Source organism: Pagrus major, chromosome 20, assembly GCF_040436345.1.
Source record: "Pagrus major chromosome 20, Pma_NU_1.0".
Classification (NCBI taxonomy): domain Eukaryota; kingdom Metazoa; phylum Chordata; class Actinopteri; order Spariformes; family Sparidae; genus Pagrus; species Pagrus major.
In genome coordinates, this window is record NC_133234.1 from 7,835,451 (window position 1) to 7,979,629 (window position 144,179).

The 144,179-nt window shown below is 38.9% G+C and overlaps 2 protein-coding genes and 2 long non-coding RNA genes across 5 annotated transcripts in view; 1 reads left to right on the forward strand and 3 right to left on the reverse strand.

The window, feature by feature from the left end:
• The window catches only part of LOC141015863 (uncharacterized), a 1,488-nt gene extending 789 nt beyond the window's left edge, over window positions 1–699 (forward strand). For both annotated transcript variants that reach the window (XR_012180569.1, XR_012180570.1), the window contains 2 exons: window positions 1–100; window positions 342–699. The exon at window positions 1–100 is cut by the window's left edge. This is a non-coding gene — a long non-coding RNA (uncharacterized lncRNA). The remainder of the gene's footprint in view (window positions 101–341) is intronic.
• A 130-nt stretch (window positions 700–829) lies between these two features.
• Window positions 830–2,233, reverse strand: LOC141015670 (uncharacterized). Its single transcript, XR_012180564.1, has 3 exons — window positions 2,201–2,233; window positions 1,122–1,366; window positions 830–975 (listed from the first exon to the last, which is right to left on the reverse strand). It is a non-coding gene; the product is annotated as an uncharacterized lncRNA (long non-coding RNA).
• A 19,549-nt stretch (window positions 2,234–21,782) lies between these two features.
• LOC141015809 (dexamethasone-induced Ras-related protein 1-like) lies at window positions 21,783–23,408 on the reverse strand. The gene is made up of 2 exons (XM_073490012.1): window positions 23,081–23,408; window positions 21,783–22,808 (listed from the first exon to the last, which is right to left on the reverse strand). The coding sequence occupies exons 1-2, from the start codon at window positions 23,349–23,351 to the stop codon at window positions 22,279–22,281; spliced, it is 801 nt and encodes a 266-aa protein (XP_073346113.1). The 5' UTR covers window positions 23,352–23,408; the 3' UTR covers window positions 21,783–22,278.
• Window positions 23,409–33,673: 10,265 nt separating this feature from the next.
• Window positions 33,674–93,041, reverse strand: pemt (phosphatidylethanolamine N-methyltransferase). Its single transcript, XM_073489522.1, has 7 exons — window positions 92,812–93,041; window positions 91,217–91,324; window positions 67,362–67,477; window positions 55,237–55,382; window positions 51,965–52,076; window positions 37,827–37,901; window positions 33,674–33,924 (listed from the first exon to the last, which is right to left on the reverse strand). Exons 1-7 carry the CDS (start codon window positions 92,893–92,895, stop codon window positions 33,870–33,872), a joined length of 696 nt encoding a protein of 231 aa, XP_073345623.1. The 5' UTR covers window positions 92,896–93,041; the 3' UTR covers window positions 33,674–33,869.
• Window positions 93,042–144,179: the final 51,138 nt, after the last annotated feature.

Consider the following 144,179-nt stretch of genomic DNA (forward strand, 5'->3'; position numbering starts at 1 on the left):
AGGACGTGGAGCAAGCCGGACTGCGACTGGAGAGCGTTTACAAGATGAGGATATTCAACGAATGGAGAATCTGCAAGCTCAAAGAATTGCAGAAGAGCAGGTAGCCTTTCTAAAATAGCCTTTTGCCCCCCATGATCTCCACATTATCTAGAACGGTAAACAATGACATGCCATTTACTGTGAGCACAACATTTCTTTTAGTTTATTGTCATTCATAAACTGTAAAAGAAAAATATAAACAAATTAAATTTTCAACTCTGGTCTGGCAACAAACCAAAAATAATATTAGTAATAATAAAGGACAAGGTCTAATCTTCTTGATGAACTGTTTTTTTTTACAGGCTAGAATTGGACGACTGAGCTTGGAAGAATCCCATCAGGTGCTTCAGATCTGCCTTACAAGGGACCCAAGCCTCCTGTTCGACGTCCTGCAGATCTCAGCATCAGTGGCAATATGGGGCACTGGGTGCTGGGCACAGAGTGGTTATTCCTAGTTGCTGTGTCTGGAAAATCAGAGACCGCTACCCAGACCCCAATGGACAGTACAAGGGTTTTGTCCCTAGCAGAGTCTGAAAAGAGATCTAAAGATTTACACTGAAGCCCTGCCATTTATATGGCAACATTTGGACTGAGGTTTACATTATGCACATAACAAGGTTGTTTATATTTTACTTTTATTTAAAATTTGTCTCTTGTTATTTATATTTTGTCATTTTTGAATAAAACTTTTGAAAAAGATGAATGCCTTTCATTGTACTATATCTGCAAAACAAGCAATAGATTTTCTCACCACCACATTCAAAATAAGTGATTACAAACAACAACAAAATTGGTATAACTCTTTTTATTGTTACATAAATAATCTGTAGATTTTCAAGAATAGTATATACATGGTGTTTCCAGGGATGGGAGACAGGTCAGGCTGTGTGGAGTAGTTGTCAGCTGTGGTGATCTACTCCTTTGGCAGTGATTTACCTTTAGGAAGAATATCACAATTACACATCTGATAATAATTAATAAATTTTTTGAGACAATCAATGAATAAGAATACTTAGAGCGTGTACATAATGTGTACATTATGTTATAACTTCATCAAGCTACAATATTGTAAGAAAACTCACCTAGGCCTCTGCTGAGTTGGGTCTGCAAAAGTTCCTGCATCGATGGAGCTGGGACACCTGACAGAACCCCATGTTGACGTGGATCATCTGGCCTTTTCCTTGCAGTCCGTGGCAAACCCCCAGTAGCAGACAGCCTGCACCGCAGAATTGCACTTTGAAGGTCTGGAATGTAGCTGTAGTCCTTCTCCACCTTTTCTGTGTACAGGCTCCACTTCTTTGACTTTTTGTTGTACACCTTGCCGTATCTGTAATAAGAGAAAAGATAAGAAGCTTTGTGATACATTCATATTAGCATAGAATTTAGTCAGGGTGGAGTTGTATGCGTCAAGGTCTGAGGCATAAAGCTCTGCCCGCAGTTGAACAATGTCTGAAGGGAGCAACATCTATCATAACCACTGTAATTTCAACTTATTTCTAAGACACACAACCTCCCACATTCTCACCAAAATATCAGACTTTTAAATTGTAATTGTAAATTGAATCCCTTTAGATTTCAACTACCTGAGACACCAAACATCTCACTTTCTCATCAATACTCAAATCCTTTTGTATTTTAAATTGTGCTGACTAGACCTCTTAGCTTCACACTTCAGGGGGTCACTGCCCATCTGTGAAAGACAAAAGAGTGTGAAAACACACCCTAGGTAAGAGGACGACCCTACAGCAGACAAAGGACGTAAAGCACACATCAGAGGTGGGCTTTTACTCAGGTGTAAATGTTTCCCTTCATTTTGAACCGCAAGCATGTTGATTGACCTTTTCTTTGCAAAGAAAATAAAAACCTTGTTGGCTGAAGGAAGTCTCTATTCTTCACCCTTGTGCACCCTTATGAAAAATGTACGTTCTTAACATTTGGGGACAAAAATGTCCTCTTCAAAAACACCAAGAAAGGTATCTTAATATTTTTTGGCCTTTTTTTTTGCTCATCAGTGTTCACATGCTTGACTGTGCTAATCCTCCTATAAAAAAATAAACCTTTAATGTATGTTTTTAACCAAAATCTGTGCACTGTGATGTCCTCTTGAATTCTGGAAATTAAAAATAAGTATTTTATTTTTATAAGATAAAAATGAACATACTGAATCGAGCCATCAGTCCTTTTCTTGACTGGTGATTATGGAACGACTCCAATTCTGCAGTAGACCTGAGAGCACAGAGAGCATTTACAATTACTTCAGAATCTGATTATGACAATTATGACTGACAAGAAGTCAAAGTTTCATTGTGAAAACAGTAAGTGGAACATAGACCTATACTGACTTACCGGAAATGTAGATATTTGTGTACATTCTTTAGCCAGCGTGCGTCAAGGACAACTTCTCTCAGTCTCTGGTGTGCTACAGAATTCTTCTCGATCCAGGTCTTCTCTCTGTCCTCCACCAAGGGACCATGGTGACAGGCACCTAAGGCCCACGCATGTGTTCCTGACACGTGGTGAAGCAGGCCAGCCCACATGTCCTAAGAAAAATAAATGTGGTCAATAACAAAAGAATCAATTTCTCCAAAATAACTATTACAAAATAAAATCTGGCCTAGATATTTTTATTTCTATAATACTTACAAAGAACTCTGTGTATGTATCTGCAGTCTTGCAGCAATACCAGAAGTGGTTGCAGATGTCTTTGGTCCACATCTGAAGGATGGCACACCCCTTTTGTTGTCCTGCCTGGACATTGCATCAGAATTACATTGTAGGAATGTCAAATTAGTTTCTGAAATTTAAGTAGATGATATTTTTTAAATCCAGCTATATCAATCTACATAGAGATTGACTATGATTTTACAGTAAATTTTACTCTGCAAATTATTGGACAAAACCATCTGACTAATCTTAAAATAAATTGGACCTGGTGTGCTTCTTCCTCCCTCGTCACAAACTGGGCCGCACGGCCGTGACAAAGGAAGGAGAAGCACACAAGGATTCAATTAACAAAAAACGCAAAAAGAACAAAATAAACTAAGCATGGCGTGTGTGGTCAGTAACATACCTTGCATCCAATTGCTGAAGAGCTGTCTCCTCTGGGCAGCTTATGTCCAAATCCTGAACCCCAGCTACTGAGAAGTCTTCATCGCTGTGAAGATTACACAATTAGAGAATACTGTCAGTGCAGCATCAACATACATTTACCCTTCATTCATAGAGGACAAAACATGGAACTGTTTGTGTATGTATAATGTAGAAATAGAAGTCTTGGGTTTGGCAGTTGGACCAAAAAAGCATAAAGATTGATATAAACTGAAGATCCACAGTTGTCCCTATCCTCACTGCATAGCATGTACAGACTACTGCAGCCCATGACAAGCTTGTAACATGATCAATTACTCCACCAACACCACACAAAGTTAGAGGTACAACTTATGGTAGCTGTGTTTTATTTTAGTGTTGGTTGTTGTTTTAGTTGATGTTAACAACTCTGTGTTGAGTGCTGGACCTCCTATGGTGAAGGACAGTGATCTAATCACTAACATTTACATGTATTTATAATGTTTGTATAATGATATGGCAGATATCACTGATAATAATACCTCAAATAGCACTTTGAGGCACATAAAACAGAAAAGGCTAGATGTAAAAGCGTTGACAAATTCATATTCATAGCAGCAGCAGCAGCAGCAGCAGCAGCAGCCAGTTGAACTCACCGGTCGGAAAGAGACTCAGACACAATAGTTGAAACTGGCGGGGGAGGTGGCCTCATCAATCCTTTAGACGGCGTCGAGGTTGATGGATCCTTCTCATAGCTATGAAACATAAATGAGCTACGTCACCGCGGTTGTAAAAGCCAATATATGTACGTCTTTTATCACAATAACACAGACACAGACGACTATGGTAGTAGAGTAATATCTTGTATAAAATCAGTATACTATAATCTATTCAATACTAGCGTCATCGGCCCGTTTTACACCACAGAGAAGCTAATATTAGCATTTGGCTAATACAAGCTACAATAGTAGCTACGTTAGCAAAAGTTAGCCTACATTTTCATGAAAATAAGAAATCCTCCCTGAGGCTAAACAAATAATTACCTGTCCAACAGAAAGACGGCAACCTCGGCATCACTTTTGAGTCTCTTCAGATCCCTCAGTTGTCTCCACCGCTCAAAAGCTGAACCAATGTTGACTCTGGTTTTCGCTCTTGCTTTATCCAGAAGCTTTTTGTTTGCAGACTTTTCTTCCTCTGGCTTTCTCTTTTTTGCCTTTTTCTCTGGAAGAGCCGTAACAAGTAACCGTTGAGGCGGTTTGGGCTGCGTTTTCTCAGCCATTGCTCAAATGATCACGAAATCCGTTCTATAACTCTGTAGTCCTGCAGAGGTTTACTGAATCGGCAGCAGGCAGCAAGACCTGAAGGCGGTGCGCGCTCCGTAGGAGGGGGCGGGTGCAGAACTAGACATGAAGGCATCTGATTGGTTCCTTAGTCTCCGAGCAAACTTCGACCAATCCGTGCTATTCAGACCGAAGGGAACGGATAGGGGGGAGTTTTCTCAGTCTTGCGGCTGTCACAGAGCTCTGTTATTTTCCATTCCTTTTCCTGCTGACATAGCGTACCGATTCCTCTGAAATTAGACGGGCCATTTCCCCCAGTATAAGAAAAAGTGCTTTTGAACAGGATTACAGACCCTAGCTTTAACACTCCACATGTATACTCTATTTTTTCCAACTTGATTATTATTTATCAATGAGTCTTTATAGTTTTTGTTTTTGTGTGTATGTAGCTTCATCTTGAACTTTAATATTAAAATGGAAAAAAAATGACACCCACCTCTCCCACAGGAGTACAAACGTGGACAATAGAGAGGTGCCCTGGGGCTTCAGACTCCAACCTTACAGATAAATAAAATGACAGATGTTGTATGATCTGAACGGCTTAAATTGCCTCAGGAGGAATGTGCCATTTCCAAAACAGCCACCATGTTCTTTCCAGGATCAAAGACTGATGACAGCCCAAGAAAGAACGGTGCCTGGGTGAGATAGGGAACTGTCCACCATCTGTTGTATTACTTAAAAGGACATCTGTCGCAAGCGAAAGCCTGTTGAGCTTTAGCACAATCCAACGTCAGAAGTTTAAAACTGTGGTGTGACTTTGACGAGACATCAAATATATTAAAAACAACAATTTACAATGACTTCTAGTTAGCCTGTGTGGAGTTCTATATTGTCTGTTATCCGGTTCAAGCTGAGTGGGTTTTATACTGAATGACAGTCAAGAAGTGCTGCTCACTATCGGCCGTCAAGGAGTGGATGCTCAGGAGGTGAATATGAATCAAGTGAACATGAATGCTGAAAGGTTGAAGGAGGACAAAGGTGCGACAGATGGAGAGAGGGAATGGAAGAGACACATAACACTCAGTTTAAGCTGTTGTTGTCTATATTAAATAGATAACAGCTTATTGATCTGAGTCATACACGGGGTACATACCGTACAAATGCCTGAGATTTAACCAAGAATGTGTCGTGCTACAACAATTCCTTTGTCAGTATCTGTCTTTCTTTGCAGATGTAAACATTCACACGTGGGTTGACGGATATCCTGTCCCTGCCCGTCGAACCGTCCACCTGCACATATTTACTGAGGGAGGAATACCAAACTCAGAGTTACTGATTAATCACAAATGATCGTTTAGGTATTGACAACTACACTAATGTATTACAGAATAACTGGATAACACACAGACTTAGACAAACAGAGAGACACTAGATTTGAAATGAGTGTACATGGGCATGTGGCTCTCTTATTTCAGACATATTTTATTTGAGTTATGTAAAATATGTCATAATATCACAAGCATCTTCCAAATAATTCCATTAAACTGACATTGTGGATTCAGTACAAACTGATCACACAGTGTCTGTAATAGCTGCAGAAAAATGACACCATCCGCCTAAAGATTGGTTCCCTATAAACCTCGATTTCACAAATCTATTTTGTTCTGCCATCTTTCTTTCCCCAGAAAAATAAGGGTCAAAATACAGCACAAAGGAAGCTCGTCTGTCAGGAAGAGGTGTTGTTTTCCCCGCTTGCTACCCCCAGGTTACGGCGGAACAACTGGAATAACTCTGGAAACTCAAAAACATCAAATTCTTTGATTTCATTAATGACATATAAGCAGATTTGTTCAGCAGCGACTGCTTGACCTTTCATCACTGAGTCATTTGGGGTTAAGGCAGATTTTCGTAGTCTGTGGAATCACGTGCAGTTCTAGCCGAGACACAATCGACAATCATTACTATTTGACACAGAGATGATAAATGATGCAAGTAAAAGTCCTCTCATAATGAGGTCAGTCACACTAGATGACGCTCCTAACTTGGAGAAATTTTCTGGAGGAGTCTGGTGACTCAAAACACTGAGGAGGGCAGGGTGAAAACCAAACCACTGCATCATGTTACTTCACACTAGTTTGGTCACTGCAACTGGGTGACAGCAAGACCAATCACGGGAACTTCGTTCAGCCGAATAAAGTCAAATCCCAAAAACTGTTCATTTTAGTTTGTTGTTAATTAGTTTACTTTATTAGTTGTACTTTAACCACTCACCCTTAATGGGTAGAACAGCTGCAGTTTTTCCACATCAAAATCATCTTCAAGGAGTTTAGAAAAATCCCTTTGGCCTTTTTCACTCCTCAACTAGTACAAAAAGCTGGCCGGTGTTCAGTCAAACAAACTGTTCTGCCGCCGAGCAGTCTTTGTCATCACCCCATTGCTTACGTTAGCAAATTGTTCCCAAACAATGGCTTTGACATGAATATAAAATAAATAGCTCAGGAAAAGATCATCACTCCAACAAGGCGACGGCTTCCTCCAGAGTTAGTTTTAAGTGTCATTTTGTAGTGAAATGTATAAAAGTTTCAAACATTAAAGTTCAAACATTCTAATTTCTTTTCTAATATGCGAGTGTATGAATCTATCACTTTACCAAAAACTGAAGATAACTATTTGAAAGTTGTTGATTGGTCAGGGAGGATGTCAATAATGGCATAGTAATAGATTTTGGCAATTGTGGCAATAATAGATTGTAGATGGCCATTTCTATCTTTATGATCCATTAGTGCATCTTGTATTTCTTATATACAAGATTACTTCTTTGAAAATACTGCTTTGATTATTGGTGTTTACAACCTTATCTTGAACATTGTTAGTTTGTCAATGCTGAAAACTGGATACAGCAATTTGTTTGCTGCTTATCGAAGCCAACTTTAAAGTTGTATAACTCTGACCTCGGAGATGTGCAGAAGTTCCCATTTTAGGGTCAAAGCTAATCCGCCATAGACCTGATTGTTTTCAGCACATTAACACAGAGGTGAAAAATGCAGCATTCTATATTAATACAACTGCCTTAAAGGAATACACCTCTGTTATGGAGGTTGTTGAGCATTTACCTGCTGTTAATCCTGGAGGTCTATTGTATTGACCTCTTTCCATCCGAGGTGTAAAAAGGCCATTATTAGGTGTCAAGAGCAGCAGGTGTGAAAGAAAAATATTGTGATTAGTGATAAGTGATGGATGGACCAAAATAACTCCCAGTAGAACATCAACTCTAGTATATCATGTGTACTCTTTGGCATATTGTACACAATAAACTGTGCTAAATAATATAGAATTAAATAATAGAGAGTTAAAAAAATTAATGTAAAGCTAATAAGTTCAAGCGTCCTCAATATGAACACTTACAAGAAAACGTACTCAAAAGATATTGTTGCAAAAATAAATAAAAGTTTCTGAAATAAGCTGTGACAATGAGCAGTCTTGTGCTGTGTGAGCTACTTCCAAAACAGACTTGGCCCACATCACTGCAGCCCATTATCACACCATACACCCGATACACTTTACTTTGACAGTGACACATTCGCCTTGCCTTGGTACACATATGCATCATGTTGCAGTTCTGGTGTTACCAGTACCAGCATGTAGGTAAGTTACTTAACTTAACTTACCTGACCTACTTATGCTTGTGATGTAACTTATGTAACATTTGTGCTTATTTTAACCTAAACCATGCTCTTTTCCTATACCTTACCAAGTGTTGTTGCCTGAACCTAACCAGGTAGTAACATTCAAACTCTCCTCTCTTGACATAAAGCCAAGCCATGTATACGTTAGTGTTTCAGCCCAGCCTTCTGGCTGGTAGTTGTTGTTGTACCCTAAACTGTATCTGCCACGGCCTCCTCCCCATCAGCTGCTATGGCTCAGCCTCAAACATTTAATTCTTCTCTCGGGTGTCTGATGTGATCGGTTTTTATCTAATTTAATATGTCCATTATGTAAGGAAAGATGTAAAATATTGGATTCAAAACCTGAAATATGTATAAATACATATTTTATATTTTGTATTATAGTACTTTGAAAAGGAATGAAGATTTCAACAATGACCTGCAAATAAACTTAAAGTGGAAAAAAAACACTTCAACATTCCTCCCTCCTAACGTTTCCCTGTGGTGTTACTGTTGGCGCTGCTGTCGCAAAGACAGTGTTAACAAAACCTGGACCCAGAAACCCTGATCTCAGTGCTGTGAAAGGCAGTTTAAAACAATTGGTTGTATTCACAAAGTAGGCATGTTTTGTTACTTACAGATCTAGTAGAAAAAAACGCTGGTTTCCAACCATCCAATGGGGCAACATTGTGTTCTTGTGTATCTGTTGCTGTATATTTTGCACATCACTAAAAAGTCTTTCACAAGGATTCTCCTATGATTAAGTAGTGCACTTTTGGGACACTTTTAATTAAGAAGAAGTATAGGCCAGTGGCGGACTCAGGATGTTTGAGGCGCAGGGGTGAAAGGGCACCAAATGCATTCGGGGGCCAACTCAGCATGAAATGAGCGTCTTATACCACAGCTCTCAGTGCTGATTAAACATCACAGAGCAGCTGTGATGAATGGCACACGCATGTCACTTCTTTGAAAAGCAGCCGAGATTGAAAAACATGCACTCAAAGAGTTCATGTTTCAAATTTTCAAAACAAATCATTTCACACAGCAAATAAAGAGCAGCACCACTTCAAGTGTTCCAGTCCATACGAGTACAATCACTGTGTTTAACCAAGGACTACATGTCTTTATTATCCATTCACACAAAATGTTTTCATTTCATCACTTGTGTTATCTTGTCAAAGCAGCACTCCGTCTTGTTGTGAAGCTCTAATGACAAACCTGCAGGTCCACAAAAAAAGGGCAGCATTAACAGGGCTGCAGAATGGTGAACAGTAATGTGTAGAACAGTCAGCACATGGACTACAACAAGCCGATTATGTCTTTCAAACCCTTGAGTCATCACCCACCCGCTGAGCATCAAATCAATCACCAGACCGAATCCTGGTGGTCGGTTTACATGGCCGTTAGGGGCCTGTTATATTGTTTCTGTTCGAGTGATGTGCGTCAGTGGATTAGCCTCCATGCAAACACACTCGCGCACAAACTCACATCAGTGGGACCTTTGATGAAAGTGCCTTTTGTCATCGGTAATTGAATCTTCACTCTTGTGTCTTGTCTGCTCAGATCTAAAGCCTTTAGAGGAGCAGATTATCGTCACACGCAAGACACACAAATCATCTGCTTCTCATAAAACGCTCATCATCATACAAGGCCCCGCTGCTCTGCTGCTGTTGACCCAGGAACAAAGTGCCGTGAAAATCCCGCGGGGGTCGTACAGAGTGGAGACTCTCTGCAGGGAGAAGTAGCTGAGCAAGCTCTGAAAACAAAGATGTGCCTGCCCTAAATCAGCTTACATAATTAGCTTACTGCTGCCCATATGTAAAGATACATTACTTAACTTACATAACTATTGTACTTCAAAATCATGATCTCTTCCTTAACCTAACCACGTAGCTTTGGTGCCTGAACCTTACCAAACTGCAACCGTTACACAACTTCAACCATGCAATGTGCTTAACGTCATGTATGTAAGTGTTGGGCACAATAGTTGATCATTTCATCCCAAGTATCCTAGAGGACGACATCTGACTCTGCATCTGGGACGCCTCACGACGTCCTTACAGAAGGACAGATTTTTTGCCTCCCAGAAAAATGTCATTTCATTTTAACAGACAAAAAATATCTTGTAGTCTGAATCTGGCAGAAGAGACGGGTCCAGTCATTAGCATTAGCATGGTATGGAGCCGTTTTATAAGTAATAAACTTCAAATTATTACATCAAAAAACGTACATCCATAAGGCCCCCCCCCCCTCCATGCTTGGATGTTAGAGTTTAGTTTTCACGTTACTGAGGTCAACTCGTGCATATGAGTGTGATTTTGTCACATCATGAAGCCAGTCATGGTCCATTGTGCAACTTTCAATAGTGTTATGTGGAACCATGAAGCCTCCAGTGCACACAGACAAGACTTTTCACTAAAGTAGTTGACATGTGCCCAGAAGCCTTCTGAAATGATAACTTCCATAGATTCTGGATTTGTCGTGGCTGATTTAAACTAAAAAGGATTTAACTAGGTAATTAAATTTTTATGTGGAGAAACCATATAATTCCTGTGCAAACAACAAACACAGTGTCTTAAATTACACTGTGATTCTCGATCTACGCAAGAGAGCAGCCAAAGAGTCGCATATTGGCTGGAGCAAAATATTACAAATTTAGATGATAGGCTTGGTCTCAAGCCAAACAAGCCAAACAGGCAGTAGTCATCTGTGTCACAGGATGGGCACACAGCGCGGCTGCAGACGCAACAAAATTAGATTTGTGAGCAATTTCCATGTGCGTTTGTGTGTGTGTGTATGTGTATATGTGTGTGTGTGTGTGTGTGTGTGTGTGTGTGTGTGTGTACACACGTGTGGATGTGTTTATTTTTGTTCCACTGTCTGTATTAAGGTTTGTCTCTGTGACAAGGGAGGGAGAAGGAGGGAGACAGAAAACAAAGGAAAAGAAGAATCATTGAGGCTCAGTATATACTTCTGCTTTTCCACATTACAAGTCTGCTAAACATTTTGCACTGTGTGCTGTATACAATAGATATTTACTGTCTCAGAGATACTTTTTTTTTACAGTTCATCTAGCTTAAAATTTAATCTTAAAAAAGGACAAAAATAACATGGTGGTACGGAAGCCAAAAACTGGGTGGCTGCAATACTTGGTATTGATTTTTAACTTCATTGAAGTTAATTGAATTATCTCATTATTTAATCATTTATAATCATATATAAATAAATACATAATTAAATGATTCTCTTAAGAAATGTATCAAGATATTTATAATGTCGAAAACATTTATCTCGAAAAAAACAACAACTCTGTTACCCCATATCAGAAGATCCTCCACATGATCATGAATTGTGTAATTCATATGGGCACAAATGTACGTGCACACCAAGTGACAACACTGATGTTAACTTTTAACTGTAGATGACTTCCTGTGGCTCAGTTACATGCTAACCAGAGTCAATTTCATCATGTGCTGCCATGTCCGGACGAGGACATAGGTGGCTGCATCAGTCACCAGGCTTGGTACACACAAAAACAGAATACAGGCTCACGTGTATCAAAGTGTAGGTTAAACCTGGTTAGGATGTAACTGGACCTAAACATACACAGCATAATTGCATGTGTTCAGTTCCTCTATGTATGCACATGACACAACAGGAAAACACTGAGCCCTGCAGGACTCTCCTCCTGTTTGAAATGTAACCAGTGGGTTAATATTAACTACTGTGGAATCACTGCTGTCTGGAGAGCATCTCAGGCATGTTGAGTATCGAGTTTGATGCAAGATCACAATACTGTCACTTAATAAAAAGACAATAAGCATTGATACATCTGGACATTTTGAATCCCAGGTTTAGGGTTTCGAGTTGCTGCTAAACAACTTTCAGCTGACTTTCAAATTGCTTGACTTGTCCAATCAATTTTGGGCATTTTTTCCAGAAAATAAGCTACATGATCACCACAAATGTTGCAGCTGACGTTTTTATCGACTGATTCATTGAGCTCTATTTCAATGACTTTATTACTCAACAAGTAGAAATCAATTTGTACTTTTCTGTAAACAGCAATTATTTTGAATCTTGACATTTCAGTTTCATTTTGTGACAGTGCTGTGCTTATCATTTGGTTAGCTTTAGGCACAAAACCCACAAAAGGTTGGAACATTTTCTTGATGCCTTGTCAAAAATATCCAGTTGTGTTGCCACAAACATGAAAATGTCCCAATGTCTCGTTAAAAATATTCAGTGGTTTCACACTTTTAGCACAAATGCTAAAACACCCGCCGCTCGCCCAGTGTTGGCTGGGATCGGCTCCAGCCCCCCGTGACCCTGCAAAGGATAAGCAGTTACAGATGATGAATGTACGCTAAAACACCATCTCAAACAGTGATCTCTCGCTTGGCAGCCGTGTTGTCTTGCTGTCACACCACCGACTCTCCTGACTTGAAAGTCCGCTCATGCACAGAAATATTGATATGTATAAAATGTAGAAATTTAACGTATCCAACATTTTATTCTGCTGAATGTGCCGGTGATAAAAAGCCTTACAGTTTTCAGACCAACATTTTTTTTTTGTTGGCATTGTGTCTTTCTTTGATAGGAAAAAAATTGCATAGATACTGTATAATTGGGTTTAGGGAAAGAATGTAGCAATGCAAAATTAAGTACCGTTAAAGGTATGGTCAGGGTTAGGCAAGTGTGATAGAGCTGAAAGGTGAACCTTAAAGCAGACATTATGCTTGTTTTCAAGTGAATAATTATTTTATTCTGGGTTACTACATAAGATTACATGCTTTAACGCTCAAAAACCTTTTTGCCTCGCTACATAAAGGGCATCATTCTTCAGTGTGGATGTATTCCCCAGAAGACTGCTAATTGACCATAACAACCTGTTAGCTGAGTGGACAGTATGCCGTTATGTCACTCTGAAACAGAGGCCTGCCCTATAAATTTGATCTCAGCATGTCTGCTATGGTGCTCTGCTGTAACTTAAATACATTACGGATTAAGACTGATGCTGCCAGAAGCCGGGCTACTCATCATCCCTCTATCAGTAAATCATTTTGTGTAACAGGTGACATTTTTGGTGTATCAACAGCCCTGTGTTTTGTAACAAGTGTCCACAGGCCAGTCCTGTCAGAGTGGAAATACAGGTCTCTGCCTCATCTGCTACAAACTCTGCAAAAATCTCAAGGAAATGATTCAAATGCTTATTTCTTACAAAAATGTCAATGACGTCTCAGCGTGCAGCGTCATAACTAGTTGTTACATAAGATGGCTCATAAAATTGAGGGCTCAAGGGTTAGCCAACACTCTGGATTCATTTTAATTTAATACGGCTCAGTGACAAATTAAAGTTGTATAGTTTTCCAGTTGACCCGTCTTATTAGAAGATTTAATTTGAGGAGGTTGCCAATGAATACAAGGGAGCAAAGTTCTCATCTCGGAGGAAAAGGCTGGATATTCACGTCACTACTCACACAGCAGCACTGTGTAAGTAATAAGAGTGGTAATGCTACCACTACGATCCTAGAATACCAAACAGCAGGGCTAGAAAAAAGAAAAAGTGAAATTAGACCCAGGCTGAGAGGCTGGAGTGAAGTTTTAATATATTCATCTGCCTTCCCATGCATGAAAGTAAACACTTTGCACATAGGTCAAGTCCAGACTCACTCAGCTGGCATCGTGGGCTACGAGTCCAGATGGTGGTGCAACCGTTGCAAGTTTAGAACCTTGAAAATTCATTACAAACCAGTCGTATGTGCTACTACTTTGCAACTTTCACCAAAATGTAAGCCCAGTGAGCAGAAACGTTCAAATGCTTTTTTACTGAATTAAACATTAACAATAATCCCCATCCCCGCCAGAATATTAATGATGATGATATAAATACGAATAAATACATTAAAAATAACAACAACAAAAAATAATAAAAATACAGCAGTGCATAGTTTTCATGCAGCATACAGCTTCAAATCAAATAATTACAAATTGTGAGTTTCCAAAAACTCCATGTAGGGGCTCCACAAATGATTCAAATGAAACTCATTTGAATCAGGTGTGTTGGAGCAGGGAAACATGTGCCCTGGTCCAGGGCAGGGGTCCCCAGGACCAGGATTTAGAAACACTTAGACAAATTATGTCAAAAAGATCATTATTTAATACATTTTAATTAATTATGGACTTGGCTGTTCTGTCGTTGAGTTTCAAGCATTTGTGTGAAGCCACTTTTGACTTTCCTCTTTCTCTAAGTAGCTCAACGTGATCGCAATGTGCCGTTGATGATGCATGAACAACGCACTGTAAAACTTTTAACTGTATATTTACAGTAATTTACTGGCAGCAGCTTCGCCAGCAAAGTACTGTGTTTTTTTTTACAGTAATATACTGTAATTTAGAATTACAGGGAAATAAAATAGTAAACTGAAGGTGTAAAGGGGCCTGGGTTTTACCAGAGTTCTGGCTGGCAATCTAAGGGGAACAAGGTTCTTGGTAATTTAGGGAGCAATTCAGCATGGGCCAGGGGCAGATTCAGTATGAGGGTGAGAGCCACTGGTGTGCCATTTCCCACCTCTTTTAAGCCATTCAAACAGGGTGTCGTCACACCCTGATTGGCTGGGAGGGAATTGCCCCAAGCTGCTTCCACTCCTCAAATCAGGAGTCAGTCTCCCCACCTGTGCACAGGTGATCTGAATCCCCTGCAATCAGTCATGAGGAAAATCAGCCCAAACAAAGAAAAATAGCAAGTCAAACAATTAGACTGCTGCAAAAACAACTTTTGCCAGAAAATAAAAAGCTGCTGTCTCGTCAGTTAATTTGCACATGAGCTCCCACACTTTTTTCACCTTCCCAAGATGCTCAGTTGTTTACAATAAAATTACAGTAAATTCCTGTAAATAATGGTACTCTCTTAAAGTGCTGTGATCATGTTCTTTTTTTTCCCAGATTGCCTTGCAGTTTACAGTATGATACTGTAAGGCATTAATACAACATAATATTGTTGAGATTTTACTGTAAATTTACATCTAAGTCTTACAGTGCGTATACGCATCGTGCTGTGCAAACTACACACAACTTCAAGGTTTATTTTCATCGGGACAGTTTTGCTTATGGACTTACTTCTAAATTTATCTTATTCTCTTCCTTTTTCCCTCCTCTCCTCCTACTATTTCTTCCCCCTTAAAATGGCAGGTCCCTGTTCACTGTTGAGCAGCAGCTATGATTCTGGTTTATAGTTGGCCGATGTGATGCCATGTCATTTATTTGCAGTTGCCCCGATGGAGTTCGATAGCAGGGAATGTTTCAGAGACAGAAAACATTTTGAGATTTTGAATGATCCGTCGTTTTGCAGATTTAATAATGATGCACAGACCGTTTTGTCAGACGTAATGTAGGAGCTAACTACAAACAAAACTCATTACCTCATAACAATGTTATGTGTAAACAGGAGTAAACATCTACTGTAGGTATGTAACACTGTGATCCTACCCTCTCGCTGAAGTTACATAGTGCAGAAACAAGTGATTGGGGTTGGAGTGGCTGACACAGAGACACCATTCACCCAATTACAAGACACTGGACCATCAAAATGATTTTGAAGCTGTTATTTTAAGGTGAAAATGTTACATAATGTTGCTTTAAACCAAAACTATATAATTAATACATATAATAATAAAAACAATAAAATGCAAGCAATCTGAAATTTGTGGTTTCTTGCCTTAAAGTTAAAAAATAAAAGGTAACTCTGCCATTGAAAGGATTTTATTTCCATCCACCTGTTTGAAGCAAAAAAGAATGAAATGCCAGAAAAATCCTTAACACGGCAGCCAGAAACACCTAATGAGTGCTCATTTTGGTAATGACTTTTTGTAACAGCTTGCTCTGCTGTCCCAAAGTGGCCAAACAAACAATTATTGCAGGTTTGGATGAAAATAGTCTGGTAAGCATACCAAGCTTTTATCTGAAGATAAAATCACTCTGTAGACACGTCCTCTTTCTACATTCTACATTAGCTTATCTCTCTAGTGTTGACGTGGGTCTCCATTTGGAAGCAATGAGTGAAGTGTGTCAGCACGACGAATAACACAGAGTAATAAAAACTGACACTGATATCGAAAGTGAGCGCACCTGGAGAAAAGTAATCACGAAATAACTCCTGGGATGTACCGAGCGTTGCAGACTGCTGATAGTTTTCAGATATTGCTCTCCACAGGCTGCCAGGCTGCAGCGTGGCGTCCTCGTCTCTGCTTCTATCTCTCCCACAGTACATATGACAACACCACTGTTTCCATGAGACCATCTCGGCTCCCTGGCTAACTTCCTCGAATTCCCAACCTGTAATGTGCTTAAGGTCAGTTACGACATTGTGTTGCATAAGCAGGATCCTCTGGACCTTCACTGTGCCATTAGTCTCCATTATAACGATTACATCTCCATTCTCTCACCCCATTTGTCTTTAATGACGTATGTTGGACCCATCGTTGTCAGTTGATAAGTACGTTGGAATATTTCATGTCAGCTCTTGCTTTTACAGTCACTTTACATTTCTGAGAAGTGGATGTTACCTACATTTGGACACTGAAAATCAAAGTGTTCTTTCATTTCTTGCTGAACACAACATCGCTTCTCCATTATCTATTTTCTAACATAATTGTGTGTTTGTGTGTGTAAAGGATGCTGGTGCAATCTTGTTTTCAACACACAGAGCAACGAAAGCAAACACTTCAAGAACAAACCCATGACTCATGTTTGCAAGATTGACCTTTTACTCCCATGCTTCCCTTCTCCCGGTGCGACATTTACTGGATCACTTTGTGTTATTCAGTACATAACCTTGGGAAAAACTTTGCTTTCGGGGCTTGTTTGTTTTTCGTTATCAAAAATCTCCCAGAGAAGTTGTTATCGTTGTCTTAATTTCTTCGGCCTTCACTTGCTTATTTGGTTCTGTCTTCAAGTACCCAAATAAAAAAACACCAATACTCCTCGGCCCTTATTTCTTAACCTTGTTTATCCTCCATTTTGCCAACGGTCACAAGAAATTGTTTTGTCATTGCTTATTTTGAGTTTCTTGGTCAACAAATCTGAGCTCAAATAGCAGAATCAGAGAAATAGTCTTTTTGTTTTTTAGTCCATGCATCCAAAAACCTGCTGTCTACATTATCCATAATACAACTCATCAACTGGCAGTTCTGTCACAGATTCAGGTGTGTTATGATAGCAGTGGCTAATGCCAACAGCCTTGAGCTGCTGTGGATATAGGCATGCAGACACCACATTGGCTGCTGTTCACTGGAGCGATTTGTCAACAAAGCAGACATCTTAATGAGGGGAAGCTGCGCCCCCTAATACATGTATGTCCACGGAGGCGGGAGGTCTACCAACATGTTTAGTCTGTTACTAAAGTCTGGCATTTTCTATTATTTGAATGTCAGAACACCTCTGCAAGGTGGCGTGGCAGAGCATAGCTCACAAGTCAGAATGTGACATCTGCTAAGTATATCTATGTTGAGCTGCCAGCCTCAAGTTGAGATGAAGGGGAAGGTTACAGAGGTCTGGTAAGCTCACTCCTTTCTGACTCCACACACCCAGTTTTTTTTTTCATTTTCAAACTTGCAATCATCAACTCATGCTGACTCATGCTGAATGAGGCAGTTTTTTTAGACTTCACGCAGCCGGGGCATGACCCATAAAAGTCTTTCCAAAACTATTGTCACATGTTTGTTTTCAAAATCAATTGGCCTTTGGGGACAAATAAAGTTGAACTTTTTAACATGTAAAATTGGGGGAGTTCCCCTTCACTAAGAGAAAACAAGATGTTTTTCCTCAGATTTAACATCAAAATCTTCCTCGGGCTATTTCACAATCATCTGTTATTATTATATAATTGTTTTTCAGCTCCTGCATTCCTTTTTGCATTGCATTGTGGGACAACAATCCATCAACAGCACACTCAAAAACCAAGACTAATGTAATAAACTGCACATATGACTATTCTGATTCAACTACATTGAACACTTTTCCAGTGGGAACACACTTCATTTTCAAACCCTATGTGGAAATAGTAAGTAGCATGAAATTGGGACACAGTTAAAAGCGCAAGCCCTCCTGACCACTAGGGGCGGTGGAGACTGCTGGCGTGGGCTGTCTGTTTTATCTAAAAATAAACCTGTTAGAAGACATGTCCCTTTTTATGCTCATTTTCAGGTTCATACTTTTATTTTGGGTGGACCTTTAAACAAGTATTTTTTAGTGAAATAGAGTGTGTATGATTAAAGGGGAAAAACTCAGAATTTTTATTTTAAAAATATTAATGAGGTAATAATACAAATACAAAATGTTTATTTTTGCCATAACTGAATAAACAACTGTTCGAAGCTAGAAAGGTGGCAGGGTCCGCCACAATATAAACAAAGTAAAGCAGTATGAAGTTGTGTTGTCCTTTAAGGTCAGTTTGTTTATTCAGTTCATTCAGTATTGAAAATGAAGAGAGTATGTTTATTTATTTTGCTCAGGCATGAAAAAAATCAGTCAATGAAGATATAAGATTTCTTTCCCAAAACTACATAGTGCACCTTTAAGTCTGACTGTCTGACCTGCATGTGATTCAAAGGTTGGATTTAACTAAAACTTTGCTCGTCACAATATTTTATGGTGGTTTCCTAGTATAAAATAATGACATCCGAGCAGAACAAAGCCTTAAATATGTATTTCCTGCAATGTATGCATGTAGCTGATAGTTTGTCAGGGCATCCTTCACACACACCCCGAGGTGAGTACAAGACAAGTGAGCACACACTATGTAATAAGGGCCCACAAAGAAACTAGACTAGCCGTGGTGCCAAAGTTATTTCGATTGGCATATTTTCCGATAAAGAGACATTCCAAAGAAAGTCCCGGCATTGTTACCTCTCATTGTTCTGATGCTGTGCTATTTGGTACACTCTGTACTTATTTACACTGTGACACTGGCCTTCCCCTGCCGCTATGACGCTGGTACAAATGTTGATGCTTTTGCCATATGGGAGTTTGATGGTAATAAAGAAACCATCATGCTCTTAATAAAAATGATTGTGTACTTTATTTGAGAGTCAGGCAAAGTTGTTGCTGTTGTCCCTCCGGTTAACGATCAACATAAAAGTTTCATAATGAGAAAAACACATATTACCCTTCAGCTAAAACAGTGATGCATATTAATAAACACCATAATTATGTATTCCTCTTTATTATGAATGCAAAAAGGAGGAGAGCACATGGTGTTACTGATTAGGAGGGCAGTGTTACAGTACACTGCTGTGTGTCCCTGACTCCTTACGCACTTTTCTCTTCCACACACGCATGGGTAAGGCAGGATGCTCTTTGTGTGTATGTGTGTGTGTGTGTTAATTGCAGGATACAGTTTACGGCATTATTGCTGATAGTGAGGAGCCGGCACGTCAGAGAGAGAAAGAGGAAGAAGTACTGGACGCTGTGTTTCTGGTTCATCTCGGGGGAAAATGTTGAAACAGATGCGAATAATGTCAAATTAAAACCACGGTGAGAACAAACTGTGTGCTCCGTCTGCAGCTGCAGGGTGGAATAATTCTCCTGTTGTTGTTTTTACAGCCTGTAATGAAAATGCATGAGTGACCTCAAGGATCAGGGTGATAATTTCAGTGCTAAAGGGGTAGAATGTGCCAATTCATGCTACAAACATCTACTGGGTGATGTAACAGCTCATCACCTGCTTTTATTAAGAATAAAACATGCATGTGCTTGTGAGTACTCGCACGTACTCTCAATTCGCAGTTAATTTTCGTGCTCGAGGGCACTTCTCCAGTCAGAGAGAAAGTAAAAAGGTGGAGGACAATGGCATATTTCATCGATTATGGTCTAGGTTTTTGTTAATTTTACCTTTTATATGGAGTCAAACAGGTCTGACTTTAAACATCTGATAATACCAGTATAATGGTAATGTGGGCTTGATTTCCAATCCCCTTCAGACAACCATGAAAGCACAGGTGTTGTATACACTGGAGATGCTTGGGACACGACCCCACCACTTTATAAAACCATAATATGTTAAAATGCTGCTTGCGCCAAGAAAAGAAACCGGCTGCTGCTGATTCTGGTACGAAATTATGCCAGAGATTTTAACCTAGCAGCTAATAATTACAGCACACTATAAGCTAAGCAACAGTCTATAACATGTGTAGGAAAACTGTTGATATTCGTTATTAATAGATATGATCAACATATCACACACACTGTGAAATCAGAATGTAACGCATTCAATGGACCGATTTGCTCCTCCCTTTTTTCCTCTTGGACATTATGCTGTTTGCGTTGCTGTATATTAGGCTGTCCCCACCACTTTTCAACACAAAGTGCTAAAATTTCTTTACTTGATGAACATTATTTCTGTTTGGATCCAGGTGCCACATACAGATCTTCATTGTACTAGGGATAATTGAGACTTGTGCTGGCTGAAAGCTTCTCTGTTCTTCTTATGTTCTGCAGTTGAGCTGCACAATTGAGACTTTTTTGTTTTTTCGAGATTACTGATAGGTATGAATGCTGACAGATGTCTCGTATAGCTCGCACCAACAAATTAGAACTAATGCTTTGCTCTCCATTAGCACCTGCAGTTGAAACTGACTGCTGCTGACTCTGGTGCGAAATATGACAAACGTTTAACAGAGGACCTGACATGTACAGTAGCCTAAAATAAGGCTAAGCCACCGCCTACAACATGTGCATTAATACTGTTATTGGATAATAGATGTGATCAGCATACTACATACTGCAAAAACTGCATATGTAATGTTACGTGTCCATAACGTAATTATCTACCACATCCAATCTCCCCGTTATAGTGCCTAAAATTTCATATGTTGAAGCCTTTATGTTCCCACCACTTTTTAACACAAACTGATGCCCCCTGCCAATAATATAACTCATAATTTCACGTTTGTATTTCAAAAAGAAGTTTCTAAGCTCCAAATTTTCTCCTTCTCCTTTGTTTATTAGTGAACCCAGTCGCAAACAGCCACCTACTACTACAGACTTTGTACATTGTGTGCTTGTTAAAGGAGCACTATGTGGTTTTGGGGAAGAAATCTTAATCTTTTATATTTGGTGGACCCTGCCACCTTTCTAGCTTCAAACAGTGTTCTGGGGACCTTATTTTCCTCTGAGAACAGCTTGTTTATCAGTTATGGAAAAGATAAGTATGTCTGAGTTTGTATTATTACCTCATTAATATTGTAAATATGAAAATTTGGACTTTGAATTTCTTCTCCAAAATAACATAGTGCCCCTTTAAGTGTATGAAAGAAATGTGACTTCTTATTGTTGGCTCTATTTATTAGTTAGAATTTCACCAATGCCAATACATAGCCGATAATATGCATTTTCTCAATTATGCCAATCATTTTTCGATCCAATACATATAGTGCATCCCGACTATTTTGGCCCGCTGATGCTTATTCTGCAAAAATGCACAATGCGGGGTGCCTAAGGAGTTATAACCTGGCAGCAGTCGTCAGTGTGTGTTCACTGCATGGGACTTTTAGATACAGATGAAGTGAACAGCAGGTGTGGTGCGTAAAAAGTTCAACAGTAGAATAGAATAGAAACAACGTAAAATATATTTTAGTTTATGTTTTTTATTGCATTTTCATATTTTGTTTGACTTCTCTGCAAAACTGACATTGACAATAAATATACATTCACAATAAAAAATAGTTCAGGTTGCAACAAAACATTCAAGTGTAGCTGCTTAGCCGTTATCAAATCTATGATACGATGTAAACAACATTGTTTTTCCCTCCATCTTTGCACCTCCTGATCCAAGAGTCTCTTTTCTCTCCCCTCTGACATCCGTTAAAGGCATGACATCAACGACACACGAGTCTCACAAGGTATGAAGCCACACATCGGGCTCTGATTGACAGGACAAGCTAACATTCTCACATGTCTCGTGGGTAATGTTTCATTTTTTGTTTTGTTTTTTTTGTGAGTTTTGTGTTTTTGTTGTTTTTGTTTTTGTGTTTGGCGCTTTGAGCGGACTCGCGTGTCCAGTCAGTGTCCTTTGGAGACGGCGCTGCGTCAGAGCGCGGCGGCGGCGGCGGCTGCCCGGCGTCTCCACACGCCTTGAGCGCAGCCGGCCGCACATGTCGCCTCTCAAAGCTGAAGCACTAGGCTCAGTCTCCTTCCAAAGATTTGTGTTGAGTTCGCGCCTCACGGTCTGTTTAACTGATCACGCATCTCTCTTTGTCTTTACCCTGGCCGCCTCCTATCGCCTTCTCCTTTATGTACATGAGGTCGCTGTGCACGCTGGGTCTCCGGGCGCACGGAGTGACCACGCCGTACGCTTCCCCAATGTCCTTCATCTTCTTGTTTTTCAGAGACTTTCTGTGCAGCATGTCGCAGTACTGCACGGACACTTTCCGGTGAAGGTCGGGGCTCATTTCGTGAGGCAGTTTGGCCAAGGTGAACAGAGTCTGAAACATCTTATCCACGTTCTCGTTGCGCTTGGCGGAGATCTCGAAGTACGCGCACTTCTCGTCCCCGGCCACCAGCTGCTCGATCTCCTCCTGCTGCACCTCCCGGTAAAACTCTCGGTCGCCCTTGTTCCCGCAGATGACCAGAGGCACGTCGATGTTCTCTTTGATCTTGTTTTTCAGACACGACTTGGTCTCGAAGATTTGCCGCTTGAGCCGCTGCACCTCCTGGAAGGAGTCGCGGTTGTCCAGGCTGAAGACGAGGATGAACACGTCACCTGGAGATAGAGAGAGATAGGGAGAGAAGGATGCTTTGGTTAGATTGGACTGCTTTCGATGCATGCAAAGTCTCACATATGCGACCTATGTGTTTTAATGCTATCATATACTGTTGCCCGCTGCAGCCGTGCGCTCAGGGCGCACGGTGCGCTCAGGGCGCACGGGGATCTCATATTTGTACCACTCAAAATGCACTTTTGCATTTTTAAAATTGCTTTCTGATTAATTGTAACTTGTCTTAAAACATAAGGACACAGATGTGGATAAGTACCTGTCAGTATGGACAGTCTCCTCATGGCGGGGAATGGGTGGTTCCCTGATGTATCCAGTATGTCTAGCTGGTAAACGTCTCCCTTGATGCTGTACAGTTTCCTGTGAAAGTCCTCGATGGTCGGCGTGTACTGGTCGTCAAACCTCCCGTTCAGGAACCGGGACACGATGGCCGTTTTCCCGACTTTTGTGGATCCCAAAATCACCATTCTGTAGCAGTTCTTCGCTGGGATGTCATAATCGCTCTCGGAGGGCGACATTTTCTTAATCATGGTTGTACGCTGGTTCGTGGACTAAGTGCGAGTGCGTAAAATGCAGCTGAGCAGCCTTTGGTGCGTAAAGATGCCGTAGCTTGCTCTGCTGTGAGTTTCTGTCTGAAATCCGAACTGCAGCCCTGTATTTAAGCGCGCGGTGGACTCCGCCTCCCGTGGACGTCACAGCTCAGTGAGCAGGAGCCGTGCGCTCCATTGAGCCCAAGGAAAATCGGACCAAACTCTCACTGGTGCGTCAGTCTGTCATTTCTAGCGAAGACAAGATCAAGTGAGCGCTGGGAAATAGTGACATACAGAGCCTGTGAACAATTAGTGCACATAACATGAAGACGAGGGGACAGGGCGACTGGCGCTGTGCGTAACAGCCAAATAATAACTTCCACAGAGCAAGTTAATAATTCGCACTTCTTCCGGCATTTAACCCGGTTTGGTACATTGTGTTGCAAATCAGGATGGACTTTGGACATTTTCTTCAAATATCAAACCTTTGCAGCGGATGTGAATTCTTCTTGACTGAGCAAATATGTTACAAGACAGTTCAGCTTCTCATCCTCACTGAAGTGTGACAAGTGTTATGTTTGGTTCCCAACAACCAGTCATTTCATCAATTTATCCTCATGTTTACTAAAGCTAAAAAGTCAATAAAGAAGCAATATAACAATACTGAGCATATTTTTGTAGACCAAAGTAGTGGATAAAAGACTGTAGCCTGATGTTGAAGTGCACAGCTGTATTCATTAATGTATTCATTCATAACCTCAGTAACTGCTGCAGCTACTCATTCATGTCACCTGGCAGAAGGAGGCTGCAGCAGCTTCTACAGCATGGCTGAGGGCCGAGATGCTGCAGTCACCGAAGTGACCAAAGGGGGGCACTCAGGGTACAGTTTCATCCAGATGAATGGCATGACTTCCCTGTGAAACCTTACAGTGGCAAAGGTTGTGTAGGTGTGTGTGTGTGTGTTTGGTTTGTTTTCAGTAATGCTTCATAAAATTAAATGGAGTTTCTGTAAACTTGATGGGAGAAGGCAGTTACTGGGTTAAACTGGAGGCACGAGGACACCGTTTATTTAACAAATGAACTTTTCCTGCTTTAGTACGGCTCATTAAGTCATGTGCGGAGAATGGCTTTCTAGCTCGGTGGCACCAAATAATGAAAATGTGACTGATGCAGTTTAATCAAAGTTACAATGAAGGCCAAACCAAGAGAAATGGATGAAATGAGTTCATACTCCGTTCATTTGGCAGTCTCTTTAGCACAGAGCGACTTATAGTCTGCATTTTACCCTTACAAACGAGTTCTAAGAACAGTCTCCACTTGAGGAAACAGCCAGCTGGAGTGAGGAGGATAAAATCATGGTCAAGAGCGTTGCTGATTTGTGGATCCAAGCTTGTCTCTTGAAATTACAGTACACATTTTGTCAATCATCCTCGCTTGCAAACACTTGTTTTGTGTGCAGGTGGAGGCAAATGGTATGACTGGTTGAACTCTGCTTCTCCATCTTTTGAATTTCTGCAGGCCACATGCTTATTAGCGTATTGCCGGCACCTCTTGCTATTAGACCTGAATACAGCTGCACAATGGGTGATATTCACAAGGCACCACCAGTTTTTTTATGTACTTTACAGTGACAAAACCTACCAGCATACTCTCATGTCAAAATGCATACCTCCTATGCAAAATGCGCACAGGTTGGCAGGTCTGGAGTTGTAGTAGTGCAGACACAAGATGACAAAAGCTAGCTGTACTTGAACATAATGTGTAATATAAAAATATAATAGCTTACTTATTTTATTCCAAACCACACCTAACCGAGTATTTTTTTGCACCCATTAACTATGTGACGACGAAGGTCTGGTTCGTGCGTCCTTGGGATTCTCCATTGGTCATGCATACCGTTTTGTGAGCCATTAATCGACCTGTTCAGTCATTTAGGCACAGGGACATGTTGTATGGCATGGCCAGAAAATCATCGACATCTACAAAATTCCCATTTTTGAGTCCAAACTGTGCTGACTGAGCAGATTGAACTGCTACCAGCGTTCCACTCCTGTTCCCACCAAAGAAAACTCCCCTATGAAGTGTGACTGGCCCCAGAGCCTTTTAACTATGGGATAATCAGTAAGCGTATTGTCCGTGTCAGTGTCATATCGGGTTAACCAACTACAGAGTGTGCGTCACACGGTCAGTGGACAATATTGCTCAGCCTTTCTTAACTTTAATATATATTTTTTATTGAGTTTTCTGACCCACATGAACAAGATCTCTGCAGAACAAAAGCCATACTGAGTCTTTGTGACCCATGACCCGGCTACCTCTGTGAGTATGATGTTGTTATCAGTCACGACTCAGTGTCTTGCAAGTAAGTGTGTGTCTTGGGGCAGCTGCAGAGAAATAATGATGTTTTTGTGTGCTGGAATAGGCGCTTTCACCAGTGTGTTACCCAGTGTAACCCCTCGGCATGTACAGTTCATAAAAACAAAACAATATGGCTGAGGTGTTCATTGCAGGTCAGAAACAAATAGATGCAATGAAGAGGTGTCAGTGTTAGGGGAGGCAAAAAGGACAAATCACTGATCAGTCTAGGAACGAACGAACAATCAGCTCGTTCAGTCTCTACAAAAATCTTTTTTTTTTCTTTCTACCCTGTTTGAGCAGTAATAATGAGGTAGAGGCAACTGTGTGAAAACAGTGGTCATGTTTGGCTGTCTGATAGATAATAACCCTACAAGGAAGGGCCGATGTACTGTAGCACGGCAGAAATGCAGAGGAGAGTGGAAAAGCAAATACGACTTCTGCCAGGCAGCTCATAAAAGACAGTTAGAGATACAGATCAGGCATGGAAATGCAGTTTGTGAGGTCAGCCCTTCATACTGACATGAAAAAAAAATCTCCACAGTTTACACCCACTCTCAATCTACCGCATGAATGGACTGTAATCAGAGAGAGCAAAAATGCTTCAATTGCATCTGCAGTTCACTGCATTCAGATGCGTTAAAGTTGACAGCTGTCCACCTCTACAGATAGTCATAGTCACATCTGAATGCATTAACACAAAGTGGTGGTCTAATGTGTCTACCTTAACTGAAATAAACTTTGCTGTGCAGATCCAACCAGGAGGCAAATTTATCATATGTACACACTTTATAGCCTTCAAACACGTACGTCATTGCTACTCTTTGGATTTTGGTGCTGTGTCAACCTGATATCTGTCTTAAAGCACTCTCTGGTGGAGAGCTAGATGAGACGATCCAGCCCCGTCACTGGAAGAAAGTATCATATCATATGACGTTTACATTATGTGCTGCCTTTCATGTCAGCTGGGTGATGGTGTGACAGCTAGGCGAGACAGTTGTCAAGCCAGAGACCACTGTTCTAGACGGCATTTCAACATCTGGGACAATTTCCAGCCGCGTTTATAGTGACACAACCAGGATTTCAAGCCAGGGGTTGGTTATTATTTATTATTTGCATATCTGAAGAAGGGGGGTGATGTTAAATGTTTTGTTGCTTGGGCTGTGAATACACTTTCTCTGGACTTAACATGCGAATACCCAAGTGTTACCTTATTATAATTAGGTCACTAACTGACAGCCACTAAAGGGGATAGATGTACAGATGAGACTGTTGCTTCAGTCCATCACTGATCCAGCTGATTACTTGACCTGAATTTTTAACTGCTGAAAACGAAGAACAACTTAATTATTCCATAAAGACAAGTGCAGCATGATTTCAGAAAGCACTTTGTAAATCTTGGATCGCTAACTAGGCTACTTCTGTATGCTGCAGCTGGTGTTTTTGTAACACTACCTTTATTATCTATGACAGCGCTGTGAGTGCACCTGAATCCAAAGTAAAGCCAGATGGCTGAAAATATTCTGAATGGACAGCTTCTTTTTTTCTTCAGGCATATGTGGTACAAGGACGAGTGGAATGTGATGAACAGAAGTTCTCCGAAAGTACAGTGATTTTTTGAGATGGACTGCAGAGAAAGTGGGAAAAAAAAGTATCCAAGGTTGTTTCAGGTGCTCTGACCTACTTTAGTATCTAGTATCACAAAACACAAGTTTTCTGACAAAGGGCGGGAACAAAAATGCAGAAAATGGAAAGTTGTGAAGGAACTGTGAGCATACATCGAAACTTTTTTCTGCTTGTTATAAAAAACAGGAAAAGAAGAAACATGAGGAGAGGTGTGAGAGACAGATGACCCAGTTTAGAAGACGCAAGAGACAATTATAAGGCAGATTAAAAAATGTAACTGTATCGATCAACTCAAAGGACTGAAGAGTTTAATAAAACTATTGATATAAAAATAAAGTTCATCCGTGGTACTTAAAGTGGTTCAAATGGATTTGGTGATCTGAGACCAAACTGCACAAGTGATATCATTCTCATGTCTGTGCGTTAGCTGTGCTGTCAGGAAGTTATTATAGCTTACCTTAGCATGAATACCAGAAGCCGCGTGTACATGAGGGTTTTTAAAACGCAGACAAACCCTCTAAAAAATAGACCATAGCCATGTGGTAGCCATTTTCCTCTGACATCACTCTCAGGCTGGGAAAGCTCAAATGTCGTACTGCGGTGTTCCAGGTTGCAAGTTATGTAGACGTGAGGAATCTGACAAATCCTCATCATTTCACTAAATGCATTCTAAAATTCCAGCACAGATCATGGACGCATTTGATGTAATCGAAAGGTAGCGTTAGCTAGCGATTGGTTGAATGCTAACCTTAGCTAATGGGTTATCAAATTTGTTGTTTTACTTTGAAGCATGGCCTGACATTCCTCCAGATTGTCAATATCCACCATCTTTTCAGTTGCACATTAATTGGGAAATGGTGGAATGATAACAATTTGTCAGATTGCTTCTGTTTATACAACCTGCAAGCTGGAACACAGCAGCATAACATTATCCCAGCATTCAAGCTTTCCACATGGCCGTCATGTTAATATGGTTTATTGCCATTTTACCTTCCTGTCTTTTTCCTATTGTGTCACGTTCAATGGCAAAAACTCTCCAGGAAAAAATAGAAATCAGCATGGTGGTCAATGATAATGAAAAAGGGGTTACTTTTTATGTATTTTACTTCAGTCTCTCCTTCAGAATCAGAGTTGGTGCTGATAAAAACCGTGGCAGCACAGCACCTCTACCCTACTTCACTGGCTCCTAGTTAATTCCTGTATCTCCTATAACATCAACCTCCTCACTTACAAATGCCTCCATGCTCCTCCACACCAGTACCTATCAGACCCCCTGCACACTTATACCCCGTCCTGGACACCCATTGGTCCTCTCACCCCCCACGACACAAGCCTGTGGGCATTTGGGGACAGAGCCTCGAGTGTGCAGCCTCCACTCTTTGAAAAACTACCTGCTCACCAAGGCCTATGGTCTTAAGTAATTCTGTTACTCCTAGCAAACATTCCGACTATTATTTTCTGTTCTTGTGTTAGTTGTGTTTACTTGTGTGAGTAAACTGTCTCTCTCAAGGTGCTACACAAATGAAATTTATTTTTATTTTCAAGAATGTCCAGTACTACCAGTGAGTCACCCCTTACAGTTTTAACAGTTCCACTTTTACGTCTTTCTTGCCCAGACCTTGTGTTGTCCTGGTGATGCTCTTTTCTTTGTTGACTTCCCCTTCTCTTGTCTTCACAAAGAAAATAAAAATACTAATACTCCACTCTCATATGTCATTGTATGCTGCATCCAAGAACTCACAACATAAGATTAATCAAGTATTCTTGATTCACTAAGCGATCTTGTACCGTCTGCCAAATCAATCAGGAGGTCAAAGCATGTTTCGAGGCCAGCTGAGTTTCTCTGGTTCTATTTTCTGCTCGCTGCAGGAAAAAGATGAGAGGGTTGTTGGAGGCCACTCGCTGGAATTACTAGTCTTCATGCTCACTCAGGCTTCATTTGACATGATTGGCCATGTCTGGTGCTTAATTTAGGAGGAAAAGTGGAACAAGACAAAAAGTAGACATGCAAAGTGCTATATTGACATTGCTCCAAAAGCTGGACATTCATTGTCTTCATTCATTTTAAAATGTTTATGATATTACCAAATAAGTGTGATACTTGGTATTGCCAGCGTTTCCCCTGCTCCTGTGTTTTTTCTCATCTCAGGTTACCTGTTGGGCTGATTGATGGGTGGTCCAGCCCACATTTAAGGGAGACTGGATGAGACGGCACTCTCTTTCTCCAGGCAAAGCATCTGCGACCCACTTTGAGTTCTGTTTTTTGTTTTCCCTTTTCCGGGATAGAGGCCTGGTAGTCCTGTTTTCTTGACCTTATTTGTTGGCTTAGCTTATGTGTTTATTTCCCTTTAGTTTAGGGAGAGAAACTCTGGTTCCTAAGGCCCACAGACGTCCCCCATCCTTTTGTTCATGTTGGCCAGGTCTCCATTCTCCCATAGTTTTGGTTAGTTTTGGGTATTATGCATAAATTATTTATTTTGCAAACTCGCTCTCAGGTATGGCCTGTTCTAATATGTTGCTGGTCACAAGGTAGAGCCAACTGTTTGTTTTGGTTGTGGCCGTAACAGGTATATTACTTTCATACTTACTAGTAGTTACTACACCATATGTCACCAAAGAAAATTCTTTGCATCTTTTGCAATTTCCTTTTTGGTATTCTGCTTCAGGTAGTCACATTAGCCCTCTGTTCAGCCGAACTGCATTCAGACCAGACAAAGGATGTCACAGACCCAATGTGGTTAATAAAGAAATATAGACAAGAGCGATTATAAAGTGTATACAGTGCATGAGTGTTTTTTTCTAGAATAATGAATAATGGTGTACCACTTAGGATTAAAAGTCAAGTTTAGACCTTAGACAAACTAGTTGACAAAGATACAAATGAACCATGTATATACTGTATCAGTGACAGCGTATATGCTAGCGGATAAGTAATAAGAAACGTCAAGTAGAGAAATGCCAAATATGTTTGAGGTAGTTTAGAAACATTGCTGCCGTTACATTATGATTGAGCATTGAATGATTTTCAACTGTATGTTTATGTCAAAGAAGTCTAAATATGAAAGACAAGCTAGCTAATTAAAAAAAAAGGAAGGTAGGTTGTCTGTGCAAATAGCTTAGTATGACCAATATTTACATCTATTGTAAAGAGGCAACCTCTAGTGGCAATAGTAATTAAGAGGAAAGCAAAGGAGGCAATCAGGTGATGTCATCCCAGTTGCCAGGGTAAAATCATTCTACAAAACATATCACATTCACATTAGAGGTTCATGACATGACTTTCATATCAGGAGGTGGAGGGGATGGTGTTTGAGTCACAGGCCAGAAGGCTGCCAAGTCAGTGACCGCAGTTCAAGACTGCGCGTCAACATTTCTAAGCGTGATACCACTGCTTATTTTTTAGGAAACCTCAGGACAATTTACAGCCTTGTTTGTGGCGACAATACAGATATTTTTGACCAGAAGTCGGGACTTCGGCCATGTTTGTGGCAACAAAAGCAGGTGTTATTGATGAGACCTTGGGACATCTCCAGCTGTGTTTGTGGCTTCCAAAACAGGTACTTTAAGCTAAAACATGATCTTTTCTAACCATTACCACGTGGTTTTAGTGCCTTAACCTCACCAAACCATAAGCACAGTGTTGCCACAACATAATATAGGAAATTTAACCTAAAGAAACATAAAGCTGCAACATAAACAATTGTTAAGTTTCAACATACCTTTGGTTTGCTCATACATTGCCATCATCTATTCTGGTGATTGGTTTGGTGTCATAGTCGAAGACTGTCAAAGTCCATCCAAGGAGGAGGATGGAGACGGTGGTTGGGACCTCACCATTTAGTTTTGTTCTTAAAACTACCAAACTGCAACCCTTTCACAACTTTAACCTTGTGATGACAAAGGACAATTTTAACTGCTGCTGGTGGGCTACTCTCAAATGATCATATGTCATAGTTTTCATGCTTTTGTGGGAACGGTCATATATGTTTTGTGAGTAATTGGCATTCAACCTATTGAGTTATTTGGGCATGAGGGCATGTTGGACAAAGTTTAATATGTAGCCAAAATGAAAGGTTAAGTAGCAGACCCACTTTCTCTGCATTATAACATAAATGTGAGAATACAGGAGACTACTTACGTATGTAGAAGCTACTCAGTTATAAACGAGCCAAATGTCTCATTTCTCACAGGAGCTGCATTAGGACAGCTTGCTGCAATCAAACACATAAGTAGCACTTTGATCATTCCCGGCCCACACCTGCCTGTGAGAGGTAGACATGCAAAAGTACAGACTTAATTGCATCCATTAGCAGTCTTGATGTCTTCAGGCGGCAAAAACATAGACAGCAGTGCTCCAAACCCTGAGTCACTTTCTTTATTACATAAAATATCCCACTAACATGGATCACGTCGCCAGGCAGGTTGGAAATGTTTGCATAGGTACAGTAAAAAGCCGTTACTGGTGTAGTTCCTCTGACATTTGAAAAGGGACACATTTCAGATAACATCAAAAACCTGTAGAACACTGAATAACTGTGTATTACATGAAATCTGTTGTTACGATAATGGCAGTGTTGAAAGCTATCTATTTAAGTTCCATCACATCTAGCCCAGCATTTCCTTAAATGTAGTCATCATGTAGGGTTTTTCAAGGAATTGTAGCATTTTAGATTAATTGAGAACTCATGGCAGTGATGAAACAATACGCTAGCTGTCGCCTTGTGTTTTAAGTATTTGCTATTATCTTACTAATACCTCGAAATGGAGCAATTTGCACCATTTTACTTCAAGAATAACACAGTGCCTGCAGGTCAAAAAACTGTTTGTGTTGACACAGTAATGCATTTGAAAAGAAACACCTATAACAAAAGGAATAATATGTAATGGTATCAACATCTCACAAGTCATTAACATCACTGGGTCATCAATATAATAGGACTTTTTCCACAGTGGACAGTGAGACTTGTCAAACACAGGTGCCATGTTGAACATCAATAATGACTTCATTCCACGCAGGTGTGTCAGTTACAGATGGAGGTACTGTGCATGGTGACAATGGTGCATCTAAATGGAACAAAGCCATCGATAATGTCATTAGCTACACCTGTGTTTTACCTGCTATGACAAAACCAAACATTTCCTTTAAAACCTCTCCTGGAAATATTTACATTTCACTTTTGAATGTTTTACGTGAAGTGTAAAAAAAAACACGTTACATTCATGAACTATGTACTTATTGGATTTCTACTTCTTCTTGTCTTGAGGCGGAACTAAACCACCAGAACTGGTGAGTCAGGCTTTCTCTGGAAAAGTGTGTAGTTTGTATTTGGCTCTGTATCTTTGACTCTACCCTGCGCTAAAATTTCCCTCCTGTGGCAGTACCTAACATGAATTTGGAAGGTAGATCGTCTTAAGAATTAAGTCTGATTTATGACAGGGTGGTCAACTCTTTTACTCAGTGTCGCTCGAGAGAAGTGTGCCATGGTCTTGGGTTTTATTTTGATTGTTTTGTCTTTTATGCTGAAAGAGACTTTCCTCCATGTGTCATATTTTGCTTCACAGTTCCTGTCTTTGAATATTTCCCTGTGTTTTTAGTCAGTGTGTTTGGGTTTTTGTCTGGATTGAGCTTTTCATTATTAAAGTTTTTTGTTTCTTTTTCATTTTTTTTATTCAATAGAATAAAATTATTGCTCAACATGTTCCTTTCATGTTGCTCACCTGGAGAGTTCTGTTATGCCGGGGATATCATCATTCGTTGTGCGATGTGGCTGGGTAGTCACAGCGGCTGGGGGATAGTGTATGGTTACCATGGCGAATGCTGCTCGCCCGACAGGAACAGGATTCTGTTGCGTAACACTCTGAGGTGTTGAGCGCCAAACCATAAATCAAACTTTAGGTTGTTGGGAGTGGTGAGCATGTTTTTACTGCTCGTACAACCTAATACAGCTTTAAAGGAATAATTAGGCATTTTGGGAGATAAGCTCATTTGCTTTCTTGCGAGTTAGATGAGAAGACTGATAGCACTCTCATGTCAATGCGTTAAGTATGGATCTAGTTCCAGGAGGTAATTAACTTGACTGGAAACTGTAATCTTGATGAATGCCATTCTGCCCAGTAGTTCTGTGCGGCATTTGTGGCGGATGCCTGTCAACTTTATGGAGGCTGCATCACCACCTGGCTCCACCTCCATACTTGACTCACAGACGTGACAGTGGTATCAACGTTCTCATTGAATCCTCAACAAGAAAGCAATTAAGCACATGTCATATAACATCGAGCTTAAACGTGAGGAGCAATAGAAAGCATCCTGACTGGAAGCATCACATACTGGCATGGTTAGTGGTTGATGTCATAAGCATGTTGCCAAAATCAAAAATGGAACACTTGTTGCAGTTTGATTGTTGCCATTGAATCCACACTGGAGGTGGATTAATGATTGGGGCTGATGGTAAGTCTGTCGTTCAGTCACTCTGTCCTCGTGACAGGATGGGAATCCTCGGCCAAACCAGGAGCAGGAAGCGCCTGGGAAGGAGGTGATTATTCATGCTTGCGGCGCTGACTCCTCTGCTGATAGATCAGTCCAGTGAATGGTCTGTAAATACAGCAGAACAAACATATAATGGGATAATAAATCAGAGGCAAGAACGCCGTACCACTCTGCGCCTGGAACGCTGTGTGTGTGTGTGTGTTGAACCGTGAATAATAGGAAGATGTCTTGTGTCTGCACATATTCCTCCACCCTGTTGCACATGAATGCACACACAAGTTTTACACCACTGACACCCAAATCAACTTACAGCTGGACCAGAGAACAACAGCTCTGGTCCTTGTGTGTAATTGTGGGAATTTGAAAAAAAAAAAGCCCTAATATGTGAGAGAAACAACTCGACAGGAGGCCGAGAGCAAGCCAGAGATCGATGACACAGAAACACTGAATCACTAGACACATTTGAAGAGTGTGAAGGAGAATGAAGGATGCAGGCAAGCTTTTGCTATATTTTGTGGGAATACTGTATCTTGACAGCTCTGCCAAGCCTGTGGTGTCCTGATCGGAGTGTGTCGTCACAAGTGTATTCTATCTTTTTAAGGTATAGGAGGGGCCAAATGGGAGAAAAACATTTTTAAAAGTAGTTGATTAACTTCTGTAGCTGGCAAGCTATTTGCTAACATGCTAGCCAGAGACCTCCATGGAAAATAAATGAAAAGGTGCAGTTGGCAGGGAAGAGACCCCTCCATGAGTCTCTCCTGCACACGCAATCAGAACTCTGGATAATGTCTGAAGTTTCTTATGTTCCACATATCACATCCCAAATATTTTTAAAGGTTCTCTATTATACTTTAGTTTTGGGCGTCTACTAGAACTTTTTTATATGCTTCAGTTATTAAGAAACACATTATTTTTCTCACACTGTCCTTTGCTGCAGCACCTCTTTTCACGCTTTGTTTTAGCTCGTCAAGGCCCGCCTCTCGAAAATTCTGATTGGTCAGCTCTCACAGGCCCGAGCAGAGTCTACTCTGAATATCGGCTGTGTGGATTGAGCATTTTAATACTTTCATAGTATTTATATAGCTCCTAGACCTGCTTTACAATCTGGCTTTGTACAAATCTGGCTTTGTACAGTACACACAGACATTTAAAGCTCGACTAAGACTCTGGTTTGCAGTTAACACATTCATTTAGTATGTTTTGTTGATAACAAGGTGCAGACCAGAAGTGGAAAATAAATATAATTAAGTGATACGTCTATGAATAGATCTACTCTCACAAGGGCACTAGTGGAAGTCAAAACTAAGGCACCAAAATGTTTGCAGCCATTAAGTTTCTTCAAGAGCTTTCATACTATCTGGCACCAGCCTTCACCACTACATCTTCATTTGTATCTATCAGAGAGCAAGAAAGCTGAGAGGTATAGTGTGAACTCACTCACTCACTATTTCCACTCAGTGTGATCTATCCCACTGGTGCCTTTTTCGATTCAGATCACTGTATGAGGTAATGTTCTACCAGACACCTTGCTTTCCTCGCAGTTTTGAGATCATTCAGAATCAAAGCCAAAAGCAAAAGACAAATATAGCATATGAATCTTATCCCAGTAACAGTGTTTGGTAAAATCTGGCTCCTGCCTTTTCCCCCAATTCTGGGCTAAATGACACAATTGTGGATTGACACTGCCGGAAATTGACACAGCGACATGTGCACCTGTGCTTTCATTCACAGCATGTGTGAAATCTGCAGAGAAGCAGACTTCCGACCCTGCCAAGGCTAACCTCCCTTTTCCTTTTCAAGTGTAACGTGACTTTCATTTCATTCACGATTGAGGCCATTCTGAAAGAACACTGAACACTGAAAGACTTATGTATGTAGCACAAATATGGGCGAGAAGATATGAATAAAAAAAGAAAAATAACCTTCAGGGGCTTGACGAGGTAGGAAGTGGACAAAGATGTAATGAGATTCATATTTGGATTGGTCACTAATTATGCTTCTGACTCTGTATTATGGTGAGTGTATGTGTCTGCGGTCAGGTTTATGTATAGGATAAATGTAGGTCAGTCAGTTGTGACCTAGTCAACCTGACATTTTCATTTTTCTTGCTGCTCCAATCCAGGTGAAGCCTTTTGTGGGGTCCTAAGTATAGCAATAGTGACAATATGATGTTTTAATTAACTGTATATCACTGTTTAATCATAAGCAGCTATTATGTGTCAGGTTAACCACTCATGTAATGCAAAGGATTCAGGTTAATTAACATTAACACCTATACACCTGCCCCCCCCCCACCCCCCCCACCCCCCACACACACACACACACACACACACACACACACACACACACACACAAGGTTTAATGAGCGGGGGCACACAGCAGCTGCTTCCACACAGAGCTCTGCCTCATTTGTGACTAGCTTATGCAGTCATAGCATGTTTGTGCATTTCCGTGTGTATGTGGGTGTGTGTATTTCTGCACAGTTGTCTGTGCGGACAGATGTCCAGAAGTAGGTCACTCATAACTGTTTTTTAGGTCTTATCTCGTAAATGCTGTGGACGAGCAGGAGGAGGAGGACGCGAGGAAGAAAGGATTCAGCGACAAGGCTTTTGAAGCAGGAAAATAAGAAAAAAAAGATACGTCCACCTCTTCTGATCCTTCTCTTTCTGTATATCTCAGCTTATGGCGGAACTAGGGGTGGGCGATATGGCAAAAATATCATATCACGATTTATTAAAAATAAAATCACGATTTCGATTTTATCACGATCTTAAATCAAAAAAAGAAAAACAGACAATTTAGGCCAAAGAACCTTTCTGAACAGATTTTAATTTAAATAGTTGCAGTTTTGCCAACATGTGCAAACAACATAAACATACTAAAAGGTAAACAACAACACTGATAAAGTGCACTCTTGCAACATAAAAGGTAGCTTTCAATAAACATGAAAGTAAAATATCAATGAAGACATTACTGTTTGTTTTATTCAACACAGTCATTTTAACAGGATTTAAGTATATCAAAACACTAAATAGCTTATTGAAAAGGGTCCGTCAGTGGTCGGACTATCCGATGGGGGGGGTGGGGGGTTCGCGGTAATTTGAACACTGTACAATTAGCGCAATTTACGGTTTATTAGCGGCCAAGCGCGACCTATCCATGCGCCCGTGTGTGTGTGTGCGTGCGTGCATGCGCACCCGAGAGAGGCGGCAGGTGGAGGGGCTAGCTGGCAGAGATGAGAGATGGTGAAACGCTGTTTTTTTGTTTTTTTTTAAAAGCGACCAACTCCTCCGTTTGGCTTTCAGCCATGGCTCTGCATGCGGCTACCGCTACACACATAAACAAGGAGGCCGGTAAGAAGGCGCGTCACTGCCCGTAATTCGCTATGATTGGTCGGTCAGGTTGACGACGTAATACGTTTGGTGCGTCGGTGCATCAGTATAGAACTGCAATTTATAGACTGTGCCCTAGACGATCCCTACGATCTCTGCACTTTGGCAGATCGTCTACACACTCTAATCCTTCACGATCTAATATCGTCATATCGCACACCCCTAGGCGGAACTAATGAATGTTGTGCTCAATAGCTGGAGATGAAAACACAAGAGAGGAGGAAGAGGGGTGGGAGTGGAATAGTACATCAGTTTCCTACCCAGGTAGCCCTGTCTGCCAAATTAGAATTGCAGCAAGCCCAAAAAACGGAAGCCAACAGTCAACAATTCTGTAGACAGGATGAACTTTAAAATAACTTGTTGCCAGAGGTTGCCAACCTGATTGAGGTTCACTCTCCGGATGAACCGGACCTCTTCCACTACTAAGTAATGTTAAATGTTAAATTTATATATATATGTATAAATATATATGTATATATAGTTTCATACTATATCCATGACCATGTCTGACCGTGCCCAAATGATCAAATTCCACTGTGTCCTCAATGCATATTGGACTGCATTCCCCCCCTATACACAAGTGATTTGCCAAATGTAAGATGAAGAAAGACTTACCCTTCATATCTTATCGCCACCTTGTAAGCCACGGCTACTATGGCAGTCAGGACGAGACCAACAGGACTGGCACCACTGAAGACAGCGAAGGAGAGAAGAGCGAGAAAGAGGTTATACAGTATATTGTGCGTGGCATTCTCAGTAGAGTAGCCACTTCAGGTCATCAATCTCAAACAGAACAAAGACAGCAGAACTTGAGAATGAATTAATATTAAAAAATCCCAAAACAACCAATGAGGAGTGAAACTGAATTTTTTAAAGATGTGCCTGTAAATCAATAAATCAACTATATTTTACACATTTTTTAAATAAGTTTAAAACATTGTTTATGCTGTAGTTCAACCTTGCAAGGAGAAATAAACCCGCACACAACACACTGACCTACATACACCTGATCAGAAAGTGGCATACTGATTATTTTTTCAATGAAAAGGTATGAGTGAAAAGGAAGAATATGAACGGCGGACTGAAAGCATTCGCATGTGGAACCATAGTGTAGGTAATAAAAAGGTATTATCTGAAATCACTGAGGCACATATCACATTTTCAATGTTTACACCTTTTTGATACCTCGACTGCCACTTGTTTGAATGCTCCCAGGAAATGATTTCATTTCTACCATACCACCTATTGAAGTTTATCAATGCCCACATTGTCATTAAAGCAAAGAAAGAAGCATAATGACATCAATCAGAACAACAACACAGTGTGGGGCCAGTTAAAGCTGAATTGCTGATGAGGCTTATAAAACTGTTCACCATGACCTACTTAGCAGTAAGTAACGGAGGCACACAGATATAGACAAAACTCTAGTCCAGTCTAATTTAGTTCATTTCTGGTCCTTTTTAAAAGGCCACTTGGAAAAATATATAATGACGAGATGAAAGGATACAAAGAATACTATTGTTAATTATTCCAATTTTGAATTTCTTTTCTGTTCGACAGCAACAACAATAATATTTAGAGAACATTAAAGGAACTTGGGGCAGGATTTGTGAAGTTTTTTAATGTTAATGGGTGATGAAGCGTTCAAAACCAAAAAGAATGAGCCCACCCACGTATCTCTTCATTGCCTTGAACAGGCTGTGTGCTGCATAATGTACTGCAATTCGTGGTCCGAATTTCCCGCGCAGTCTTGCGGACGTGACGTCCGATGACGCTGAATGCGCGTCCTTGGATACGGGAAGAAGACAAGCGCGGTGGACCCAAACTAGTGTTTGGGTAGTAATGGATTCTGCTACGGCCAGCAAACGACCCACCACCACACAAAGTCCACTTAAAAGTCATACTAAGAAGAAAACGAAGGTTTTATCAGCGGTATGTCATGAGTCCAAACGAAATTACGAGCAAAGCGGGCTGGCACCTGAACTCATGGAGGCAGCTTCAACTTGAATTGGGACTGAGAACAGATGCTGACATGGCTCATTTCCTAGTAACCAGGTAAGAAAACATTACAGGTCATGTTTAGAGCTTGATTTGAAAATCATATGAGATCACGAGGACTCGGAGTGACCTAACGTGCAAAGTAGTGTTAGCTGCTAACATGTAACTTAGTCCACCGCTGTGTAACACTGAATAGTTACAGACTGTGCATTTTCCATGGTCCTTTAGTCTGAAACCGAATAGTTAGAAATATGTCCCTTTATATATGGGACCGAAAGCCCAACCTGTTATCCGGGAGGTGACGTTAGCAGCTGGATGTAGCCACAGGCTAACGGTTTGTTTGTGTCTGTGTAGCAACATTAGCCGCTTACACACAGCAATCCCGTATCAGAGACGATATTTCTGTCCCTCACTATGCCGTCGCCTGTGCCTGTCAGACAGCATCAACCGTAACGGTAAATTGCCGCGCTTGTGTGTCGCTACACACAGGGAGCCGGCTGCTTCATGTGTGTAGGGGATAAGGCATCAGCTGCACTGCTGTGAAGAGTTCATGCGCGCTCCCGCACCAGCTTGGCTGATGGCTGCAGTTACCCTAACGGCCACAACGGTCGTTGTGTCACTATTGAGTCTTATTTCTTCATCCTGCCCCAAGTTCCTTTAAGTTTTGGAACAGCACACATTCAGAGATAAAGAAGATGTTCTGAGTAATGTGTTGAAAAAAGCTTTTCGCTCACTAGTAGCATGGTTCAATGGGCAGCATAATTTGTCGGCAGCTCTGTCAGCCCATCACTTTGGTTTAGAATGTAAGAGCTCAACAATTATTTGATGTAGTGTGATAAAAGTTGGTACAGAAATTCATGGTACCTTTCTTATTGGGAAAATTCCCATATCAATAAAAATCCATACCGTGTTTTCACTGCTGCCTTGCAACCAGGCGGCTGACAGATAAGGGGACCTGACAATTGTGTCAGGCTATGAAATGTATTCAATAAAGAACAGCAAAAGCACCAACCCCCTTAAGTCATAGTTAGTGATTAATCATGTCATCTTTATAAAGATATTTCATTTGACTTTTTAGTTCTCTGTTAGGGGCCGGTCCTGTGCCACAAAGCTGTTATAAATTAGTCATCAAATAAATTTCTATACTTTTAGCTTTTTAATATCTTCAAATATGTGTCTGAATGAAATTATAAATGTATCCATAATTTTTCTCCTGCTAATGTGTCCAGATAAAAGTGTTAAAAGCGTTAAAAGCAACCAGAATACAGAAAATGGCATATCCTCTGTTAAATAGTTTCTAGGGGATACCCCCAGAACCTTGTTAGACTGTCCCACCCACATTTTAAATGCTTTCTACGCCCATGGACTCCACAACCATTGGATGGCTTGTATAGAGATTTTATACTGACATTCATTTCCCCATCAGGATGAATTTCAACAATGCTGGTGATCCGCTTGTTGTTCAGTTTCATAATCCGATCAATATTCAAATTGTCTAGTACTTTAATTAGACCAGTATGACCAGTAATCAACAAAACATTGGATGGGTGTCACTCGATGGATATTAAAGGAGCCACACGTTTTCAATTAATGCTTTTGCAAAAGGTTTCAGTCATCTCCATAGCAACCAGACACTATTCTCAAGCCAGCTTGTTTAGTTACATATTATGGTTTCCGCGACATAACAAAATACCCCAGGTGTGCGACATGAAATGTAAATGTTGAGGGACACTTCTTTTCGGTCTAAAGTACATCTTTTCTGTATGGCTTATGGCAATGCCATTAGTTTTGCAGGTCACCCAGATCACCAACGTTATTACAATTCATCCATGGGGACTTTGAATATCTGTATCAAATGCAATGTAAGTCCATCCAATAGTTGTTGAGGCATTTTCCTCAAAACCACATGTCAGGCAAATGGTGATAATAAAATCGAGGACAAGTCATGGGGTTGCTCAAGTCAATAGGGTTCACCTTCTGGGGAGCATGAATGTCTGTAAAAAAAATCCATCATTTGAGATACTTCACTGGATAAGTGAAAACATTGACGTGCTGATGGACCTAAATTAAAAGTCCGGTGATCACTAAAGTCATTAGGATTCATCCTCTGGGGAACACAAAAGTCTTTACAGAATTTGACTTGAAGAGATAGACGTTAGATTTGAGTCTGGACTATGTTAGTCTGGTCCAGACATCACTTGGATGAACAGATTCCAAACTGACTTTTTTGTTTGTCATCTGCAATTGATGATGATCATCTTAAGCCTAGCTTTAAACACACACTGGCTTTATGTTGCCCTTGGAATGCTGAGCCATTATTTTGCTTTTCTCTCTGGAGGACCGTAAACCAGGTCAGGACATGTGAAGTGATGCAAGGTTCGGAACTACCCTTGGTTTTCTCAAAATGTCTTCTTTCAATTCATTTAACTGCTTTTGACCTCTGAAGATTGCAGGTGTGACAGAAAATGGGACTGTAGCATGGGCACACACCAGGAGCTTAGAATCAAAAAGGACTTCTTTTTACAGCTCAAGTCAACAATTTCTGACACCACACCTGAGAGTTACTATTGTGTTTTGAGACCCCTGGAACATTTTTAGGTATTTCATATTTGGCCCATTTTTCTATTCCACCCCTGTAAGACATTTATAGCAGCACTATTGTGTACTTTTCCATAGGTTGTACTGGAAAGTAGCCATTGCAGTCTTATCCATTACTCCAATACATCTATACCTGTGACATTTGACTTTCACATCCCTTTAAGTACAAAGTCTACTGTATGTCGATAACAACAAAGTTGGAGAACAAAACTGTTGAGTTTTTCAGCAGTTCTCTACTGACTTTAGGTTTCTGTGTCAGTTGACTAACTACATTCAATTCATGGCCATCATCGTCTCTAAAGTTGACACACAACTCTTGCTTCAGTGAGACACACTGACTGCGACACAAATCTGGCACAATGAATGAGTCAGTAGACGTTGTGTGGTAATTGCCATCTGCCTCTGACCCATATAACAAATTGATCAGACCATTGGCTGATTTGCTTGTACCAAATAAAAGAATTTATTCAAGTAACACAGAGCCTCCCTGAAGTAGAAGGGAGCGCCAGTTTTCTCTTTTCTTTTTTGGCAGATCTAGAGACTTTGGCAGCTATGGGAAAAAGAAGCAGAGCATTTGTGAACAATAATTCATGACTCATCGTTTCGCACAGTTTATTAGACCTTTGGTTTACATTTAATGCTGTGGTTAAGGGGGAATTTTTGAAATTTCACTTTAACATGACTTGTTATATGATAAGATGATGATCAAGCTCATAATCATATGATCCTAAGATAGACCTGCTGTCAGTTTGAGTCAATGAGCATCTGAATAATGAATGCTTATTATGGAACAGTATTATTCTATTCGGTGCATCGGTCTAGCTCGTGCATGCTGTCGTGTAAATCTGTATGGAAATCTGTGTCTCTGCACATGAATATGCAGCCTGAGTCTGTGTGTTTCCGTTTTTGCTGTCTGTATGGACCTGGCAGCAGAAGCTCATATGCTGGCAGCGTTGAAACTAAGTATGTGGACAAGGTCACTGCGCAGATGGAGACAAAAAAAAAATTGCTTATTGTCAGTTTAAAACTAAATAATTGATTGATTTGGTGTATGAGTCTGTAACACATAAGATTGGGTACAAGTTTCGGCATCAGTGTAATGTAAGATGATAACGTGATCACAAAAAGTCAATAAAAGACCAACGTTTACTGATTAATCCAAAAATGACCGCACCGTCTGAAGAAATTCAGTTAGGTGCCTCAATCTGAGGCAGATTTCCACTGACCAAATCTGGGTCAATCAGGTGCTGTCAAAATTTGAATGACACCTGAAACTTGTATTCAAACTCATACCCTCTTTGTACCTCACACGTACTGTAAACACGTATACACCCACACTATTCATCATTGACAAGCTGCAGGCTGTTTTGCATGTGCATTAAGTGCCGAGCGTGCTATGAGTCACTTTCAAATCAAGACTCTGATGATACTTGACCTGCTCTCTGGGAAAAGTGATAGTCAACACACACGCACATACACACACACAAATACGCACAAACACAGAGTGATCAGAGGGACTGAGTTTGTACCTGTGTAGAAGCCCTGGCAAGTAGAAGCCCAATGTTCACTCTTATTTTAACTGTTTTCTCAGTGGAGTCTCCACCAACTCCTGAGCGAATTGTCTGGTTGTTTGGCAGCTAAGTGCCCCACTGTTTTAATTACTAACTATGTCTGTCTGCAATTTGATACTGTGCAGGTAGCTTACAGTGAGTTTGAGCTGGAAACAAGGTTGTGGAGGGTATGAAAAAGAAAAATCTAGTTTAACATGAGGCGAAAAGTGGTGAAAAGTTTGCTTTTGGATGATGTTGACTGACTGGGAGGAAGGGAATGGGGTTGGTTTGGTGAAAGGGATGGAAACCACAATGAGACACTGCTATGTAGCTTGTTCTAGCTTTGACCATCCGCTTACGCACCTACCAGCATGAATAGAAGGGAATATAATAGAGATAGACCGATATGTTTTTTTCAGGGCCGATACCGATACCGATTATTAGTAGTCAAGGAGGCCGATAACCGATATTTGGAGCGATATTCATTTGCAGTAAAAGGGAAAATATTGGCCTTGATGCAGTTACATTATGTCTTAAGTCTTGAACAGCAACATCCTGCTCCTCTCTACAAGAAACTGTCAAAGACAGCTTCAGGACACACTTCATCTAACAATATGTCATTTTCTGCTGCTTGGGATCTCTCAATCAACACAAAAAAAGGTAAAGTAAAATAACTTGGTAGTTAAACAGCCATTATTGCCCTACAGTTTTCTCTCAGACAGACGGTGCTTTGCTGTCAGTTTCTGCAGCTTCTCATGTGGCTTACACACACACACACACACACACACACACACACACACGCACACACGCACACACACACACACACACACACACTATTCTCTAGCCATCCCCTCAACGTGCTTCCCTGCAATAAAACTAACTGAATTTTACTCACACACACACACAAACACTTCTTACTTTGATCACTGACTATTTCCCTATCAATATTATCAGCAACCTCGCAGTCCCTCCAGACGTGCGTGTTAATCACTCGAAACAAGGTTGCTGATAATATCGATATAGAAATAGTCCGTGATAGTAGAAGTCTGTGTGTGTGTGAGTGAGAGAGTAAAAACCTAATGAACTCAATTCAGTCCAGTTTTATTGCAGGGAAGCACGTTGAGGTGAAGGCTGATTAGCATTAGCGTAACGTTAGCCCACCGGTCCACAGTTTTCACTGCTGATTGGCTGTTACCTGTGCCGTGGCTCTGCGTGTAACCAGAGCATGTAACCAATCAGATGGTGCTGTGGGTGGGACAATGCTGGAGACAGAGTAGTGACAGCAGACAGAGAGGCGCGGCTGCATCAGAGCCAAAATAACCCAGTTTTAAATTGATCTCTTATCGGCCGTAGACTTTCTCTGTGTCTACCGTATAGCTGGGAGAGGACGGAAGCTTCCAATTTATTATGAGAATTCTATAGGATTAATATTTGTGAGAGAGAGAAATCAGAGCAGCTCCAGCACCAGCATGTTCCACTAAGTGAGTCTTAATGACAGACAAATCTACACAAATGTTGGCATTTGATTGAAGAGCAAGTAAGTGCTGCAATTATTCTACATATAACTTGGATAAATGGAGAGTGAAGACATGCAGTTAGATACACAAAAATACTTCAAAGAAGAAAAGAAAAAAAAAACAAGAAAATATATTATTCTGGTGTTGAACTCCTACCTACTTTTCAAGAAGAAAAGAGTAGCTGTGAGAACTTTTGGGAAATACAGAAATAAAAATTTTCTCGAGCACATTTAAAAACAACAAATGTGCTTTACAAAGAGATTACATAAATAAAACCAGGAATAGAATAGATTAAATCATAACACAAACAGCATTACATACAATAAAAAATAAATAAAATACAAAGACAAAGAATTAAAACTAAAGGGTCGTGAAGCATTTTAATGATGATAATCCATAGGCAACAGTAGACAAAAACATAACTCTGGAACACTGAGTGCATAATTAAATGTGTTTTATAGACATGCTAATGACTACTCTAGGTACCTAAATATCAGTCCGTCTGTTGGTGACACATCACCCTAAAGTTTCACTGCCATGGAAGTCTATGCAGACTTTCACTGTCCCTCAATTCAATATTACCTTAATTTAGACAGGGAAGGCAATTGAAAGCAAGCTCAATACACAATACATATAAAGCAATGGAGGTGACATCAATTCAAATAAAACACCTTCATTCATAATGTCAATCATCCGTTGCCATCATCAGGTCAAAATTTTAATTTGTATTTTTTTTTTTTTTTTTGGTTTATGACCAAATGCATGCAAAACTAATGACATTCCCATAAGCATCAGTTGTGCTTACTATTTCATTTGTAGCATTTGCTTATAAGCAAATGTTAGCATGCTAACATGCTAAACTAAGATGGAGACATTGTACCTGCTAGCGTGTCAGTACTGTCATTGTGGGCATTTAGCAACCTGGCATTTGCATGAACTGCTAGCATGGCAGTAGATGTTTGGTCCTATTAAGTAAAAGACTAACAGTACACAAGCAAGCTAAACTTTAAATGGCACAAATAATTATGACGTGAAATACAACATGCGCACATAAGTATATGGTATACACATGCATAAAGTAGGGTCAAACAGTCTGAGACCACTACTCAGAATACTTCTAAAATGGAACTTATTCCAATTCAACACATTTTATTACATTCATACATTACAAATGGTAATATACGCTCAAATAGTTTGAGTGAATCTTTGTAAATATGTTAGTATTTCACTAAGCATTTGATGAAATGATGGCAACCTTAATGGTTTTTCAAGTTTAAATGTAAGTTTAAATAATGGTTTGATTTGATTTTGCCCAAATTTGTGGGTTCCATTATGAGTGCATGCTATCATCAAAGCAAAAGGGGGGCATGCCATACATTACGATATTCAAACATTCACTCAAATTGTTAATAATTTTGTAATGAAACGAATAGTGTTACATTTGAAACACATGCAACTGTATGTTGATTAGTGGTCTCAGACTTTTCGATCGTACTGTATGTGTTGTAGTAACTCCCCCAAAATAGAATGTAATAGAAGATAACAACATAAAAAATATGCAGGATATTCAGGGATGTTAATATTGGAGCACATCTGACGCAGTATTCCAACAGCTGAGACCTCAAAGCTAAAAGCTGCTTTAACAACTTTGGATTTAAGTGTTGAAGCAACCAGGAGGTCTGTGCCACATGACCTGAGGGGTCTTGTGATGGCCGTATGTTGTGTGAGACTCTGTGGAGCTATGTAGGCTGAAGCACAGATTTACTGCTGTTATATAGTTATATCATATGTTTCTTATTACAAAACACAGATGCATAATCATACTTCTACCACAGGAGCTTTACTGTGATCATGGCGTAGCAAATATAGGCATGAATATATGCTTTGTCCATGAAGCTGTGGCCTGAGATGCGTTTTAATGTTTTATGACCGACCTATCTCTATGCTGTCCTCTAGATATGCACACTGGTGTCAACCACATGGTAGACTGGGAAGTGGAGTGATGCGATGTTGCCCAAAGCAGAGAGTGACCTTTTGAAAGTAAGAGCATCGTTGTTTTGTCTCGCCCAAAGATAGCGCTTCTTCCCACACACACAACACATGATAAAATGGTCTGTGATGTAACTTCACCATACTGATAATCACTCTGGAAATGTAAGGTTGATAAAACAAATGAACTGTCCCACTGTGTAACTGGTGGGGTTTTTCTCAAAATAACTTATTTGTGCATTTAATTCAGTACTGTTATAATCAAACCCCCATTTTTGATACTGTATTTGGATTCTGTAATTGTTTCTTCACAGTAATTGATGCATGCATGTATGGATGTGATGCAAAAGTCAAAACCAGTTGCATGCATGACAATTCATATACACTGCTCAAAAAAATTAAACACTTAAACAATGGAATGGCAAACAATGGAGGGGCAAAAGCAAGACAACCCACAAAAAGGGAATGGTTTTGCATGGGGTGGTCACAGACAATTGCTCTCTCCTTATCCTTCCTGACTGATTCTTCTCTAATTTGGTGTTCTGCTGGTGTCCTTGTCACTACTGGTAGCATGAGGTGGTACCTGCAGCCCAATCAGGTTGCACAGGTAGTCCAGCTCCTCCTGGATGGCATATCCATACGTGTGGTATCAAGAAGGTTTGCTGTGTCTCCCAGCACAGTCTCAAGAGCATGGAGGAGATACCAGGAGACTAGCTGTTAAATGAGGAGAGCTGGACAGGGCCGTAGATGGGCATCAACCCAGAAGCAGGACCGATATCTGCTCCTTTGCACGAGGAGGAACAGGAGGAGCACTGTCAGAGCCCCTACAAAATGACCTCCAGCAGGCTACTGGTGTGCATGTTTCTGACCAAACTGTCAGAAACAGACTGCATGAGGGTGGCATGAGTGGGTCTGTGATGGTCTGGGGAGGCTAATCCTTGGAAGGTCGCACAGACCTCCATGTCATAGCCAACGATAATCTGACTGCTGTTATGTACTAGGATGAAATCTTCAGAGTGATTGTCAGACCTTATGCTGGTTCAGTGGGTCCTGGGTTCCTCCTGGTTCAGGACAATGCCTGGCCTCATGTGGCCAGAATGTGTAGGCAGTTCCTGGATGACGAAGGCATTGATGCCATTGACTGGCTCGCTCGTCCTCCTGACCTAAATCCAACTGACAACCTATGGGACGTTATGTATCGGTGCATCCGGCGATGCCCTGATCCAGGTCTGGGAGGAGATCCCCCAGGACATCATCCACGACTCATCAGGTGCATGCCCAGACATTGTCTGGAGTGCCTACAGGCATGCAGGGGCCTTACACACACTACTGAGTCTCATTATAAGTTGCCATGATAAAATTCACACAAGTTGGATCAGCCTTGGTTTCAATGTGTTACTTTGAATTTGGGTGTGACTTTGAACCCAGCCCTCAGTGGGTTGATGATTTTCGTTTCCATTGACTGTTGATGTGTCATTTTGTTTGTACATCAGTAAAGGTTTTTCAACTTCAACAGAGATGTTGCTTAAGATGAGTTTGCTGCACTCGCTGGTTGATACATGTGTTTTTTGGAACAGGGGCCCATATCATCAAAAATTGCCATGACTGCCAGTAACCGATACTGCTATATCAACTAGGACAAGGTAATCTTACAGATTGTCACTCTACTGCTTTCAATGCTGAAATCAAGAACACTTGACACCGAAAGCAACATGTCAGTCGTGCCAAAGCAGCAGATTCAGTCTTCCACCAAAGTTTAGACAAGATGCATTCAGGAACAGTGCGACGAGATGCAGAGCCCAATACACAATCACTGTAATTATGCGCAACAGACGAGAACAGACTCTCATGAAACTAGATATCGTCTCAGATTTCTGATATTGGTATATCATGATATGGTGTAAGTGTTAGTGATGAGCATGTACAGTATTATCTGTACCTGCATCTGTTCAATGAGCTACACAATCTGTATTCATACTCTGGGGCTTTTATGCTTTTAATGGATAGGACAGTTCAGAGAGAGGGGGAATGACACGCAGGATAGGGCCGCTCGATGCGGGATTCGAACCGGGGCCGCCTGCAGTGAGGACTGCAGCCTCAACACATGGGGCGGGTGCTCTACCAACTGAGCTAAACACCGCCCCCTGTATTCATACTCTGAATCGGAGATGCTTAAACCTGAAGTGGGTTTCACTAACCGGAAGTTGTTGTTCACAAGTTTGTTCACAAATTTAGAGAACAAGTTTATTTATTCAAGCAATACATCAACTTGAATAAATAAACTTCAGCCACCTACAATGAGAATTTGGATTACTGGATACTTGTTTCAGCCGAGTACTCGCTCAAGCTTCATGTGTTGTGCTGTCTTTGCCTTGTTTTAAAGGCTGCATTACAGTAAAGTGATGTCATTTTCTGAACTTAACCAGACTGCTCAACCTTATCAAATACTTGCCTTTACCCACTTAGCCACATATCCACATTACTGATGATTATTTATCAGAAGGATCATGGTGTAGATATTTAGTGAAAGTTACCAATAGTCATCCGTACTATATTGAGACCTATGGTAAAAAATATTATGATGTCTGAGTTCATCACCCAGCTCTCACATTTATGAAGCGCTTTTGAGATTTCAAAATATCCTGATATGTATTGTGTGTCATGACATATGGCCTTAAAATATGCTGATATTATCTGAAATATCTGCAACTCAAACAAGTCCAATGCAAAACCAGCATTCAGCTAAGTAAAGGCTTTGTGGGGCATTGAGCTTAATGCCAACATCAACATGCTAACATATAATAATAATGCCAACATGCAGATATGTAGCAGATATTATGTTTACCATTGTCACAATCGTATTGTAGTGTTTAAGCATGCTTTCATTTGCTAATTAGACACAAAGTACAGCTGTGGCTGATGTAAATGTCCATTTTAAAGGTATTTGCTCATAAAGTATTATTGATGTTGGTGCTAGATGAAAAAACACCGCCATGCACATAAAAACACACATGCACTTGACAAGCATGAGGGTAACACGATAAATTTTTCACAAACACTGATATATTATCACCTTTTTAAAATGATATGGAAAATGTCCAACAGTTGCTTATTTACAATTCACAGACAAGGAGCAAGATTAGACCTGTAGGATGATAACTGTGGCCACCTGGCAAATTTAAGTCCAATATTCACTCTCCCTTTAGCTCTGCTTTGTCCTCTTCCAACTCAAGAGGAAAATATCTGTTTCTTAAGCTGCTAAATGTGCCACTATGTTCACTAGCTTGTTGCTCAGGTTGTCTGTCTGCCGTTTGGTGCAGGGCAGGGAGTTTACAGTGGGTTTAAAACATCCTTTTTGATTAAAATAGCTGCCTGCTGCTTTTAAAAGAGATGGTATCAGGGTAAACAAAAACAGTTGCGTGCTGGGAACTGCAGTCGGGGGCTAACTCTCTCTAGGTTGATGATTATGAGCAACCCCTTTCACATATATCAGTCATGTGAAGGACTTGGTAATAACAAGATATTGATTATGCCTGTTTTATGTTACCATGGATAAAAAATCCTAAAGAGAGCTCCTCAATGACAACTTAGCAAGCTTAATCTGGTGGTCCTGTTCAAAAGCTCAAGAACATACAAGCATCTTCACTCGACAATGTTTTGTTAAAGGTCCCATATTGTTGTTTTCATTATAAACAAGGTCTAAGTACTATACTACACTGTGAAAGCATCAAAATTCTCAAGCAACAGGGAAATGCATGCATCCTGTCTCCAGAAATTGTGCCTTTTAATGAGCCATCAGGACTTCTGTAACTGCCCTCACTTGTGACATCACAAAGTGGCCGATGCCTGTTCAGGCCTGTTGCTGACCAATCAGCACAGACTGGGCTTTTTTCGGAGGGGGGCCTTAAAGAGACAGGTGCTAAAACGGAGCGTTCAGACAGAGGGTGAATAGAGGTGCTGCAGCGATGGACAGTATGAGAAAAAAGGTTAATGTTTTTTTACACTAAAGCATGTGAATCTATTCTGGTAGACACCCAAAATAAAAATATGGACATGAAAATAACATAATATGGGAACTTAAAAATAAAAAAAACCCTATGTTACATATGAAAGCTATTAAGGCTTTAAGGATACATGCATTAATCTAAAAACTCAAAAATACCAATTGGGGTGTTTTCATCATCACCCACCATAGGAAGTTAGTGATTTGGACATTATTGAAGCAGTGGAGAGACACTCATACCAACTTTGTCAGTTCACATGTGAAGGGTTAAGCCTCAGGTCTATTTATAAAGCTTCATTACTATTACTGTAGATCCTGAGGACGACAACAGGCAAGGACAAGGCTGAAGACAGGGAGGAAGACTCTAGACAGCAGAACAGGTTGAGGCTGCTTCTGTACATCATTTCAACATTAGAAGACGAGAGAAAGATGGAGGTAACTGGATGGACAAAAGTATAAGAGAGAAACAGCGAGTGGAGGTGATAATGAAATGAGGCAATCACTGGTATGATCACCCAAAGCTCGCAAAGCAGGAGATATGGGGCTGAAAGTAAATTAAGTTCAAAGCAGAGAGAAAATGGGTCAAAATTAGTCATAACAAAGGGACTGTAGAGGCAGTAAGATTAGGAATGGATTCCAGGTAATAACTCTCTGTGAGCAAGAATGGGGGGGCTAATAGCATTTATTGGCGGCTGGCTCACCAAGCCTGAAACGCTCGTCTAGCAACAACCAGGCTCCGAGAGATGTGGCCACAGTTGTAATAGAGACAGGGCACATGTGTTGCTTTTTTTTTTTACCACAAACAACATTTTCCATTTGCAGGTAGCAGCTTATTAACTATGCCTTATGCATGCCCTCACTGTATTTAGAAGCATATGACGTACATTACCACTTTGTTAGCCACTTCTTTTTATTTCATTTATGTGTTACCATCTCCTCAAGTAATGGTAAATGATGAACCTGGTTAAAATAAATTGTGTTACAGACCTTGGCAAAGACATTAAATTCAACACTCTTGTTGACCATAATCACACACACACACACACACACACACACACACACACACACACACACGCACACGCACACACACACACTTACATGAGTGCCAGGCCGAGGTAGTTGGCAGTGCTGCCCCAGTACATCGGGTTCTCTAAGATGTTGAAGGGAAAGCCTGTCACCTTCTCATCCATCAGGAGGCCAAAGTAATCACCTGGAACACACACACAGAGTGGGTTCATTCTCTAGCAGGTCGAGATGACAGAATTCTGCCTCTGTTTGGCATAAACACTGCTTTTCATAACTAATGTCTGACAATTTCTAAACCCCGTTTTTCTGTTCAGTGACACAAGATGCTGGAGCTTATCCAAGAATGCACTAAGCGATTAGCGGGAGGGTGTAACGGTTGCACATTTTTCTCCATGCACCAGTTAACAACCAGTTAAGGTGGACACTACACACTGTTGCCATGGTTTCCACTGTGTTTTCGACCTTGATGTCTTGCTGCAAACTCAGACCAGAGAGATTTTGATCCACTTGTCATGATACAATCATTTTTCACATGTTTCTGACAAACAGCAGTCAGACTGACGATGCACTGTCAGGGAACATGACTCTGGCTCCACACAGCCTTGTTACTGCAGCACTGTCTGCCTGCCGCACCGTCACCTGGCTGTTACTGATGTCAACAGTATTACAGCATTGATATGACCTCATGTGAAAACTCTGGAGTTAGAGTTTGATCATTGTACCAACACAAAATACAAATAGAAATGGTGATGACACATTTGTCCATTTTTCAGGAGAGGGTCGAAAGGTTTCTAGTTTCTAGACATGTTGAAGCAGTGTGTAAGATTTAAACCTCTGGGTCTCTGTTGCTCATGGCAGCAGTTTGAGATTGATGCAAAAATGTATTTATCAGTTTTTTAGTTTTTAAATAGACGTAATTTTGGGGTTTATAATAAAGAGTTTGATGTCAACCAAGTGTGTGTGGTTACTTATGCACAGGTGGTTTTTCGCTAATAAAAAAATTGGGGGCACCTGAACTATTGTAGGACAAAGCTCACTGTAACCTGAGCACTTACTGTTGTTTGCTATGTAATAAGTTCCCTCGGTATTGTGCCCACACACACAAACACATGCGCACCCGCGCGCGCGCGCGCGCGCACACACACACACACACACACACACACACACACACACACACACACACACACACACACACACACACACACGGACAGAGGCTCCCAGTGGGTATGAATGACCTGTTGAATTACACATGTGGTGCTGCTGGCCCTGTTTCTCTGTTAATGTCCAAGTTACATAAAAGTACTCACTATGTATGATAATTTAGGGGCTCCAAGTGGGGCAGGACAGACAAGAGATTATATAAACAAATATGTTTGGTTTTGAATAGAAAACCAGCTTTAATCGGCCTTCGGAACAATATGGTAACCTCATTTTTGACCTCCTAAGTGACTAACGGCAACACATTTAAAGTTAAAAGCCAAGCAAAACATTTTTATGCGTGTTCCTGCGTCACTGTTTCATTGTAGTTATGAAAATGTTCAACCTGGAAGAGTAATGATAACAGAGGTTAGAGAAGTAGGTCTGTGATCAAAGTTTGAATCCTGGGCCAGCTGTCTGAAACGTTAACACTCTGTGTGTAATTTGATTGTGTTTGGATCTTTGTTTCTACCCCTGGGCCATCAGTTTGAATCATCAGGTCACAGTGACTCAAGGGGCCTAATACAGAGATAATAAGACACATTAAATCACAACACACAGCCAAAGGCTATCACCTCTAGTATGTGTCTGTGAATGTTGTGGGTGGGTGGAAACACGGTGAAGGTAGATTGTGGTGAGACATAAAAATCCACACAAACAGGCACATAAACACACCCTTGTCCAGATCAACTGAAAATTAGGTCAAAAGTAAAATAAGTGAATACATATGTTAAATGATTCCAGCCCATAAATGTCGGCCAAACATGGACGAATGAGCTGGCCAATCTCTTTGACAATTCAGAAAACACTTTTTACCAATGAAAAAATGTGGCCTGATTGAATCTTCTGCAAATGCAAAGTGCACAAAATACATAGTAAATTGATTTGAAAAACTGGTATTAAAAATAGTTCCAAGGCCTGACAAACGTTTTAGGTTTAACATAATTATATTTTTTTCTATTATTATTGTAGTAGTGGGGCTTATGAAGGTTGTTGGAGGAGAGGCCATGAGTTTATTTAAATGAAAGGTTTTAATCCCTTTGAGAGCATGAATGTTTGTTTTTTTTCCAATCCTGAAATATTAATATTTTCTGAGATGGTTTATCGGAACTGTGAAAACCTCATCCGTTTCAATCCTACTGGGCACCCTGATGTCTTTTTACAGCGTTTGGACAGAGAATCCCAGTGGGTATACTAAAGGGATACTGAATTCTCATAAATTACAGGGCAGCAACAGCTTATCCTCCACTCGACCCTAGTCTCTGGTGCTTCTCATCAGTCACAATGTTATCTTTGAAGAAAAACGTTGTTTATGTTTCGGCTTTATAGACTCTCAGATTACTGCTCCAAATGGTCTTAGAATGACACATGCCGGCAAAGTCCCATGTGGCTGGTCTGCTCGATCTGCATACAAATAAGACTACACACACAAACACTCTCCTGCCAACTTGTGTCACCAGCTGAAGCTCCTGCTGCCTCCCCTCTGCCGTCACAGTTGGGGATTGGTGAAGACAGAGTGATGGATAGAAGCATATCAGTGCAGTGATAGGCAAAGATGGCGCAGAATTGAGACAGAAAGTCTAGGTCTTGGAGATGACTCACTGAAATGACTGACCTAGAAACTAGAAACCAGAGCTTGCCAATCGGTCATAATAGCGATGTCACACTCGTGTTTGCTTGAATCGATGCCTAGATGTGTTCAGCAATGCAACAAAGGAAAACATGTTTGTCAGAGAGGCAGATGCAAAGACATTTGTGTCTCACATAGGCAAGGACAGGACGTGTTTGCATGCATAGAAATGAGCATGGCTGTTTAAATTTGGCAGCAAATTAGTTCACGTGTCTTCATGTACTTGTACGTCCTTGTTAGAATACAGCACGTGTGGGCTTGTCTTTTCCCTTGTTTCCCTGTTCTCACTTGGACCAAAATGATTGGTTCATGTAATATCATATCCAACTCACTATGAAGCTTCTCAAGATTAAAAGTTTTCAAGGCCTTTGGAAAAGTCCTTTGTTGATTTCTTGTTGGGGGACTTCCAAAAGACAGTTTACAAAAGAAAAATCGAAGCAGCAGAGCCAAAGATATGCCGACGTTAAGCCCCAAAATACGGATCAAGCTTCAATGACACTGAGTTGTTTGTACCTACCTAGGAATGTCCCAGTGAATCCCAGAGCCAGGAAGCTGCTGACAACCAGCAGAGTGCCTAGCACAATGAGAGCCACTCCAATGTAAAAGACATCTGTCCTGTCCATCACCTCCCACTTGGCCTGGGCCTTCATTGCCACCGTCATACTGCAGGAAAAAAAAAAAAATCACCTTATTCAACTAGTGTATTGTACATGCTCCAGTTTTGGTTATAAGTGCATACTGCATTTATGTAAGCATGCAAGAGACCTTAGGTGTCGATTCAAGGTAAGGAATAAGAACAGAGATAAAAGGTGGCAAAGAAAGAAATACAACGGAAGTACACAGGTATTCAAGTCTGAAAAAGAAAATTGGACACTGAATTCCAAAAGGGAACAGCTATGTTAACCCACTTTCATCCGGCTTATTCACAGCTCATGTTATGACACACTGACATACATCACAAAACAGATGGCATGGTCACACTGTTGCTTTGCTCCAGGCAAAGTTCTTCTGAATACAATCAACCATTTTTGGAAACCTAATTGCTTCAAACAAACTTGCAGACAGAGTTTAAAGTTGAAGGTTTTGTAGGAGGAATTGTGTCAATTGGTAAAATGAAAAGTTCAAACTGCTGGCTTCTTTTTCTCTTCATTGTAACATTTGAATAAATTATTTTACACTGTTAATCACATCAAACGGAAATATACATAAACAATAGTGACACGTTTCAATGAGATCAATACATCTATCCAAGTTGTGTTAAGTTGACTTTGGACATAACTCACATATGTCTCCAACTATGTGTTTATTATAATGTGTTTAATATGAACTGTCATATCATTTTAATAATATTCGGGAGCACTGAATACAGTTTTCAAGGCACTGTTTATTGTTCCCATCTGATGGAGTAGTGACCTCTAAGAAAATTACTAATATGCCCTTTTTAAACACTCCCAAACAGTCCTTACGCTGGTCAACTTCTTCTTGCAACCACAACCACAACTTCCTGTCAACCCTAACACTGACAAACCAATGTCGGGGCCTTCGCTGAGCGTCCGTGGCCCTAGTTGTTGCGATGTGTCCTGCTCTGTTGGCACTAGTCTGCCCTTGTAGGCGGCTCTTTGGCAGATGGACTATGTTGAATCGGCACCTTAGGCTATCCATGAGAGAAATCACTCTGATTAGCTGTTTAGCTAAGCGAATCAGTGTACAATAAGAGAAATGGAAACAGAAAGGGAACGCCAGTTTGAGCCTTTCGCGGTATCATCCATGATTTCACCCATTTAGTGCGGTTTCTCGTTATTGTTTGCCTCCACTTCTTCACCAGTGCATTTGCAACTTTTATCAGACATATACTTGACAAGAAGTGGCTTTATTAGCAATTGTGATGTGAAAAAGATGCTGCTTTGTCATAACAACGGTTTGAATATTCACATTCGTGGGTCTTTCGGTTTCCCTTTTGAATGACCAATCCAGACTACCGCCGCCTGGTAGTATGGAGAGCTATCTCTTCTCATGCTGGTGCAGAATGAATGAGCTAGTTGGATGTTGGCTTAAGTGTTTGCGATGTGTTGATATGCAGATTTTTGGTCGAGACACAGGTGTCGCAACAGTTAAGATTTGTCCCCGCTAGTTTGTTTGGTGTTACTTTTTGACCTGATGATGGTGCTCAATGGTTGTTGAGACATTTCACTCTAAACCAAAAATATCAAACTCATTATGGCACAAGAGGAACAGTCAAACAATTTTTTTTCTATGTTGAGATATTGCATTCAGCACATTAACATTGTGATTGCTAGAGGAAACACTAGAGGAAAAGTCAGGGGATCACTGAAGTCAGCAGGACTCTTCCTCTGCGGACAATGAATGTCAATACAAAATCTAATGGCAATCCATCCAATAGTTGTCGAGATATTTCAGTCCGGATCAAAGTGGTGGAGTGACACAGTGTAAGATGGTATGGCATATGAGAGTATTTCTAAGTGCTGTATCGTAGGCAACTGGCACTTAGAATTACCATGACCTTAATGACTGAGAACCTTCAACATATGAGAGTATGGCTAAAAACGTACGTCAGCGAGGCAGATACTTCATGAGCTTATGACTAGTAAGGGAGAAATAATGTCCCCTCAGACAGACACAAAATGCCAAACAACCACATGATGTCAATACCGACGTGAAAATGAAATCAGAATAGACCCCTTGTGTCACTGAACGAGGGCTGGAAGTGCAACTGTTTTAGATATTCTAATTCCGATCTATTTTCAAACCACCAGTGAAGCACCATCAGAGTGCAACAACTCTTCAACCGACTCTGAGATATCACCATGACATTATTGCATGAAAATACATATATGGGACAACCGGCGGAGTGATCAGTGAAGACTTTTAAAATGTTCTACGCATTCCACATTGATGTTATCCTTAATAATACAAGAGAGTGGAGTCACATTTTCATTTTGTTCTTGAGGGATCAAGAGAATTTCCCTCATTCAGTCCACCTTTGTTTTGTATTTCCAAGCCAACATAAATGGCATTATTTTATTTGAAGTGTGGCACCTCTAACTGGGGTTAAACTGCAAAAAACAGCTGTCTCTTCTCTCGCAAATTCTCCCACAGTCACTTTGAATGCACCGACTGTGTGTGTTAGCACAGACAGAAAGAGACCGCTTGTTAGGGAGAGTGCGTTTAACCCTCACTGACGTCACATTCAGCAGTCTGAATTGACAGATGATTTGAGGGTCCTGTGGTCATACAGTAAGCATTTATATTTGTATCCACTGTGTTATCCTTCAATGTTTGAGTGAAGAGTTTTCCGCAAGGGTGAGTGTCTGTTTTTAAAGGTATTGTGATGTCGTTGGAGTTAGAATCAAAGAGGGGAGATGCATTACGTCCTGCCAGCTGCAACAAGGACTACTTACTAAGGATCTTCAATTCAACAGGTAGCCTGCATTTGGGACGGAGCATCATCATCGTAGCTGGAAGCACCGAGGCCCAGTGTGCTCGCACTACTAACACCCTGCCCTGCCATCCAAAGCTAAGGGTGTGCTCTCTTTCCAGAAGTGCATTGTCTGTATTGTGAAGTCATCCATCTTTCGCCTTAAACTACATGTTACACTCATGCATGCATGCACCCACACCACTGACTTTACTGATAAAAACACACCTCATCTTATCTTCTATTGCATTGCTGTTTTGTTCAATAAATTACTGATAATTTGCTTTCATTCTGCGTCTCTTTTGTCATGGCTTTAGAGCCAGATCGTGACAAGAGTATACACTGCTTTTCAAAGTAGCTGTTACATGTATTTATTTTGTTTTATGCCAGACCAGGTTTGCTGGTTTCCAGTTTCAGAAAATGGAAGCCTTTCATGTGCTGTTTCTCAAATTGTTGTTCTATAAATATAATCTGGTTGTCATTATTCCCTCTTCTGGTCTCCTCTACCTCCTCACTACTCTGCTGCAATCACTGAAATTGGCCTTTCACAAACATAACTGCTGGCCATATAAACAATGCTGGCTGCATCAGGGATAGAGAAATGTAAGGAGAGAGAGGGTATGTAGGTTTTGTTGCTGGGAGACCAATGTCACTACTTTGATCAACGTTGCCCGTCCCTTTGTTTTAGTACGTTCCACGTTGTTTGAACCTACTGTATATGCAGACATTTACAGATAGAAGACATATGAGGAATTCTGGGGGAAAAAAAATTCCTTACCCACCGGTTTTATTGTGTAAGAAAGGAAACAGGTAAGACAGGCTTGCAACAGTGTTATGATCATGAAAGCCAGAACAAAATAAAAATCCACCTCCAGAATCTTATGTTTTGCATCATAGTATCAGGTCGGCCTACTGTAGCCGAGGTGTACAACTGCAACTCAATGATGAGAACAAGCATGCGTAATTAATGTCCTCAATTTGCAAGGGTGGTGTGCAATGAATTGTAGGAGTAAAAGTCTGCAAGTTTCACTGCTCCACTTGTGGGCAGTTTTCCCAAAGCGCTGCAACAGGTCAAAGGCAGGCTATCACTAAAACACACAGATTTTCCTCAGCACCAGTGCTGCTGTTACACAACCACCTCCAGTAGCAAATCCACAGCTCTACATGGGCTTCCCTTCCTTCAACCAAATTTGGATTTTCTGGCTCCAGTTTATGACAAGATGGCAGTGAGAGGAAATCTCATATCCAGGCTTCTAAATGTCCTTTCAGATGCTAAATCCATGCCTCTTATAGTCTTGCTTCTTACATTCTTATACAAACAGTGGAGTAAATTATCCAGAAGACAAAAACATTGCATCGAAGTGAAGAGAGGATACATTGAGATATAACAGCTTGAAATGCTAAATATTTGTTTTTGAATAAGTTAATGCTACATAATACGAGCATGTCAGATCATTTACGTAGCAATTCACTTGTTTAATCCCACTTCTTTTTCGTTCTCACAAATTGAGATTAATTTATTTGCCCAAATAATTTTCTGACATTGCCTACCCATTGAGCAAAACAGATCCAAAACATGGATAAGATGTGGAAAGGGGGTTAGTGGGTACAGTAACCAGAACATGGTATCAGATTCTACACTTTTTTAGAAACCAAACTCTAAAAAGGTCAGGATGTTGGATGGTGTAAAACGTAAAACAGAATGTGCCAATCTGGCACAGTTGCTGACAAGCAAGGCTTCAAAAGAATCAGTTTTATTGAGCGCCATGTTTCGGTCATCCAACCTTGGAACAACAGCCTACCCACCAAGATATAATGTTAGCAGTTAACATTTTTGCAAACCACAGATATGTCCATGGTTGACGTTTGTATCTGATATCATGCCATGTTCACATTATATGATTATTAGCAGACTGTCACATCAGGAGGTGGAGGGGAGGGAGATGGCGTTATTACAAGCACAAGGCTGCCAGCAGTCTGTGGGGACATTTTCAGCTATTTTAGTGGTGACCAAAAACAGTTATTTTTAGCCAAACCATAATGTTTTCCGAACTCTAACAACGTGGTTTTTGTTTCTAAAAACCTAAGCAGAGCATGAGCACAGTGTTATGACAAGACAGAAATGGAGAACTCAACCTAAACAAATGTCAAGTTGCAACATAAAGAAATGTTACGTTTGCACTTATCTGTGGTTTTGCAGAAACATACTTAGCTAACATTTATCCTGGTGAATGGGTTGTGAAGGTTTAATGACCAAAACATGGTATTATTTTATTTTATTTATCCTATTTTATTTTAATCTATTTTTATTGTATTCTATTGTATTTTGTTCTATTCCTATCTTTATTTTCTATTTTTGCTAAGAGTCTATTTTCTCGTGAACTGTATGCTGCTGGAAATTCAATTTCCCTGAGGGAGTCATCCCAACGGGATCAATAAAGTGAAGTCTAAGTCTAAGTCTAAGTCTAAGTCTTCAATAAAGCTGAATAATTATAATTAAAGAAGTAAAGCTTGAGGGTGCCTTGGCCTAGTTGAGTGTTTGCCCCAGGTACTGAGGTTGAGAATGGAGGTTTGAGTCCACTCTGTGACTTTTGCTGAAGTGAGTGCAAGAAAAAAATCATGAAAACTCTCATTTTGAACCACAAGAAGTTGCCCTTTGGGAATAAAATTATGTAAAAACTTTATTTTCGAACTCTGTAAGGGTGTCACTTGGACGTCAATGGTGCACGTTAAAAAGACGTCTAAAAAAGACGAAGTCTTTTGGAAATGTTTTGCTCAAAGAGTTCCTAACCTTGCAGCTTATTATCGAACACACACTAGTCCATGGGCGGATGCAGTTTTGTGTGTTTGTGTGTGCGTTAACACACCTGTGTGTGCAGTGTTCTACACAAAAATGTCTCCAAAATCAAAACTAGGTTTGGGGTTAATAAGAGAAAACTAGGTTACGGGGTCTGTGCTGTGAGTCTTATGCCGTCCTCCCTTTGTCAAAGGAAGCAGGAAGTGTAATGTGATGTTCCACCATGTCAGACACAAAGGGCGACCGCTGGGCTGTCTGTTAAGTAAGGTGCAGGGGATACTGCTGGGATTTGGATTGGAAAAGAGATGGGAAAGGGGGTCTGGGGAGATGTGGGCAGGGGGTTAGTGGGTATGCGGGACTGAATGCCAGATGTATTGTTACGACTGATGACGTATTGACTGATGGCGACTCGCTTCTAGAAATGGGAGAAAACTTAATTTCAGAAACCTGCAAATTGTTCATTTACATCCACACTGTGTGGTATAGAGTGTTATTTATGACGAGTGTGGTTAACACAACAGGGATGATGGTTTTAGATAGTAGGCCAACTATTTCTGCAAGGCCATACACCTGTGATCTTTGTAACTTTTAAGAATATGACATGAAAGGTCTGATCACAGAGAAAGACAGCAGAAGGAGGAGGAGGAGGAGGAGGAGGAAGTACATGAAGGTCAGGGAGGGAAGTGTGGGAGTCAGACAAAGTCCCTTTTAAAATGAGCCGCTTTCACAGCAGAGCTTAGAAAAGCAAGAAACGCGAGGAGCAAGGCTGGCGATATCACATAATCACACTTCCGCCTTTCAGCTTCAAAGCTTCAAACTCACTCCATCTCAGTGAGTATTTAAATTTTGGCCAAGCTATTGTCCAATCCCATTGCTTAATGTAACATATGCTCCAATAAATTTCTGCCAATACTTTAAGTCTGGTAGGATATTATAGTTACAAACAGGACTGAAACATCCTCCCACCAACTCTAGTCATTCTGTCTCCAGTTCACACTTGGATGCTTTATTCCTACTCCCATTTCAAATGATAAAAACACGTGAGAGGTGGGCAGGTTTCACTTCCAAATAGAAGGATTACAAGCCGGTGGAGTCAAGGTGTATTAGGTTTGTCATGGTCAAGTACCCACACACATACACACACACACCGTCCCTTCTGACATTTCAAACCAATACATAGCGAAATGCAGCAAAAATTCAGATTTAAATTGTCCTCTGATGCAGCAAATAAAAATGTTATCTTCAACTCATGCAGGATTTGAGGTACGTCATGTTTGATTCTTCATAGTATCTTTCCACGCAGTTACATACTTTCCAATCAGCTGGCTGGAATGAAAGTCAGACACAAGTTAAGTTAACATTTCTTGGTGCAAGCTATTTGCAGGACTTTAAAACGGATGCGGACAAAATCTGTTATTTCAAAAAGTGGAGGGACATGTCCCAAGCATCCTGGAGAAAATGACAAATGCATCGATGGCAAAAATGACACGACATGCATCCTTGTGGCACCATGCCTTTCAGTCTTGTTTGAACAATAACAAATGGTTGTATTCTAGAAGAAATGAAGAATTCGTTATGCAGTATTGTATTTAAAGGAGCACTATGAAGTTTTGGGGTAGAAATTTTAATCAGAGGAGAAAGATCTTCATTGACTGATTTTTTTTTATGCCTAAACAAAGTAAATAAACGGACTGTCTTTGTTTTCATGACTGAATAAACTGAATAAACAAACTGACCTTAAAGGACAACACAATTTCATTCTGTTTTACTTACTTCTGTTTACGTCTAATTTCTACTGTAGCTCCAAGCAGTGTTCTGGGGGCCTTTTTTTCCTTTGAGAACAGCTTGTTTATTCAGTAATGGAAAAAAATAACACTTCTGAGGTGGTATTATTACCTCAGTGATATTATAACTGAGTAGTTTAAATTTCTTCTCCAGAACTACATAGTCCCCCTTCAATAAGCAGTCCGAACACTACCCCATCGAGACTAAAACATGAAATGATTTCTACCTCTATTTGTCAGCCTGGTTCCATTGATCACATTTCTAAATATAGGTTTTAGTATATTCTTGATTTAACTTTTAATATCTCCTGAGCGTGAACACAGAAGCAGTGGAAGTGTAACAATTTCACATTTATTACTTCTAAATGTGTAAATCCCAATCCTCCCATTTCATCAGGCTTCCCGCCAATAGCAGGAACAGCAAATTAACACTCTGAGTTAATTAAAAAATGGACTTGTTAAAGCCTCTGGAGCTTTCCCTAAAGGTTTATTATGGAGAGTAATCAGTGGAGAGTATCACTGCAGTGTACTTAACAGATAAAAATACACAGCCCGTATCCTTGGCATGTCTGTCAAACAGCCTATATATCTGATTCAGTCTGCTAATCAGCATGTCAGTGTGTGAGCGAGTCCATTAGACCGACAAACAAGCAGCACAACTATGAATCTGTGAGGTAATTAGTCTGCTGGTCAATCAGTCTGTTAGCTGGGACTGGAATCAGTAATTAGGTTTTTCCAGAGAATAGTTATTTTTGTGAGCTGTGTCGAGCACAGCTCTCACGTCCAGCTTATTTGACGTGTTTATCACTAAAGCAGTGGTTATAACTCACGAGGAGTAGTCGCTCAAATCTGTTCCTCTTCTGAATAAGCACATGATTAGGCAGCTCTCAGAAGCAAGGCATTGTTTTAACTTTATTTTTGTTCGAGATATGCAATGAGCTGACTTCAAAACATTCATATCTGCAATGTTTTCTATATCTAGCAAAACTTTGATGTAAATTACAGCGTTTCTCCTTCTCTTTTTGAAAACTTCCCTTGAAATTAAAGTTGTGATGATGTCCGTTCTTTGACTTTCATCATTGTATGAAATTGTTTTTGAAATTTTTAATGCCTGGGGAGCTTTTCTTTCCAAACAACAAACGGGCCAGAAAGTGATTTGAAAGCTGTAAACATCAGTGTGTAGAGAAGTTATTGTTAGTTGGTGAGAAACCACATCAACCCTCTGGACATTTAGTCATTTTTGCTCTGTGGGGCAGTCACAATGTCATTTATTGCTCACTTTCAAATGATACATCGTGCTGGTTATATTTTATTACGGCTGCACAGTTTTCAGAAATAGTCTAAGATTGAATGCTTGATAAAGATGTTTTTTCCCATAGGATTGACCCCAAGACCCCACTTTTCTCTCCATCGCATTAAGCAAAGCAGCAGTAGCCCTTTGTCTGATTTGATCTTTAATTAACAGCTGATCAAACTGCCACTGTGCAGCACGGTAGACAGTGTTACCATCCAGTTACCTTCCTAATCACTATGTCATCATAAATGATGTGGCCCCTCCAGGATAACTGCCATCATTACCACACAGCTTACATAACAGTAGAGCGTCAATCTACCACTGTGAATACAGTAAAATTTGTTTGCCTCTATGACGCTGCTGCGTATCTATTTGAAAATACATGTGGTAATGTGTGCTTGGTGACACAGGAAGCACAAGAAAAATATGTTCTTTCAGGATGATTTTTTTCATGTAATTAATCTGTTTTGTATCACACTTCATATGGAATGAATTGCACAGACATGAATATGTGTGAGGTGTCAGTTTGAAATACCGAAAAGAAAAGAATGCATGAATACAGCATGACTCACTCTGGAAATGCTGTTCGGAAAGAATTTAAATGAATGGCCTATAATGATCAGTGGCATACTTTGTACTCTTTTACTTGTATACATAAATATGAAAATATGTTGGTTTTGCACTTTGTTAAGCACCAATTTCCTTTTTTTTGTCTTGTAGTCATCTTCCTGTCAGTTCCACATTAAAGAAAAGATTGTAAGTAAGTGATTTCTTAGTGTATGTTTAACAAAGAAACAGTACCATTTACCTTGATCTACTTAGATTTTTACTTTTATTAAAAGGGTATAAAACAGGCAGGAGTGACGTCTGTGGAGCTAAATCTCATTCCATAATCGAGCCTCTCCAGACAGAAGCACTGAATATAAAGAAAGAGTCTGCTATTAAATAGACCGCAAATTGCCTGTAGGTGTGAATTGTCTCTATGTTTCAGACGGGCGACCTGTCCAGGGTCAACAAGTTCTCACTGCCAACTAATCTAATATGACAGCCTGATCAGTGGCATTGAAGGGGCGTTATGTAACAATGTCTAGCAATTTGTATGTATTAATCACTTTTTATTGGACATTTTTGTGTAACATGATGTGAAAAATGAGAGCCTGCCCGTCTCTCTCAGATGCCTATACAAGCCTGTGGACGATTTGTTATTCAAACAAAAGTTATTTAAAGTTATTTAATGCTGATGGACTGTTTTCTTTGTGAAGAACTCAGTCTCAGTGCCTCTCTCTGCTCCGCTAACAAAGAGCAATAGTAGCTAAACATTAGTTTCAGATGGAGTTACGTAACGATAACGATATTTTTTACAGTACCTTACTGTGTTCATGGAAATGTTAAAAATAACTGAAAGCAGCCTCTAAAATCATAAAATCAGAGTGTATGAACGGTGTGAACCCGTCTGTGTAGGCGCATCTAATGCATCCTTTGAATGGCAGGAAAACACCTTGGCATGAAAATGACAACTGCGTCAGTCTGAAACTAGCAATGACACTTTGTGTCTAACAATCAAACATAACATTAAAATGCCCAACTTTAGAGCAGAAATAAAGATGTTCACGGCCTGGTACAAAAAACATTTTTGGTTTCTTTACCATTAAGGCTTAAAGTTATGCATAACTAAGGGTGTGGGTGCTTTGAATGGCAGCTACTTGCCTACTTTACCTGTCTAACTGGCCCTGAAGCTAGCTGTCAGCAACCTGGCTTCGTTCAGCCTGCCTCAGCTTCACCACACTCCACCTCTCTTTTTTGGGTAAGCCCGGAGTTTAGCGAAGTCGGTCACTGCCAAGATGGTGAGCCACCACATATTGCGTCACATTAGCTCCTCAGAAACCTATGGTTGATATCTTGGAGACTACGTTCACGTTTTATACAGTCTATGAGTACATCCCATGACTACTAAACAGGCCTTTAGGTGTAAAATAAGAGGGCTCTCCTTTAATAAGACAAAAGTAGAGGCATGTGCAAGCATGTGCTTTTATATTTGCCAGAAAACCAGCAAAATGACATAAAAGTATTTTACATTTCCCTACAATTACTGGAAATCTCTTGGCTATTAAAGTGTAATGGTGCAACTAAAAGCATGTCATATTTCAAAGAGTTACTTTAATATGAGTTTTGAAGGTTGAAGGATTGAACATTCTAGCCATTATTCATCATTCATTCACATCTTCTGTTCCTCTGAGTGAATAAATTGTTAAGTCACAACTATTTTTAGTTGCTCATGTTGCACTGTGTGTTGATAAATATTCTCCTCAGAAGCGCAAGAGAAAACTGGCAAGACAATTTATCGCTTCGAGGCAGCTTGTTCCAACAGCGTTGTTGCCTGGTAACAGACATCCCAGACATCCTTTGGAAGCCTACTGGCATACTGTATATGTGTGGTTTTGTTGAGGGTGCTTTGTCACCATTTTGATCCATAGTGGGAGGTGTGGGAGCGTGTATTTCCACTGGGTACTGCATGATAGCAGGCGTGGGGCGACACTGGCACAAACAGACCCGTAGGCACAGATTAGAATGGGAGAAAGGAAGAAAAGAGGACACAGAGCTGGAAGAAAGAAGAAGAAGCGTAAGAATAAGGGGAATTTAAAAAAAAGAATGCAAGTTAAAAACAGTGAGGTGAGTTGCTCAGTTTGGTAGAAACAAACAAACAAAAAAAACCCCCAAGTTTGATTGAGAGAAAAGTTATATAAAACAGGCCTTCATTCTGCTTTTTAACATTTGTAGTCAGTGGGATGGGGCGGGCATGAAATCTGTTGATTTGCTTGACAGCATCTAAAAGGTAGGGGGCGCTGTTCTTTTAGAGCTAATAAAGCTAAAGCTTTCTCATTTCCTGCTCACTGCAGAATACTCATTCCTATGTGTCCAGAGTCCTATGTCTCTTGATATACTGTAAACTAACATAAGAGAAAAAGAACTCAAAGAATGATGTGAGACAGATACCTCTAATGCAGTTTGAATGGTTAAAATCTGTTCATTGATATATCAATGTCGACATGTGGTAATGTGTGCATGAAAAGCATTCATGTCTCATATTGAGAGGCTATTGAGCTGGGGGACATGGGACCCTAGAAATAGAGAGATAGACTCCTATGGCAGATAGTAAAAGTTAAAAAAGGACGTATATTTTCCTTAATTAAGAAAGTATTAGTGAGAGAAAGAGCAATAGAAGACAAGAGGTATAGGGATAAACTAGGAAAATAACAGAAACAACTGGACCACATAACACAAACACACAGTCTGTAAATTACTAGCCAGCTACAGAAAATGTGTGCGTCACCTGTGGCTGCGGTACACGTTGAGCAGAATGATGACAAAGCCCAGGCAGTAACAGGCCAGGTAGGGGCTACCAAAGAGCTTGGACAGTCTCCGTGTACGGTGCTCCCATCTCGCCACCTGACAAAACAACAGAGAGGCAGAGCACAGAAGACATGAGATGATGGTGTTTGTCTCGTTAATATGTGGAGGTGACCGGTCTAGAAAACAATGATGAGAAGCAAACTGTGTAGACGAAACGTATGTCAGTATATGGATGGATTGATTAATACGGCTAATTGGTGGGAAACCTAAAGTGATACACAATGGCAAAGCATGCTGGAGCTGTCTTGTTTTTTTCTTTGACAGTTTTCACCAAGCATATCCCACAGGGAAGGCAGCAAAAGATCTTATCTAAGTGGTGGTCACAGCTGTAATTGCCCAAATGCACTTTTAAAATAGAAAACATTCAACTCCTACCAGTTACGCAACTTTAAAAGCATTTGACCTGTCTGTCTATACGGTGAACCTGTCTGTCTGTGACATTACTGACAGAAAGGGCCGTTGATGGACGGACTGATCGTGGGCTGAGGAAGTGCGTACATGAAACATAGAAAACGCGTTGCCATGGCAACATCTGTGTCTTTTTTGCTATGTTCAGGAGAGGAAGGATAGAAACACAGAGGGAAAATGAACAAAGATTTGATGAAACAAACTTTATATGGTGAGAAAAGAAAGAAACTGAGAGAAGAAAGGAAATGACGAAGTGACATGACATCCTTACTGGTTTTTGACCTCTACGTGAAAGGCTGAGCATGACCAGCCTTATAAAAAATGTGTTGGTAGCAGAGTGTTTGACTGTTAGTCGATGAGCACCCTGGAGAAGTGATAGGAAGGTAAGCATCATACTTAATCCTCCCTCTCCATGTTCCCCGGCACCACACATCCACTGTCTTTTCATTGCAGTTGCTAGCGGCTTTTCCCTGATGTCACTTTCTCTCGTTCCATGCCAAAAGAAGATGACTGCTATGTAATTAAAGTCCAATCATTTGAGCACTTCTGTGACTCAGACTGGAGTGAACGAGAAGTTGATTGTATTAAAGTCTGCTCTGCAGGACAGTAGGACACAGTGAGCCAGATAACAACGGAGGGATTAATGGTATGCATTTACCTTCCAGGTTACAAGTTGGTGAATGTAGAGATAAAAAAATTACGTAATGCATTTTTAATGTTGATATGCAGTTTAAATGTTAGAAATTTGTTCACACTGGAGTGTCTCTTATGGAGACACTGCTTTTGTGTTAGACAGTCTTGTTATTGGGAAAGGCTTGGAGAATAAAGCTTATAATTCAATTTTGTTTTTTAAAAAAAAGGTTCTTATAAAATGCTGTCCATTCTATTCTATTATAAATATTAAAGAAATGTTGTGGAGGGTGAGACAATTCATTCAAACTCAGGGTCAATTCTCAAGTTCTACATATAATTTGTTTTTTTTAAAAAAAGGTAGAAGAGAAACAGTAAGGCCAATCTGATGCAGACGCTGCTGGAGTAAGAAGCAGAGGAGAAAACAATGCAAATAGCGGTGTATAAATGTACAGACAAGCACATATACTGCATGTTTAGAAACACTCAACAGACGTGGGAACATTTGTTTATTTCTATGCACACAGATGTACCTGATTAAAGAGGCCTGTTTCTAATTAACCCAAACATTTTGTTGGCACTGCACAAGCCGCTGTAAACTGAAAAAAAACACACTTTGCACTTGGCCTCGTGACAAATAAGGTTTTCAAATTGACCGAAAACAAAAATAGATTAAAATTGCAGGACAAAGTAGTTTTTGCCTTTCACTTATAACAAAAATATTATTTTCAACAGTTGTTAAATAGGAATTATGTGACGACATCAGTCAAAATGTCAAAGTCAAAGTGTCAAAGTGTTTAGTTGGTGGCTAAATATTTAGAATATTATCATGTTTAAACTTTTGAAATCAATTATACTTAATAATTATACACATTTTGACAGTGACCAATATATAGAGCTCAGAAACTAAGACTTTCACAGTTATTGTTCTCAATATAATGTGTTTGCTTCAGACATTAACCAGTTGTTGAAGTTCTTTAACCACATTTTAACACTGCAATGTGCTTTTAGCTGCAAAATGTCTTAAAAATCTTTGGCAGTACTTGGCATCATACTGTTACTGCTTTCTCAGTTCCATAAATAAAAATGATGCATTCTAAGGGAAAACAGTTACTCTGAATGACAATTACCAACAGATATATTCATTTTTAATGTAAGCATAATTGGTGTTCATGAATAATGCATGCCTATGTATGGCAAATGGAATCACACTAAAAATGTTTTTTTTTTCAAGGAAAGTAAATGGACAAATGTTGATAATAATGCAAATAAAATCTTAAAAGCTTGTACAGTCCAATAACTCGAATGTTCATATGAATGTGTTACTATCAAAATAAGAATGGAAATTATACAAATAAAAGCTGAAAACTGTATGAAAAGAAAATAATGTCAAACATGCGTCATCAGGGATAATGAATGACATTATGGGGTAATAGAAAATAATATAGTTTTCCTATATGACAAAATTGTTATCTTGTATAACAAATCTCAACTTGAACCTTTGAATCAGACAGTTACATGCTACCTATAAATGTGCAACCTTGACCTTAAACTTCCAAGTATGTAAATCTATATTTATTATACAAATCTGCATAATATCAACATAATATACAGTATATGCTTAAAAGGTTTACATTAAACACATTTTAAAAGAGGCTTCCTAACCTTGTCCCATTGTTTTTGGATCCTACAGGATCTTCCTGACTGTGTAACATCCTGTTCAGGTTGTTTGTTATGACGACATTGACTGAATGTCAGATTTGTGACAAAATGCTCCAAAGCAAAACAATCAAACAAACGCCATATTTTTTGTAATATTTTAATATATCATTGGCAACTGGTAATTGATTAAAGTCTCCTTTGAATTTTAACATTTTTGGTAACTTTTTTTGCATTTCATTGTACTATTTTGTAGATAGTAAATAGATTCAATAAATCCGTTTTCTATTAATCCACCAAACCAGTACGCTTTAGTCATAAGCAGAGATGGGACTGCAGGCCCTCCCACAGTCATCCAACGTGATTTACAACCCTCAACTGGATGATGGAGTACACTAAAAATACTCAGATGTTCTGCAGACTACTGATGCTGTTATCAAATCATCAATCAAGCCATGGAAATAACAGAAGGTGGGGAGAGTACAGACAGTGGCGCCGGTTTGGCAGAACTAGCAGCTCTCCAAGACAAATTCAATCAAGGCTTAGGTAACAGGCTCCTCCTGAGTCCCCATCAGCCCACTTAAATCTGAGATGGAGGTACATCAATGGGCTTGAAGTCAGGACATCAGGTAGACATTCGAGGAGGAGGGACTTCTGATGTCTCATGTTCATTGATAGGAGAACATCTAAGCAGCAAAAATGGGAAAATAAAGCTGAAAGCACCCTCCAACTCATTCTCACCTAGTCAGACCCTCACACACACATTGACAACAGAACCTCAAGTACAACTTATGTAATAATACTGGCAAAAGAGCGCTTTGGAGTGTCTGAAGTTGTGGTAATTTTCAACCCCTCTAAGGACAAAATCCTCTGACTACACTGTGTTTCTGTTAGCCTGATTGACAGCTTGGGGTTGATCCATTATATCAATGTACAGCTGTGTTCAATGGAGGACAACCTGCACACAGGCACAAATGCACGTACACGCTCAGCCAAGTGTATTAATGCAAGGATGTGTGCTGTCCCTCAGTAACGAGCAGAAAGAGAACAGGAACATAGATGGATCACATGCACACCTGCGACACCCTGATTAAATCAATTCAGACAGGAATGATTAAATATTTAAATATCTGGGGATTTATGCACATTTTGTTAACTGCAGTGAAGAAAATACTGGGAGCACCTGCTCTGTCAATGAAACAAACTAAATTTAGAAAAACAATCAAAAACCTGGGAACAGAACAATTGAGGTTTTAGGCATGTTAGCAGTGTAGTTTTAGGGATGGCAATGTTGTCTGTCAGTCGCTTGCTCCACCTCTTTAGTCAAGACTGAAAGAATATCAGTTGGATTGCAATACATTTTGTGCAACAATCATGGTCCCCAAAGAATAAAGCCATACTGACTGTAGTGATCCCCTGAGTTGGTAGCCTTCCAAATGTTCCTCTATTGGTGTCAGCAGGTCCAGGTTTTAGTATGAAGGTTTATACTTCATCTATTGGATTGGATCTACTGGATCTACTGGATTGCTATAAAATGTTGTACAACAACTTGTGTTCCCAGAGGATACAACCTAACGGCTTTGGTGATCTGCTTTCTTTTCCTTCTCCTCAAGCATTACCACAATGTTGACATTTGTAACTATTTGATGCTGTGAAATGACATTTATGTTCCTCTCCAGATAAACTGTAATAACTTTATTGATCCCCAGACATTTGAATTAGTATAGTAATTAGTATAGTATAGTATAATTATAATAATAATAATAATAATAATACTTTTTTTGGTGTGTGACCAAATCCATAAACATTCCCATTATCCTCAGATGTACATTTAGTGCTTGTAAGCAAATGTTAGCTTCCTAAAATAATATTATACCTGCTAAATATCGGTACGTTAACACTGTTACTGTGGATATGTTAGCATGCTAACGTTAACATTTAGCTCAAAGCACTGCTGTGGCTAGGTACAGTCACCAAGAGGTGCTAGCCAAAACAGGCTTTGTGGCGATAACGCTACTCCTCCCATTGCCATTTGAATAATGGTAGTGTTTTTAGGCTGCTGTAGTGTGGACTGCAGGAGGTGCTGAAAAAACATAAAAACACACCACCACCAAAAACACAACGTAATGTTCAAAAACACTATTTCTAACAAGTTCAAACATTACGCTCTTAAGTTGGGTAAGTTAATTTAGAATTGCCAGAGGAAGCTTATACCTTGGTTCCTTGAAAAGGTATTCAGAAAATGTATCCCTGAATATTTGCAGTATTTGCTGTGGACAATCATGGTCTTGACATTTTTGTGACTTCGGGGCATTTCATGTCAAACTTTGCACCATAGATATCACATTATCTCAGAGTCAGATTTCCAGGAAACTCACTGGTCACGTAGAGGTACACCTCCTTGGCCGTGACCCCATGACCTTTTATTTATTACCACTGTCAGGCTAACTTATCAGCCGCAGTAGTGTAAAGTATCAGTCAGTTGCATTGGTCAGTGGTACATTATCAGGAGCTAACTCTCAGAAGTTAATTTACTGCATGCCTTTACACCCTTTGAAGGGAAAAATGAAACAATGAAACTCAATGTGGTTTTAATTTTACTGGACTTGGAAAATACATAAATTATGTCATTTTACTCCCCATTAACCACGTTTTATTGTTGCCCTTGAGACATCTCTTTCATGTGAGTTAAAGCCTAATGAGATGAGACCTCTGTTATGGCTGCACCCATTCCACCTCCAGGCAGAGGTAGGAGGTCTAACCTATCATATCTGCCTGATTATATCACCAACAATGATTCAGCTGAAATGCTTACAGGCTGCGAAAAACTCAAAATAAATACATGCAGACGTCAGGATTATGGAACCAGCTGCTCTCCCTGTATCACTGAGGTCATCAGACTGAACTGGACTGAATACAAAACACATAAAAGGAAAATAGTGTATACTTTCAAACAGAAAATCTGGGAACTGTAGGATTTGAAAGTCTTACACTGTGGCTTGTTTGTCATGGAAAGTTTTGTGAGTATCATCAGGTACAGCAACATTTGAGTCACACTGAAATTTGGCTTCTTGACACTGATCACCTAAAAAAGACATACAGGCCTGCATTTCCATTGAAAGTACTCTGGGTATAGTCGCCCTCTGAACCATACGTAACCCTTGGTAACCGTACAGATCTGCTTTGTGTTTCCACTGCAGTCAGTACTATTAAATGTAGGGCCAACCAGGTTCGAGGTAACCGCTTTCAATTTGTAACAAAATTAACTGTACTGAACCCAACTGCTTGGTGGAAATGACACTTTTCTGATCTTTTCATAAGGACAGGCATCTTTAGACTTGGTAACTCATAAAAGCCTTGAGCCTGATGGGATAGACAGAGACCACAGCAATATATGGTAATTTATCAATAGGGCATTATTTGTCTTTAACTATATTGTAATAATAATTATAAATATAACGCACAGACTGAATATAATGCACAGAATAGTCAGCTACTGAATTTGGGAGGGTAATAAGACTGCATATACTGTCTGATGAAATGTAACTGTTTGACATTCTGTCCGACAATGGTAGCTGTTTAATATTTAATATTAATATCTAGTGGATTAGGCCATTGTGGGCAATGTTGTGACTCAATGACCAGGACTGATTCATGGCAATACAGTATGCGATAGAGCGATCATTGGCCTGGCTAATTATCGAGGCCAATATTGAGCATCTTTTCATTAATCGGTATCAGTGGTTTTGGGGTCCAATTGCCCATTAATTCAATTAATTTAGAAAATGTAATCCCTATCACAATACTATCTGATGTGTAACATGTCACAAAAAATAGCCTATCAACACTGAATACTCTGAAGTAACTAGTATCTAAAATATCAAATAAATGTAGTGGAATGGAACTATAAAGTAGCAGAAAATGGATATACTCAAGTAAAGTACCCTTAAAATTGTATTTAAGTACAGAACTTGAGTAAATTGTAGATAGTTACATTCCATCATTGTTTATTCTACATTTTGACATTATGATTTTTATTTTAACTGGAAATGCATGTCAGTTCAAAATATCTGTTTCCTTGATACTTGATACTAATGGATAGTGGCGTCGACCACTAAAACAAATCAGTTGATCCCTGTTATTGTACTTTTGTATGATTTTTGAAACAAGCTGTGTGCTACAACTTGGACCCACAGTAAATCAAACAGCAGATTTGAGTTGTCGGCTGGAAAAGATTTTTTCTGTAAATTTGAATGAATTGAAGAAAAGAAAAAAAATCCCAACATGGATTTCATTGTGACTCATCCACACACACGCAAACTTGAGCCTACACTGTGTGAGAACACCTGACGTCAGATCACCATTGCAACCAGTGTAAATAAGTCCAAAGAATGAAAACATAAACCCCTTATTCTCAGCAATTACGGTAATAAATTGAGGCCACCATTTGAGATTTTTTTTTTTTTTAATATACAAATTTGCAAGCTCCTATGACTTGAAGACTATGTTGAACATTTAGGCAATTTCCCCAAAAACCCATCTGCCTTTGAAAGACTTTCCTGAAAGAACTGCTGAATCGTTTGGGCTGAATTTAAGGCTAGTTTGAAAAAATATCCTAAATAGCTGTCACCATTTTGTTCTTCAACTAAAGCTCACAGAAATTCAACGAGCAGAACGGATTTCTGAATATGAATGCCTTCCAATGCCAACCAATGTGACTCATACAACCACACAAGTTTAGCCCACACTGCGTGGGTACTTCTGAGGTCAGATCACCCAGGCAATCAACGTAATTGAGTCCAATGAATAAAAACATGAAAACAATGAACAAAATCTTTGGTTGTTCACTGAAATCATGAATATCTATACCCCTTATCTGACTGAACCTAATACATACAGTATGGTCACTAATGAATTTAATTAATGACTTACTGTAAATCAGCTACTGATTGTGTTATCTTCAGTTTCACAGTCATTTGAGGTCAGGCTGCATAAGACTAAGGGATCTTTTTTATCTGAAGGCAGAAAAAAAAACCCATAAAACAACAATAAGCCTGCCACTGAGTGATATTACACTTTAACAAGTTCATATGACTGCGGTATTTACGAACAATTGCCTACGTATACATCCAGCAGACACAGCAACTTCAACATTCTTTCCTACCAACAGATTTAAACTCAAGTCTTTTTTTTTTTTTGTCTTTTATTTGAACTCTGTAGCACTGTCCATCAGTTTTCTTTGCCCATTGCAGTTTACACAGTTTGTTTGCATTTGTGCCTGTTTGGAAATGGACTGCCTTTATGGACTGCTTTTCTAGTCTACTGACCAATCAAAGCCCTTTACAACACATGCCACATTCCTGGATTCACACACGTTCATACACTGATGGCATAGGTTGCCATGCAGGGTGCTTACCTGCTCGACAGGAGCGATATTTCAACACTTACAACTCAACCATTCACGCACTGACACACCGTTGGCACTTTGGGGTTCAGTATTTTGTCCAAGGACATGGATTTGCATGTAGGTTCTATGCAGAGCCTATGCTGTAACCTACGCAAGTGGCCCACGCCGTTGTGAGCATTTATACATGTGCGCTGGCGTGTCTGCATTGCTGGCAGCAGTGATACAGCGGTACCCTGGTAAACACACAGACTTCTGTGTGCTGTGCCTTTGGGTTAGGCAGAGTGGAGTCCTGTGATTCCATACACACTGAGCTTGGATGCAGGACTTGCTTTCGGCAAGGACATCGGCAAGGACATCCAGCCTGTCCTCTCTTAGTAGCCCAGAGACACCCCAGCAGTGAAAAGCTCCAGAGGAGGAGTATAACCCAAGAAGAGCAACAGCTGAAGAGGTCAGTGTATTTACTGGGGAAACTGGGGGAGCATGTCAGGCTATGGCATATGCTATGGGGTAGGCTAAGGTGTAGACATGGGCTACGGCATGGGCTACGTCATGGGGCATACATCTAAGCAGAGCTTAAGCCATAGGTATTACATAGATTCAAGCATAAATCAAGCTGAAGGGTGAGCTATCTGTTGGTCTTGCCTTAAGAACCAGCCAAGTGTTTGACTGTCAGATAGCTTAGGCTTTTTGTCCCATTGAACCTATTTCAAACATGTGTACCAAAAACAAATTGTACATTAGTTCCAATCTAATGTCAATCTAATCTTCTAAACATCTAAGAAATGTATCCAAAAAGTACTGAAACCATGTGGGAGATAATTTAAAACGGATGCCCATTCTTTGCTTTCTCTGGCTCAAAAAGCATTTGCAATAATGATTTTTCCTGACCTTTGCTGTCTAACAGACAACTTCAACTGCACGTCACTACCCGTCGCTGTAGCAGACGACATGGACAGCATGAGCTGATGAGAACTGTGTTACCATAGATGTAGGTCAGCGGGCAGCACAAACCAGATGAATCAGACCAACTGCATATGCAGGGAGAAGATCAGATGATGTTGAATATGTTGTTTGCTCTATCAGCTTCATGGCCACATATGGGCAGGTTGAGAAGGCATGCACCGGATGGCAACTAATTGTTCAACTGAGGCTGACCTCTGCTTCTGAGGGCACAGTGGGATGGTAGATTTTGTTTGAGCAATTACTTATAAAAAACAGAAAGACAAGGAACAGTAATCAGGATCATCTGAGTGCAGACGAAGCCAAAGAATATATACACTACTGGATCAAGGGTTTCTTTGTCTTTCCAAAACTAAAAACATAGTGGCAGAAGTGAATGGCATGGATAAAGTGAGCTCTATTTTCTTGAACAATGCAGCACAGATTGCAGTCAAGTTCACCCTCCCCAGTGCATCAGGGAGATGCCAAGTGCCCTTTTGGTGTGTCATGTGTACCTGTGGCACACTTGGATACAGGATGGGATCAGAAAGAATAAATTATCATACACTACAGGTGAGGGTGTAAGAGGCGACCACTCACATTTTCTTGTTTCATCCACTTTAAACACAGGGCTTTGTCTGTCATGATGGACAGTTTGGCAATCGGTATGACATTTTCATGGTAAGACAACCATCTCAGAAAATGGAAATGTTTTAGGGTATCATATGTTATTACGCAATTATTATTATGATTATCAGTAACAATGACACTTAAAGTAATTAAAACAATAGGTTTTTTTGTGGTTAAAGAAACACTTTATCATAATTTCACTAAATATTATGTCCTGACAGACATGAAACTTGACATTAACTAAAAATAAACTATAAAGATAAAATTAATAAGTTACTTATAAAGTAGGAATCAACACCTTAGATAAGCAAATGTACAAGGTATGATAACAGTCAAGTTTCATAACGGTATACCTGAAAAACTGAATACCACTGTAACCTTCCTTGAACAATAAATCCGACTAACAAGATTTATCTGCACATAGTGTACGAGTGTGCACTGAGGTTTCACAATCACCAGGGAAAGTAAATATAATATATAGTAGTCTGCTGCTATCATGGTTAGTAGCCTATACCTAGGCATTGTATAGTATTGCTACATTTGGAATAAAACACATCAGCTGATTCATTAAAAGAACAAAACTTCAATAAAAAGGATTTGTGTGATTTTGGAGAGGTCTATGTGAGTGTACCACATCAAGGGACCAAAATAATGTGTAACAAAAGTGCCCTGAGCTGCTCAGGGCAGATGGGACGCACTTATTCTTGGCACCAAGGTTGCAGTGGGCTGCTGGATGGCAATAGGCACATACAGCCCCTGTTCTCCCACTGGGGTGCACAGCAAGTCACAGAGACACAAAATTGGCACAGTTGAGGGAAAAAACCTCAGAGTGCCCCAAGAATAATACCAGTTTGTTAGTGCCACATTGCATTCTGCACCCTGCACCAAGATCTTTGCTATATTCCCTGAGAAATTAACAAAAATGTCGCCCTATATCAGATTGTTAAAGAAAGTGGGGGCTATTCTTGACCGAGTCCCATCCTCCATCCAAGTTTCCAGGAAATCCCTTCCGTGGTTTTTGTGGAATCCTGCTAAAAAACCAACAAACTTACCAAAATACCAAATTACATTATCTGTATTAATTAGCTAGCTATCAAATGCTAATAAAATCTGCCCCGGACAGTTGTAATTTCAGCTGACAAAATTGACAATTGTTTACACGAATGAGGAAGCCTGTAATTGTTTATATCTGGGTAAAATCAACGACCTGTTGTTTAAAAAATTACCATGAATTTCGAGTGGCAAATCTACAACTGTTACCACAAAAAACTGAGCTTAATTAGAGAGCTTGACAGCTGCACTGACAGTAAATAGGCTAAGAGGAGCAGAGTTTAGCAAAAGGCAATAGAATGTATCAAAAGACTGGTGTAATGATAGTGCAGGCAAATTCACACATAATTGTTTTACTTCAGAAATGAACAGTCATTTCTGAACACTGAAAGCCAAAATCCTGACTACAAATTCACGTTAATTTTGTGTTAATTAATGACAATAAATGTTGTCACTTGAGATCTAAAGCTACGACTGGTTCATAAAAAGGATACAACACACACACACACACACACACTAGCTGACTCCAACCAAACTCTGACACTTTAATGCACAGTCCTCAGCTAATAATCATCCTTAATATAACTGCCACTAAGATTGCGGTCTCTGACAAAGACGTTTTGCTCCCATGTGCGTAACACTTGTGCGTCAGACCATAAAAATAATCTCCCTGAATGTTTATTGTTAAATTTCATTTTGCCGAAGCTGTCATGCCAATATGTAAACTGACGGGGTTCGTTACAAAAAATCTAAAGTGTATCCACATTCCTGAGCATGCACGTAAATATAGTCAGAAATGTACGTTTCAAGATGACCATTAATGATACTGTTAATAGTCATTTCCTATTTCATTTTTTGCACCTTCACACAAGAACTCTAAATGAAGGTGTCAGAGCATTTGAAGCATTTCAAGGTGGAGAGGTGACAGGTAGATAAAAAAAAAACTGACACATCCTATAAGCAACTAAATACACCGCCTTTCACTTGTTCTTGTAGTTTCTGCTGCTTTGTCTCATCAGAGTCTTTATTTCTGAATTTGATTTATGCTTCCTCCTTTTCTCTTCACTTAAATAAGTGGCATGAGGATCCTCCGCCTCATTTTCAAAGTTTATATTTATTTTCTCCTTTTCCCAGCATTTAGAGTTTATAAATAATCAGAGATATTCTAGAGGTTACACTGACATCTCATTGTACTTTCACCTTTGTTTGCTTTTCACATTCCCCCTGGTTTTGGAGGTGTTTTTTTAAAAAAAATATTATGTTCTCTCCCCTGTCCTTTGTAATTTCTCAAGGCAGTCTGAACGAAATGAAACACCTATTCCTTTCCCTTTTTCTCTCTGCTTCACTCCATCAAGTCCCTCCGTCTGCCTGTCTCAACATTGATGACTCATTCGGACGTTATTGTTCTGCCCTTGGCTGCATCAGCACCCCTTCAGGCGCCAGATAAGACCCCTGGGAGATGGTAGCCTTACATCACTGAGGCTTTGTATGCGCACTTTCGTGTTCGTGTAAACCAGCGTCCAATCTCCCGAATCTTCACATACAATTTCATGGGATGCTGCTTTTGAAGTAATTTCTGTATATTTGCATTTCTTGCAAACATTTGGCTTAAGTCTCACGTAGGGCTTGAAAGCAGAGTGAGAAAGATCGATTAGAGATTGAACACAGGTCTAAGATCTAACGGGGTGCAGTCTATGTAACCCAACAATCTCTTAATGCTCTGTAAAGCATTGGTTCCCATCCTTTTTTGTCTGACATACGTCCACAGCCCTGGCAGATGAAAATAAGGTTTCCCTTCACCTACACTACCTGTCATGTTCCATATCAATTAGAACTGATATTACAATTTCTGACACAATTCCAACCATTTATCCATTACTTTTGACTTTTTCACTATCAATCCAAACCTTCTGTAAAGAATTTTTCATTGGTTTCCAACTAGATGTTAGAATTTAGTTTTCCAACATCTTATCCAAGCCACTAGGGCTGTACAAGAGCATTACTTTGAAGGTCTGCAGAATATAGCTTGCACATCAATCCTTCCGTTATAGTTGCACAGTTAGGTCCCACATCCTGTTATCTAATGCTTGACATAATGTCCACGTGATTCCAGCTGAGATGTCAGCCTAAGGCGTTGAGATAAAACGACAAAGAACAGGGTGACCACTTTCCTCCCAGCGTGTAAGTGTCAGCGTGACATCTTAGCCCAAGACCCGATCTAATCTCCTCTATGTCGGAGCAGATTTGACTTTTAAATAGTTCTGAAGAAATCTTCAGAGGCTGAGACAGCAACGAAAGGAAAGGAGAACATTTAATCTGAAAGAGGTATCATCCTCAAACTGTACAAATATCATCTAAGCAAAGACCAACAGTTTTCATCTTCTTTTACCTCTCCAGTCACTGAGCACAAGAATTACTGCGCATTCTTGTTGCCTGAGCAACTGATTCACAATGATGAGCAACACAAATGAAATGTATTGTAAAAAATATTAAATATCTGTGGCACTAACTTTTCCTTTCAGCATTGCTTATAGTAAGCACCTATGGTAACATATAAGTTAAATATATAGTTTGGTACCTGATACATTTTAAATGGCACAGATGGTGCCAAAATGGCACATCGATATGACCTTTAAGGCCAAAGTATATGCAATGAGTGCACTTTCTTTCTTATAAACCATTTATGAGTGGTCAAAAACTCAACAGGGAACTATAAGGTGCAGTAGCAGCAGAAAAGTTTCAGAAACATCAGTGTGAGTGTGAAAGTTCATGAGCTTGTTTTTGGGTTGGAACTGTGTCACACATATAATGGGGCAGGAATTTATTTATCTGAACTTTTAAGGAAGGACATAGTAGAGGCCCTCTCTTTGTCTAAGATGAAGGGTGTAATTTTCCTAAACACATTTTAAAGCAGCAGCATAACTTTGCAAGTTTCATGCTAGGAAGTGTTTCTTATTGCAATCCTCTGAACACAGACAGAGGCTTATGTAACCAGTTGATAATTCATGGCCACAACATGTAATCATTGCGATAAAGACTAAAAACACATTATCTATAAAAGCAAGATGAAAACGTGAACTCTGATAAACATCTCACAAGGCTGTCATGCAGAATGGACCCACACTCCGAGTCTGTAATTACTTTACTGTAGCGTTAGAAACTGAATCTAAAAATATATGCTTGAGCCTGCCCCACCATTCAGAGAACAACAAACAGCAGAAGCTATATTATATCATTATAAAGAAAAAGGTCAAGAAAACAAAGGAGCTAGTCTTGACTTCGGCAACACATTGGTGATATATTAGGTGTGCATCATCAATACCAAAATAATACCTATACTCAAAATAATAGTAATATTTTAATACATCAGTTTAAGGAACATACTGTACATTTGTTGAAAAAACTTTTGACTCTTTTTTTTAACAAAACAAACAGAACCATACGCATCAGTGGTTAATTTTGTCCCAACACAATTATGATTAAATTTGATAAATTTGTGGGGGCTGTCAGTAGACTGGAAAAGACAAAGACAAAGACGAATGACCCAGACATCAGCATTTAACTTTGGTGAACTCTGACATGTGAATTTGTGCTGCTGACCAACATAAAACTGTATTGACAATGCTAACCTGTTGCCAGGTGAAACAGATTACATTAATTACAACTTCCATATTAAAGGTTCCAGTGAACCATGCCATTGAATGTGTGTGTGTGTGCAATGCAAGGGTTGCATTGGCAAAATTAAATGGTATGCAGCCATCATTAATGTTTTCAATTGCACCTGTGCTTTACGTTCAGTTGGAACAGTTTGGACATGCCTGGAGATTTCGGAAACATCTACATCACAATTTAAGTATCTACATAAAATATAGATTTAAAAAAACTAAACTAAATTTGACTCTCTCACTAACTATATCATTAGTTATTTTTCACAGCATTCACTTTCTGTCTGGCTGCTGATTGGTTGACTGAACATGCTGCTGCTCTCCCCCACTCATTGAACACACTTAGTCTAGACAACAACAACCACATGATACAGTAGCACATTCAGAGGGAAATATTGGCGACTCTCCTCAAGGGAGAGGAAAAAAGTGTGCCGTTTTAGAAAAATAAGATCTAGTAATAAAGTTGCTAAGTTGGCAACATTAAGGACATCTCTCTGACACTCATATTAGCACAATGTACTTTGCTCCTAGCCACACATAATGTCTGTACAGTTGGTACATTCACTGTTGTTTCTGACTGCTATAGTTAGATTATTGGAAGGCCTTTCTGAATAAAAGGGGAATTAAAATGATGAAAAAGTAGCAGTGTGCAGTAATATAGATCATTGATGATGCCACCGAGATGCATCGCGATTCATCGAGAATCGTTTGACAGTTTGACACTCGTATCATTGACAGCTGAATCATAATCGAATCGAATCGTGAGGCCAGTGAAGATTCATACTTCTAGTATCTACAGTATTTGTGACTATGTAGGATTATTAATGGTAATATGAGAATCGAGAATCAGAGAGAACTTTGTTTTAGTAGTTTCCATTCAGTCACAGATGTAGGTAACATGTAATCCAACAGATAACAGATTCAGCTGCTTGGTAACAGTAAGTAGTAGTTTTTTTGAGGTAAAGCTAAAGTTCCAAATCAAAATGACAGTATGATACCATGCACATTTGCTTATCTACAGTACACAATATTACTGTATTGGTGTTATTGAATGTATTTGTATTTCAAGTTTGTATTAAGTTTCATGTCTTATCACAACATAGTTTTTTTGTGAAATTATAGTAATAAGTGTTTAACTAAAAAAAAACATCTGTTTTTATTCATTAAAGGGTCACAAGGCAGAAATTTAATTTGTGTTCTGCTGACCCACTTTTATTGCCACTCAAAAAGCTCTAAGGTTCAGTACACAGCCCTTGTGATAAATTGTCATTGCGTTGCCAATTTGCTTCGGGTCAGACTTAATGTTCTTCCTGTGGATCAGAGGATGTTCGCTCGGGATGAGGTCCAGCCTTACACATGCCTTGATTACTAAACAGAAACTCTGGAACAAATTTGGTTTTAATTACATTCCAGATTTATAAAACTGTCATTTTTAATATTCACACAGACTCTTACTTTGGACTAAGACAGAGGAACGGGCCAACTGCCAAGGATATAGAGAGGGAATGATGACAAAAATAGGAAAGAAAAGACCTGGGGATTACAGGGGAGTGGCAAGCGGGTACATGAAGGCCTCGTCATACAGGAGAAAAGAGAAAATTACAACTGTGCGATTCACTTACCCTCGCTGTGACAAAACCTATTGTGGGTGAGAGCAGCAGGACAGAGTGAAAGGAGAAAACAGCAGGGGTCAAGGGGACAAAAATGGTGCAGAAGTGAAGTGTGAAAAACAACGGAAATGAAGAGGCAGAGAAGAGGAGGTGCAGAGGGTCCTCCCTGTTACAAATACACGATGACACATTTGTAAAAGCAGATATTAACTCATTTTCAACCTGGGTATTGTGTCTGAGCTAAAAGAGTAAAGTACGAAGCTCTCACTAGAGTCAGTGTTTGGTTTGTCTGTCCTGGGCTACTGTAAAAATAAGGCGGTGCAACATGGTGGACTCCACGAGGACCCGCTCCCTCTGTAGGTATAACATCATTCCAGCTCATTCTAAGGTAATGTAAACACAATAATTCTTAGTTTTAGGTGATTATACACTAATGAAAACATAATTATGACTATTCCATTTCTGCCCCTAACCTCATCCAAACATAGTAAAACCATAATCAATAATGTTTTTTAAGACAGGAAATGATATCTGCTTGTGTACTCGCTTGGATCTGCAGGGTCTCACATACTCTCCTTGTGTGAATTGACAGGAAGTCAAGCGCTCTGAAAGTAAGCCCCAGGCACTCTTATAGAGCATCATAATCAACTTTTAACGACCATCATTCAAACAGACCAATCACGTTCTTATGATGCCATAGTTTTACGACTTGTTTTGGTGTTCCATCATCCCAATTTACGAAACTGCGTCGGAAACCAAACCTGGAGCAAGCTTCCTGGCTGGGTGGGTGGGTTACGTACAGGACTCTCTCTCAGTATACCGGGTTTTGTATCCTGTTTGCAACACATTATTATACTGTTCTCTTATTATTTTGACACTAATTTTGCTTAGTATTTTCCATGTTTTTTCAGTTTTCTGTCGCAATTTGGTTAGGTTTAGGGAACACAAATACTTGGTTAGGTTTAGGAAAGAAAAATACTTGGTTAAGTTTAGGCAGCAGAAATGCTCGGTTAGGTTTAGGCAACAGAAATACTCGGTTAAGTTTAGGGAACACAAATACTTGGTTAGGTTTAGGAAAACATGGTTTAGGTTCAATTTCACCCTTTCACAATCTTGGAAACGATAACTTCTCCCATATGTGAATTTTTCTTTTATCTTGAGTCACATTACATGACATTAAAAAAGTTTGGTCAGTGTCAGTGATGGTCCCGGAGCAACATTAAAGTTTTTCTCAATTGCCAAGACACATTTCTTGAAATAATGCTCAATTTCTAAAAACTCTAACCACAAATGCATAACTACACACTCATCTTCACAAACTTAAAGCTTCCATGTCAAAACTAAACTCGCCACTCAGAACCATGTCATCTGACATAAACACCATAATTTGCCTCTCACTGTTTCCACCTGAGGAATTGTGTCTTAATTAAGTTGCAGCTGTGATGACTTGAGTTATTGACATTGAATGCCTCTGCTTTCTAACTGAGTACACGGTGCAGGCAGTGATAAATTAAGAGATCTGTGTGTCGAGTTTTTCACCATGTATGTAAACAGGGAAATAGTGTTTATCGTTGTGGGAAATGTGCCAGTCTTTTGGTAAATGGTGTCATGGTTTAGAACGTTCAGTGACATGTTCCATTTAAAGTGTGAAGAAAAACTGTTATGGTGATGTGCTGGGAACAACTCCAACACAACACTATCAGATTCACCTCTTACTGAAAATGATTTACCTGCAAGACAATCTCCCCTGTTTGAAAAAACAGCGCCGTATTTGGACTGTCAGAGGTATGATTATGGAGGAATATGATGGAATGCTCGCACAAAAAAAATAAAAACAAGAAATCAGCTTTCCGCACAACTCATTACCGCCACATTTAGTGGGAGGATATGACATCATCTGCACCTGATGACACCCCAGCAATCAGAGCACAGGTGTAATTAGCATCAGCAGGCATAGAAGTCTGCGTGCTGGAGATGAGTGTAATGAGAGCGCCGCGCTGTGCCAGCTGACTGACAGGCTCTCCGTGTGACATCTGTGCTTTCCAGAGGCTTTCAGAGACGTAACTCTCGTCTGTAGATAGAAAAACAGACAGACAGATGTCTTTCTCCATCCACAAAGGGAAATTCATTTTGCTCAGGTCAGTCCCATACTAACAGTCGAGATATACAATGAATAAAATACTCAAGGTGGCCAAAAAGATGAGTCATGATATAGGCCACACGCACGCACACACACAGATTTTTCAAAGCCAACACTGTGCAGGTATTGCCTAGGTCATTCAAGCCTGCAGTGATTCTACCACTCCCAAGGCTGAATGTCGCTGGTGCCTGACAGCAGGATCGGCTTCGTTCCACAACCAGGTCAATGTGTCACAGCCTCTCTGTGGCACACTGACCTCCTGGCCCCCACTGAGCCCACATTACATCTCCTGTTGCTTCATCTAATTCTATTTTCCGGCTGGAGCAGCGTGTCATTGACTTAAGCCAAATCATTTAATCAAAGAGAAAACACCTCTTGACTTATCTGCCTCAAAACACAAATAGAGTTTGATTTCGATGTTTTCTGATAAATCCCGACATTTGATATTTTCCTAATGCATAGGTTAAGCCAGCAGGCTTCATTATCTGTTTATGTGTGTTTGTGTGTGTGAGATCAGTGTTTCATGGCAGTGTGAAAAGATAAAAGGATAAGCAGTGGCAGTGGGGAGCTGGTACGTCCTGATCCGTGCCCACATGCACATATGCACACACTCACGCACAGACATACACAAACACACACACACACACAAACGCCAAATTCAAGGAACAGGCCTTGCTGTGTCTCTGTTCCAGTAGGAACACTGTGTTCAGTTCAATGTAAAGTATAGGTCTACCTCCATTATTAAAGAGCTGGTGAGGAGTCCCTCTCTTTTGTTATGTGACAGAACATATAGTACATGAGCGTTTAAAATACATAAGTAGGATATTAAGCAGGAGGAGAGTTATGAGTTGTGAGAGGTCAACCCACATGTAGTGCCCCAGCATTCAACAGCATGTCTCCCTCAGACTGGTACATCTAGGTTGAAATACGTAACAAGAAGACTTTTGTATTAAAAGCAATGAAAAACAAGTACATTGTTTGCATTTATCTAACACTTCCACAGACCTGACATTACATTTCCTTAAATAACAGCTTTGGGTTTGGGATGTGGGGTTTGGTTATCTGCAAATGAGGCCACTAAGAGGTTGTTTTTTTTTATTAGTAAATATAAAGTTTATGTAAATCAAGTTCATTTTAAATTTAAAAAAACATTTTGATTAAGATAAGATTAAGATTTATTAAAAATAAATTAAATCTGATTTTATGAACCTACTGGAAAGCACAATCTGGACAAGACACACACTGCATGTAACATCTGCCTCACAAAAATGTAATAAATTGATAATACGACAAATTTGATGAACCACGTCACCTCAGCCTCAGCTAACGTCTGCAACTATAAAGAATACAGTGAGCCCAGCAAATAAGCCAAGAATTGGGAAGGTGCTGTCAACTTTGCTTGAATTTCAGAGAGGTGTGTGCAGCAGAGTTATGTTTGTGATGTTTGACACATCCAGGCAGTGCTTTCTCTTAGAGCTGCAATGTGAAAACCTTACATTATTTTGGTAGATTACAGAATACTGCAATTATTGTTTTCTATTTAATACATATGTATGTGTCACACAGATACTGGTATTTAAAAGATGCAGTTTTTGTATTGCAGATTGCTGTAGTGATTATTGAAAGAACTTCCTAAGCACAAAGGTAGTTCAGAATTATCTGACGGCTTGTGTAAACTGATGAAAAAGTAGACATGTGCGGAGGAAATAAAAGAGATGCATCCAGAATGGTTGTGCATTTGAATTGTTGATGATTTAATCATAATCAAATCATGAGGTCAGTGATGATTCACTGAAAGACTGCTGTTCTAAGCAAGTTATTAAAATCACTCTACTTCAGTGTGACCCCAACCTCTGAGCACCAGAAATGAAGTAAATTATCTTTCAAGAGTAAAAAAAACATTGTGGATGTGACCTCATATGAGTGCAGCCTCTTCACAGAACTGCATGCTGTACATGTTGTACTGTAGGTTAATTATTGGGACAGACTGGTGGGTCATTTCAAACTGCAAAGCAGTACACAAAGTACACTAATAACAGGACTGTGTGCACCTTTTGTAAAAAAAAGCTTTCTCCTCGCTTCTTGGGGAGGAGTGGGAAATGAGGGGTAGTGTGGGTGGAAAACATGACTGAAAAGATTTAACAGCACCAGACACTAGTCTTTCCAATGCGTTGAAAATGTAGGCACTATGGCTGCAACCAAAAGTTATTGTCATGAGTGATTCTTCTGACGATCCATCGATTAAAGCTATAAAGATTAGTTGTCAGCTATTATATTAATCACCAACTATTTTGATAATCGATTAATCCTTTGAGTATTTATTTATTTTCAAAATTCTCTGATTCCAGTTTCTTTAATGTGAATATTCTTTTAGTCCTCTGTGACAGTAAACTGAATATCTTTGGCTTTTGGACAAAACAAGACATTTTTGAGGATGTCATCTTGGTCTTTGGGTAACACTAATCAACATGTTTCACCATTTCCTGACATTTTACAGAACAAACAAGCACGCAGCACATACAGTCCCATGAAAAAAGGCAACAGCGTGACCTGCTACAAATGACTGAATAAAACATACTTTACCATTACCTTTCAACAAAATGTTGGCACCAGAAATGAAAATGTTCTTTGGACCAGGTGTACAGAGACAAATATACAAGTTAGCGCCTTAAAGAATTGTACATCAGCAGTTGACTGAGCCCACGTGACAGACGTGATCAGAAATATAATTAATTGCTTGGATGGAAGGCAGTTTGTTTCTAGTATATAGACATCAATCATATGTATCCAGTTTCTTTCTCCACCTTTTAAAAGATTGTAGAAAAAAACCAAGGTTGTCTTACCTTAAGTAAGTTCCATCAGTCCAAATGCTGTTTGCTTGAATAACCCTCATTACAACCACTTACTGCTTATCTTCCAAATGCAACAGGCACAAAAAGGTGATTAGGGATCATGTGCAGGGCCAGACACCTGAGCACTTACTGCAAATAATTGACTTCTCTTTCTGTATGATGAGCTGGGCTGTGCAGGTGTGATGGTAGACTGCGTCAATGGTCAAATCAGTTACCACTAAAGGTTGGTTAAATGACATGGTGAAAATGAAACACATACACCTGCTGAGGCAGTGGAACTAATTTCAAACACAGCGAGTAAATGACACCAATTTTAGCCAATAATCCTACAGCCGGCCAATTTTAATGACTCTAGGCAAGAGGTCATTATAACATGTGGTTAACGTCATAAAAGGAGACTGATAGAACACATGAGAATTATTAAATTGCAGTGCATCAATTTAACTTCTTGCGAATTGTTAAATTAGTTCTTTTATTCACTATTTTTTATTTTCTCAACAATGTTAAACATTTTGAATTGAAAAGAACATAAAGAACATGGGTGAGGAGATACTGGTATATGGCTATTTTTCTTAATGGCAGCGTTATGTAATGCTCCATGCATTATTTAAGTGTTGGCATGATTCAGTCGGTATACCCCATTACTGAGGAAGATGAAACTTTAAATGCACAACTGAAGTCTGCAAAGCTCTTGATATCTGAAGCATCTCTGACTGAAAACTAAAGAGAACCTTGTCTTTGTGAAAAGGGCCACCTCATGACTGCCTCTTTTACAGTGCACTTCAATCAACACAGGCAAAGCAAATAATGGAGTGATACTCAGAAGTAATATTATGGAATGTATTATCTACCAGATATTATTCATAATCAGTCTTGCGGGGCTTGAGACTAAAGGACTCCTGTCGTCCTGGGGATGACAGAAAATGTGTCTGGGACAAACAGAGATCTTCTCTGGGACACAAGGGGTTTTTCAATGCGTACGGTATGTTTGACTATTGTGAACAACAAATCTGTTTTGAAGTCAGCAGGAGGAGAGCTATTTTGCTGTTAGCAGTCGTCGGTGTCCTGTGGTGTGTTTAGCTAACGGAGCTAATGGAGCTAAACAAACAGCAGGACTGGGTGTATCTGCTCAGAAGATAAAACAGTGAAGTGCAGCTTAATGTGACAACACAGCAAGTTAATTTCTTCTTCTTGTTTTATTGCTTCTTTCTGTTTTTAATAGCAATTGGCACATGACCTTATCCACGAGATTCCTGGAGAGGTTACTGGGGAAATGATTAGCGATGATACTTCCGGTGCTCATCGGAACTAGTGTAAGTAAAGAAGTATAATAACTGACACTCTGGCGGCCCTTTTAACGCTTTAGACACGTTAGCTTGTGCATGGTATGAGGGCTTGAATAATGTGGATAGGTGTATTACTGCCACAAACCGGAGTGGAGCAGTAGATCGGCAGAAAAAGCAAAACTATTACTCCTGCTACTCTCAACAAATTTATAGTATTAAATGTAGTAAAGTACTTACTACCTTACTACCTGAGTACCTTATATGCAATAAATACTTGATGATAAAAAAGTAAAGAAGCAACACTAACTCTGGGACGGTTTGCAATCACTTCAGGATGATTAAAAGTGTTCTTTAATTCTTAATTGTGATCATACATAATTAAGATATTTGTGATCCAATCATTAAATTCATGTAGCCATCTTGTCTGTGAAATATAACTCTCTGTGATGGACAAAAGGGCAGTTTTATCAGCCTCAGGCACACTGTTGAGACAGCTATCATTTATATAACAAAGGCAGATAATCCGTCAGTGATAATCTATCTAATATCTACAATAAAGCTGGTAACACTCAAGTTCTCAATTTGTTTCTTCCACTACATTGTCATTTTTTGTGTTTTTTATATGTGCCCTATGCACCCAACAGAGCAGGGCTTCAGTAACTCAGTGGAAGTTCGTACTTCCCCCCCTCAACTTCCCATATCAACCAGGTGCACCAACCATCCACTGAGAGTCAGTCGTGCAGAAAACTCCCACCAATTAAGCAGTTCTGTGCACCTGGCCAAGCTATAAGCACCGCTGCCAGAGATTCTGAACATTTCTGGAGTTGACCGACAAAAACAATGACTCACTGATCAGCTTGTCGTGGTAACTGCTGATTACTCAAGGCCAAGAACAATAACAGTTTTGCCGCCAAAAACATATAAAAGATTCTTAATTACATCTGATATCTGATAACTGCATAATCAGACTGCTTTCTCAACAAGCCAAGAAGTCTGGAAAAATCAAGTACCAAAGTTGGTAAGAAAAGAGTGAAGACACACCGAGGCCTTGCTTATCTTACGTTGGGGTGTAGGATCAGTTGCGAACGTACTCAGAAACTAACACTACCCATTCGCAAGATGCAATATGCACATGAACGGTAGGGCCAGTATCCGCCAGTACTAAACACGTAGTATATAGGTAAGTATGTGAACAATTACGTTTAGGAGCCGGAACTGGTCGTCTACACAAACGCATGGTTAAAAAGCAAGTATATCTTCGGCCTAAGCTGGCTTTTCACCTCAAAACAATGCAATATATATATACAGAAAGTTGATTGGATGCAATCAAAATCCAATCAGGTTTCTGGACAATTTTTACTTTCAGCAAACTAAGCAACTATTTATGCTTCAGACCTCAGTGAGCTCAACCTGACAAAGTTTGTATTAAGTATACAAAAGGCTGTATACAGTTATTTAGTGGCTACAATATCTTTAGTACTATCTATAGTCAGTCTTACCACATTCCAGAAGAGAGGGTTGAAAATGATGGCGATCACAGCAATACAAAAGTTGGAGTCATGAAAGTTAATGTGTTTTAGGAGTTCTTCCATCCATGTCAGGTCCATCTGGAAGAAACAACCAGGTAGAAAATTGATCATGAGGAGAAAAAAAAACATTACAAACTTTTAAAACATAAATTATTTCAAAGATGCATCCTAATAAGTGTGGCCAGCTACTTATGAAAAGGCGTTAAAAGTCATCAGAGGTCTGCACAGGAATGGAAACATTATCAGATTTCCATCCAAATTTTGCACATTTTTTTTGTTTTCAGGAAACCTGCAAAAGAAAATGCACATTAATGTTTCTTTGTGTCCACTACTGCTATGGGAACATTAGGAAGAGAATATTAAATATATCAATTCAACATATTTATTCACCTCAGCCAAGTGTAAAAACTTTTTTTGTGATATTTGAAGTTTTTTGTTTGTGCATTTTCATTTTGGGCGCAAAGTGAAATTACATATAAAACAAGTGGATGGATATACACTTCTTACACAGTCTGTACTCAGACGTACTCAGTTCATCTGGAGATTACTTTTGTACAATTTGGGACTTGTTACCGTCTTATTTCACATGTAGCTCGCAGACACATTTCAGTTAGATTTTGAAGGATAGAGAGCTTCAGCGGATACATCCATCGTTTTTTCCAGATGTACTTCACATTGGTCTAAAATGACATTTGCTCTAATTTGACCATGGACTAAATGTCTGTGTTGCCCAATTTACTGCATAATACAACTACTCTTGTGCTGCTGTATCAAACACAGAACAGGCTTTCATTCAATATTCTTGGTTGTGAATTAAAGAAAATTGGGGCTTTTTAAAAGTGAGGCGTGCCACATGGCATAAAGATTCATTCTAATGGCTGACGAGAGGTGGAGCAGCACACACTGGGGGGCTATTTTGTGGTTTTTCGGCATACGCCTGTTGACGTCAAAGATGAAGGGCAACAAAGTAGGTCTTTGAGGGGTAATGTCCCCAGTTTGTTTCATATCTTGTAAGTGTTTTAGGGCTAATACTTTGATACTTGCCCAAAGTGTGTCTGTACCAAATTTCTAAACTTAGACCAAATAGGACAAATATTGCATAATTTTTCCTTATCGTATTAAATATAGTCTTTGGGCACAAACGGGGCAAAATAAATAAGAATAAATACATATAAATGCACAAAATGGCTTGATAGGCAGGTGACACACATGGTAGGCCTACATTTAGGACACAACAACAGCACTTTATTTTTACTTTTTCACTTTATATTGAAAATACAAGTTTAAAAATGTGTTTTTTTTTAACTGAAAAGTTACTTTTATGTTGCGTTATGTTGACGTGGCATTGTGTTGCTGAGGGTCAACGTTCGTACCGAGGATTTGCAAAAAAGCATGCTTTTGTTTTGAAAGACGTCTGAGCCGGATGTTTTTGGGCTGTCAGTAGCTCGGAGACGAAGCTCGGTCGGTCATATCGGGACATTCGCGGCTCGTCGGGGCAGTTACGCCGATTCGTGTGACCCGTAGACATGCAGAACCGCTTCGTATTGAACAGTTTTCGTTTTTACCTTCGAATAATCGACGTTGTTGAGTCCTCCGCAGCAGTCCAGCAGCTCAGAGTGCTTGTTCCCAGCAGCGGCGGTGTCGCTCATGCACACTGAGTGACCAGCGCTACGTACACATAAGCTGTGTGTAGGGGAGATAACGCTTATTGCACAATATTAGGTGCAAGGTCTTATTTTTCAGTGAAAGAAAGGTGCAGTGGCTGTGGACAACTACACATGTCCAGATAACCTCTAACCCTTCTCAGTGCATTCTGGGAAATGTAGTCCGCCGGTCCTTTGTACTAGACAGAAGCGATGGATTGGTTTCTCACACAAGCAGCCCCTCTTCTCGCCCAGAAAACAACTGAAATCTTAAAGTTTTGGACCTGCTGCCACACATGATAGCCTGCAGGATTTATTTTTCTTTCTGCAGTAGTTTTCACCTTTTGCATTCAATAAAGTGTCTGTTGCTCTACAGCGACACCTGCTGGCTGAATATATTCTCCTCTTTTAGTATACATACTAACTCAAGATATGAACTATGAGTTTTTTATTTTCATCTTTGATCAGCTACTCACAGCTTATTTATTTGAACTAACTTATATATTTAAATATGTTTGGTCGGTTGGAGTGAAAATAAGAAATATAATTAAATCTAATGAAATATCTCCTCCCCCGGCCTTTTCTATTTTCATAGTTTCTCTTCTTCCTACTGGCTTCTTTTTCTTCTCTCTTTTCTCCCTCTGTTCCTCCTCACTTCCTTCCCCCCTATTGTCTCTTCTCCTCCTGGCTTTTCTCATCCCTTCTCTCTCTCCTCTCCTTAGTAGCTTCTTTCCCCTATTTTCTCTTCTCTCCTTTCCTTATTGATCCTTTTCCCTTCCCATCACTTCTCTTCTTTCTTCTTCTCTTTTCTTCCCCTGCTCTTAGCCTCGCTCCCTTTCTTTCCTCATTACCTCCACTCTTCTCCTTCCTTCGATTTTCTTCTCTTCTTTTCCATCCTCTTCTTCCCTCAATTTCTCTTCTCTTATGCCTTCTTTTCACTACTTTGGTCTCCTCTTTTTTCCTCTCATGGTGTAATTCTTCTTTCATTCCTAATTTCTCATTTTGACTCTTTATTTTCTTTTATTTTCTGTCCTCCATCTTATTACATTTACTTGCTGGCCTCTCAATTTCACTCTATTCCCCTCCTCATTTCTTCCCTGTTATCTTCTTCTTTTATTCATCTTTCCTCTTCATTCCTATTTCAACTCCTCCTCTCATCTTCATCCTTTGTTCTCCCCCCTCCATCAACTATTTTCCTCTTCCATTCTTCTTGTATTGTCCCCCCCTCGTCCTCCTCCTTCCCCATCTTGTTTTTCTCCTTTCCTTCCCTTTTCTCTTTCCTTACTCATCTCCTTTATCGTCTCCTCCGTGTATCAGTTAAGTAGAAGGCACCCCATGTGGAGGGAGAAATAGAACGAGCGTGTAAAACCTTGCAGCTCCCTGACTGAGTAAACTGTCCGTTCATCAGCCTGCACGGAGCTGAGAATTTCATCATGTAAAATAGGTGGGCATGACATCCAGCCTGCAGGTGAAGATTATGGCTGTAATTGAGACTCTCTCCTCAGTCTTCCTCACTTTTCTGCTTGCTGCTTGAGCTCCTGCCACCCAGCAGATTCAAACTAAATGAGGAGTGCGCACCCAAACAAAAGAACAAATGAATGCAAACAACAAAAAGTCAATTTTTATCTTTTGTATAATCCCTTTTGTTTCATACCAACAGCCCATCTGAGTCACTCAAAGTCTGCAAATAGTCTTGTTGCAAGCTGTTCTGTAACGCTCCCTTTTCTTCTATATAACCTTAAATATGCCCTTGAAACATCATTGGTTTAAAACTTTGAAAGGAATGAAAGTCACAAAGCTACATGCTAGAGCAAACAGCTGTAGAAATGGAAGGAAGTAGTTATAAAATAGCGGAGTCAGACAAAGAGGGTCAGGGGCAAATCTGTATTGAATGTATGAATGCAATAGAAGTGGCAATAATCAGTACTTCTATATTAACAGTGAATCATAAGTCTATTTGTCATCTGTCGTCAAGAGGGATACAGCTAGCTAGTGAAAACAGCAGAGTATTTAGCAGTTAAAGGAGCAGATATTTCCCTCAGGAGCTGGTGGAGACCAAAAACAGAGCAAAAAGAGAGTGAATGGTGGATTTGCATGTGCCAGGCTGCAAAAACAAGTTTGCAAACAAATGCAGCTGCACGTATCGACTTTAAAGGTGATGACATGTCAGAGCTTCTTTCCACTGCCACCTAAAAAGTTTAAAGTACACTTTTTGATTATTGTATTTCACATTTTATTGTCAGTTTAATGTAACCAATTAAGGCACCGCTGATCCAGATCATTTTCTTCAGTGTGTTCTGGATAAATAAAATAGGTTCAGATAGAAGATATCAGTTAAGAATAACATAACAATGTGCAAAACTCAATTATTGGGGAATTAAAGAAAAAATATCACTGTCTTTTCAATAAATTTGCTTTTTATTTCCAGCAGTAGGAAAGATCATTCAAGATCAAGGTATTTTGTTTTGCCAATAGAGCAAATGCAAACACACAATTCAAATATGAGATAGCACTTCATATAATACTTAAAGGGAAAGGTCGACATTTTAGGAAATTTACTTAATCACTTTTATCTCTGGGATTTAATGATTAATACAGCTCTCATATCTGTATAATAAGAAAAAAAAGAGAAAAACTAAACTAAGTATAAAGACTGGAAAAAGAGGAAACCAACTAGCCTGGCTTTGCCCAGAGGTAACATAACTGTTTAGTAGTTTATATAATTAGTTCTTGGCTGGGAGCACTAACTTAAGGGAGTCCCTATAGCGGCCTAGGCATAAATAAAATGCAGGACCATCACTGAAAACGGAAAGAGGTGTCCCTGAACACCAGATTGAAGAGGCAAATTGATGCTCTCTATACAGAAAGTTAAAAAGGCACTCTGACACTTGTGTATATATATATATATATATATATATATATATATATATATATATATATATATATATATATATATATATATATATATATATATGGTAAACAGTGGTTGGATTTTACGATATACCTTGTGTTGTTGTGTTCCAGACAGTAAAGACTGTGGACTTACTCACCTTTTATATTAACAGTATGTATGTTTCTTTATATCTACTTTGTTTGCAACTGCATGGATGTATGTCCCTAAAGAATCCACTTTGTTGTCTGTAACATCATTTCCTCCTTCAATTTCTAAACCCCTGTTGGACAAATGAACCATTGTATTCAATGTAGATGACATGTATGGATATTTTATAAATGAATGAATGCCTACATTTGTTTTCGGTTTTAGTTTTGGTGCATTTAATGGCAAATTGATTTATTTATCTATGTATTTTGGCATTTTCAGTTCTCCATACAGGGGCCTATTGCATCACCTTGAATCTGTGTAAAGAGGCCTTCATTGCTGTTTATAGTATGGGTGACGGGGAACCTAAACCATAGTGCCCAGTCTCTCGCTCTCTAACACACACTACCATGATGCATTTTTTAATCTAGTCCTGTAGCAGATTTTTTGTGTCTTTGCATCAAAATGAGGAACAGCAGAAACAGCTGCATAGTTGCTCTCATGCAGATGTTGCTGACATCTGACCTCTCTGTACACATGGTATGTGAAAGGTCATGTCTGAAGAAAATATACTCAATTGATTACTGCAATCCCATGTTTTTTTAAAAAAAAAAAGAATGAATCACTCATTTATGTGCACATGTGCATGTTTCTCCATGCACAAAAGACACATAGTACAAAAATCAAATGTTTTGCAAGACCTTTCAGTTACATTCTGTATCTGTTCAGTTTGCAGGACACACAAAAGCACCTTTTTCCACAGACAGTTAAACATTCACACGGCTCACTGTGTTTGCTCTCCTGTGGATTAGACAGGAAGAGCATGTGTGTTGTGTTTTCATTCACACTATCAACACACACACGCGCACACAGGATCAGAAACAGACTGCAACTGTGCACACTATATTTTAATAAACATGGGAAATAATACACAGAACAGTACAAGGCTGTTGATCTCGTGATTCTCTTCACTGAAGATTTCACTTAGCTCCTCTGACTGGAAGGGTTTCAGCTTGTAGTGATGCTTTCATTTAACACACATGAGGATAAGAATGCTATCATCTATCTATGTAACACTTTAAATAAATATACTGTAGCCAGTGAGAACTCTGTTTCCCCCTTGTCCTCTTTTTCCCTCTGATGCACCTGCAACACACATCATTGCCCAACCCCTGCGTCTGTCATTGAAGGTGGATAGAAACACCGTTGAGCTGTTGTCAAGGTGGTGGTGTGGGGAGTAAACATCTGTTACTCAATGTTACTTGAGTTCCTCTGATGATTGTGCTTTACAGATAGAGTTTGCAAATCACTGGTTAACACTGAAGCAGGAGGAGGTGACATCTTTAAAGATGTAATCCCTAAAGATTTTGGATCATTGGATCATCATTCTATTTCTATTTCAGCAACAGCCATTTATTATATTTATATGCAGAATTCATGTCTTTTTTTTAATATAAAAGTTTTATTGTTAGTGTTCATTTTCCACAGGACATTCAATAGAATAGAGGAGCAATAGAAAGCATTTTAACTGGAAACATCACAAACTGGCATGGTTCGTGCACGGCCCAGGATAGCAAGGGTGATTAAAACTGCCCAGAACGTCACTTGTACCCATCTACAGAGCATCAGTGACGTTGGTGAAGTTTAAAATTGAACTTTACATGTAGAAGGAAACTCTCTTTATATATTAACACACAACCAGAAATCGACACGCACACATTCAACACTCACACAGGTGCTCACACACACATGCACAGGTAAACACCATCTATCAAAACAGCGTCTCGGTAGCATCATTTCCTCCAGCATCCTCTCCTGTTTACAGTCATACGCTTTCACGGCAGACGAGACGCAGGCAGAGGCAGAGAGGGGGGGAAAAACAACCAGCGGAGGGTTCTAAATGTGCTTTCCCACAAGCCTTCTGTCCCGAGCGAAAGCATTGAATCATCAGAGACGAATAACAAATACGCCTGACGTTGTGCAAAAACACACATGGGAGAAATGGAGAAGTGAAGTGAGACTCATACAGTGCAAATGCAGGCAATTCAAACACCTAATGAGCCATTCAAAGACAATTTAGTGATCGGATTTTTCCATGCTGTGTTATTCAGGATTGAACATGTACAAAGAGAACATTTCAAACAATGGCACTTTCTTTTTTAAAATATCTTGACACACTGTGCTGAATGTTATGTTTACTTAGTTCGTGGAATACTGGGATTTTACTTCTGAAAGTGCACTGAAAAAAATGGTACTTTGAAAAAATATTGTAATTTGTTACAGCTATTTCGTTGCTACACTGTTCCTAAAATTTGATTTATAATCAGTCAAAAATATAAAGATTTAGCCATGACTTTGGAAATCAACTCTTGCTGGCAGCTCATTGAGGTGAACTCCAAACTCTTTTCAGCAACTCTCTCCACCATCAGCTCCCTGCAGCAGGTCACACCTGGCTAAGTTTCAGATCAATACTTCTCCTTGAGCGAGATTTGTGTCTCTGGTTACAGAAAGAATCTCACACTTTAACAAAAGGTCTGGTCACACTTTAAAAGTACTGCTATTGGTACTGGTATCATAATTTACTCAGTCCTTCCTTGAGTCAGGGAATGTTCTCTAGGTTCTCTGAGATTATTTTTGTGTAACCTTACGAGGACATTGAGGTCACAGTCCCTAAGGGTTATCTATTGACTGGGAAACTACCTGGCTAGCTATATATGGACAGACAGTTATTGTCAATGCTTAACTGAAACACAATTTGAGCACAATTAGTAGGCTAAAGTCAATCACATCACGAATTGCTTCCACATCAAGCACATTTCAGTCATAATAAGATAGATAGATAGATAGATAGATAGATAGATAGATAGATAGATAGATAGATAGATAGATAGATAGATAGATAGATAGATAGATAGATGGATAGATAGATAGATAGAATCCAAATACAAGGGCAAATATAGAAACAATAAAGTACTGTATACAATAAAATGCTTAAGTAGCTATACAATAAAATAAAATAAAATAAAATACTATGGTCTCGAAGAGAAAAGGTAAGTGGAACATAAGGTGCAAGAGGATAAGGTGCAGTATTTACGGTAATAATAATTTAAAGAGCATTATTTGTTTGTTATGGAGCGTGTGTTATAAAGTCTGATGGCACCAGGTAGAAATTATTTCCTGTGCCGTTCCTTTAGGCAGCGGGGTTGAATGAGTCTGTTGCTGAAGCTGCTCTTAAGCTTGAAGGTGCGGTTCGCCCAGGGCGTCATGCAAGCTAGGACCGCCACTGCGTGCGTATTACACCCCCCTTGCACATGCAAGCAATCCAGGAATATGAGAGGGCCGTCTATGACCAAAACGACACAAAAAGTCAGTAAAGCTACAGTCATGTTCTCTGTGTTGTTCTCCATTGTGCCGCGACCGCACTACGCCGTGATGACCTATGTACAAGAGGTAACCTTTCTCAGGCCCGGTTGCAGCAGGAGCAATGTGAGTGCAGGCCAGCGGGTGACTGGAGAGGAGGGACAATTGTGCTTCAGCACAGTACAGAGAAACTGGGCCAGGTGTGAGTGCACCCTAAAGCTGCATTAATCAATATTTTCATACCAACAATGGGTGTGAACTTGAAAGATGTAGCTCAAACCCTCACAGAATTATTACCCAATGATGTTAACATCAGCTAATCAAAGCGTTTTAGTGTCTTTCAGCTCTTTGGTTTGGCCTGCAACTTTCCAGCCACAGAACGCAGCTGTTTTTAGTGAAAGAACTGGGAGGACAGGCAAATGAGCGAGGGATGCATTTGAAAGACGATATCAGAAAAGTCTGATGACATGACTGAAACATCAGTGGTCACAGGGTCCATTAGATTCAGTGTGCTCTATTGACTCATTCATTTGTTCAGCGTTGGAGGATTTTAAGCACACTCGGTGTCCTCGCGTGTACTCTGAGTCTGAGTCTACCTGCTTGTCTTTTTCCAGTGTGAACAGTCTGGTGTGCTGCAGACAGTCAACAGGTTCATGAAACTCAGGAGACCCACAAAGAACAAAGCTACCATATATACACCTGCAGACACGAGAAATATGAGAACTGATGTAATCCTCCACAAGAGATCTTGGACATCTTGACCTGAACAGAAAATGATCAAACTATACTTGACTCAACTTCTAAGTTGATATGGTGAAGCAAACAGGTGCTTTTTTTGAAGATATCCAGTAGGTACGGACATTATAATTCATTTGAAGTTATATTTCTGGTCGCCTGACATTTTTAACTTCAATATCGTGTCTCATTTGACCTCTGTCTTGGTCTTCACCAACTCCTACAGGAAATCACTCTCTGTTTAGCTGCTAAATGCTCTACCTCACCAGCTACTTATCCCTCGAGCGTCATTTCCTCTATTGCAATAGTATAAAGAGTGAGAAAAGTCCAGGTTCAGGGTGGTTGGATGGGTCATACACTGAACTTTACCCCAGGAGACCAGGATTTGCGTCCTGTCTGTGACCAACACAAGAGTGATTTGTTTTTTTAAATGTTGTGTAAGTTAATGTACCTAAATGACGCAACGTGTAATACAAGTCACGTACTTTCGGCACTTACGTGACCTGAGTTATGTAACTTCCATGAAGACAGTAGTTGTTTTAAATACTTTTTGAAATACTTAAATCATACTTTTAGTCTGCTCTTTTGTGAAACCTTACCCTGTGTGCCATTGCTGGCTAACATTAGCTCACGGCTAACATTGTGAAGTTTGGTTCTTGAATGATTTCTGACCCCAGAGCAAAAATAATCATGATATAACTATTTTTTCACTCTGTACAAAAGTCAACTGTGTAGTAAAGTTGGAGTTAGCATCATAAATCTATTTGTCAGCTGCCTATCCATCCATCCGTCCCTCCATATACATGGCCACCAACGATCCATTCATACATCCACTCACAGAACCATTCAGTCATGCATCTCTCCTGACATCTGCAACCAGTTATGAAAACTGATCCAAGTTCTATTTTCCTCAGTGTCATTATGTCTGTCGAGCTGGTCTCTGCCGGGCACTTCGTTGTACAGTGTCAGACCAGTGCGACTGAGCTCAACAGTGAGGAATCAGATAACGCAGTACAGGAAGTTGATAAGCACGGGAAACAATGGAGATCCCCCTCTTGTTTATGTCTCAGACAGCTCCGCTGTAACTGTCGTCAGTTCAACCCAATTAGCATTGATGAGAATGTGTAATCCTAAAACTCATCACTGTTTGGAATTGTACAACTCGTCCAGTGAGTGTTGTCAAACCAGCTGTTACTTACGCAATAAGCTCATTGAAAGCAATTACGCAGAGAACACATCGATCCTACATACGAGTGACTTACTGTAATATTTGACTGTGTATTGTTTGTCGACAAGATGTACCAATAGCGTATATATGTAATCTGACAGGAAGGGCGTCATTGCGTTAAGCAGATCAAGCTTATGATGTGTAGTAATGGATGTTGTTTTGGTACAGGAGGGTGGATGCACGTGTTCCCCACTTGTCCTCTTTCCGGTTGGCAAGTAAACAAACAGTGGAAGCTTCATTAGATTTAAGTTGCTACCTGCTGCTGCAGTCATGTAGTGAAGGCTAAATGGATGTCTTTATTCACTCTGAGGTGTTTTATCAGTATTAACCCAAACGTCTTCCCACTATACTGGTGACAAGGGCAAAACACACATGTAAATCACGGTGACAGGTGCATGGCAACTGCATTAACAACAAAACAGACATTTGCATAAAGAGGAAATTAATGGAGCATTAAAATGATGATGCACACAAGACCTTTATCAACATAATTATTAGAACTGAAATGAAAGCAGACAGTACAGAATATATCAACTCCGCACATGTACATCAGCCTACGCAGCCACGCTTCATGAATTAGAAGTAAGTAAATAAAAGTCAAACAAACAAATGAATGATTTCCAATGCCTCGTGACCCTGTGTCTGACTGAGGTTTGTTCAAGTTAGAATCTACTAGTGCCTTGCCCGTTCAACACGTGCTGTTCGGCACAGATGATCTGGTAATGTGAGAGGTTAACAGATCCAGTCTTAAGCCTCCTGAACCGCTAACACAATCATAGGGGCCGCCCCGATAATACCAAACATGTTAGATAATGCCAATTTAAAATGTGGATGATTAAACGATAACATACTTTGTGAGCCGAACCACAACATCCATTGAGAGGGGCATCCCAGAGCAGCTGACGGTGCTGCCAAGCAACGGTAAACATTCTAGCTCTCGTGACTACGTCAGCTAGCATACTACTGTTTACAGAAACTTGAAATCTCACCACATGTTGTCATGAATGAATAGAAAACCAGCGTTGACCACTTTTCCCCACTCATCCAAAATTATTAACCTTCTGCTTTTGGTTGTCAATGGTGCTACTAAACTGTGAAGTAGCTCAGATAGGCCTACTCTATAGAGTGGTGTCAGCTGATCGTGATCAAAGTAACAATTGGCAACCTTTTGGTCATAGAAGAGTGAGGGGATCATGTAGACAACCTGCTGCCTTTAGTAAGGTTAAAAGCCCCTCACACCAAACTCACATCGAATAACTACCTGCTTCAATGGCTGACCGTTGCGTTGCCTCAGGTCTCCTGTGTCTCGGCCAAAAAGCTGCACTTGAACACACCTCAAAGACTACATCCAACGGCCAACGAGCGTTTACATGTGCGTTCTGCTCCTGCATGAGAGGAACGCCCTCTCTGCCAATACACAAACATTGTTAATTGCTGATTTTTTTGGTTAAATGCCTGGAATATGTAAGATCTGTGGTAACATCAGGCTAAAGATACTTACACGTTTGGTTCTACGACATAAAATACATCATTAAATGTCCCACAATTTAATTATAAAGCGCTTACTTGTCTTAAAAACTGCACTTTACACAGATTTACCTACTCACTAGTCCATCTTTACAGGCCGTCATTGGTTGCCAACTATTCTAACTTTGCTTGCAACTTGTAGATTGATCAATTTATAGAAAACGTGTGGAATAATTGTGTAATGAAACACTTAGTGGTGGTGACGTTTAAGTCATACAACCACAATGTAGTCTGTTTAAAGCCTAACATTAGCTTTTTACTTCTAGCGATCTAATTTATGCTTCAAAAATCATAAAAGTGGTGTTCATCTGTGGAGATTATCTTGCTTTAAGTATCACAAACTTGTGTTTGCCACAGAGCTTCCTTTCAAGTGGGGTTATTTGGAACAAGTGTACCTTTAGCTTTAGACACATGAGGACAACCTATTACGAGGGATCACGTTCCAAAACTCCGGGCTAATTCATCACATAATTTCACTTCTCTCCCTTTCTGCTTCCTCCCCCCTCCTAAACTCTTTCCATCTTTCCCTCCATAAACTCTCATTTTCCTCCATCCTCACTCCCATCCTCACAGTGTAAATGAGGCGAGCTTGCGATTGAACTCGGTGTGTAAACAAAGAGTTGTCTCGTTGTCAGCGTGGATCGATACAGCTGATGGCTGCCGCGTGATTGTGGCAGCCGATGATGGGAAATGATAAAGACTTCTGCACACATCCAGGCCCATGTGGGATCATTAAGTGTCACATGAGGGAAAAAACCGCATGCGTCAGTTGTAGTCTGGTGAGTTCCATCAAACATGAACAGAACGTCAGTGTCTTTTGCATTTTAAATAAAGTATGATCCCACCAGAATTGAACTATAAATAGTGCAGTTATTATTAAAGTCCTTGTTTAAAGATGACAGTAGCTTAAGGAGGTCTTGACATTTACTGTGACATAGACCGTCCCCAATTAAATATCCTAAAGGTGACATCTTGTTATAGTTACACACCATGGAATATATTCTCCCATTAGGACTGAATGTGAGGGAAGAAGAGGCTTCTACCTGTTAATCTTCTCCCACATTGTCACCAGGAAACATGCGTCAGCTCTCTGTGGGAGACTCTCTTTAGCCTGCCCAGGGAAGGAGATTAACGCGCTTTTCTAATTTGATTACAGTAATTTTATGAGTCTGTCAACGGCACGCCTCTGTAGCGGTGACGGAGGCTGGTCGCAAAGAGTCTTTCATTTTGGCTGCCAGTCTGAGAAACAGAATGAGTCACTGTGTACACAGCAGCAGCGTCCGAACAGGCGGATGGTCCGTCTTTATAAGCAGTTATTCAGCCTCGCGTTTATATTTCCTGTCTCTGTCTGTCTTCACACACAAATATACCAAAATAAACATAAAATATGCATTTCCCCTTATCTATCATTACATTATGCCTTTATTTACCTTGCTCAAGTGCTGCCTTTACGTTTCTGAAGTGAGGATGCGCCTCTTGCGTCCCGCGCATAGGCTCACTGTGGGCACACTGTACACAAGAGGCTTTTCATTTCATGGACGTATGTAGACTGGCTAAAGTTTGACATTTTCTTCTATATTGCAACTTTACATTTGTTTTGGTTAAATTTTCTATTTCTCTCTTGTCACAATGCTGTGATTATGCTCTGGTTAGGTTGAGGCACAAAACTACTAGGCTATGGTTAGAAAAACATCATGGCTTGGCTTAAAATATCTGTTTTGGTCACCACAAACATGGCTGTGAATGTCCAGACGAGTTGGTCCAGATTGGAAAGCTATGAACCAGGCTGTAGTAAATTGCAATAGCATAAAACCTGAGGTCTCCCGACTCTAGGTCTGAGCTGTGGCTAAAGGTAATATGAAGTCATATTAATCAGTGGGTCAGATCATTGATCTAGTAATTTTTTTGTATTTTTGTATTTTTTTTTGTGTGTGATTTTCATCTTTTGTGGTGCAAAATGTTACGGTAACTACAGGAAACAGCCCCAACTCAGTAGAACGCAGTTTCCTCACAAGGGGATGTCATTACCTACGTTTTTTATCCCCCAATAATAACCGGCCCCACTGGTCAAACGGCCTTACTGACAGAGCATCTCCTCTTGCTTTCTGTTTATTAGCAGAGCTGCCAGGTCTCACGCATTGACCGTGAGAGTCGCGCAATTGAACATCTTCACGCAGTCGCACGTGAACAAACCTTGGCGCGACAGGCTTGCAAACGATTCAAGAAAATATTGTGAGCTGAATAATGCCGTGACCGTCTTTCAACTGAATGAAGCAGAGGGTCACCGGTAGGTAACCACCTCATTTTGATATGAATTATGTTATTTCTCTATATTAATGAAATGCATTCTTAAATAGTCACTCTGACCGGGAGTAAGTTAACGTTACACAGGCTGGTGAACAGCGGTGACTTATTTTTCATTTTAGTGTGGAGTCTCACTCATTTGCTTGTGAGCGACTTGATACGATGCGCTTAGGGGATTTACAGGATAGTAGCTAGTTGTGGGTCATTCCGTCACATCACAGAAGACTTCTTTTCTTTCTGTATCTGTTTCAAAGATGTCAGGGTTGAAGCAAAGAGACCTGCTTTCATTCTGGGCAGTGAAGGGTCAGCCAACCCCTGCCAAAAAACTCGCCAGGTCAGAGGAAACAGCGGAGGAGAATGAGACTCCAGTGGACACAGAGGACGAGAGAGCTGAAGAGATAGATGATGAGACAGGAGAGGAAGCGTGGAGGGCTGTTAGTGGAGCAGCTACCTGCAGTTGTACTGTGAGTGAGTGAGTAGTCAACCAAATGGCCATTCATCACCATATGCACCACCAGCTCCTTTTGGTGCTGTGTGTGCAGACAGGAGGAAACCTGTGCCCATCAAGGTGTTACGGATGTGAACAGATAAATAAAAGACAAGGGGCATCTGGCCAAAGATAAGGCACTCCAGTCAACAAGCAGGATTGCCCAGTATTATGCCATGGCCTCTGTTCGTGGCATGATGGCACAGGATGCCAAGGTACATACTGATGTAAGCCAAAACACACACATGTGCCAGGGTTGCCACGTGTTGGGAAAGTGCTTGAAATCAAAAAGAATCAATTATTAAATAGGTCCTTAAATCTCAGAGTTTGACCGTTTGAGCAGGGTTGCATTTGATTATGCTCTAGTTCCTTGAGAGCACTTAGAGGGGCACTTCACCAAAAAAACAACTGATTAATTTTGAGCATAATCTCACACACATCCAAAAACTCTGAACAGTTTTGCACACATTAATTTAGTTTGATAGTGATTGAGAGTAAATCAGTTTTTATATATGGCCACCAGTGATGTCATTGGGGACATTAAATCCTTGTGTTATGTTAATTACAGCACCATGAAATGATGTACGTGAAAAATAGCAACAGGTTTCCTAAAGAAGGAAGACAGAGTCTATGAAAAACCTAAAAACTTAGGGAGCCACCCCAGCCGCCTCCTGACTTGGACTTTGTCGCTTTTTATTCGACTGCACAAGAAGTGCGGTTCAAGACGTGCCGCTGGAGGGGTAACTACAGCTCAGACTTTTAAGTGTTTTAAGGCCACTGACCAGGCTGCTGTATTTGATGAGCGGGCATTGAGAACAGGCTGTATTTAGTCCATGATGCTCTTCCAGGAACACTTGTTGACATCTTGCTTCTTCACATGTTTTGCTGTGTGCCCCCAGGCGTTTTGAAAAATACGGAGAGTGCTAACTCAGTCATTGATTTAGTTGCTCTCCTAATGACTTTCACGTTCACTCACTCGACCATGCATTTGCCTGTGGACCTGCCAGTAGTTTTTTATTTATTTATTTTTTTAAATCAAATTCACTCACTACATTTTTAACCTTTTTGCACTCACTCTCACCACTTACCAGTCTCAGTCAGTGACTCGCGCACACACTCACTCACTCGCCAGTCTCTCTTCCTCCTGCTACCACCCTCCTCTCTTTTTGTAGCACACATTACAAAATACACTCACTGGCACAGACACGCCAACACACACCCACACACCCTGTCTACTCCTGCCCTGGATCTCTGCAGCCCGAGACACTGTGAAACCCACACAGACACAAACAATTTGTCCCGATTATGCAAAGACATTACGCAAACTGTTTAATATGCAACAACAGCGCTGATTCCACATGTGAAATTAGTTTATGAACATCGGACTGCTGAAAGCACAAATTGTATTGTGCTTAGCTACATCAGAAGTGGTTAAGTGAATATGATTGTGTGTGTGTGTTCTGTGCCTGGCAGAGGAGTGGCAAACGTCCCTAGTGATTGAGGGGCCACATGTCTGCAAGGCAAAGGAGCTGTACAGAGCTGCCATTGTGCTCCTGCACAAGTGTGGGAGTTATCATCAAGGGCTTCACACAGAATGGAGCAAGAATGCACTGTACAGAAACACAAAGCAACATAGATACTGTATGTAAAGGTGTACATAACAACACAGATGGATGTCATTGTTAGTGTCCCTGTGTGTTTCACAATTGACTTCTGCACGTAGACTTTCTGTCAGGACACACTGTATCATTTTGAACATTGTAAACTGAGGCTGTATTAAGTGTGTCTTTACAGCGAGGAGACAGAAAAAAGTCAGAAGCTGCTTACCTGCTTTTGCAACTATTCACTGACATGCAAAATATGTCACATTACATATAAGACACATAGTGTGCAGGCAAGAGGTGTGTTTGGAATCTACTGAGCATGCTCCTGGATAATGGAGAGGTGAAATATGCTGCAGAAGTGGTTGAGGCAATGATAAATATTTATGGACTTTTTTGTTTTCCTCAGTCAAATTGGATCACCGTTGGAATCATTTCTGACCTATGTGAATCCAAACTGGTATCAAGTGTAAAAGAGCAAGCTATAAACTTTTGTGAGCCAACTTTAAAGCCTAAAGGGGGTGTGTTTGATGCAGAGAACTTAAAGTATTCCTTTAAGGTAATTGTTTACATTTTCAGTCTTGGGTTATTTGGCAAGACCTACTGTATGGTTACCCTTTCCTTTTCTTTTGGCACTATATTTTCTCAACGTCCGCAGATCAGTGGTTTGGGTCAGACTTTCAGCGGCTGTCTGACAGCAATGTTTTTTTTTGTTGGGCCTTCTTTTAGGTGGCTAAAAAACATCTTGCCGTCGGTCCATTTAGCAGTTCAATGCTCTGCTTCCCTTTCGGTGCTATGCACTGCTTCTCCAAACAGGGGGAGAGCTGACGTACATCGACTGCAGGTAATACACTTACTAAGGATAAGTACCTCATACAACCCCACATCGAAAGACCCACTATCCCGTAACTATCCATCTAAGGATTATTAAGCCTAAGCCCTAACCCATAAGTAACATGCTCACGCAACACAGCAGTTCATATGGTACTACAAACTGTCAATTTTCGTCAGTGGCCAGCGTGGTCATATAGTTGCTGTTTACTTTTAAAGGAGGAAGATTACATTGGCTCCTGTGGAAAGTCGTGGGAGCTTTTGTTAAAATGTTGAGTAAAATTCAGGAGACTGATTCGGCTTCTCAGCATGGAGACTAATCCAATTCAACAAGGACCAAAAGGAACAAGCTGAAATTCACCCAACAAGGAACCTTTTTTTCATGTGTATCTAGACTTCTTGGAGCTATACTATGATGTATCATGTTTCATATCCAGAGATTATCTTTGGGATTTAATCAGTAGATCTTAATGAAGCATTAACGGATTGTTGATGGCTCAAATGACCTCGAAGCTATTGAAGAAAACGTCTGTTGTATTCACTAAAAATGGAGCTTTTTCATGAAAATATTAATATATTAAATATCCAATAAATATTAATATATTAAATAATATATTAAATATCCAATAAAAACAGATGTGTCTCATTCTACCAGTATAACAAGACATTTGGCCATTGATTTCAAGTCGATGGCTGAAATGACCTGGGAGCTATTGAAAAAATCGGGCGGTGTATTCGCCAAAAATGATGATTTTTGATTAAAATATTCATGAAAAATAGAAATTCCACTAAAATCCAATAAAAACTGCTGTGTCTCATTCTACCAGTATAACAAGACATGTCGGCATGAATTTTGGGTCGATGGCTCAAATGACCTGGGAGCTATTGAAAAAATCGGGCGGTGTATTCGCCAAAAATGGTGATTTTTCATTAACATATTCATGAAAAATAGAAATTCCACACAAATCCAATAAAAACAGATGTGTCTCATTCTACCAGTATAACAAGACATGTCGGCATGAATTTCGGGTCGATGGCTCAAATGACCTGGGAGCTATTGAAAAAATTGGGCGGTGTATTCGCCAAAAATGGTGATTTTTGATTAAAATATTCATGAAAAATAGAAATTCCACTAAAATCCAATAAAAACTGCTGTGTCTCATTCTACCAGTATAACAAGACATGTCGGCATGAATTTTGTGTCGATGGCTCAAATGACCTGGGAGCTATTGAAAAAATCGGGTGGTGTATTCGCCAAAAATGGTGATTTTTTGAAAAAAATATTCATGAAAAATAGAAATTTCACACAAATCAAATAAAAACTGCTGTGTCTCATTCTACCAGTATAACAAGACATGTCGGCATGAATTTCGGGTCGATGGCTCAAATGACCTGGGAGCTATTGAAAAAATTGGGCGGTGTATTCGCCAAAAATCGTGATTTTTGATAAAAATATTCATGAAAAATAGAAATTCCACACAAATCCAATAAAAACTGCTGTGTCTCATTCTACCAGTATAACAAGACATTTGGCCATTGATTTTGAGTCGACGGCTCAAATGACCTGGGAGCTATTGAAAAAATTGGGCGGTGTATTCGCCAGAAATGGTGATTTTTCATTAAAATATTCATGAAAAATAGAAATTCAACTAAAATCCAATAAAAACTGCTGTGTCTCATTCTACCAGTATAACAAGACATTTGGCCATTGATTTGGAGTCGATGTCTCAAATGACCTGGGAGCTATTGAAAAAATCGGGCGGTGTATTCGCCAGAAATGGTGACTTTTCATTAAAATATTCATGAAAAATAGAAATTCCACTAAAATCCAATAAAAACAGCTGTGTCTCATTCTACCAGTATAACAAGACATGTCGGCATGAATTTCGTGTCGATGGGTCAAATGACCTGGGAGCTATTGAAAAAATCGGGCGGTGTATTCGCCAAAAATGGGGATTTTTTGAAAAAAATATTCATGAAAAATAGAAATTTCACACAAATCAAATAAAAACTGCTGTGTCTCATTCTACCAGTATAACAAGACATTTGGCCATTGATTTGGAGTCGATGGCTCAAATGACCTGGGAGCTATTGAAAAAATCGGGCGGTGTATTCGCCAAAAATGGTGATTTTTCATTAAAATATTCATGAAAAATAGAAATTCCACTAAAATCCAATAAAAACTGCTGTGTCTCATTCTACCAGTATAACAAGACATGTCGGCATGAATTTCGTGTCGATGGCTCAAATGACCTGGGAGCTATTGAAAAAATCGGGCGGTGTATTCGCCAAAAATGTTGATTTTTCATTAAAATATTCATGAAAAATAGAAATTCCACACAAATCCAATAAAAACTGCTGTGTCTCATTCTACCAGTATAACAAGACATTTGGCCATTGATTTGGAGTCGATGTCTCAAATGACCTGGGAGCTATTGAAAAAATCGGGCGGTGTATTCGCCAGAAATGGTGACTTTTCATTAAAATATTCATGAAAAATAGAAATTCCACTAAAATCCAATAAAAACAGCTGTGTCTCATTCTACCAGTATAACAAGACATGTCGGCATGAATTTCGTGTCGATGGGTCAAATGACCTGGGAGCTATTGAAAAAATCGGGCGGTGTATTCGCCAAAAATGGGGATTTTTTGAAAAAAATATTCATGAAAAATAGAAATTTCACACAAATCAAATAAAAACTGCTGTGTCTCATTCTACCAGTATAACAAGACAAGTCGGCATGAATTTCGGGTCGATGGCTCAAATGACCTGGGAGCTATTGAAAAAATCGGGCGGTGTATTCGCCAAAAATGGTGATTTTTCATTAAAATATTCATGAAAAATAGAAATTCAACTAAAATCCAATAAAAACTGCTGTGTCTCATTCTACCAGTATAACAAGACATTTGGCCATTGATTTTGAGTCGATGGCTCAAATGACCTGGGAGCTATTGAAAAAATCGGGCGGTGTATTCGCCAAAAATGGTGATTTTTCATTAAAATATTCATTAAAAATAGAAATTCCACACAAATCCAATAAAAACTGCTGTGTCTCATTCTACCAGTATAACAAGACATGTCGGCATGAATTTCGGGTCGATGGCTCAAATGACCTGGGAGCTATTGAAAAAATTGGGCGGTGTATTCGCCAAAAATCGTGATTTTTGATAAAAATATTCATGAAAAATAGAAATTCCACACAAATCCAATAAAAACTGCTGTGTCTCATTCTACCAGTATAACAAGACATTTGGCCATTGATTTTGAGTCGACGGCTCAAATGACCTGGGAGCTATTGAAAAAATTGGGCGGTGTATTCGCCAGAAATGGTGATTTTTCATTAAAATATTCATGAAAAATAGAAATTCAACTAAAATCCAATAAAAACTGCTGTGTCTCATTCTACCAGTATAACAAGACATTTGGCCATTGATTTGGAGTCGATGTCTCAAATGACCTGGGAGCTATTGAAAAAATCGGGCGGTGTATTCGCCAGAAATGGTGACTTTTCATTAAAATATTCATGAAAAATAGAAATTCCACTAAAATCCAATAAAAACAGCTGTGTCTCATTCTACCAGTATAACAAGACATGTCGGCATGAATTTCGTGTCGATGGGTCAAATGACCTGGGAGCTATTGAAAAAATCGGGCGGTGTATTCGCCAAAAATGGGGATTTTTTGAAAAAAATATTCATGAAAAATAGAAATTTCACACAAATCAAATAAAAACTGCTGTGTCTCATTCTACCAGTATAACAAGACATTTGGCCATTGATTTGGAGTCGATGGCTCAAATGACCTGGGAGCTATTGAAAAAATCGGGCGGTGTATTCGCCAAAAATGGTGATTTTTCATTAAAATATTCATGAAAAATAGAAATTCCACTAAAATCCAATAAAAACTGCTGTGTCTCATTCTACCAGTATAACAAGACATGTCGGCATGAATTTCGTGTCGATGGCTCAAATGACCTGGGAGCTATTGAAAAAATCGGGCGGTGTATTCGCCAAAAATGTTGATTTTTCATTAAAATATTCATGAAAAATAGAAATTCCACACAAATCCAATAAAAACTGCTGTGTCTCATTCTACCAGTATAACAAGACATTTGGCCATTGATTTGGAGTCGATGTCTCAAATGACCTGGGAGCTATTGAAAAAATCGGGCGGTGTATTCGCCAGAAATGGTGACTTTTCATTAAAATATTCATGAAAAATAGAAATTCCACTAAAATCCAATAAAAACAGCTGTGTCTCATTCTACCAGTATAACAAGACATGTCGGCATGAATTTCGTGTCGATGGGTCAAATGACCTGGGAGCTATTGAAAAAATCGGGCGGTGTATTCGCCAAAAATGGGGATTTTTTGAAAAAAATATTCATGAAAAATAGAAATTTCACACAAATCAAATAAAAACTGCTGTGTCTCATTCTACCAGTATAACAAGACAAGTCGGCATGAATTTCGGGTCGATGGCTCAAATGACCTGGGAGCTATTGAAAAAATCGGGCGGTGTATTCGCCAAAAATGGGGATTTTTTGAAAAAAATATTCATGAAAAATAGAAATTTCACACAAATCAAATAAAAACTGCTGTGTCTCATTCTACCAGTATAACAAGACAAGTCGGCATGAATTTCGTGTCGATGGCTCAAATGACCTGGGAGCTATTGAAAAAATCGGGCGGTGTATTCGCCAAAAATGGTGATTTTTGATTAAAATATTCATGAAAAATAGAAATTCCACTAGAATCCAATAAAAACTGCTGTGTCTCATTCTACCAGTATAACAAGACATTTGGCCATTGATTTTGAGTCGATGGCTCAAATGACCTGGGAGCTATTGAAAAAATCGGGCGGTGTATTCGCCAAAAATGTTGATTTTTCATTAAAATATTCATGAAAAATAGAAATTCCACACAAATCCAATAAAAACTGCTGTGTCTCATTCTACCAGTATAACAAGACATTTGGCCATTGATTTGGAGTCGATGTCTCAAATGACCTGGGAGCTATTGAAAAAATCGGGCGGTGTATTCGCCAGAAATGGTGACTTTTCATTAAAATATTCATGAAAAATAGAAATTCCACTAAAATCCAATAAAAACAGCTGTGTCTCATTCTACCAGTATAACAAGACATGTCGGCATGAATTTCGTGTCGATGGGTCAAATGACCTGGGAGCTATTGAAAAAATCGGGCGGTGTATTCGCCAAAAATGGGGATTTTTTGAAAAAAATATTCATGAAAAATAGAAATTTCACACAAATCAAATAAAAACTGCTGTGTCTCATTCTACCAGTATAACAAGACAAGTCGGCATGAATTTCGGGTCGATGGCTCAAATGACCTGGGAGCTATTGAAAAAATCGGGCGGTGTATTCGCCAAAAATGGTGATTTTTCATTAAAATATTCATGAAAAATAGAAATTCAACTAAAATCCAATAAAAACTGCTGTGTCTCATTCTACCAGTATAACAAGACATTTGGCCATTGATTTTGAGTCGATGGCTCAAATGACCTGGGAGCTATTGAAAAAATCGGGCGGTGTATTCGCCAAAAATGGTGATTTTTCATTAAAATATTCATTAAAAATAGAAATTCCACACAAATCCAATAAAAACTGCTGTGTCTCATTCTACCAGTATAACAAGACATTTGGCCATTGATTTTGAGTCGACGGCTCAAATGACCTGGGAGCTATTGAAAAAATTGGGCGGTGTATTCGCCAGATATGGTGATTTTTCATTAAAATATTCATGAAAAATAGAAATTCAACTAAAATCCAATAAAAACTGCTGTGTCTCATTCTACCAGTATAACAAGACATGTCGGCATGAATTTCGTGTCGATGGCTCAAATGACCTGGGAGCTATTGAAAAAATTGGGCGGTGTATTCGCCAAAAATGGTGATTTTTGTTAAAAATATTCATGAAAAATAGAAATTCCACACAAATCCAATAAAAACTGCTGTGTCTCATTCTACCAGTATAACAAGACATTTGGCCATTGATTTTGAGTCGACGGCTCAAATGACCTGGGAGCTATTGAAAAAATCGGGCGGTGTATTCGCCAGAAATGGTGATTTTTTCAAAAAAATATTCCTGAAAAATAGAAATTCCACTAAAATCCAATAAAAACAGCTGTGTCTCATTCTACCAGTATAACAAGACATGTCGGCATTGATTTGGAGTCAACGGCTCAAATGACCTGGGAGCTATTGAAAAAATCGGGCGGTGTATTCGCCAAAAGTGGTGATTTTTCATTAAAATATTCATGAAAAATAGAAATTCCACTAAAATCCAATAAAAACTGCTGTGTCTCATTCTACCAGTATAACAAGACATGTCGGCATGAATTTCGTGTCGATGGCTCAAATGACCTGGGAGCTATTGAAAAAATCGGGCGGTGTATTCGCCAAAAATGGTGATTTTTCATTAAAATATTCATGAAAAATAGAAATTCCACTAAAATCCAATAAAAACTGCTGTGTCTCATTCTACCAGTATAACAAGACAAGTCGGCATGAATTTCGTGTCGATGGCTCAAATGACCTGGGAGCTATTGAAAAAATCGGGCGGTGTATTTGCCAGAAATGGTGATTTTTTGAAAAAAATATTCATGAAAAATAGAAATTCCACTAAAATCCAATAAAAACAGCTGTGTCTCATTCTACCAGTATAACAAGACATGTCGGCATGAATTTCGTGTCGATGGCTCAAATGACCTGGGAGCTATTGAAAAAATTGGGCGGTGTATTCGCCAAAAATGGTGATTTTTGATTAAAATATTCATGAAAAATAGAAATTCCACTAATATCCAATAAAAACTGCTGTGTCTCATTCTACCAGTATAACAAGACATTTGGCCATTGATTTTGAGTCGATGGCTCAAATGACCTAGGAGCTATTGAAAAAATCGGGCGGTGTATTCGCCAAAAATGGTGATTTTTCATTAAAATATTCATGAAAAATAGAAATTCCACACAAATCCAATAAAAACTGCTGTGTCTCATTCTACCAGTATAACAAGACATGTCGGCATGAATTTCGTGTCGATGGCTCAAATGACCTGGGAGATATTGAAAAAATCGGGCGGTGTATTCGCCAGAAATGGTGATTTTTTGAAAAAAATATTCATGAAAAACAGAAATTCCACTAAAATCCAATAAAAACTGCTGTGTCTCATTCTACCAGTATAACAAGACATTTGGCCATTGATTTTGAGTCGATGGCTCAAATGACCTGGGAGCTATTGAAAAAATCGGGCGGTGTATTCGCCAAAAATGGTGATTTTTCATTAAAATATTCATGAAAAATAGAAATTCCACTAAAATCCAATAAAAACTGCTGTGTCTCATTCTACCAGTATAACAAGACATGTCGGCATGAATTTCGTGTCGATGGCTCAAATGACCTGGGAGCTATTGAAAAAATCGGGCGGTGTATTCGCCAAAAATGGTGACTTTTCATTAAAATATTCATGAAAAATAGAAATTCCACTAAAATCCAATAAAAACTGCTGTGTCTCATTCTACCAGTATAACAAGACATGTCGGCATGAATTTCGTGTCGATGGCTCAAATGACCTGGGAGCTATTGAAAAAATCGGGCGGTGTATTCGCCAAAAATGGTGATTTTTCATTAAAATATTCATGAAAAATAGAAATTCCACTAAAATCCAATAAAAACTGCTGTGACTCATTCTACCAGTATAACAAGACATGTCGGCATGAATTTCGTGTCGATGGCTCAAATGACCTGGGAGCTATTGAAAAAATTGGGCGGTGTATTCGCCAAAAATCGTGATTTTTGATAAAAATATTCATGAAAAATAGAAATTCCACACAAATCCAATAAAAACTGCTGTGTCTCATTCTACCAGTATAACAAGACATTTGGCCATAGATTTGGAGTCGACGGCTCAAATGACCTGGGAGCTATTGAAAAAATCGGGTGGTGTATTCGCCAAAAATCGTGATTTTTTGAAAAAAATATTCATGAAAAATAGAAATTCCACTAAAATCCAATAAAAACTGCTGTGTCTCATTCTACCAGTATAACAAGACATGTCGGCATGAATTTCGTGTCGATGGCTCAAATGACCTGGGAGCTATTGAAAAAATCGGGCAGTGTATTCGCCAGAAATGGTGATTTTTCATTAAAATATTCATGAAAAATAGAAATTCCACTAAAATCCAATAAAAACAACTGTGTCTCATTCTACCAGTATAACAAGACATTTGGCCATTGATTTGGAGTCGATGGCTCAAATGACCTGGGAGCTATTGAAAAAATCGGGCGGTGTATTCGCCAAAAATGGTGATTTTTCATTAAAATATTCATGAAAAATAGAAATTCAACTAAAATCCAATAAAAACTGCTGTGTCTCATTCTACCAGTATAACAAGACATTTGGCCATTGATTTTGAGTCGACGGCTCAAATGACCTGGGAGCTATTGAAAAAATTGGGCGGTGTATTCGCCAGAAATGGTGATTTTTTGAAAAAAATATTCATGAAAAATAGAAATTCCACTAAAATCCAATAAAAACAGCTGTGTCTCATTCTACCAGTATAACAAGACATGTCGGCATGAATTTCGTGTCGATGGCTCAAATGACCTGGGAGCTATTGAAAAAATTGGGCGGTGTATTCGCCAAAAATGGTGATTTTTGATTAAAATATTCATGAAAAATAGAAATTCCACTAAAATCCAATAAAAACTGCTGTGTCTCATTCTACCAGTATAACAAGACATTTGGCCATTGATTTTGAGTCGATGGCTCAAATGACCTGGGAGCTATTGAAAAAATCGGGCGGTGTATTCGCCAAAAATGGTGATTTTTCATTAAAATATTCATGAAAAATAGAAATTCCACACAAATCCAATAAAAACTGCTGTGTCTCATTCTACCAGTATAACAAGACATGTCGGCATGAATTTCGTGTCGATGGCTCAAATGACCTGGGAGATATTGAAAAAATCGGGCGGTGTATTCGCCAGAAATGGTGATTTTTTGAAAAAAATATTCATGAAAAACAGAAATTCCACTAAAATCCAATAAAAACTGCTGTGTCTCATTCTACCAGTATAACAAGACATTTGGCCATTGATTTTGAGTCGATGGCTCAAATGACCTGGGAGCTATTGAAAAAATCGGGCGGTGTATTCGCCAAAAATGGTGATTTTTCATTAAAATATTCATGAAAAATAGAAATTCCACTAAAATCCAATAAAAACTGCTGTGTCTCATTCTACCAGTATAACAAGACATGTCAGCATTGATTTGGAGTCGATGTCTCAAATGACCTGGGAGCTATTGAAAAAATCGGGCGGTGTATTCGCCAGAAATGGTGACTTTTCATTAAAATATTCATGAAAAATAGAAATTCCACTAAAATCCAATAAAAACAGCTGTGTCTCATTCTACCAGTATAACAAGACATGTCGGCATGAATTTCGTGTCGATGGGTCAAATGACCTGGGAGCTATTGAAAAAATCGGGCGGTGTATTCGCCAAAAATGGGGATTTTTTGAAAAAAATATTCATGAAAAATAGAAATTTCACACAAATCAAATAAAAACTGCTGTGTCTCATTCTACCAGTATAACAAGACAAGTCGGCATGAATTTCGGGTCGATGGCTCAAATGACCTGGGAGCTATTGAAAAAATCGGGCGGTGTATTCGCCAAAAATGGTGATTTTTCATTAAAATATTCATGAAAAATAGAAATTCAACTAAAATCCAATAATAACTGCTGTGTCTCATTCTACCAGTATAACAAGACATTTGGCCATTGATTTTGTGTCGATGTCTCAAATGACCTGGGAGCTATTGAAAAAATCGGGCGGTGTATTCGCCAAAAATGGTGATTTTTCATTAAAATATTCATTAAAAATAGAAATTCCACACAAATCCAATAAAAACTGCTGTGTCTCATTCTACCAGTATAACAAGACATGTCGGCATGAATTTCGGGTCGATGGCTCAAATGACCTGGGAGCTATTGAAAAAATCGGGCGGTGTATTCGCCAGAAATGGTGATTTTTCATTAAAATATTCATGAAAAATAGAAATTCAACTAAAATCCAATAAAAACTGCTGTGTCTCATTCTACCAGTATAACAAGACATTTGGCCATTGATTTTGAGTCGATGGCTCAAATGACCTGGGAGCTATTGAAAAAATCGGGCGGTGTATTCGCCAAAAATGGTGATTTTTCATTAAAATATTCATGAAAAATAGAAATTCCACTAAAATCCAATAAAAACTGCTGTGTCTCATTCTACCAGTATAACAAGACAAGTCGGCATGAATTTCGTGTCGATGGCTCAAATGACCTGGGAGCTATTGAAAAAATCGTGCGGTGTATTCGCCAGAAATGGTGATTTTTTGAAAAAAATATTCATGAAAAATAGAAATTCCACTAAAATCCAATAAAAACAGCTGTGTCTCATTCTACCAGTATAACAAGACATGTCGGCATGAATTTCGTGTCGATGGCTCAAATGCCCTGGGAGCTATTGAAAAAATCGGGCGGTGTATTCGCCAAAAATGGTGATTTTTCATTAAAATATTCATGAAAAATAGAAATTCCACTAAAATCCAATAAAAACTGCTGTGTCTCATTCTACCAGTATAACAAGACATTTGGCCATTGATTTCGTGTCGATGGCTCAAATGACCTGGGAGCTATTGAAAAAATCGGGCGGTGTATTCGCCAGAAATGGTGATTTTTTGAAAAAAATATTCATGAAAAATAGAAATTCCACTAAAATCCAATAAAAACTGCTGTGTCTCATTCTACCAGTATAACAAGACATTTGGCCATTGATTTGGAGTCGATGGCTCAAATGACCTGGGAGCTATTGAAAAAATCGGGCGGTGTATTCGCCAGAAATGGTGACTTTTCATTAAAATATTCATGAAAAATAGAAATTCAACTAAAATCCAATAAAAACTACTGTGTCTCATTCTACCAGTATAACAAGACATTTGGCCATTGATTTTGAGTCGACGGCTCAAATGACCTGGGAGCTATTGAAAAAATCGGGCGGTGTATTCGCCAGAAATGGTGATTTTTTGAAAAAAATATTCATGAAAAATAGAAATTCCACTAAAATCCAATAAAAACTGCTGTGTCTCATTCTACCAGTATAACAAGACATTTGGCCATTGATTTGGAGTCGATGGCTCAAATGACCTGGGAGCTATTGAAAAAATCGGGCGGTGTATTCGCCAGAAATGGTGACTTTTCATTAAAATATTCATGAAAAATAGAAATTCCACTAAAATCCAATAAAAACTGCTGTGTCTCATTCTACCAGTATAACAAGACATGTCGGCATGAATTTCGTGTCGATGGCTCAAATGACCTGGGAGCTATTGAAAAAATTGGGCGGTGTATTCGCCAAAAATGGTGATTTTTGATTAAAATATTCATGAAAAATAGAAATTCCACTAAAATCCAATAAAAACTGCTGTGTCTCATTCTACCAGTATAACAAGACATTTGGCCATTGATTTTGTGTCGATGGCTCAAATGACCTGGGAGCTATTGAAAAAATTGGGCGGTGTATTCGCCAAAAATGGTGATTTTTGATTAAAATATTCATGAAAAATAGAAATTCCACTAAAATCCAATAAAAACTGCTGTGTCTCATTCTACCAGTATAACAAGACATTTGGCCATTGATTTTGAGTCGATGGCTCAAATGACCTGGGAGCTATTGAAAAAATCGGGCGGTGTATTCGCCAAAAATGGTGATTTTTCATTAAAATATTCATGAAAAATAGAAATTCCACACAAATCCAATAAAAACTGCTGTGTCTCATTCTACCAGTATAACAAGACATGTCGGCATGAATTTCGTGTCGATGGCTCAAATGACCTGGGAGATATTGAAAAAATCGGGCGGTGTATTCGCCAGAAATGGTGATTTTTTGAAAAAAATATTCATGAAAAACAGAAATTCCACTAAAATCCAATAAAAACTGCTGTGTCTCATTCTACCAGTATAACAAGACATTTGGCCATTGATTTTGAGTCGATGGCTCAAATGACCTGGGAGCTATTGAAAAAATCGGGCGGTGTATTCGCCAAAAATGGTGATTTTTCATTAAAATATTCATGAAAAATAGAAATTCCACTAAAATCCAATAAAAACTGCTGTGTCTCATTCTACCAGTATAACAAGACATGTCAGCATTGATTTGGAGTCGATGTCTCAAATGACCTGGGAGCTATTGAAAAAATCGGGCGGTGTATTCGCCAGAAATGGTGACTTTTCATTAAAATATTCATGAAAAATAGAAATTCCACTAAAATCCAATAAAAACAGCTGTGTCTCATTCTACCAGTATAACAAGACATGTCGGCATGAATTTCGTGTCGATGGGTCAAATGACCTGGGAGCTATTGAAAAAATCGGGCGGTGTATTCGCCAAAAATGGTGATTTTTCATTAAAATATTCATGAAAAATAGAAATTCCACTAAAATCCAATAAAAACTGCTGTGTCTCATTCTACCAGTATAACAAGACAAGTCGGCATGAATTTCGTGTCGATGGCTCAAATGACCTGGGAGCTATTGAAAAAATCGTGCGGTGTATTCGCCAGAAATGGTGATTTTTTGAAAAAAATATTCATGAAAAATAGAAATTCCACTAAAATCCAATAAAAACAGCTGTGTCTCATTCTACCAGTATAACAAGACATGTCGGCATGAATTTCGTGTCGATGGCTCAAATGACCTGGGAGCTATTGAAAAAATCGGGCGGTGTATTCGCCAAAAATGGTGATTTTTCATTAAAATATTCATGAAAAATAGAAATTCCACTAAAATCCAATAAAAACTGCTGTGTCTCATTCTACCAGTATAACAAGACATTTGGCCATTGATTTCGTGTCGATGGCTCAAATGACCTGGGAGCTATTGAAAAAATCGGGCGGTGTATTCGCCAGAAATGGTGATTTTTTGAAAAAAATATTCATGAAAAATAGAAATTCCACTAAAATCCAATAAAAACTGCTGTGTCTCATTCTACCAGTATAACAAGACATTTGGCCATTGATTTGGAGTCGATGGCTCAAATGACCTGGGAGCTATTGAAAAAATCGGGCGGTGTATTCGCCAGAAATGGTGACTTTTCATTAAAATATTCATGAAAAATAGAAATTCAACTAAAATCCAATAAAAACTACTGTGTCTCATTCTACCAGTATAACAAGACATTTGGCCATTGATTTTGAGTCGACGGCTCAAATGACCTGGGAGCTATTGAAAAAATCGGGCGGTGTATTCGCCAGAAATGGTGATTTTTTGAAAAAAATATTCATGAAAAATAGAAATTCCACTAAAATCCAATAAAAACTGCTGTGTCTCATTCTACCAGTATAACAAGACATTTGGCCATTGATTTGGAGTCGATGGCTCAAATGACCTGGGAGCTATTGAAAAAATCGGGCGGTGTATTCGCCAGAAATGGTGACTTTTCATTAAAATATTCATGAAAAATAGAAATTCCACTAAAATCCAATAAAAACTGCTGTGTCTCATTCTACCAGTATAACAAGACATGTCGGCATGAATTTCGTGTCGATGGGTCAAATGACCTGGGAGCTATTGAAAAAATCGGGCGGTGTATTCGCCAGAAATGGGGATTTTTTGAAAAAAATATTCATGAAAAATAGAAATTTCACACAAATCAAATAAAAACTGCTGTGTCTCATTCTACCAGTATAACAAGACAAGTCGGCATGAATTTCGGGTCGATGGCTCAAATGACCTGGGAGCTATTGAAAAAATCGGGCGGTGTATTAGCCAAAAATGGTGATTTTTCATTAAAATATTCATGAAAAATAGAAATTCAACTAAAATCCAATAAAAACTGCTGTGTCTCATTCTACCAGTATAACAAGACATTTGGCCATTGATTTTGAGTCGATGGCTCAAATGACCTGGGAGCTATTGAAAAAATCGGGCGGTGTATTCGCCAGAAATGGTGATTTTTCATTAAAATATTCATGAAAAATAGAAATTCCACTAAAATCCAATAAAAACTGCTGTGTCTCATTCTACCAGTATAACAAGACATGTTGGCATGAATTTCGTGTCGATGGCTCAAATGACCTGGGAGCTATTGAAAAAACTGGGCGGTGTATTCGCCAAAAATCGTGATTTTTGATAAAAATATTCATGAAAAATAGAAATTCCACTAAAATCCAATAAAAACTGCTGTGTCTCATTCTACCAGTATAACAAGACATGTCGGCATGAATTTCGTGTCGATGGCTCAAATGACCTGGGAGCTATTGAAAAAATCGGGCAGTGTATTCGCCAGAAATGGTGATTTTTCATTAAAATATTCATGAAAAATAGAAATTCCACTAAAATCCAATAAAAACAACTGTGTCTCATTCTACCAGTATAACAAGACATTTGGCCATTGATTTGGAGTCGATGGCTCAAATGACCTGGGAGCTATTGAAAAAATCGGGCGGTGTATTCGCCAAAAATGGTGATTTTTCATTAAAATATTCATGAAAAATAGAAATTCAACTAAAATCCAATAAAAACTGCTGTGTCTCATTCTACCAGTATAACAAGACATTTGGCCATTGATTTTGAGTCGACGGCTCAAATGACCTGGGAGCTATTGAAAAAATTGGGCGGTGTATTCGCCAGAAATGGTGATTTTTTGAAAAAAATATTCATGAAAAATAGAAATTCCACTAAAATCCAATAAAAACAGCTGTGTCTCATTCTACCAGTATAACAAGACATGTCGGCATGAATTTCGTGTCGATGGCTCAAATGACCTGGGAGCTATTGAAAAAATTGGGCGGTGTATTCGCCAAAAATGGTGATTTTTGATTAAAATATTCATGAAAAATAGAAATTCCACTAAAATCCAATAAAAACTGCTGTGTCTCATTCTACCAGTATAACAAGACATTTGGCCATTGATTTTGAGTCGATGGCTCAAATGACCTGGGAGCTATTGAAAAAATCGGGCGGTGTATTCGCCAAAAATGGTGATTTTTCATTAAAATATTCATGAAAAATAGAAATTCCACACAAATCCAATAAAAACTGCTGTGTCTCATTCTACCAGTATAACAAGACATGTCGGCATGAATTTCGTGTCGATGGCTCAAATGACCTGGGAGATATTGAAAAAATCGGGCGGTGTATTCGCCAGAAATGGTGATTTTTTGAAAAAAATATTCATGAAAAACAGAAATTCCACTAAAATCCAATAAAAACTGCTGTGTCTCATTCTACCAGTATAACAAGACATTTGGCCATTGATTTTGAGTCGATGGCTCAAATGACCTGGGAGCTATTGAAAAAATCGGGCGGTGTATTCGCCAAAAATGGTGATTTTTCATTAAAATATTCATGAAAAATAGAAATTCCACTAAAATCCAATAAAAACTGCTGTGTCTCATTCTACCAGTATAACAAGACATGTCAGCATTGATTTGGAGTCGATGTCTCAAATGACCTGGGAGCTATTGAAAAAATCGGGCGGTGTATTCGCCAGAAATGGTGACTTTTCATTAAAATATTCATGAAAAATAGAAATTCCACTAAAATCCAATAAAAACAGCTGTGTCTCATTCTACCAGTATAACAAGACATGTCGGCATGAATTTCGTGTCGATGGGTCAAATGACCTGGGAGCTATTGAAAAAATCGGGCGGTGTATTCGCCAAAAATGGGGATTTTTTGAAAAAAATATTCATGAAAAATAGAAATTTCACACAAATCAAATAAAAACTGCTGTGTCTCATTCTACCAGTATAACAAGACAAGTCGGCATGAATTTCGGGTCGATGGCTCAAATGACCTGGGAGCTATTGAAAAAATCGGGCGGTGTATTCGCCAAAAATGGTGATTTTTCATTAAAATATTCATGAAAAATAGAAATTCAACTAAAATCCAATAATAACTGCTGTGTCTCATTCTACCAGTATAACAAGACATTTGGCCATTGATTTTGTGTCGATGTCTCAAATGACCTGGGAGCTATTGAAAAAATCGGGCGGTGTATTCGCCAAAAATGGTGATTTTTCATTAAAATATTCATTAAAAATAGAAATTCCACACAAATCCAATAAAAACTGCTGTGTCTCATTCTACCAGTATAACAAGACATGTCGGCATGAATTTCGGGTCGATGGCTCAAATGACCTGGGAGCTATTGAAAAAATCGGGCGGTGTATTCGCCAGAAATGGTGATTTTTCATTAAAATATTCATGAAAAATAGAAATTCAACTAAAATCCAATAAAAACTGCTGTGTCTCATTCTACCAGTATAACAAGACATTTGGCCATTGATTTTGAGTCGATGGCTCAAATGACCTGGGAGCTATTGAAAAAATCGGGCGGTGTATTCGCCAAAAATGGTGATTTTTCATTAAAATATTCATGAAAAATAGAAATTCCACTAAAATCCAATAAAAACTGCTGTGTCTCATTCTACCAGTATAACAAGACAAGTCGGCATGAATTTCGTGTCGATGGCTCAAATGACCTGGGAGCTATTGAAAAAATCGTGCGGTGTATTCGCCAGAAATGGTGATTTTTTGAAAAAAATATTCATGAAAAATAGAAATTCCACTAAAATCCAATAAAAACAGCTGTGTCTCATTCTACCAGTATAACAAGACATGTCGGCATGAATTTCGTGTCGATGGCTCAAATGACCTGGGAGCTATTGAAAAAATCGGGCGGTGTATTCGCCAAAAATGGTGATTTTTCATTAAAATATTCATGAAAAATAGAAATTCCACTAAAATCCAATAAAAACTGCTGTGTCTCATTCTACCAGTATAACAAGACATTTGGCCATTGATTTCGTGTCGATGGCTCAAATGACCTGGGAGCTATTGAAAAAATCGGGCGGTGTATTCGCCAGAAATGGTGATTTTTTGAAAAAAATATTCATGAAAAATAGAAATTCCACTAAAATCCAATAAAAACTGCTGTGTCTCATTCTACCAGTATAACAAGACATTTGGCCATTGATTTGGAGTCGATGGCTCAAATGACCTGGGAGCTATTGAAAAAATCGGGCGGTGTATTCGCCAGAAATGGTGACTTTTCATTAAAATATTCATGAAAAATAGAAATTCAACTAAAATCCAATAAAAACTACTGTGTCTCATTCTACCAGTATAACAAGACATTTGGCCATTGATTTTGAGTCGACGGCTCAAATGACCTGGGAGCTATTGAAAAAATCGGGCGGTGTATTCGCCAGAAATGGTGATTTTTTGAAAAAAATATTCATGAAAAATAGAAATTCCACTAAAATCCAATAAAAACTGCTGTGTCTCATTCTACCAGTATAACAAGACATTTGGCCATTGATTTGGAGTCGATGGCTCAAATGACCTGGGAGCTATTGAAAAAATCGGGCGGTGTATTCGCCAGAAATGGTGACTTTTCATTAAAATATTCATGAAAAATAGAAATTCCACTAAAATCCAATAAAAACTGCTGTGTCTCATTCTACCAGTATAACAAGACATGTCGGCATGAATTTCGTGTCGATGGGTCAAATGACCTGGGAGCTATTGAAAAAATCGGGCGGTGTATTCGCCAGAAATGGGGATTTTTTGAAAAAAATATTCATGAAAAATAGAAATTTCACACAAATCAAATAAAAACTGCTGTGTCTCATTCTACCAGTATAACAAGACAAGTCGGCATGAATTTCGGGTCGATGGCTCAAATGACCTGGGAGCTATTGAAAAAATCGGGCGGTGTATTAGCCAAAAATGGTGATTTTTCATTAAAATATTCATGAAAAATAGAAATTCAACTAAAATCCAATAAAAACTGCTGTGTCTCATTCTACCAGTATAACAAGACATTTGGCCATTGATTTTGAGTCGATGGCTCAAATGACCTGGGAGCTATTGAAAAAATCGGGCGGTGTATTCGCCAGAAATGGTGATTTTTCATTAAAATATTCATGAAAAATAGAAATTCCACTAAAATCCAATAAAAACTGCTGTGTCTCATTCTACCAGTATAACAAGACAAGTCGGCATGAATTTCGTGTCGATGGCTCAAATGACCTGGGAGCTATTGAAAAAATCGGGCGGTGTATTCGCCAAAAATGGTGATTTTTTGAAAAAAATATTCATGAAAAATAGAAATTCCACTAAAATCCAATAAAAACTGCTGTGTCTCATTCTACCAGTATAACAAGACATTTGGCCATTGATTTTGAGTCAACGGCTCAAATGACCTGGGAGCTATTGAAAAAATCGGGCGGTGTATTCGCCAAAAATGGTGATTTTTTGAAAAAAATATTCATGAAAAATAGAAATTTCACACAAATCAAATAAAAACTGCTGTGTCTCATTCTACCAGTATAACAAGACATGTCGGCATGAATTTCGTGTCGATGGCTCAAATGACCTGGGAGCTATTGAAAAAATCGGGCGGTGTATTCGCCAAAAATGGTGATTTTTCATTAAAATATTCATGAAAAATAGAAATTCCACTAAAATCCAATAAAAACTGCTGTGTCTCATTCTACCAGTATAACAAGACATGTCGGCATGAATTTCGTGTCGATGGCTCAAATGACCTGGGAGCTATTGAAAAAATTGGGCGGTGTATTCGCCAAAAATGGTGATTTTTCATTAAAATATTCATGAAAAATAGAAATTCCACTAAAATCCAATAAAAACTGCTGTGTCTCATTCTACCAGTATAACAAGACATGTCGGCATGAATTTCGTGTCGATGGCTCAAATGACCTGGGAGCTATTGAAAAAATCGGGCGGTGTATTCGCCAAAAATGGTGATTTTTTGAAAAAAATATTCATGAAAAATAGAAATTCCACTAAAATCCAATAAAAACTGTTGTGTCTCATTCTACCAGTATAACAAGACATGTCGGCATGAATTTCGTGTCGATGGCTCAAATGACCTGGGAGCTATTGAAAAAATTGGGCGGTGTATTCGCCAAAAATGGTGATTTTTGATAAAAATATTCATGAAAAATAGAAATTCCACACAAATCCAATAAAAACAGCTGTGTCTCATTCTACCAGTATAACAAGACATTTGGCCATTGATTTTGAGTCGACGGCTCAAATGACCTGGGAGCTATTGAAAAAATCGGGCGGTGTATTCGCCAGAAATGGTGATTTTTTGAAAAAAATATTCATGAAAAATAGAAATTCCACTAAAATCCAATAAAAACTGCTGTGTCTCATTCTACCAGTATAACAAGACATTTGGCCATTGATTTGGAGTCGATGGCTCAAATGACCTGGGAGCTATTGAAAAAATCGGGCGGTGTATTCGCCAAAAATGGTGATTTTTCATTAAAATATTCATGAAAAATAGAAATTCCACTAAAATCCAATAAAAACTGCTGTGACTCATTCTACCAGTATAACAAGACATGTCGGCATGAATTTCGTGTCGATGGCTCAAATGACCTGGGAGCTATTGAAAAAATTGGGCGGTGTATTCGCCAAAAATCGTGATTTTTGATAAAAATATTCATGAAAAATAGAAATTCCACACAAATCCAATAAAAACTGCTGTGTCTCATTCTACCAGTATAACAAGACATTTGGCCATAGATTTGGAGTCGACGGCTCAAATGACCTGGGAGCTATTGAAAAAATCGGGTGGTGTATTCGCCAAAAATCGTGATTTTTTGAAAAAAATATTCATGAAAAATAGAAATTCCACTAAAATCCAATAAAAACTGCTGTGTCTCATTCTACCAGTATAACAAGACATGTCGGCATGAATTTCGTGTCGATGGCTCAAATGACCTGGGAGCTATTGAAAAAATCGGGCAGTGTATTCGCCAGAAATGGTGATTTTTCATTAAAATATTCATGAAAAATAGAAATTCCACTAAAATCCAATAAAAACAACTGTGTCTCATTCTACCAGTATAACAAGACATTTGGCCATTGATTTTGAGTCGACGGCTCAAATGACCTGGGAGCTATTGAAAAAATCGGGCGGTGTATTCGCCAGAAATGGTGATTTTTTGAAAAAAATATTCATGAAAAATAGAAATTCCACTAAAATCCAATAAAAACTGCTGTGTCTCATTCTACCAGTATAACAAGACATGTCGGCATGAATTTCGTGTCGATGGCTCAAATGACCTGGGAGCTATTGAAAAAATTTGGCGGTGTATTCGCCAAAAATGGTGATTTTTCATTAAAATATTCATGAAAAATAGAAATTCCACTAAATCCAATAAAAACTGCTGTGTCTCATTCTACCAGTATAACAAGACATGTCGGCATGAATTTCGTGTCGATGGCTCAAATGACCTGGGAGCTATTGAAAAAATTGGGCGGTGTATTCGCCAAAAATGGTGATTTTTGATAAAAATATTCATGAAAAATAGAAATTCCACACAAATCCAATAAAAACTGCTGTGTCTCATTCTACCAGTATAACAAGACATTTGGCCATTGATTTTGAGTCGACGGCTCAAATGACCTGGGAGCTATTGAAAAAATCGGGCGGTGTATTCGCCAGAAATGGTGATTTTTTGAAAAAAATATTCACGAAAAATAGAAATTCCACACAAATCAAATAAAAACTGCTGTGTCTCATTCTACCAGTATAACAAGACAAGTCGGCATGAATTTCGTGTCGATGGCTCAAATGACCTGGGAGCTATTGAAAAAATCGGGCGGTGTATTCGCCAAAAATGGTGATTTTTTGAAAAAAATATTCATGAAAAATAGAAATTCCACTAAAATCCAATAAAAACTGCTGTGTCTCATTCTACCAGTATAACAAGACATTTGGCCATTGATTTTGAGTCAACGGCTCAAATGACCTGGGAGCTATTGAAAAAATCGGGCGGTGTATTCGCCAAAAATGGTGATTTTTTGAAAAAAATATTCATGAAAAATAGAAATTTCACACAAATCAAATAAAAACTGCTGTGTCTCATTCTACCAGTATAACAAGACATGTCGGCATGAATTTCGTGTCGATGGCTCAAATGACCTGGGAGCTATTGAAAAAATCGGGCGGTGTATTCGCCAAAAATGGTGATTTTTCATTAAAATATTCATGAAAAATAGAAATTCCACTAAAATCCAATAAAAACTGCTGTGTCTCATTCTACCAGTATAACAAGACATGTCGGCATGAATTTCGTGTCGATGGCTCAAATGACCTGGGAGCTATTGAAAAAATTGGGCGGTGTATTCGCCAAAAATGGTGATTTTTCATTAAAATATTCATGAAAAATAGAAATTCCACTAAAATCCAATAAAAACTGCTGTGTCTCATTCTACCAGTATAACAAGACATGTCAGCATTGATTTGGAGTCGATGGCTCAAATGACCTGGGAGCTATTGAAAAAATCGGGCGGTGTATTCGCCAAAAATGGTGATTTTTTGAAAAAAATATTCACGAAAAATAGAAATTCCACACAAATCAAATAAAAACTGCTGTGTCTCATTCTACCAGCATAACAAGACAAGTCGGCATGAATTTCGTGTCGATGGCTCAAATGACCTGGGAGCTATTGAAAAAATTGGGCGGTGTATTCGCCAAAAATGGTGATTTTTTGAAAAAAATATTCCTGAAAAATAGAAATTCCACTAAAATCCAATAAAAACTGCTGTGTCTCATTCTACCAGTATAACAAGACATGTTGGCATGAATTTCGTGTCGATGGCTCAAATGACCTGGGAGCTATTGAAAAAATTGGGCGGTGTATTCGCCAAAAACGGTGATTTTTGATTAAAATATTCATGAAAAATAGAAATTCCACTAAAATCCAATAAAAACTGCTGTGTCTCATTCTACCAGTATAACAAGACATTTGGCCATTGATTTTGAGTCGATGTCTCAAATGACCTGGGAGCTATTGAAAAAATTGGGTGGTGTATTCGCCAAAAATGGTGATTATTCATTAAAATATTCATGAAAAATAGAAATTCCACTAAAATCCAATAAAAACTGCTGTGTCTCATTCTACCAGTATAACAAGACATTTGGCCATTGATTTGGAGTTGATGGCTCAAATGACCTGGGAGCTATTGAAAAAATCGGGCGGTGTATTCGCCAAAAATGGTGATTTTTCATTAAAATATTCATGAAAAATAGAAATTCCACTAAAATCCAATAAAAACTGCTGTGTCTCATTCTACCAGTATAACAAGACATGTCGGCATGAATTTCGTGTCGATGGCTCAAATGACCTGGGAGCTATTGAAAAAATTGGGTGGTGTATTCGCCAGAAATGGTGATTTTTTGAAAAAAATATTCATGAAAAATAGAAATTCCACACAAATCCAATAAAAACAGCTGTGTCTCATTCTACCAGTATAACAAGACATGTCGGCATTGATTTGGAGTCAACGGCTCAAATGACCTGGGAGCTATTGAAAAAATTGGGCGGTGTATTCGCCAAAAATGGTGATTTTTCGTTAAAATATTCATGAAAAATAGAAATTCCACACAAATCCAATAAAAACTGCTGTGTCTCATTCTACCAGTATAACAAGACATGTCGGCATGAATTTCGTGTCGATGGGTCAAATGACCTGGGAGCTATTGAAAAAATCGGGCGGTGTATACGCCAAAAATGGGGATTTTTTGAAAAAAATATTCATGAAAAATAGAAATTTCACACAAATCAAATAAAAACTGCTGTGTCTCATTCTACCAGTATAACAAGACAAGTCGGCATGAATTTCGGGTCGATGGCTCAAATGACCTGGGAGCTATTGAAAAAATCGGGCGGTGTATTCGCCAAAAATGGTGATTTTTCATTAAAATATTCATGAAAAATAGAAATTCCACTAAAATCCAATAAAAACTGCTGTGTCTCATTCTACCAGTATAACAAGACATGTCGGCATGAATTTCGTGTCGATGGCTCAAATGACCTGGGAGCTATTGAAAAAATTGGGCGGTGTATTCGCCAAAAATGGTGATTTTTCATTAAAATATTCATGAAAAATAGAAATTCCACTAAAATCCAATAAAAACTGCTGTGTCTCATTCTACCAGTATAACAAGACATGTCAGCATTGATTTGGAGTCGATGGCTCAAATGACTTGGGAGCTATTGAAAAAATCGGGCGGTGTATTCGCCAAAAATGGTGATTTTTTGAAAAAAATATTCACGAAAAATAGAAATTCCACACAAATCAAATAAAAACTGCTGTGTCTCATTCTACCAGCATAACAAGACAAGTCGGCATGAATTTCGTGTCGATGGCTCAAATGACCTGGGAGCTATTGAAAAAATTGGGCGGTGTATTCGCCAAAAATGGTGATTTTTTGAAAAAAATATTCATGAAAAATAGAAATTCCACTAAAATCCAATAAAAACTGCTGTGTCTCATTCTACCAGTATAACAAGACATGTTGGCATGAATTTCGTGTCGATGGCTCAAATGACCTGGGAGCTATTGAAAAAATCGGGCGGTGTATTCGCCAAAAATGGTGATTTTTCATTAAAATATTCATTAAAAATAGAAATTCCACACAAATCCAATAAAAACTGCTGTGTCTCATTCTACCAGTATAACAAGACATGTCGGCATGAATTTCGGGTCGATGGCTCAAATGACCTTGTAGGTATTGAAAAAATTGGGCGGTGTATTCGCCAAAAATCGTGATTTTTGATAAAAATATTCATGAAAAATAGAAATTCCACACAAATCCAATAAAAACTGCTGTGTCTCATTCTACCAGTATAACAAGACATTTGGCCATTGATTTTGAGTCGACGGCTCAAATGACCTGGGAGCTATTGAAAAAATTGGGCGGTGTATTCGCCAGAAATGGTGATTTTTCATTAAAATATTCATGAAAAATAGAAATTCCACTAAAATCCAATAAAAACTGCTGTGTCTCATTCTACCAGTATAACAAGACATGTCGGCATGAATTTCGTGTCGATGGCTCAAATGACCTGGGAGCTATTGAAAAAATTGGGCAGTGTATTCGCCAAAAATCGTGATTTTTGATAAAAATATTCATGAAAAATAGAAATTCCACACAAATCCAATAAAAACTGCTGTGTCTCATTCTACCAGTATAACAAGACATTTGGCCATTGATTTTGAGTCGACGGCTCAAATGACCTGGGAGCTATTGAAAAAATCGGGCGGTGTATTCGCCAGAAATGGTGATTTTTTTGAAAAAAATATTCATGAAAAATAGAAATTCCACTAAAATCCAATAAAAACTGCTGTGTCTCATTCTACCAGTATAACAAGACATGTCGGCATGAATTTCGTGTCGATGGCTCAAATGACCTGGGAGCTATTGAAAAAATCGGGCGGTGTATTCGCCAAAAATGGTGATTTTTTGAAAAAAATATTCATGAAAAATAGAAATTCCACTAAAATCCAATAAAAACTGCTGTGTCTCATTCTACCAGTATAACAAGACATTTGGCCATTGATTTTGAGTCGATGGCTCAAATGACCTGGGAGCTATTGAAAAAATCGGGCGGTGTATTCGCCAAAAATGGTGATTTTTCATTAAAATATTCATGAAAAATAGAAATTCCACTAAAATCCAATAAAAACTGCTGTGTCTCATTCTACCAGTATAACAAGACATGTCGGCATGAATTTCGTGTCGATGGCTCAAATGACCTGGGAGCTATTGAAAAAATCGGGCGGTGTATTCGCCAGAAATGATGATTTTTCATTAAAATATTCATGAAAAATAGAAATTCCACTAAAATCCAATAAAAACTGCTGTGTCTCATTCTACCAGTATAACAAGACATTTGGCCATTGATTTGGAGTCGATGGCTCAAATGACCTGGGAGCTATTGAAAAAATCGGGCGGTGTATTCGCCAAAAATGGTGATTTTTCATTAAAATATTCATGAAAAATAGAAATTCCACTAAAATCCAATAAAAACTGCTGTGTCTCATTCTACCAGTATAACAAGACATTTGGCCATTGATTTTGAGTCGATGGCTCAAATGACCTGGGAGCTATTGAAAAAATCGGGCGGTGTATTCGCCAAAAATGGTGATTTTTCATTAAAATATTCATGAAAAATAGAAATTCCACACAAATCCAATAAAAACTGCTGTGTCTCATTCTACCAGTATAACAAGACATGTCGGCATGAATTTCGTGTCGATGGCTCAAATGACCTGGGAGCTATTGAAAAAATCGGGCGGTGTATTCGCCAGAAATGGTGATTTTTTGAAAAAAATATTCATGAAAAATAGAAATTCCACTAAAATCCAATAAAAACTGCTGTGTCTCATTCTACCAGTATAACAAGACATTTGGCCATTGATTTTGAGTCGATGGCTCAAATGACCTGGGAGCTATTGAAAAAATCGGGCGGTGTATTCGCCAAAAATGATGATTTTTCATTAAAATATTCATGAAAAATAGAAATTCCACACAAATCCAATAAAAACTGCTGTGTCTCATTCTACCAGTATAACAAGACATGTCGGCATGAATTTCGTGTCGATGGCTCAAATGACCTGGGAGCTATTGAAAAAATCGGGCGGTGTATTCGCCAGAAATGGTGATTTTTCATTAAAATATTCATGAAAAATAGAAATTCAACTAAAATCCAATAAAAACTGCTGTGTCTCATTCTACCAGTATAACAAGACATTTGGCCATTGATTTGGAGTCGATGGCTCAAATGACCTGGGAGCTATTGAAAAAATCGGGCGGTGTATTCGCCAGAAATGGTGACTTTTCATTAAAATATTCATGAAAAATAGAAATTCCACTAAAATCCAATAAAAACTGCTGTGTCTCATTCTACCAGTATAACAAGACATGTCGGCATGAATTTCGTGTCGATGGGTCAAATGACCTGGGAGCTATTGAAAAAATCGGGCGGTGTATTCGCCAAAAATGGGGATTTTTTGAAAAAAATATTCATGAAAAATAGAAATTTCACACAAATCAAATAAAAACTGCTGTGTCTCATTCTACCAGTATAACAAGACAAGTCGGCATGAATTTCGGGTCGATGGCTCAAATGACCTGGGAGCTATTGAAAAAATCGGGCGGTGTATTAGCCAAAAATGGTGATTTTTCATTAAAATATTCATGAAAAATAGAAATTCAACTAAAATCCAATAAAAACTGCTGTGTCTCATTCTACCAGTATAACAAGACATTTGGCCATTGATTTTGAGTCGATGGCTCAAATGACCTGGGAGCTATTGAAAAAATCGGGCGGTGTATTCGCCAGAAATGGTGATTTTTCATTAAAATATTCATGAAAAATAGAAATTCCACTAAAATCCAATAAAAACTGCTGTGTCTCATTCTACCAGTATAACAAGACATGTCGGCATGAATTTCGTGTCGATGGCTCAAATGACCTGGGAGCTATTGAAAAAATTGGGTGGTGTATTCGCCAAAAATGGTGATTTTTGATAAAAATATTCATGAAAAATAGAAATTCCACACAAATCCAATAAAAACTGCTGTGTCTCATTCTACCAGTATAACAAGACATTTGGCCATTGATTTTGAGTCGACGGCTCAAATGACCTGGGAGCTATTGAAAAAATCGGGCGGTGTATTCGCCAGAAATGGTGACTTTTTTGAAAAAAATATTCATGAAAAATAGAAATTCCACTAAAATCCAACAAAAACTGCTGTGTCTCATTCTACCAGTATAACAAGACATGTCGGCATGAATTCCGTGTCGATGGCTCAAATGACCTGGGAGCTATTGAAAAAATCGGGCGGTGTATTCGCCAAAAATGGTGATTTTTTGAAAAAAATATTCATGAAAAATAGAAATTCCACTAAAATCCAATAAAAACTGCTGTGTCTCATTCTACCAGTATAACAAGACATGTCGGCATGAATTTCGTGTCGATGGCTCAAATGACCTGGGAGCTATTGAAAAAATCGGGCGGTGTATTCGCCAGAAATGGTGATTTTTCATTAAAATATTCATGAAAAATAGAAATTCCACTAAAATCCAATAAAAACTGCTGTGTCTCATTCTACCAGTATAACAAGACATTTGGCCATTGATTTGGAGTCGATGGCTCAAATGACCTGGGAGCTATTGAAAAAATCGGGCGGTGTATTCGCCAGAAATGGTGACTTTTCATTAAAATATTCATGAAAAATAGAAATTCCACTAAAATCCAATAAAAACTGCTGTGTCTCATTCTACCAGTATAACAAGACATGTCGGCATGAATTTCGTGTCGATGGGTCAAATGACCTGGGAGCTATTGAAAAAATCGGGCGGTGTATTCGCCAAAAATGGGGATTTTTTGAAAAAAATATTCATGAAAAATAGAAATTTCACACAAATCAAATAAAAACTGCTGTGTCTCATTCTACCAGTATAACAAGACAAGTCGGCATGAATTTCGGGTCGATGGCTCAAATGACCTGGGAGCTATTGAAAAAATCGGGCGGTGTATTAGCCAAAAATGGTGATTTTTCATTAAAATATTCATGAAAAATAGAAATTCAACTAAAATCCAATAAAAACTGCTGTGTCTCATTCTACCAGTATAACAAGACATTTGGCCATTGATTTTGAGTCGATGGCTCAAATGACCTGGGAGCTATTGAAAAAATCGGGCGGTGTATTCGCCAGAAATGGTGATTTTTCATTAAAATATTCATGAAAAATAGAAATTCCACTAAAATCCAATAAAAACTGCTGTGTCTCATTCTACCAGTATAACAAGACATGTCGGCATGAATTTCGTGTCGATGGCTCAAATGACCTGGGAGCTATTGAAAAAATTGGGTGGTGTATTCGCCAAAAATCGTGATTTTTGATAAAAATATTCATGAAAAATAGAAATTCCACACAAATCCAATAAAAACTGCTGTGTCTCATTCTACCAGTATAACAAGACATTTGGCCATTGATTTTGAGTCGACGGCTCAAATGACCTGGGAGCTATTGAAAAAATCGGGCGGTGTATTCGTCAGAAATGGTGACTTTTTTGAAAAAAATATTCATGAAAAATAGAAATTCCACTAAAATCCAATAAAAACTGCTGTGTCTCATTCTACCAGTATAACAAGACATGTCGGCATGAATTTCGTGTCGATGGCTCAAATGACCTGGGAGCTATTGAAAAAATCGGGCGGTGTATTCGCCAAAAATGGTGATTTTTTGAAAAAAATATTCATGAAAAATAGAAATTCCACTAAAATCCAATAAAAACTGCTGTGTCTCATTCTACCAGTATAACAAGACATGTCGGCATGAATTTCGTGTCGATGGCTCAAATGACCTGGGAGCTATTGAAAAAATTGGGCGGTGTATTCGCCAAAAATGGTGATTTTTGATAAAAATATTCATGAAAAATAGAAATTCCACACAAATCCAATAAAAACAGCTGTGTCTCATTCTACCAGTATAACAAGACATTTGGCCATTGATTTTGAGTCGACGGCTCAAATGACCTGGGAGCTATTGAAAAAATCGGGCGGTGTATTCGCGAGAAATGGTGATTTTTTGAAAAAAATATTCATGAAAAATAGAAATTCCACTAAAATCCAATAAAAACTGCTGTGTCTCATTCTACCAGTATAACAAGACATGTCGGCATGAATTTCGTGTCGATGGCTCAAATGACCTGGGAGCTATTGAAAAAATTGGGCGGTGTATTCGCCAAAAATGGTGATTTTTGATAAAAATATTCATGAAAAATAGAAATTCCACACAAATCCAATAAAAACAGCTGTGTCTCATTCTACCAGTATAACAAGACATTTGGCCATTGATTTTGAGTCGACGGCTCAAATGACCTGGGAGCTATTGAAAAAATCGGGCGGTGGATTCGCCAAAAATGGTGATTTTTCATTAAAATATTCATGAAAAATAGAAATTCCACTAAAATCCAATAAAAACTGCTGTGTCTCATTCTACCAGTATAACAAGACATTTGGCCATTGATTTTGAGTCGACGGCTCAAATGACCTGGGAGCTATTGAAAAAATCGGGCGGTGGATTCGCCAAAAATGGTGATTTTTCATTAAAATATTCATGAAAAATAGAAATTCCACTAAAATCCAATAAAAACTGCTGTGTCTCATTCTACCAGTATAACAAGACATTTGGCCATTGATTTTGAATCGACGGCTCAAATGACCTGGGAGCTATTGAAAAAATCGGGCGGTGTATTCGCCAAAAATGGTGATTTTTCATCAAAATATTAATGAAAAATAGAAATTCCACTAAAATCCAATAATAACTGCTGTGTCTCATTCTACCAGTATAACAAGACATGTCGGCATTGATTTCGTGTCGATGGCTCAAATGACCTGGGAGCTATTGAAAAAATCGGGCGGTGTATTCGCCAGAAATGGTGATTTTTCATTAAAATATTCATGAAAAATAGAAATTCCACTAAAATCCAATAAAAACAGCTGTGTCTCATTCTACCAGTATAACAAGACATGTCGGCATGAATTTCGTGTCGATGGCTCAAATGACCTGGGAGCTATTGAAAAAATCGGGCGGTGTATTCGCCAGAAATGGTGATTTTTCATTAAAATATTCATGAAAAATAGAAATTCCACTAAAATCCAATAAAAACTGCTGTGTCTCATTCTACCAGTATAACAAGACATTTGGCCATTGATTTGGAGTCGATGGCTCAAATGACCTGGGAGCTATTGAAAAAATCGGGCGGTGTATTCGCCAAAAATGGTGATTTTTCATTAAAATATTCATGAAAAATAGAAATTCCACTAAAATCCAATAAAAACTGCTGTGTCTCATTCTACCAGTATAACAAGACATTTGGCCATTGATTTTGAGTCGACGGCTCAAATGACCTGGGAGCTATTGAAAAAATCGGGCGGTGTATTCGCCAAAAATGGTGATTTTTCATCAAAATATTAATGAAAAATAGAAATTCCACTAAAATCCAATAATAACTGCTGTGTCTCATTCTACCAGTATAACAAGACATGTCGGCATTGATTTCGTGTCGATGGCTCAAATGACCTGGGAGCTATTGAAAAAATCGGGCGGTGTATTCGCCAAAAATGGTGATTTTTCATTAAAATATTCATGAAAAATAGAAATTCCACTAAAATCCAATAAAAAATGCTGTGTCTCATTCTACCAGTATAACAAGACATGTCGGCATTGATTTCGTGTCGATGGCTCAAATGACCTGGGAGCTATTGAAAAAATCGGGCGGTGTATTCGCCAAAAATGGTGATTTTTTGAAAAAAATATTCACGAAAAATAGAAATTTCACACAAATCAAATAAAAACTGCTGTGTCTCATTCTACCAGTATAACAAGACAAGTCGGCATGAATTTCGTGTCGATGGCTCAAATGACCTGGGAGCTATTGAAAAAATCGGGCGGTGTATTCGCCAAAAATGGTGATTTTTCATTAAAATATTCATGAAAAATAGAAATTCCACTAAAATCCAATAAAAACTGCTGTGACTCATTCTACCAGTATAACAAGACATGTCGGCATGAATTTCGTGTCGATGGCTCAAATGACCTGGGAGCTATTGAAAAAATTGGGCGGTGTATTCGCCAAAAATCGTGATTTTTGATAAAAATATTCATGAAAAATAGAAATTCCACACAAATCCAATAAAAACTGCTGTGTCTCATTCTACCAGTATAACAAGACATTTGGCCATAGATTTGGAGTCGACGGCTCAAATGACCTGGGAGCTATTGAAAAAATCGGGCGGTGTATTCGCCAGAAATGGTGATTTTTCATTAAAATATTCATGAAAAATAGAAATTCCACTAAAATCCAATAAAAACAACTGTGTCTCATTCTACCAGTATAACAAGACATTTGGCCATTGATTTGGAGTCGATGGCTCAAATGACCTGGGAGCTATTGAAAAAATCGGGCGGTGTATTCGCCAAAAATGGTGATTTTTCATCAAAATATTAATGAAAAATAGAAATTCCACTAAAATCCAATAATAACTGCTGTGTCTCATTCTACCAGTATAACAAGACATGTCGGCATTGATTTCGTGTCGATGGCTCAAATGACCTGGGAGCTATTGAAAAAATCGGGCGGTGTATTCGCCAAAAATGGTGATTTTTCATTAAAATATTCATGAAAAATAGAAATTCCACTAAAATCCAATAAAAACTGCTGTGTCTCATTCTACCAGTATAACAAGACAAGTCGGCATGAATTTCGTGTCGATGGCTCAAATGACCTGGGAGCTATTGAAAAAATCGAGCGGTGTATTCGCCAGAAATGGTGATTTTTCATTAAAATATTCATGAAAAATAGAAATTCCACTAAAATCCAATAAAAACTGCTGTGACTCATTCTACCAGTATAACAAGACATGTCGGCATGAATTTCGTGTCGATGGCTCAAATGACCTGGGAGCTATTGAAAAAATTGGGCGGTGTATTCGCCAAAAATCGTGATTTTTGATAAAAATATTCATGAAAAATAGAAATTCCACACAAATCCAATAAAAACTGCTGTGTCTCATTCTACCAGTATAACAAGACATTTGGCCATAGATTTGGAGTCGACGGCTCAAATGACCTGGGAGCTATTGAAAAAATCGGGTGGTGTATTCGCCAAAAATCGTGATTTTTTGAAAAAAATATTCATGAAAAATAGAAATTCCACTAAAATCCAATAAAAACTGCTGTGTCTCATTCTACCAGTATAACAAGACATGTCGGCATGAATTTCGTGTCGATGGCTCAAATGACCTGGGAGCTATTGAAAAAATCGGGCAGTGTATTCGCCAGAAATGGTGATTTTTCATTAAAATATTCATGAAAAATAGAAATTCCACTAAAATCCAATAAAAACAACTGTGTCTCATTCTACCAGTATAACAAGACATTTGGCCATTGATTTGGAGTCGATGGCTCAAATGACCTGGGAGCTATTGAAAAAATCGGGCGGTGTATTCGCCAAAAATGGTGATTTTTCATCAAAATATTAATGAAAAATAGAAATTCCACTAAAATCCAATAATAACTGCTGTGTCTCATTCTACCAGTATAACAAGACATGTCGGCATTGATTTCGTGTCGATGGCTCAAATGACCTGGGAGCTATTGAAAAAATCGGGCGGTGTATTCGCCAAAAATGGTGATTTTTCATTAAAATATTCATGAAAAATAGAAATTCCACTAAAATCCAATAAAAACTGCTGTGTCTCATTCTACCAGTATAACAAGACAAGTCGGCATGAATTTCGTGTCGATGGCTCAAATGACCTGGGAGCTATTGAAAAAATCGAGCGGTGTATTCGCCAGAAATGGTGATTTTTCATTAAAATATTCATGAAAAATAGAAATTCCACTAAAATCCAATAAAAACTGCTGTGACTCATTCTACCAGTATAACAAGACATGTCGGCATGAATTTCGTGTCGATGGCTCAAATGACCTGGGAGCTATTGAAAAAATTGGGCGGTGTATTCGCCAAAAATCGTGATTTTTGATAAAAATATTCATGAAAAATAGAAATTCCACACAAATCCAATAAAAACTGCTGTGTCTCATTCTACCAGTATAACAAGACATTTGGCCATAGATTTGGAGTCGACGGCTCAAATGACCTGGGAGCTATTGAAAAAATCGGGTGGTGTATTCGCCAAAAATCGTGATTTTTTGAAAAAAATATTCATGAAAAATAGAAATTCCACTAAAATCCAATAAAAACTGCTGTGTCTCATTCTACCAGTATAACAAGACATGTCGGCATGAATTTCGTGTCGATGGCTCAAATGACCTGGGAGCTATTGAAAAAATCGGGCAGTGTATTCGCCAGAAATGGTGATTTTTCATTAAAATATTCATGAAAAATAGAAATTCCACTAAAATCCAATAAAAACAACTGTGTCTCATTCTACCAGTATAACAAGACATTTGGCCATTGATTTGGAGTCGATGGCTCAAATGACCTGGGAGCTATTGAAAAAATCGGGCGGTGTATTCGCCAAAAATGGTGATTTTTCATTAAAATATTCATGAAAAATAGAAATTCAACTAAAATCCAATAAAAACTGCTGTGTCTCATTCTACCAGTATAACAAGACATTTGGCCATTGATTTTGAGTCGACGGCTCAAATGACCTGGGAGCTATTGAAAAAATTGGGCGGTGTATTCGCCAGAAATGGTGATTTTTTGAAAAAAATATTCATGAAAAATAGAAATTCCACTAAAATCCAATAAAAACAGCTGTGTCTCATTCTACCAGTATAACAAGACATGTCGGCATGAATTTCGTGTCGATGGCTCAAATGACCTGGGAGCTATTGAAAAAATTGGGCGGTGTATTCGCCAAAAATGGTGATTTTTGATTAAAATATTCATGAAAAATAGAAATTCCACTAAAATCCAATAAAAACTGCTGTGTCTCATTCTACCAGTATAACAAGACATGTCGGCATGAATTTCGTGTCGATGGCTCAAATGACCTGGGAGATATTGAAAAAATCGGGCGGTGTATTCGCCAGAAATGGTGATTTTTTGAAAAAAATATTCATGAAAAATAGAAATTCCACTAAAATCCAATAAAAACTGCTGTGTCTCATTCTACCAGTATAACAAGACATGTCGGCATGAATTTCGTGTCGATGGCTCAAATGACCTGGGAGCTATTGAAAAAATCGGGCAGTGTATTCGCCAGAAATGGTGATTTTTCATTAAAATATTCATGAAAAATAGAAATTCCACTAAAATCCAATAAAAACAACTGTGTCTCATTCTACCAGTATAACAAGACATTTGGCCATTGATTTGGAGTCGATGGCTCAAATGACCTGGGAGCTATTGAAAAAATCGGGCGGTGTATTCGCCAAAAATGGTGATTTTTCATTAAAATATTCATGAAAAATAGAAATTCAACTAAAATCCAATAAAAACTGCTGTGTCTCATTCTACCAGTATAACAAGACATTTGGCCATTGATTTTGAGTCGACGGCTCAAATGACCTGGGAGCTATTGAAAAAATTGGGCGGTGTATTCGCCAGAAATGGTGATTTTTTGAAAAAAATATTCATGAAAAATAGAAATTCCACTAAAATCCAATAAAAACAGCTGTGTCTCATTCTACCAGTATAACAAGACATGTCGGCATGAATTTCGTGTCGATGGCTCAAATGACCTGGGAGCTATTGAAAAAATTGGGCGGTGTATTCGCCAAAAATGGTGATTTTTGATTAAAATATTCATGAAAAATAGAAATTCCACTAAAATCCAATAAAAACTGCTGTGTCTCATTCTACCAGTATAACAAGACATGTCGGCATGAATTTCGTGTCGATGGCTCAAATGACCTGGGAGATATTGAAAAAATCGGGCGGTGTATTCGCCAGAAATGGTGATTTTTTGAAAAAAATATTCATGAAAAACAGAAATTCCACTAAAATCCAATAAAAACTGCTGTGTCTCATTCTACCAGTATAACAAGACATTTGGCCATTGATTTTGAGTCGATGGCTCAAATGACCTGGGAGCTATTGAAAAAATCGGGCGGTGTATTCGCCAAAAATGGTGATTTTTCATTAAAATATTCATGAAAAATAGAAATTCCACTAAAATCCAATAAAAACTGCTGTGTCTCATTCTACCAGTATAACAAGACATGTCAGCATTGATTTGGAGTCGATGTCTCAAATGACCTGGGAGCTATTGAAAAAATCGGGCGGTGTATTCGCCAGAAATGGTGACTTTTCATTAAAATATTCATGAAAAATAGAAATTCCACTAAAATCCAATAAAAACAGCTGTGTCTCATTCTACCAGTATAACAAGACATGTCGGCATGAATTTCGTGTCGATGGGTCAAATGACCTGGGAGCTATTGAAAAAATCGGGCGGTGTATTCGCCAAAAATGGGGATTTTTTGAAAAAAATATTCATGAAAAATAGAAATTTCACACAAATCAAATAAAAACTGCTGTGTCTCATTCTACCAGTATAACAAGACAAGTCGGCATGAATTTCGGGTCGATGGCTCAAATGACCTGGGAGCTATTGAAAAAATCGGGCGGTGTATTCGCCAAAAATGGTGATTTTTCATTAAAATATTCATGAAAAATAGAAATTCAACTAAAATCCAATAAAAACTGCTGTGTCTCATTCTACCAGTATAACAAGACATTTGGCCATTGATTTTGAGTCGATGTCTCAAATGACCTGGGAGCTATTGAAAAAATCGGGCGGTGTATTCGCCAAAAATGGTGATTTTTCATTAAAATATTCATTAAAAATAGAAATTCCACACAAATCCAATAAAAACTGCTGTGTCTCATTCTACCAGTATAACAAGACATGTCGGCATGAATTTCGGGTCGATGGCTCAAATGACCTGGGAGCTATTGAAAAAATCGGGCGGTGTATTCGCCAGAAATGGTGATTTTTCATTAAAATATTCATGAAAAATAGAAATTCAACTAAAATCCAATAAAAACTGCTGTGTCTCATTCTACCAGTATAACAAGACATTTGGCCATTGATTTTGAGTCGATGGCTCAAATGACCTGGGAGCTATTGAAAAAATCGGGCGGTGTATTCGCCAAAAATGGTGATTTTTCATTAAAATATTCATGAAAAATAGAAATTCCACTAAAATCCAATAAAAACTGCTGTGTCTCATTCTACCAGTATAACAAGACATGTCGGCATGAATTTCGTGTCGATGGCTCAAATGACCTGGGAGCTATTGAAAAAATCGGGCGGTGTATTCGCCAAAAATGGTGATTTTTCATTAAAATATTCATGAAAAATAGAAATTCCACTAAAATCCAATAAAAACTGCTGTGTCTCATTCTACCAGTATAACAAGACATTTGGCCATTGATTTTGAGTCGATGGCTCAAATGACCTGGGAGCTATTGAAAAAATCGGGCGGTGTATTCGCCAAAAATGGTGATTTTTCATTAAAATATTCATGAAAAATAGAAATTCCACTAAAATCCAATAAAAACTGCTGTGTCTCATTCTACCAGTATAACAAGACAAGTCGGCATAAATTTCGTGTCGATGGCTCAAATGACCTGGGAGCTATTGAAAAAATCGGGCGGTGTATTCGCCAGAAATGGTGATTTTTCATTAAAATATTCATGAAAAATAGAAATTCCACTAAAATCCAATAAAAACTGCTGTGTCTCATTCTACCAGTATAACAAGACATGTCGGCATGAATT

Bases quoted from the DNA above. Each gene is read 5' to 3' on its own strand.
- LOC141015809 (XM_073490012.1), bottom strand. From the start codon at position 23,351: ATGATTAAGAAAATGTCGCCCTCCGAGAGCGATTATGACATCCCAGCG. The intron at 22,809-23,080 runs GTACTTATCCAC...CTCTATCTCCAG, and splicing joins GAGACTGTCCATACTGACAG to GTGACGTGTTCATCCTCGTC.
- pemt (XM_073489522.1), bottom strand. From the start codon at position 92,895: ATGAGCGACACCGCCGCTGCTGGGAACAAGCACTCTGAGCTGCTGGAC. The intron at 91,325-92,811 runs GTAAAAACGAAA...TGTTTCTTCCAG, and splicing joins ACAACGTCGATTATTCGAAG to ATGGACCTGACATGGATGGA. The intron at 37,902-51,964 runs GTAAGTGTGTGT...CGCTGTCTTCAG, and splicing joins TACCTCGGCCTGGCACTCAT to TGGTGCCAGTCCTGTTGGTC.